The sequence below is a fragment of the Agelaius tricolor genome, unplaced genomic scaffold (genome assembly GCF_023055355.1).
Source record: "Agelaius tricolor isolate 1412-34295 unplaced genomic scaffold, bAgeTri1.0.p SCAF_7, whole genome shotgun sequence".
Lineage (NCBI taxonomy): Eukaryota > Metazoa > Chordata > Aves > Passeriformes > Icteridae > Agelaius > Agelaius tricolor.
In genome coordinates this window covers 5,467,359-5,608,642 of record NW_027269267.1, presented here as the reverse complement: position 1 = coordinate 5,608,642, position 141,284 = coordinate 5,467,359, and the positions used below count along the sequence as shown (strand labels likewise).

The following is a 141,284-nucleotide window of genomic DNA, read 5'->3' as shown; positions in this document are numbered from 1 at the left end:
CTGTGTCTCGTTTTCTGGAGCAGCACCACCCATCACCCAGATCTGCTGCAAGCTAACCTGGTAATTACTGGTAAGGTGCTTCAAGAAGCTCTGCTAGCATTCTAGAAAGAAACCACTGCTGAAATTATTTCAAAGCTGAGCACCTCAGGCAGGCTGGAAATGGTTCAGGACAGGAAAAATGGACTTTCACAATGTGTGGGGGCCCTTTAGGGCTCAGGATTTGAGCTGGCTCAACAGTGAAGAAAGGATTTAGTCAGTGAGTGAACACAGGTGTGTGCTGAAAGGCACTGCAACTGCTTCCTTCAAAACAGGTTTAAAAAGATTGCTATTTATTTACTGTCTCTGATGTCACTCCTTGTGCACCTCAGGGGTGTTCCCATGCAGCCACAATTCCCATCCATGCCTGGGGTCTGGTGCAAGTAGATGGCTGATGTATGAACTGCTCTGCAAAGGAAATATATGGTAGGAGATGTAATCCATAATAGGAAAAAATCTTCACCACTGTGGGGTGGTTTTTTTTGTTGTTGTTTTTGTTGTGGTTTTTTTTTTAATAAAATCAGATTCTTCTGGGGGGCAATATGCTGAGAACCCCAAATATGGGTTTTTGGAGAGATCACACTCTATCTTTCTCTCAGTCAAGTGGCCTGGGGGCATTTTTTATGAGGGAAAATGGAGCCTGAAGCCTGAACCTTTATGACCCCACATCCACCCATCCCTGCCAGCACCCACCTCTTTTGCTGCACCACACTTGGTGTGGTTGATTTTTCCCAGGCTGCAGGTGACACTTTAGTGACTTACCCAGCTCAGAGCTTGAAACAACTGGTCTCTCAGCATAACCAGAGAGAGCAGCTGGCTCTGAGTAACTCCTAAAGATGTTCAGGAGGGCCAAAACAGACAAAATGGATGGCACAGAGTTCATTTCCCAGCAATAATAATTATCTATTGCTTTTATCTTCTTCCATGCCTTCTTTGCGCTCAGATACACAACCACACTCTGCCATAAAACAGTTTCAGACCTCCAAAGTAGGGAGGAGAAAAAAGGCAGATTTTTAACCTTGCTTAAAGTTTTAAAATCACCTCTGTTGTGCCAACTGAATGAGTTTTGAGTGCCAGGAAGAAATAAATATAATATTTCAAAAATATCCTGAGCTGTAAGAATATTACACCCATAAAAACGCCAGCCTGAGCTTATAAAACTTTAACAGTGGTAATATTAAAAATGCAGAGGGGACCAACAGAGAGCAAAAGGGAGGGCAGTAAAGAAAAGATGAACCTGGCAGGAAGAAATACACAAAAATATGTGGCTCAGCTCAGGTACTTTGTGCATCAGCCCAGCATGAAAGACACACTTTGTCACCCCAGCAGGCACTTTTTGTCAGCAGCAGCAGCTACTGGCAACAGCAGGGGGCAAAGGGAAATGGGAGCAAGAGCCTGGGATTTATGAGACAAAGGGAACATCAGGTCTAGGAGACAAGGATATCTCCAGCCTGGTGTGCAGGAAGGACCATAATTTGTAACTGCAAGGATGAGAGCTGCTGATGGAGCCACCGAGGCAGGGAATGTGGAAAGGATGGGAGAAGAGCTGATGTGGTAGCTGGGAGCAGGGAAAGCAAAGGGATTGGGGAATGCAGTGGGAATAACCAGGCACCAATGTCCTCTGCAGGACAGCAGTGTCACAGACACATTTTATGGAAAATCCTTTCCTTAGGATTTTTCCTCCTGAGAAGCTGAGAGGCCTCAGGAACAAAATGTAACCAATGGTTATCTGCTGCTGTGGAATGCAACAGGTGCATCTGGGATTGGTCTCATGTGGTTGTTTCTAATTAATGGCCAATCGCAGTCAGCTGGCTCGGACAGAGAGTCCAAGCCACAAACCTTTGTTTTAATTCTTTCTTATTCTATTCTTAGCTGGCCTTCTGAGGAAATCCTTTCTTCTAATCTTTTAGTATAGTTTTAATGTAATATATATTATAAAATAATAAATCAGCCTTCTGAAACATGGAGTCAGATCCTCATCTCTTCCCTCATCCAAAAACCCCTGTGAACACTGTCACAGAGCAGCTCTGCAGGGAGGATGGAGAAACAGGAGAAATGGAGCAGAGCAAGGGATGGGTTTCCCAGCTGCAGGCTGTGCATGACGGGCTGGAGTCAGGACACAGGGGACACCAGCTCTGTCTGACTCCTTGCTGCCAAGCAGGAATGTGCTCATTAAGAGGAGGTGCCCTGAAAGAGATTTAGTCTGGGTCAAGAACCAGCCAATGGATGGAAAACAGACCATGCTGAAAGGGGAATTGAAATTTGGCAGCGAGCTCCTGGTGGAATTTGTCGAGGAGCTGTCTTGGATGCTATCTTAATCCTTATTTTCTTTCAATGACCCTAGCAGAGAAGGCAGGGATGACGTGGAGCTGGGAGTCACTGCTGGTGCTGATAAGGGCTGGAATATTGTGCAGGAGGGGCTGGGTGCCCTTAAGGGTGAGACTGAGACAAATGGGATGTAATTGAGCAGTAAAAAATGCACCGCCGTGTGCTTGGACACCACGAACAAGAATTCCTGCTCCGTGCTGGCAGCTTATCCCCAAAGGAGCAGAGATAGATCACTCAGGCATGGGATGGCTGTGAGCCACGGGGGCAGGAGAATGCAAAGGGAATCAGCATTTCCAGAAGGGCCTGGGGAGAGCAGTGCCAGGGGATGAGGGCTCACTGAGACCTTGGGACTGTGCCTGAGCTGCTGGGGACATCTCCTGTGCCAGCCCTGGCCCTGGCTCTGAGCTGGACCCTGGCAGCTCCCTGCAGCTCGAGGGGCTCTGGGGGGATGTGGCCCCTCTCCCATAACCACTTTTCTTTTCCCAGCATGTCCACTGAAAAGAGAGATGAGTGATTTAAGCTGGAGGATAGTGCTGGCTGCTGAGCAAATGCCTCTAAACCATTGCTGACTATGTTTAGCCAAGGAATGACAGCATTAATGACTGCTGGAGGAATGAAATTCTGCAAAGGCTTTCCTGAAGGAATCCTAGGGGCAAAGCTCTGCCTCATTTTAAGCTGCAGCTTTGCAAGGCTATGAAAGCAGTTGCATAACATGACTGTGGGTGACAGAGGAAGATGAGACATAACAACCCAGGAGATCCTGTCCAGTCCCATGATTTTAAACTTGTTCCCTGTTCAGTAGAACAGGGTCATCCAGCTAGACATGAAAATCTGTAGATGAATCATCTACAGATGCTTTGGGGCAAATAAACAAGGTATGGCTTATTTCAGATCTGTCTTTGGAAAGCCCCACTCATGCCCTGAGAATCTGGGAGTCCCCAGGGTGAGGCAAGTGAAGAGAGCCAAGACAGACAAAGCCCCCGTGTGATGGTGTTCACAGGGGTCCCAAGATGAGGGAAGAGACAAAAATGTTGACTCCATGTTTCAGAAGGCTGGTTTATTATTTTATTATATATATATTATATTAAAACTATACTAAAGAGAAGAAAGGATTTCATCAGAAGGCTGGCTAAGAATAGAAAAAGAAGGAATGAATAACAAAGGTTTATGTCTCGGACAGAGAGTCTGAGACAGCTGGACTGTGATTGGCCATTAATTAGAAACAACCCCATGAGACCAATCCCAGATGCACCTGTTGCATTCCACAGCAGCAGATAACCATTGGTTACATTTTGTTCCTGAGGCCTCTCAGCTTCTCAGGAGAAAAAATCCAAAGGAAAGGATTTTCCATAAAAGATGTCTGTGACTCCCCTGCATCCAAATGCCTCCTTTGAAGGGCAATGCCCATTTCTGCTGTGCTCCTAAAGAGGCAATATCAGCACAGACACAGCTCTCAAGCTGTGCCAGCTGTCCCACAGGCTTGAAGGGACCTCTAGAAAGGACCAGAAAGCCCCAAACCAGCCTGTTCTTCTAATCCAACTCATTACTTACAGGAGCTGGCAACAAATGAAGCCATAATAAGAATTTACCTAGATACCAGCTTCTTCTGCAGGACCATACATGTTTCTATCACACCCTTTTTAATCAAAATGACCAAAATTCATAACCAGAAGGACAGTGTCCAGCCATCATGGCACGTGTATAGGTTTGGAGGGCCAAGGCAGAGGCCAGCAGGGTGTGAGCTCTGAGGATCAGTGCTGGCTGCAGGGTCCAGGCAGATCCATAGCAAGGGGAGCATCCCAAGAGCTTTGGTGCATCTTTGCTATGCCCAGGGTTGGGCTTTTGGGGCTTACTGGGCTCAGGGTAAATCAGAGAATAACAAGAGCAGTTTCTGAGGCTGTGTTAAACTCTGCACCTGATTGCTGCACTTGCTCAGTAGATCAACAGGACTGGAAAAAAGAACTTTTCATGCCTGTGTTCATGGATTCTCTGATCCCAGTTCTTGAAGGAGTCACTCTGTAAAAATATAAATTCCAGTAAAGGAAATGAAAAACCTGTTAGAGAAATATTGTGTGTTTTATGCCATTGGTGTATCTGGCATGACAGAAGAGGAAATGTGTCCAGAAAAGTAAAACAGACACCTGAAAAGAGGGCTGGTGTGCCAAAAGCATCATAAAGAGTTTGTGTAGAGGCACAGGGTGCCCACAGCACAGGGAGTGACATCCCTGGAGGGTGTTGGTGACACCTCTAGCAGGTGTCTCCACCAGGAGGGGACACAGCGTCCTTCAGCCTCACCTGGGACTGTGTCTCAAGGGTGGCTCAGGCCAAGGAGGACCCTGCCCTTCACACTCTCTGCACTGTCAGGGCAGCTCCCTCTGGTCCCTCCTGCACTTCACCTTCCCAAGGGCCTTCTGACCTGTGCAGTAAGTCAGGAAAACCAACATGAGGAGACATTGGGAACTTGCAGAGGGGAAATTCTGGTACTTGTGATTGCACTCAAAATAGCAGTTTGACTTTTGTGCTCTGGCTCTCAGAGAGCTTCATCTGTCCTTTCCCAAACATGTGGGTTTTGATTTTGTTCTGACAGTGACAACAGGACCATCAGAAAGAAAAGAGTAATTGGAGAATAATTGCAGAAATTAACGTGCAAGAGATCATCACCTCCTGTCTGGGGCCTGTATTTCTCTCCCACCTCAAGTGCTCTGGAGTTAACAGCAGATTGGTGGCATGGGAGGACGTGCATCTCCTTAAATTCCTCACTTATCCTTGCCTTTTCCCACCAAGGCTGATGCCTTGAGGGGTGCTTGATGAGCAGACAGCCCAGTGCTGTAAGATGTACCCAGCCTGGAAATCATTCTGGCTCCTGCAGAGGTCAGCTCAGGCTGGGATGTAGGAAAAACGAGCAGGAGAACTTCACAGACCCTCTGTGTAGCCTGAAACCTGAAATGCGGGTGCCAGAGGATCAGCTGCTGGACACCAAAGTACCCACAGCACTCCACCCTGTGCCAGCTGGGAAGATGCAATGACCTCCAGTGAAAAGATGCAGACTAATTCCACTGTCTCTGACCCTTTTAGAGAAAATTGTTTCTTTCCCTCAAGAGAGGAAGGGTTGAGGATTTGAAAATCCAGCAGCCAGCTTGCTCTGGCATCTGGATTGCTTTTAGAGCACTGGTCCTGTGAGAATCCTCCACTTAAGTTCACCTCCTCTTGTCTTCTATCTACCTCCATACTAAAAACCCAAAACTCTCAGTTTTTTACCCTGTGATAGACTACTGAAATACTACTATCTATTTCACACACTCACAGGTTCCAGTTCATCCCAAACTCTTGGAAGCTTTCTCCATGGACAAAGGTTAAAAGCAGTGTTCTCCTGGGGATCTGGATTTCTCAGGGCAGGCAGAGAAATGTTCCCTGTGCCCTGGGTTCCAACATCTCCCCCTCCTGTTTGGACTAAAACCACCTTTTTCAATAGTTTTCTTTATTGCTTGTTGGATACACTGAAGTAGCTATGGTACAAATATTTAAAGGATTATGATACTAATTAGTATATATATATACTTTTTTTTTTAAGTTCCCTCTATGTTGGCATAAGGTTAAATTAATTGAATATATTATCTAATTAAGATTTACTTACTTTTTAAGTTTGGTTATATTATTTTTTAATTGTTTATTTTTATGACTGGATTCTGAACAACAACAACAACCCCAGTGCAGGGCAGCCCCCTCTGGCTCCTTGCAGACCAAGCTGGCAGCCTGAAATTGGACTCCCTTCAGTGGGTCCATCTTCTGCCAAAAGACAATCAGCTGGTGGAATCAGCTTTCCTTGATCCCAGCTCAGGAGATGAGAGAGGTTCTGAGTGAGCTCCACATTACCAAGCCCTGGCCTTGCCAAGCCTGGCTTTAGGCAGCAGCACCTGCCTTGGGAGCTGCCTCCTCTCTTCCCCTGGTGTTGCCCTTTTGTTCTAAGTTCTTCTGAGCCTCCTGATGTTTACATTCTTGTCACAGACTTCCTCACACAGTTTTATGTAAATAATTATTGTCTTACATTCTCTTATGGAGGAGGAGAAATTCAGTGGGCTGTTGGTTTGTCCAGTGTCATTGGAGAGGTGGCACTGTCACCCTCCAATCCACTCTCACTTTTGAAAGTCTATAAATATTGGAGTCAGAAATTAAACTTCCCTTATTTTTGCCTTAGAAGTTCCAGTGTCCACATCATTTTATTTTGTGTCCTACAGTGACCCCCTGGCAGAAGGCCCTGCCCACATGGGGTGGGCTGGCCTGGGAGATGGGCCAGGGTCTCCTCTGGCTGAGCTGGGCAGGTCTGAAGCTCTGGGCTGTGTGTCCAGAGGGATGGATCCATCCAGAGGGATGGATGTAGGTCTCAGGGCTGGATCTTGCTCACACCACAGGTTGGAGGAGACCTTTAAGGTGATCTAAGCTGTTAACCAACCCAGCACTGCCAAGGTCACCTCTAAACCATGTCCCTAAGTGCCACTGGTTTGGAACACTTCCAGGGCTGGTGATTCCACTCCTTCCCTGGGCAGCCTGTTCTAATCACAGAATTCACAGAATCACAGAATCACTGGGCTGGAAGAGACCTTCAAGATCGAGTCCAATCCAGACCCAACAGCTCAACTGAACCCTGGCACCCAGTGCCACATCCAGGCTTTGTTAAACACACCCAGGCATGGGGACTCCACCACCTCCCTGGGCAGCCATTCCAGAACTTTCTCACCCTTGCTGGAAAAACCTTTTCCCTGCTCTCCAGCCTGGATTTCCCTTGGTGCAGCTCGAGGCTGTGTGCTCTGGTTGTGTCAGTGCTGCTGGAGAAAGAGCCCAGGGCCAGCTGAGCACAGGCCCCTTTCAGGAGCTGTGCAGAGTGAGGAGGGCAGCCCTGAGTCTCCTTTGCTCCAGGCTGAGCACCCCCAGCTCCCTCAGGGCTTCCTCACAGGGTTTGTGTTCCCAGCCCCTCCCCAGCCTCCTTGGCCCCTCTGCATGTGCTCAGTGTCCCCAGGTCCTTCCCAAACTGAGGGGCCAGAGCTGGGCACAGCACTCCAGCTGTGCCCTCAGCAGTGCAGAGACAGAATGACCTCCCTGCTCCTGCTGGCCACTCCATTCCTGATCCAGGCCAGGAGCCATTGGCCTTCTTGGCCACCAGGACACACAGCTGGCTCATGGTCATCCATCTGTCCAGTACCCTCAGGTCCCTTTCTGCCTGGGCACTGTCCAGCCATGTCCAGCTTCTGTGTTTTTAATGTTTTTAATGTCTTTTTGGTGAATAATTTTTTCGTAATACCAGACTAAACCTCCTCTGGTGCAGCTTGAGGCTGTTTCCTTTCATCCTTTTGCTTGTTACCTGGAGAAGAGGCCAACTCCCTCCTTCCCAAAACCTCCTTTCAGGAGCTGTAGAGAGTGAGAAGGTCCCCCTTGAGCCTCTTTTTTCTCCAGACTGAACACCCCCAGCTCCCTCAGCTGCTCCTCATCATTCTTGTGCTCCAGACCCTTCCCCAGCTCCTTTGCCCTTCTCTGGACACACTCCAGAGAACCCTGGAGCACCTCAGACTCCTCCTGGGCCCCAAGCCCCACCTCTGGGGCAGGAACCCCATCCCTCTGACAGCACTGGGGTCACTTGGCTCATGAAGCTTTGGGCAGGAGTGACCTGGCACAGGGTCTCTCATCCTGTCCACATTCACTCCCTGCCCTCCCAGCTGTGATTTTATAAACACTGCTCTCTGCTCTTCCTGCTCTGCCTGGGCCTCAAAGTTAAACACAGGGCTTGTTCCTCTCCCATCCTTGAGGAGTGCCTTCCACCCACAGGTGGTTCTAGGTGGGCTTGGGCACCCACCTGAGAGCGTGGACTCCTGACCCCTCTTTCATCTGACATGGACCTGCACCATCTCCTGACACAAGAGCGGGGAAAATCCATGCAGCAGCCTCTCTGAAGTGAGCTGGCTAATCAGGCTAAAGAAACATGGTTTGTTCCTTGGTCAGAGGGAAGCTCAGGAGGTGATGTGAGCGTGGCTGACACCCCCTGCCCCTGGGAAGAGCTGTGCCCAGTGGATCCATCGGGGAGGCAGGACACGATGCCAGGGCTGCACACAGGCAGGGCAGCTCACACTGGGCATAAAGGCAGCCATTCACTGCACTGGGATAATGAACCACTTCAACAGCCTGCCCAGGGCCACGGCACAGTGGCTTGCAGCCTTTGAAACCAGCACTGACTGCCTCTGCCAGTGATTTATGAGATCTCCAAAGCGAGTCCCGGGCGTGACGCACAAATCACGCCCCGTGTTGTATCAGGGGTCAGGCTGGCCGACTGTAATGACTCCTCCTGGCCTTGGAATTTATGGCCAGTGTCAGAGGGGCAAATAACTCCTCCAGCAGAGCCTGCTGGAGGAGAGAGAGCTCCCAGGTGTGACCATCTTCAAGGAGAGAGTGGCAGAAACTCTGCCCAGGTGGCCCCGTCCCTGCTCAGCTCCGTGGCAGCACCACCAGTGCTGTGCCAGGTAACAGTGTGGGGACACAACCCCCATCCCACCCAGGCTTCCCTCCTAGGTGACCCAAAACCCTCAAGGAAACTGGTGACTTGTCAGAGGGAAAGGGCTGATAAATGTCCTGCTTGTCTTTCAGGCAGATTTTATGAAGCAAATGAGGTTTAAAAGAAAAAAGGCTTCTGCCAGTCTTGTTTTAACACTGCCACAGCAAAAGGATCTCTGGGTGTGAGAAGATGTTCTGTGCCTTGACATGGCAGGGTGAGGCTGGAGGGGTAAGTTCAGGCTCCCCTCTTCCCACTCTGCCTGTCCCTCCATAACCCATCCCTGATGCAGATTTCCATTTCCTAACCGAGTCACTCCTCCTCCTGCACAGGGATTTCCAATTTTCTCTCCACAGAATGACTGCAGCAAAGGCTCTGAAAGGGGGAGGGGGAATCTCATCTCTCTGTAAAATACTGACCTGAGGGGTAAATCCTCAATGGGATCTGGTCAGTTTTAGCCATGCAATTGTCATTGGCATTAATGGGAGACATGCAGCAATATAAGTGTACTGGAAATAGCCTGGTCCCCAGCTGCCCAGTCTAAATAATAATCATATCATAAAAAAACCAGACCAGAGGGGAAGGAGCAAAAAGGCTCTGTTGTCCCACCACGGGAGGCCAAGAGAAGATCCGTGGCAGAGGCAGAGATGTCACTCACTCCTCACCCATCACAGCACAGGGCAGCAGGGAATAAGCATCCGTGATGCTGGGGGAAGGCCAGCAGCTCTGTGGGCATATGTTACTGGAAATTTGAAATTAGAGCCACTGAGGGGATGCAAAATGACAAACCCAGCTGCCGACGGGGGTGCTGGCTGCCAGCAGAGTGAAGTGTCAATTATTTACCATTTGCTAAAGGACACTGCTCTCTGCAGTCACGCTGGAGTGTGTGTGAAGTGCATCTTAATCTCCCTCCCCAGCGTGTGGGCTGGAGGAGGCAGCCCCAGCCCTTCCCTGTGCTGGAGCAAGGCTGGGGACTGAGCCATCCCAGCGTGGCTCCTGGCCAGGCAGGAATGGCTGGAGCTGTGCTGGATCCCCTGGGAGCAGCCCAGGAATGGCTGGAGCTGTGCTGGATTCCTTGGGACCAACCCAGGAATGGCTGAGCCTGTGCTGGATTCCTTGGGACCAACCCAGGAATGGCTGAGCCTGTGCAGGTTCCTCTGGGACCAACCCAGGAATGGCTGAGCCTGTGCTGGATTCCTTGGGACCAACCCAGGAATGGCTGAGCCTGTGCAGGTTCCTCTGGGACCAACCCAGGAATGGCTGAGCCTGTGCTGGATTCCTTGGGACCAACCCAGGAATGGCTGGAGCTGTGCTGGATCCCCTGGGACCAACCCAGGAATGGCTGAGCCTGTGCTGGATCCCCTGGGACCAACCCAGGAATGGCTGAGCCTGTGTTGGATTCCTTGGGACCAACCCAGGAATGGCTGGAGCTGTGCTGGATCCCCTGTGAGAGGAATGGCAGATTTGTCTTTACAAACAAGCTGTGGGTCTGCTGGTAGATAAAACCAGCACTGGAAGATAAAAGAAACAATGGGAAGGATTCCACTGATTGATGGATGGAAAAAGATCTTTGCTTTTACAAATTAACTTTAGGTTTGCTGACAAAGGAAATTAGACATTGAGAGATGAAAGAAACAATGGGGAAGGAAAACCCCTAAATTCCATAAGAATTAAAAATTAAAAGGGAGGGTTATACATTAGAGGGAAATCTCTGGTGTCAGGCATTCTGGGCACTGTGTCCCTCTCAAGTACCTCAGCCAATGGGGAAAGAGAGAAGGGAAATGCAGCCGGGAAATTGGGATAAAAAGGAGGCTGCATCCTCTAAAAATTTGGGAGATCCCAGGTGAATGCCCCATGGCCTCTCCCTTTATTCCAATAAAGTAAAAGGACTCCTCTGTCTCCTTTTTGGACATAAACCTCTGGTCTTTGTGCATTAATTTTCCTGACACCTGGGACCAGCCCAGGCATGGCTGGAGCCTGTGCTGGATCCCTGGGGCCAGCCCTGATGTCCAGGGCACAAAGCTGGGCTGTGGAACCTGGGGTCAGACAGGGATGGACACACAGGTGGTGTCACCTCACAGCCCTGTTTGTAGAAGTGAGGTTTCTCTGTGAGAGGGGAGAGCAGGAGGCCCTGTGTGCCTGCCACAGCACTCCTGGGATGGGATCCAGGTGTTTGGGACAGCTCCACTTCACTGCTTTTGTTGCAGTGGGTTGGGTGGCTTGAAAAATCAGCAGGGGAGAATTGGATTTTTATAAGCTGAGTGTGTTTGTGTGTTTGTGCAAGTGAAGCAGATGGTGAGGGCGTTTGCATTAGCATTCATGCCCAAAGTCCCTAGATGATATCTTCTTTCTTAGCCAAGTTTGGGCTGGGAGCATCACTTTTAAAAAAATCACTGTTCTTCCTGCTGCTGGCAAATGTGGGCTCCCCTGGAAATCTTTATTCATCAAAACATTGCTCCAGTCTGACCAAAACCCTTCTATATTTGGGGCCCTGACAAGTCAAGGTACTTCACAAGTGCTGGTGGCTGCTTAATCACAGGACTCTCATGAGGTTCAGTCATCCTAAATAAGTCACCAAGGCCATGAGTCATGTCACAGGTGGGCTCCACAGTGATTCAAGGATGACATGCTCCCTCCTGATTTATTTCATGATATCATTACCCCAAAGAGAACTCATTTGAAAGAAGTATTTCCAAGCTCTTCCACTTGAGCTTGAAGTCACTCCTCAGTGTCCCCTAGGACAGCTGGCCAGAGGAGGCAGAGATGCTGCTCCACCCCCTGGGCTTGAAGGGGAAGGTTTAGGAAAAGCTTTTATTTTCTCCTCCCAGGGCTGGGCAAGGCTTTTCCCTGCCTGGCTGTGGGTCTGCATTTATCCTCTGGGGACTCCCAGCTGTCAGGCACAAAACCAGTGGTGCTTTTTGGATGAAAAGCCAAAAGGGAGGTATGAAACCCCTGTAACAGTGTCTGTTGACACACCTTGGCTGCAGCATTAACACCCCCTGCCCTGTGTCGCCTCAAGGACAGCCACATGGGATTGATGCTGCTGGCATTGGTGCATCATGGCTGCAGGCAGCTGTTTCAGGGCTCTTTGCATGCTCTGTGCACAGAGCCTGAGTGTCAGGAGGTGTTTTATGGCCAAAATTTACCTACTTGTGTGTATCTGTGTGTCTCGTGGCCACCGTGGCCACTGGCACCCTCCTCACCATGTGCACCTTGTTTTTTAAGAGTGAAGGAAGATGTGAGCTTTCTGCATGCCCCAGTGAAGCAAAAATTCATTTTTGCTGTTCATTTTCTGCTCATGGGGACACAGTTTCTCCCTCATTTATCAGGCTGAGAGCAGAGAGAAAATTTCTGCCTGCAGCCTCTTATCAGAACTATTAGTGATAAGTCCTGTATCAGCATTTCAGGTGGAAGGTGGGGAATGCCACACTCCAGCAAAACTGTTTGGGAACCCCAAAATCAAAGATTATTGATCTGGAGTCAGCCTTTTTTGTAATAAAATCAACGAGCATTGAAAGAACTCCATTTATAAGCCGTGTGTGTCTGTGTCTGGATGTGTGCACATGCATATGCAAAAGGACAAGGCTCATAAGACAAACAGCAGGAATAAATGAAACTCCTGGGTGTAATTGAGGTCTGCACCATGATCTGTGGGAATTTTGTCAGTGCCTCCAGCATGGCTTCATCCTGTGTGGCAGCAGCAGCTGTGACCTGGGAGCTCTGCCTTGCTCAAAGGGTAAATGTCAGGACAAGGACCAGGCACTCACTCCTGGCCTTGGGATGGACCAAAGATGTCAGAGGCTGCTGTGGAGGATAATTCATTTTACAGCACTTGCATGGCAGCTGCACATCTGGAGCCCAGGATGACTAAGTCAACTGGCTTTGCAGGAGGTAGGGTTGGAAAAATTGCTCCATTAAAAAAAAATTAAAGCAGTAAAACTTGCCTGCAGTTGGTTTTCACTGCTCGGCAGGTGGCCTCCAGAGAAACACAGGGAGATGCTCTTCTCAAAAGCAGGAGCAAGGAGCATCCATCCTCTTCAGGAGCAGGGCAGGGAGGGGCTGCACAATGCTCAGTGGAAATCAAAACCATGCAGGGGAGTGTGTCCAATGGGAGCATCCAGCACCAAGGGTACCCCAGGTGGAAGCTGCTGGAGGAAGCTGCTGATGAAAGCTGCTGTTACCCTCTCTGCCAGTCCAGCTTCCCAGACAGAGCAGGGAAGCCCCAGGAGGGTTGATCCAGATGAGGCCAGGGTCCTTCTGGGTTTTCATGAGCGTTTTCTTTGCTCAGGGAATCCCTTTGGGAGCTGGGGAGAAGCCATGGGGCGGTGCTTGGCAATGTCTTGGCAAGAAGGGAGGTGATCACCCCAGCATGGCTCCAGACACTGCCTGTGGAGCTCATGGCACTGCTGGCACAAGGCTGGAATGGGCTACACCAGACTTTAAAGAAGTTCCAGCCAATTTTGCTGCTCCCTTCCCCACTTTAACCAGCCAAGGGCAACAAGATGTCTGTGCTCAGGCCAGTCAGCCACAGGTGTTTTGGCTAATTTTTGGGGAGGGGTTGATTCAACTTGTTTCAGTAGCAATCTCTTCCTTGAATAATCTCCTTATTTAGTGGATGGCAATGTTCCTTTTACATAATAAGTGGAATGCAGAGTGCAACCCCTCTCCTGCACACTCACTTCCCCTGTGCCCAAACTCACACCTTGGCACCCCTTGGCATTGCTCAGGGTGGGCACCAGCACCCAAACAGCCCCAGAGGAGATATCAAAGGTTAAGAGTTTGGCTCTTTGGCTGAGAAACACACAGGCAACCTCACAGCATTTGACTTTCCCCTGCTTTGCATTGGCTTTCTCCTTGTGATAACAGGTAACAACAAATCACTGCCTGTGTTGTCATGAGGCAGCTCCTCTGTCAGCAGGCTCCAATCCTGGTCCCCTCCTCCCTTTCTCTTCACAGATTAATTCTCACCAAAATGGAGAATTATCTTCAGATGATGCTGACAGGAAGACAAATCAGGCAGTGGGCATGAACCATAAATTTGTTATTTCAGCTCATGTTCCCTGACTTCTGGGAAATTATATTTAGCATTAAAAAATGCTGGTGTGTGTGTGTGTGTGTGTGTGTGTTAGTGATGGCATGCCAAGACCACAGTGTCACATTTGCCACTCTGTATCAGAATGACACATTGGCACCCTGGTGAGGTGAGACCCCAAAAAACAGCATCAGATGGTTGGAGAATTTGTAGATGAAAGACAGGGACAAGAAAGGGGAAATCACAGGTGAATTCAACTGATCTGAGTTGCACATAGGGTCTAGGTAATTGCTTCAGGAAAAATAATTACAAGTATGGTAGTAAGGGAGGGAGATACATGGGTTGGCTGAAAATCATCAAGCTGAGCTCTGTGTTTCACAGAATTAACTTACTGCAGATGTTTTAGGGCATATCTAAAATGGTAATTTCCATTAGAGGAAGGTGAAGCAGTCGATGTGGTTGTGCCAGTCACTTCCCAGGCTTCAGCAGGAACACACAGGGCTCATTGCTGATCTTCCCCTGAGCTGAGCTGACTCTGATTCCCCACCTCTGCCCTGCTCTGGTGAGACCCCACCTGCAGGGCTGTGTCCAGGTCTGGTGTCCCCAACAAAAGGAGGATGTGGAATTGTTGGAACAAGCCCAGAGGAGGCACAACATAGATAAGAGGACTGGTCTCAGAGTCTCTGTGGTCAGGATGACCCCAAGGTGTGTTAGAGAGTCTCTTTTCCCAGCCCCACAACTGAAGAAGAAGTCGAGATTCCTCAGCTCTGGTTTTCAAGGTGTTTATTTTCTTCTTATCTAATACATTCTTTCTCCAACCTGCCGAGATCTGTCCAGCAGGTCGGGCTGAGGCACACTGACTGCCTTCAGGGCAGTGTTGTCTTTTTATACTAAAAACTACGTGTACTCTATTTACAGTAATTTTCCAATACCCATCACCTATGTTAGACAGTGAGTTTCTACTCTAAACCAATCCAAAAGTGCCACCATCCCAGCAGAAGATGGAGGCCAAGAAGAAGAAAGAAGAAGGACAAGGCACGCCCAAATCCCTCCATCTTTGTTTCTGAGCCCCCATTCCAAAAATGCAAAATTCTACTTTTCTATCTTGTAACAAACTTATCATTCTACTTAAACTTTCATGGTTTGGGAATCCTCTATAAGGTTGGTAATTGTTTTTTCCATGGGCTCAAATCAAAGGCACAGGTGTCTTTGACCCTGGGCCAAGGTCTCCGAGTCCTTTGCCAGGGTCTGGAGTCCTCCAGGGCAGCCAGAGGAATGTCCTGGGTTCCAAAAGACTGGAGCCTTTGAACACAGGCTGGGAAAGCTGGGGCTGTTCAGCCTGGGGAAGAGGAGGTTGTGTGGAGACCTCAGAGCACCTTCCAGAGTCTGAAGGGGCTGCAGGGAAGCTGGAGAAGAACTCTTTGTCAGGAACTGCAGTGACAGGACAGGGGGAAATGGGTACAAATTGAAAGAAAAAGAAGATTTTGTCTTGGATATTAGGAAGAAATTCTTTACTGAGATCATGGTGAGGCCCTGGCACAGGTCTCCTCATCCCTGGAGGTGTTCAAAGCCAGGTTGGAGGGGGCCTTGGCCAACCTGTGACACTGGGAGGTGTCCCTGCCCATGGCAGGGGGTTGGGATGAGATGATCTCCAAGGTTCATTCCAACCCCCTAACATCCTGTGCTTCTGTGGTTCTCTGGTCCTTACTGGACAACACTGAAAGACCTGAGAGTCTGATAACTTTTTCTACACCTTCGGACTGAACACAAGGGGAAAAAAGCGAATTACTTCAGAAAATCAGAAAACCACATAGGCCAGAAGTTAATTTTGAAGACTGAGGAGGTTTTGAAACATTTTCCAAAATGCAAGAGAGGCAGCAAGACCCTCCCCCTTCTCTTCCCCCCTCCAAGCCTCTCTGGGCTGCAATGTGGTAAATTTATGTATGGGCTCATGGGACTTGGCTGTCTGCCACAGCAGGGGCAGGAATTCAGTGACCCAGGAGTTCCCTTCCCCTCTGTGCTTTCTCTGTGCCTCACACAAAATGGTGATGGCCCTCAGAGCTTGTAAAAATGTTTCTGTTAATCCATTAATAAATTCTGCTTAGTGTCCACAATGCAGGGTCCTAAAAGCTTTGCAGTGCTGGGGTTTTCAGAAGGATGTTGTGTCCTGGGCTCAGAGCACAGGAGGCAGCCAAACCTGCAAGAGCCAAAGGTTGTTGGTTTTTGCAGAGGCTCAGCATTCCTGTATTGACTGCCAGGGAAATCTCCTTGATTCATGGAGATTTTTACAGACCGAAATGGCACTGATGAGTGGTTATGTTTTGCCTAAGAATTGGGTTTGCTCTCTCTGTAAGAAATTACCAGGTAGTAGAGAGTGCCTGAATGGTGTAGAGGGGAAAGGGAAATTAGGAAAATGACATTTCTTTTTAAAGAGAGTGCAAATGGGGAAGATGGAAATCAGACACCTTGCCATTGTTTAAAATGCCTTTGAAACAAAAAAGCACCAAGAAAACTGGAGATCAGTGTTACCAATCCAAGAAGAGCCTCTTAAGAAAAACATTCAGATCCACTGGTGTCATAACCTAAGCAAGGTAATAGTACTTTATATATCAATATAATTAATATTTATCACATTCATTGCACGCATAAAATGTATTTAAATATAAAACACACCTGTATGCAATTAATCATATTTAGCTAAGGAGGCTATGTCATTTATACCTATATTTATATTTATATTTATATTTATATTTATATTTATATTTGTATTTAATAGTATTTATATTATTGTGTTTTATACATTTATATATATTATATTATATATAAATATATAATATTATATTTATATAATATAATATAATATTATATTTATATATAATATAATATATTATATTATATATAATATATAAATATATAATATTATATTATATTTATATATGTGTATATTTATATATTTTCTATTTATATATTATATATTATATATTATATATTATATTTAAATTTTTTATATATATATACTTTATTTTCTCAGGAAAGCCATGTAGGAATTAAAATCCAGAAAAACCAACAATGCTTTTAAGTGCACGCTTTCATATGAAAGACAATAAACTCCAAACACAACTTTTTTTCATCTCTACTTAAGGGTAGAGCCTTTTATTTTTGTTTTTGTCTTTGTAGTGGCCTTTGCATGTGTGCCCTTCCCTGCCAGACTAATCTGTCTGCTGCCTTGCTGCCGTTCTGCAAAGATAATACATATTCTTGATCCCTCTTTTTGAAAAGCCCTTAGGAAAACATGACTCAAAGGAGGAATAAAAAGCTGCAGCAAAGGACTCAATTTCTAGGTAATTTCTTCTAAATCCTGCTTTCAGTTTATTACCCTGACAAAGAGTCTCTCAGCTGCAGAGCAGAGCCCGACCTCCCGCAGGGGATATACCGAGGATTATCTACCCTGAAATGAAAGTCTGTTGACCTAGGGAAAACATTTCACTAAATAACAGCAGTTGTGAATTGAAGGGACCTGTGGGGCATTAGACACGGTGTAAAAGCAATTTGAACAGAGTAAAGAAAATAAGTGGAAACGGTTTTGGGTAGGAAGGATAGGTGAGGCATGTAAATGAATGCCTTTGTGGGGTGGGGAAATGAAAACACTTTTGCACTGCTGCCCTCTGAAATGGCAACTGCAGAGGGACTCCAGCCCAGACTGAGTCCCACAGCTTCCAAAGGCTTCACCCACCCAGAGGTGACCTGGTCTGTCAGGACCCAGGACATTCCTCTGACTGCCCTGGAGGACTCCAGACCCTGGCATGGGGCTCAGAGACCTTGGCATGGAGTCAAAAACACCTGTGCCTTCCATTTTAACCCATGGAAACAATTACCAACTTTGTGTGAGGATTTACAAGCCACGAGAGTTTGAGTAGAATGATAGTGAATTTATCACAGGGTGAAAAAGTAAAATTTTGGGGTTTTAGAATGGGGGTTCAAGAGGCAAGAGGGAGGAATCTGGGCATGTCCTGTCTTTCTCCTTCTTCTTGTCCTCCATCTTCTGCTGTGATGGTGGCACTTCTGGATTGGTTTAGAGTAGAGACAGATTGTCTAACATAGGTGACAGGTATTGGAAAATTATTGTAAATAAAGTACACATAGTTCTTAGTATAAAAAGCCAACACCACCCCAAGGGCAGTCACTGTGCCACAACCCAATCTGCTGGACAGACCTCAGCAGGTCAGAGGAAGAATGTGATACATGAGGAAAAATAAACAACCTTGAAAAGCAAAACCAACAAATCTCAACTTCTTCTGTGGTAATGAGGCTGGGAGCAAAAAAAACTTTCTAATACCTCAAGAACCATTTCAATCACAAAAACCCAAAACGGCTCCACAGATTTGCTGCTGTCCAGCAGGACTCAGGGATCCAGGGATGCTCCCTGCACCTCCATGGCTGTGCCTCTGGATAGCCCTGCCTTGGCCAGCACCCTGTTCTCAAGGAAATTAGGTAGCCACCAATGCTTGAGCTATAGCAAATTTAAATTAAAAGAAGGAAAAAAAAAAAAAAATTAAATTTCTAATCTTGCACTATCTTCCCAGCCCACAGCCCAGTAGAAGCTCAGACCCATTGGCAGCTTTGAATAAAGTGACTTTAATGCTAACAAACCAAAGAGCTGGGATGGTGCCTGATGCTCTCTCTTTGGTTCACTAACATTAAGAGCAGGAGCAAATAATTGCTGGCATCCCACCTGGCCCTGGACCACAGGAATGAAAGCATTTTTGCTGCTCTGGGCAGAGTTATGTAGATCCTGTTGCCCTTTTGTGCTGTGTTCCAGTGGTATCCTGGCAGTTTTTATTAAACCACCCCTCCTCCCCTGCCCAGAGTGAATTGGTTGCTTTCTGCAGGGTGAAGGAGAGTTTCTGAAGGCATCACAGAGGGGACAGTGGCAGGGGATCTGCTAGGCTCAGTCTCCACGCTCATAAACTTGCTTTTTAAATCCTGAATAAGACAAAAATTGACGTGAAATATGTTGTTGGACTGGGGAATATCTCTGGCAGGGAAAATTTTCAGTTGTTGAATAACAATCTGAGGCAGTGATGGAATTGCTGCAGCCTAAGACATACAAAATGAGGGTGGAAAAAAAGACCTTGACTCTTTTAGGAGTTTCTACAAATCCAGGGCTCAGCTCTGCCAGTCAATGTGAGTTACAATGGTGAGTTACAAAAGCTTTTGGAAGTGACCAGTGATGTTCACACTCCTCAAATTTTGGGGAGCTTCCAACAACCAATTTTTTTTCAAACCAGATTTCATTTTCCCAGATACACCAGCCCTGTGAGAAATAAACCCCTCCATGTGCTAGGTGGATACCAGAGATTCAACAATTGAATTCACCTAATTCAACTAATTCAAGTAATTCAACTGATGCAACTAATTGCTGACCCTTGATCAGAGCTTTTGTAAAAAAAAAAAAAAAAAAAAAAAAACAAAAAACCAGAAAACTAATTCTAAAAAAAAAGCCATTTGAGAAAGGGGTGAGGATGTGGTGCTGTTACACCTCCCTGGCAAGGCAGCTGTAAGAGATGCTTTTATGCCCCAGTTGTCCAGATTAAGGACATTTTATTGACCCTGTGCAACAGTTTGTACATCCACTGAATGCCCTCAGTTACAAGGAACAGATAGAAATCTCCTATTTTGGGGTCAGGTGATGCAGTGGGACAGGAAGGGTTTTGGAATGGCAGGACTCTGCCAGGGCAGGGCAGGGCAGGTGCCCAGGGATGCTGCAGGTCCCTGGGTGCTCCTCCAGCCCTGCTCTCCCTGAGCTCGTTGCTGTCCTTGCTGCACATCCTCTCATTCGGGATGATTTGCATGACTCAGCCAGGGATGAGTTGGAAAAGGAATGTCATCATTTTGATCCAGTTAAAAATAATTTATCTGCTGCTTTCTCTCTATCCTGTCCCGTCATCCCTCCCCGCCCCCCCCCCCTTTTTTTTTCTCTTTGTTTTTTCTTTTTTTTTTTTCTTGAAGAGAACTATTAGCATATATTTTGGAAGGTAAATCGTTCCCTGAGTTAAATTAGCACCTGATCAAATGCGAGCAAAGTGCTAATTGAGCTTTGCAAGCAAACCCGACTGAAAACAAGCTTTTGAGACTCCAGCAAGCAGGCATGAAAATTGAGGCCATCCCGAAGGAAGGGGAGCACTTTCAGACAGCTGCGTGCACTGTAACTCAGTGACAGAACTCAGAGCATTTCATCCCAAACAGAGGGAGCATTTCTGAAGTGAGCAGCTCCTTTGGCCCTGCTGGCCACTTCCAGAGGACAAACCTTTTCTTGCAGGGAGCAGCAGGTCCATAAGTCTGGTCCCAGTGTCAGACACGTGTGTTTCTCATGGTCTGGGTACTCAGGGAGTGTTTCCTCAAGGGATGATGATGGTTGGTCCTTGCACACACTGATTTTAGCTTTTATATTTTTCAGATTCTGTGCTGCTTTAGTGTGTGGATCTGAGTTTCATCTTATGGGATGGTGAGCTCTGTGCACAGAGCAGGGAGACAAAACAATTCCTGCTCCAGCTGGGCACCAAGGACAAATGATCCAAATCTCAGCCCCAGAGCACAAACCCCGTGGGCTGGAGAGAGAAAAACAAGCAGGGTGGGACTGCAGGGGCTAAAGCTGGAATGGGACAATGAACTGCAAGATGCAAATGGAGCAGAACTGATCCCAGGGAGAGACCCCGTGCCCAGCCGTGCATTTTGGGGCCATTTTGGTTCATCTTGGGTGCAGCCCTGGCTGGGCTCTGGTGCTGCCCAAGGTGCATCCATGGAGGCCTTTGAATAAATCCCTGCTTTATTCTTTAGCTCTGCCCAGCCTCTGCTCTGGGTCAGCCTGCACAAGGCATGAACTCACCCTCCCATTCCTGGTGGACTGGGCAGGAGGGACCATTCCCAGCACTGCAGCAGGGACTGTGGGGAGGACACAGGACAAGGCAGCACAGCCCCTTCCCAGCAGCAGGAACCCTCTGGAATGCCCCAAAATAACAGAGAGCACTGCCAGGACCCTCCAGCTCTGGGTTTCTAGCAGAACTACGTATCTGCATTTATTTTAAAAGGTATCAGATGTTTCAGGTAACTGCTGTGGTTTCCTGGGAAGAAAGGTATTGAAGCTTTCAGTGCTTTGGTGGTGCAGACACGAGGAGAAAATGGACCCATAGGTTCAGAGGCCATTGAGGACAGCAGAGATGCTGCAGGAAACAGAAGAGCTGAATGTTTTTCTCCCAGAGGAGTGGGACAGCCAGTGGGGCTGGCTGAGCCATTTGTTTGGGAAAGAGGAGCAGGAGATTCCCCACTGCTGCAGCAAGTGGGTTTTGCTGATACGGCAACTGCTCCAAAGTTGCTCTTTTCCTTTCTCCCCCTTGGGCTCCTTCTAAAAAGCTGTGACTTTATCTTAAAGAGGAAAAAAAAAAAAAGCAAGTAATCTTGGGTAATCTTGGGAACTTTCAATCAAATAACAATTTTCAAAATGGTGATTAGATGGCAAATCCTCCTCATGGACACCTGTGGCCATACAGAGGAGCTGCTCTTTGTGCCACCCTTACAGCAGCCAGTCAATATGACAGCATTGATACTTGTGTTTTTTTTTTTTTTTTAAGTCATCCCTTCTCCTAATTTGATATAATTGCTTTGATAATTAACCAAGCCACGACATTACTACTTCTCCCCCCTCCAAGCATCTCCACCTCTGTGCAGGAAGCGTGCTAATTTGCCAGAGAGCTACACAGCATTTGCATGTTTTTTCCATCTAATTTGGTAGCCTTGGTGCTTAAAGCAGGTGGGATGCTAATAAGGCAACTTGAGCAATCAGCCCAGGTAGAGATTTGTGGATTGCACAAGGATTTGTCTGGAGTGTCTTTCCATGTCTGCTGCTCAGACTAAATATAGCTGGAAGGGGGGGAAGGAGGGAACCTCAGCATGTAATATGGGCTAGGAGGAAGGCTGTGGCATTTGCTTTTTCTGAAAGCCTTTGAACAGAGGGTACCTGTCCCTAAACTCAGCCTGAATATCTCTGTGTTCAAGGGATGACTGGATGTACATTCAGTGCCATGGTCTGGTTGATAAGGTGTTCAGTCAAAGGCTGGACTCTATCTCAGAGCTCTTTTCCAGCCTCATTGATTCTGTGATTCTGTGATTTTCCTCTATGGCCATGCTCAAGAGTGATGTTTCCAGAGAAATGGAGGGTCCCTGTCCCTGTCCCCTCCTGCCTTTGGTGCTGAGCAAAGCACACACATCAATAGGGATAGTGGCAGAATAAGGCTGGGAGTTCTGGCACCTGCAGTCCCTGTTTCTCCTGGGCCCCACAGACATTGCTATTTACCTCCTTAAAACCCTGGCCTGCACCACAGAGGTCTCACAGGAGTCTCCAGCAGCACGTGGAGCCCAGTCCTGCTCTGCTCTGGCAGTCAGTGTGGTGAGGTTCCCCAGGCTCAGCCTGCACAGGTCACCACAGCACGAGGTTGTTCCTCATCTTCCTCCAGCCTGGCAGCACCTGGTCCCTCCTTGTGCCCCCTTTCCTCATTGCTCCTCCACAGGTGAGTGATCCATGCTCCGGGGTGGATGTGGGGTCTCTCCCAGGGGAGGGATGTGCAGCTTCCCTGGCCTGGGTTCAGGACCTGCCAGCCATCCCATTAGCAGGAGTGTCCTTTGGGCAGGCAGGGATGGCAGGGCTGTCTGGGCAAATTAAAATCACTGCAGTCTTTGCTGTCACATCAGCTCCTGCTTTGCCTTCTTGCTTGGTTCCTGCTGGCACTGGAATGCTTGAAGTGAGAGAGGCATTGCACAAGTTTTCCAGAAGCAAGACTTTAGATTGCTGTGGGTGGAAACTGCATTTCTCAGGACAAAGAATTTGATTTTCTCCATCATCTCTATTACATTTGTTGTTGTTTATGCAGTTTTTCATACTGTTACTTGTGGTGGTGTTTTCAGGGGTCCCAGGATGAGAGAAGAGATGAGAATCTTGACTCCATGTTTCAGAAGGCTGATTTATTATTTTATTATATATATTATATTAAAAGAAAATTATATATTAAAACTCTACTAAAAGAATAGAAGAAAGTATTTCATCAGAAGGCTAGCAAGGAAAAGAATGGAATTATAATAAAATCTTGTGACTGACCAGAGTCTGAGACAGCTGGACTGTGATTGGCCATTAATTAAAAACAACCACATGAGACCAATCAAAGATGCACCTGTTGCATTCCACAGCAGCAGATAACCATTGTTTACATTTCATTTCTGAGGCCTCAGCTTCTCAGCAGAAAAGATCCTGTCAAAAGGATTTTTTGTAAAATATGTCCATGAGATTTACTGTTGCTATTGCTACTGCCATTGCTTTTTACTACTACAAATACTATTATTATTGTTGTTGTTATTATTATTATTATTATTATTATTATTTTATTCCAACTAAACTGGGCTATGAGTTGAGAAAGCACTCAAGGAGATCTCCTGTCTGCCTGTTGTCACCCCAGGAGTTACAGATGTTAGACTCTTTCCTCCCCAAACCCAGAGTCCATCTCAAAACACAGAAATTACTCCTGTTGTGTGATTTAGGTATTCCTGACAATTGATGATGGTGGGGACATCTGACTCAGCTGCCCAAATGGCCTCTGTGATTCCAGGAGGATCAAACCCTGGATGTGTATCCTAGCTTGCACTGCAGTGTTTGCCATCAGGATCTGCACTTGGATTGTAGCATATATCAGCATTAGCAGAGGAAATCTGAGGAATTGGCTGCTTTGAGACACCCTCTGGGAAAAAAAAAAAAATCTCTTTTCTAAATCAGAAAATGCTCCCACTTTGTATAAAGGTGTGGGGAAGGGAATCACTCTCACTCCCTGTTCTCTTTTGGGACAGAACAACAACCCCAAATGAGCTAGGAAGGGACCTTTTCCCATGGGGTTTCTGGCTCTGGAGAGCAGGAAAAAGTGGGTATTCCATGGAAAACTCCTTCCCTTCCTGCTGCCTCCTGAGGTGTGCTGGACCAGGGTGTCACAGCCCTGCAGACACTCCCAATGCTCCCAGGACTGTTCCAAGGTTAAATCCTCCTTGACTTAAATTTCCTTCCACTGCAAACATTTCCTTGAATTAATGGTTTCTCAACAATAGATAATCAAAACACTTGCCTGCATTTTATTGTTAAATAAAGCAGGTGAGGGTCAAAAGCAGATAGAAAACAGACTGATTAATGAAAGAGGGTGCTGGGAAGTTTTTTTTTTTCACTTTCAACAGATGGAAAAACAATTAATTTTTGGTCCGATTCTGTTGTTTTGATTTATTCTTCATGGGAATCCTTAAAAAGGCTTCCAGCAAGTTGTGGCCCCAGTCAAAAGTGCAGCTGGGAAGGAGGCCACGGCCCAGCACAGTGCAGGAGGGCCAGCAGGGCTCTCTGGGGAGGAGGAGAGAGGGTGGGATGTGTCAGACAGCTGAAGCAAAGCAGGAACCTTCATTTGTTTCAAATACCTTCTCTAAACAAGTGAGAGGATCACGGGCAGGGACACAATTCAAAGGAATCTCTCTCTCTTTCCAAATCCTAAAGATTTTGCCTCTATCTGCCCAAATGTCACCTGGAAAGTTTTGTCTCAGCAAAGAGCAGGCAGGAACTGTCAAGAGTGCTGGGCCCTGGAATTCCAGCCCCACTCCCCAGCACATCAGCACCCAGCCTGACTGAGGCTCCACAGCCATGGCCACAGCACAGCGTGGCCCATCCTTGGCTCGTGTCTTGGTTTGGAAAGGCAGGTGTCTGCTAAGGAAGGCAGGAGCCTCCCCTGAAACGGAAAATGTAAAACCCCCTTGTCACTGTCATATTTTCTGAAAAATCCCTTCACCAGGATTTCGTCTCCTGGGAAGCTGAGAAGCCTCAGAGAAAATAAAAACAATAATTATCTGATTGCTGCTCCTGTGTTTTGCTGCTTTGGAATGTGGTTTGGAGATTGTTTATCCAGCAGGTCATTGATTGATTGGTTTAATGTGAATTATTTTGACTTAATGACCAATCATGGTCCAGCTGTGCTGGGACTCTGGAGAGAGTCACTGGTTTTTCATTAGTATCTTGTTAAGCCTTCTGTCTGTATCCTTTCTCTATTCTTTAGCATAGTTTTAGTAAAGCATAATATAATATAATTAATACAATATAATAATATAATATAATTAATGTAATATAATTAATATAATAGCCTTCTAAGAACATGGAGTCAGATTCATCTTTCCTCCCCACAACAGGGGACCCCAAAAATACCACACCCGTCCCCCCTCCAAATTGCTATAAATTTTAAATTATGGGGCTCTCAGGCAACAAATATGGGAGCAGGAATAACAGTTCTTTACTAGGGAAGAAAATAAAAACAAAATAAACAATGCAGTAAACTAAAACAACACTGCCAGAGTCAGAACCCAGCCTGACACCCTGTGGGTCAGGGTGCTGGCAGCAGAACCATTGGAATTGTGGCTCAGCCCTCCTGCAGTGTCAGGGGTGGCTCTGCTGGAGCAGGGATCCTGGAGAAAGGTGCAGTCTCTGCCTCTGAAGATCCAGTGGGAGAAGAGGCAGCTGCTGTTCCTCTGGGAATGCAGTGGAGAAGCTGTGCTGGTGTTCCAGAATCCCCAGATTATATCCAGGCAGGAATGCTTGGCTCCTCCCTCTGGGCTCACATCTCCCAGTGGGATGCTGCAGTTCTTATCAGCCATGCTGGGACATTCAATGGCTGTTATCAGCAGATGTCTCCCCTGAAGGAGGAGTGATTGTGGAAGAGATAAGGAAAACTGCCCACTGAACAGAAGACAGGTGCCATACAGATGGGAAATAGAATACAATTTGCTTGGCAATCCAGGACAGCAAATTGGTACTGGGAGCAGCCAGCCTCCCCTTGAAGTCACTCACATGCTCAGGGTGGATTGAGGTGCCCAGCATTTCACTCAGAAACCCCTAATGCACTTTTTTTGCCTGCCCTGATCTGGGTGGGGAATAAGCTGCCTGAATATTTCTGAGCACAGGTGCTTTTAGACTGGAAATATTTATTTCCAGGTTGCCCAGCCAGGCACTGTCACCCAGCAGAGTGTGAGCAAGAGGAAGCAGAGCAAGGGCTGCCTGGCTTCTCCAAAAACTGCCTGGCTCGAACTTCTGCTCTTCTTCAGAGAAAAGGCAAGCCCTGATTTTAGTCTGCCTAAGCTCACTGACCTTCCCTGAGCTGACCTTGCCCATGACCCTGAGCCAGAGGAATCTCCAGGCTCTTCCACGTGATATTTGTGCCCAGGAACACCTGGACGAAGTGACCTGTGTCAAACACAAAGCAACAGCCACGTGGTTTGCTCAGCACTGACCCGTGGCTGTGTGCTGAACCCTTCCAAAGAAGGAGGCAGCATTCAGCAGGCAAAAACACCTGTGGATGCTCTGGCAGGGCTTTGCAGTGCCAAACCTGGGTGGCCAGGGGTGGAAACACCCTGGTTCCCCTGGGAATGTGCAGTTCAAGAGCAGCATCTGCTGCCAGCTCCCAGTGGCTCCCAGTGACAGGAGCTGGGCTCGAGCCCCGAGCCTGGGTCAGGGCTGATTTTCTTTCACAGGCTGGCTGGTGAGTTGTCACAGATTTGCAGTACCAGGAATTAGGGGCATTTTTTCCTGTGAACACAATGTTATCTCATTATGTGTGCTCTCAGGGCACTGCAGCAGCGTGAGCAGTGATGGAAACATCTCTGCCCTCGGGGCAAGGGCATTTTCTAACTGGGACAAGACAAGAGGTATGCTGGGCCCAAGCCAGGCACAAAGGAGAAGCTTTAGTCCTCTAAAGTGTCTCCAAAATCCCATTGGCAAAGCTGGGTTACACCATGGAGAAGGAAACATCCTGATTTTCAGATGAGCTGCAGCACCCAGAGCTGCACAAAGCACAGGCAAGGGGCACAGCACTCACATTTCACTCTGCCTCAGTCACAGAGCTCTGGACCTTCAGCCTGGCTTGACCCAAGGGACCTTCCTGAAAACCTTCTTAAACTCAGCCTAGACTCATGTGGTTCTCACCTCAGGGTCGCTGAACCTTTACAATCCTTTGTAAGGCACCTCAGGGTTGGTAACTAGACCTGAAACCTGGGGAATCCTGCAGAGCTCAGCTCAAAGCAGAAGCAAAACCTTCACCCTGTCCCCTGGGAAATTCCCACCAAGACCTAAGACTGCCCCATGGAAACTCAATAATTAAAATCCTGCCCACTCTACAGCCACAATGCAGATAAATTACTTGTGTTGCTTAAAAAATTAAGATATTTTATCCTTTTAAATTAAAATGCAGGGATATATCTTCTCCTATCAGTGAAAAGCATCCTACTGTCTATTTTAGCTGGCAGACTTGCTGCCAGAAAGGAAATGAGAATATTATCCCTAATGAGTCTTCTCATAATGGTAATTTTTCCAAAAGAGGTACCAATTCTAGGTTTGTGTCAACAGTCCCACATCTGCAAGACTTGGAATAAACCTTGCAAGCCTGTTACAGAATGCAGGCTCACTCCTCCACAGTTGATGTGGTATTTAAAACAGCAATTCCTGTTTTAATTTCTGATACAGATCCTTCCCCTGTGTGTGCAGACACAGCAAAGTCCAGGCTGTGCCTCTGGTCTCCTCTGAAGCTGCCAGTCTGACCCACATTTCCCTTCCCCACTGATCTCTTGGTTCTTTGCCACGTTCAGGCTGCCCCCAGGGATGGCTTCCTGCCTCATTTCTGGGTGGTCCCTCATTTTAAACCATTGGACCACAGTCTGCCAAGGCCATTTGAGGGAATTAAAGCAGCATCTCCAGAGGTCTGGCTGCCCTCTGTGGGAAGTGCAAACCCACAGTGCTCCCCCACACCTGCAAGAGAGCCAAAGCATCCACCTGCCTCCCTCTGGAGCTTGGCAGAACACAGCCCTGATCAAATATCCCTCTGGCTTTCAGGCTTTGAAGAGCCAAGGTTAATCTCCTTTCAAGCCTGACTCCAGGAATGGCTGGGATGTGTCAGAAGTCTTTGATCCTTGCACCATGTGGCAGGTGAGGGGATGTGCTGGTTTTGGCTGGGGTTGAGTTGATTTTCATCACAGTGGCTGGTGTGGGGGTGTGTGGGGCTCCATTGGGCTTATTTGCCAGCTGGAGCTAAACCACAAAAAGTGAAAAATCGAGAACAAAAGTCTGCAAACTACTTCCACTCTTTTCAATGCGTGTTTCGTAAGATTTTTGCAAGACCATCCCTGTGCCTGGGCACAAAAAGGCTGTGTTTAGCTGAATGCCTCATTGGTCCAGCTGGTCTGGGTTTGAGCCTTTTCTCCATTTCTAAAGTGTATGTGTGTTAAAAAATTAAGAAATTCTTGGGCGATACCGAGAAGTTTGTAGCTCCTGTATAAGCCCACATGGAGAAGGATGTCTGAAATATGGCAACACTGATAAAGGTGTGCAGCTGAACAGGGCAGGATTTTAACAGACACTGAAGTAGAAAATCCAGCCTTGGAATACACACTGAGCATATATTCCACTGGCTTTGTTTATCCCAGTGTGCACAGACCCTGGCACCGAAACCCACACGGCCCCCTCACTCTGCCTTGGTTCCCCAGGAGTTTTTCTCCAGGTCATCACTCAGAAAATGCTGAGCCAGCCTCAGACCAGAAGTGTGGCAGTTCCAGTTGTGGGTTTCTCTGGGTCTGGATTGAAGGCACTTGAGATGGTGTTTCATGTTCAGGCTCAGGTGTTTATTATTTCTTATCAGTAAAACAGTCTCACTGCTGTGAGTTCAGCAGCTTTTCATCAGAAGGCACAAAATGGCAACAATCTCTTGGTACAAGGTCTTTTAAGACTGAACTATCCAATGAAGAACTGACACCTGGATTATTTTCCCTTTTAACCCAATAACTGATCCCAAAGAGCTGCAATGGGGACTTTTCTGCCCAATTACAAAATGCCACCCAAACCCATGGGGAAGGAGGAGGAAGAAGCATGAAGAAGAAACCCAGGACAACACCCTGTGCCCTCCATCTTGATTCCATCCACAACATACTAAAAACCCCAAAACCTCAATTTCTCACCAAGTGATGCACCTACACTGCTCTCTATAATCTATTTCACACTTTTGTGGATTCTGGTCTATCTTGAAGTCTGGGAAACTTTCTCCATGAATGAGGGTCAGAGTCAGTGCTGCCCTGGGGGTCAGGGCACCCCAGGGCAGACAGAGAAATATTCCCAGTGCCTTGGGTTTCCACAAGAGGGAAGGCACCTTTCCCATTGGAATATCTGCTTTAAACTTCCAAGGAAAAACAGATTCAAGAAAAAAGTGGAAGCCAGAGTCAGGTTCTCCATAGGGATGGGAATCACAGGCCAAGGGCTCCAGATGCAGCCTTGCCAACACTGCACTGGCTTAGCTGGCTGTGCACATGTTTGGGAAACACTCTCAGGCACTGGGGGGATTCCTGGGGCTGTCCCATGCAGGGACAGGAACTGGCTGTGATGATTCTTGTGGTTCCCTTCCAGCTCAGAGTAGTTTGTGATCAGGGCAGCAGCAAATTTCTTGTACTTTGTTAGGAGCCTGTAAAACAAGTGAGCCCAAGCTGAAGGGTTTCAGGGATTCACAGACCTGTCAGACAAGCCAAGGCCAAGTCTCAAGCAAGCCTGAGCCAATGCCTTTCACTTGGAAATTCAGGGTGACCTTAGGCTCTGATGAAGCTTAACACCACAGAGGCCCTGTAAGTCCAAATCCACCAGGATGCCTTAAGACCCTTCCAGGACCAGAGACTCTGTCCAAGCCCATTTCCAAGTCAAGACTTGTTTCAATGCTGCAGTATGAATAAAAATGCAATAAGTTCAATGCCTGACCTGATAAGAGGAGAAGAGAGATTTATTTTTAAACAAAATGAAAGTCACTCCCTCCTACTGTCACAGTCACATAACCCTAAGCACTGAGGAGTTCATATCCACAATTTCTCACGCTGGCACAGAGGACCAGGAGCTGCCAGGGCTGCCCAGTCCTCACCAGGACTCCTGAGTGACACTGTCCAGGTTCAGAGGTGTTTTTCACTCATCAGGCTCTGATGAGTCTCCCCATCCTGCCACACCTCCCTGTGAGTCATCAGCATTTTGTCTCCTGAGTCCTTTGTCTCCTGCTCTGGGTGTTCTGAGGAGCTGTCCCTGGCTGTGCTTCTCCAAGACCTGCCAGTCCAGGTGCCACCAACTGTTGGGAAGGATGAAAGTTTGACAAGAAAGTCTCACAGATATGTGTGCTTAGCAGAAAGATTTTTAGATGTAGAATCTGAAGGAATAGAGATGGAAGCAAGTTTTGATATAAAAGAAAAGAATTGCTGGGCCAGTCTGACTGGATAACCAAGGAGGCAAAGGGTGTGTTAGTTAGAAGGGGCTTTTAGAGCAAAGGATAAACCCACCTCAAACATGAAGATGTTTTTACCAAGCAGAAAGACAGCACAGGCAAACAAGGCAGCCAAGCTGCAAGTAGAAAAAAGGTCTCAGAATTTTCTACCGCAAGAAAACTGAAAAAAGTTTTTCTAGTTTAATCTGTAATGTACTAACTTTTAGTGATTGGAGAACAGTAACATGACTATGGTAATTACAGTAGTTATGACAGGCTATAGATAAAAGTTCAGGTATAGATTGGTTGTACTGCATGAAGATGCTCAGCAAAGAACAGTCTATAATGCATTGGAACCTAAACCAAAGGGTCTCCAGGCCTGCCCGCAGCTGGAGCTGACAGCTGTGGGCACAGGCTCTGTCACCCACCACCCTGGGCTGCTGCAACCTCTTGGATGGAATAAACTGCATTTTGGAGAGTGCCTGGAGCCCCACATCTCTCATTCAGGCTCTTACTACCAACAGCTGCCATCCCTCCTGCCCCCTCCTGCCAGTCACTCCTTTGGGAGTTTTGCATAGCAATATTCCCATTTATTCTCCTTTCTTACCAAGCCTCACACTTCTGTCACAATTTCCTCTACCACCACATGGGCTCTGCATGAGTCTCTGCTTGTGCACTCCTCTCATCTGAGCTTCAGGATGCTTCCAAGAGGGAGAGCCTGGCACTCTCTCATCCCACAAGGAAGGTTTCAAGGCACTCAGATGAGGAGCAAAGTCATCCAGCAGGTCTTCTGAAGTCAGGTCTTCCTGAGCACCAGGTGGGTGCTTTGGGTAAGATTTATCCACTCAGATATAGATGAATTATCTCCTCCTGAGTTCCCTGGCCCAAGCACAGAGCCCATCCTGGCAGCAGGAAATCCTGGTGGAGATGGCCAGGAGTGGGTCAGATGGAGGGTCCATGGAGCAGCTACTCCTTTCCACTGCCTGCCCAGGGAGAAAAGGACAGTGAGCTCAGATGTGATGTCTACCCCAGGCCTCCAGAGTTAGGAGAGCTGGATCCCATCCTTGCAGCCCAGAGAAGAGTAATTAATAGGGGTGGGAAATGCATGGATGGTGGGGCTTGCCATTCACAACCTTGTAAGAGACAACTGCTCACTTTGAAAATTTAAAGAGGTTTATTAAACCTTGACAAAAACACAACAAAGGACTGCGTAAGGAAAAAGCTGCAGTGCTGGGAACTGCCCCTCATGCACACCACATGGCCAGTTCATCTTCAGGATGGATGCTCAGTCTTTTATACCCCTGGGGGCTGCATCAGCCAGCCCTGGCCCTCCCAGAGTCTGTCAGTCAGCTCTTCTGTGCCATTTATCAGTGCAAACTGCTTTCTTGTCCCTGGATTGGAGCTCAGGTGTTGCCATGCCCACCCCCTGAGCACCCCCAAGCTTTTCCATTCCCAGCTGCCCCATGCCAGGGACACCTGTGCAGCTTCTTTGTACCTGTCCTGGACAGCCCAGGCTGCCTGATGGCAACAATACAGGGGGGAAAGGGAACCCTGGGGAGAACAGAGGACATCTAAACCACAATAACATAACCATACATCACTAAAGCTTTTATTCATATTCACACAATAGTTAACTTTTAATTGTGAGAGCCAATCATCTCATTATCCATCTATAACAACCTGTTCCCAAATCCTTTCCTACCTGCTCATTCCATGCCAGTTTGAGCTTCCCCACACTTCCTACAAACTCCCTAAAAGCATGAGCAAGCTGAAAGGAGGATTATTCCTCTGCAGACTGCTCTCTGCATTTTCATCTCCAAGCATCCCTCTCCTGCTGGGATGCTGGCAAGGCCCTTGAGCTGACCTGCAGCCCCCTCCCTCTAGAGCAGCAGAATTTGGGTCTTTTGATCTTTCACCCTATTGATCTAAGTTGGCTCAAGGGTGGTCAGGAAGTGCTTTGCATTCTAGAGAGCACTGAGGCTTGGGAAGAAAATGTTCTGTGAGCCATGCTGGGCAGGACAGGCTTTCAAGTTGCTGTTCATGACAGGAGGGGGCTGGATGGGCTGAAGCAGGCAGTCCCTTCCCCAGTGACATTCCCAAATGCACCAGAAGGGCAGCTCAGCAGCCTCCACCTTACCTGTCCCACTGGTGTGCAGCCTTCTGGTTTTTGCCTGAGGCTTTGATTCTTAAAAAAGTGAAGGGAAACTCACACAACTGCTGGGGGAGTTCTGCTGCCAAGCCAGATCCAACTGCAAGCAAAATAAATGTGCAGGCAGGGTCCAAGGGGAGCCCCAGACACCAGCCAGTGTGTTGGTGGCAGCTGGAAAATTTGTGGGCTCTGAAGTGTTGCAGGAGACCTTGATAACTCCACGCATCTCTGATGCATGTGAGTGCACTGGTTAACTCAGGAACAGGTGTCCAAATGTCCCAGCTTGCTGGGAATAGGCTCTGTCACCCTCCCTCTCCTTGTAAAATCCTATTTTCAGCACTCTGGCAATAAATAACCCCCTTGTCATGCACCGTGGGCTCAAACAGGGCTATCCTTTGGAAGGGAGGGTTATTTTCAGCTGTGATTTTAGATGGAAAGGGGAAGCTCTGCTATTGTATTTGCATGAAGGAATGATGAATCTGACTCCATGTTCTTGAAGGCCAATTAATCATTTTATGATACTATATTATATCAAAGAATACTAAACTAAACTATACTAAAGAATACAGAAAGGATACAAACAGAAGGCTAAAAAGATAATAATGAAAACTCATGACCCTTTCCAGAGCCTCGACACAGCTTGGCCCTGATTGGCCAATGAGTCAAAACAATTCACACCAGAATCCAATGAAACAATCACCTGTGGGCAAACAATCTCCAACCACATTCCAAAGGAGCAAAACACAGGAGAAGCAAATGAGATAAGAATTGTCTTCCTTTTTCTCTGCGGCTTCTCAGCTTCCCAGTAGAAAAATCCTGGGCGAAGGGATTTTTCCAAAAATATGAATGTGACACTCTGCATAGAGGTTCTGGCACTTTGAAAGGCTCAGCTGAATTGTTGGTGCCTGCTGGTCCCCACAGTGCTCCTGGTGTGGTGGTGTCACTGTGTCCATACAACCCAGGGTGAAGTGACAAATTGATTAATGTCAGCAGCCTGGCCCTTGGCTGGAAACAGATGATCTCTAGGGTGCTTTCCAACCCAAACCCCTCTGTGAGTCTGTGATTCTGTCACTTCTTTGGCATTCCCACTGCACGTGCACAGCACAGAGATCAGCACCCTCCTTTGCACACACCAGATGTGTCTGCTCACTGCCTGCCATCCCAGCTCAGAAATGGCTCTTTTGGAAAGCACTGCTGCCAAATTTCACCTGTGTCCTGGTTTAGGGCAAATTTGGGAGAGAATCTCCAAAAGGAGGCCCCTCCAGAAAGCAAACCCACACGGCTCCTCCTCCCAACCGGTTCGGGAAGGATTCCTTGGAGAGAAGTGCAAAGAACCTGTTTATTTAACAGGCACAGCACCCCCCAGCACACAAAATGAACAATACAGGATGACACCACTCTTTCACTGCTCTGAAAAGGATGACAAATTCAGAAAGTCTCTCTTGGGGGTGGTTGCTCTGTTATCAGTCCCTCCGGTGCTGCTGCAGCCACAGGGTGCAAACCCTCGGTGTTCCCAGGTCCCAGTCCAGAGCAGGTTCAAGTAGGTCCAAAAAAGGGAAAGGAGAAACAGTCCAGGAAAAATTTACACTGCTTAGCTAAACTAACTAATGAGCAGAAGCAAAAAGCAAGAGCAAAGCAGGAGCAAAGCAGAAGCAAGAGCCAAGCAAAAAGCAAAAGCAGCACCATGTACTGCCCTGTCTCCATGTCCCACCAGCCATGGGGGAGCGGCTGATAGCAAAACCAAAACAAAACTTTCACTCCTCAGAGCCAGTCTGGAAGGCACAGAACATAATATCCAGCATAAACAGAACACAGGAATGGGGATACAAGCATCACAGAGTCACCCTAGGACAACCTGGCTGAGCAGCTGCCCTGGGGTGCAACATGAGGAATGAATCCCACAGGTGATTCAGGAGCCAGCTGCTGGGAGGTGGCAGCTGGCTGCAGAAGGGGGGTGACACAGAGGGACAGCTGGGTCAGTTTGGATGTGGGGCACTGCCGGGGACTGGTGGATGGATCAAAAGGCAGTGGCTTTAGGGGGAAGACACTGCCCAGAAGAGAGATGAATTCAAAGAGAACCGAGTAAAACAAACCTCTCAGTTTCCCTTGGTGCTTTGCTGTGGAGCACATAACTCATAATTATAACAAAACCCAAACAACCAACAAAAAAAGTGTCTGTTTCTCCCTCTCTTCACATTCTCCCTGCAGGAGCCCAGCTAATGCCCTGGAGATACCCCAGGGAGTGTCACTGTGCCCCCAAGCCAAAGCCAGGCCCTGGGCCCTCCCTCTGGGGTGAACAGGGGCGTTTCCACCTATGCACATCTTCATCTCCTCCCTTGAGGCTGCTTCTCCACCACCTCCTGCTGGGGATAGTCTGAGTCTTTGGCTCTCTAGCTACAGGGACTTTCCCCAGGAGATTTTTCTCCACAGCAGGACATGTCTGAGTTTTCTCCATCCTCTGTGAGCAGATGCTGCCAAAGAGTCCTGACAAGAGTAAGAGCACCCACACTTTTTCCCAGGGCACCCACCCACCAGACCCAAAATACCACAAAAGCCTCCTCCAGGCACAGATCCTGGCACTCAGCCCTTGAGTATTCCCAGCTGATATCCCGTGGTTGCTTATCACAGAATCCTAGGATGGTTTGGAAGGGAACTTAAAGAACATCTTGTTCCAACCCCCTCCCATGGGCAGGGACACCTTCCACTGGCCCAGGCTGCTCCCAGCCCTGTCCAGCCTGGCCTTGGACACTTCCAGGGATCCAGGGGCAGCCACAGCTGCTCTGGGCACCCTGTGCCAGGGCCTGCCCATCCTCACAGGGAGGAATTTCTTATTAATATCTGATCTAAACCTACTCTCTTTCAGTTTGAAGCCATTCCCCTTGTCCTTGCCCTTGCAAATGTTCCTTCCTCATGTACACCCTCTTCTGCCTCTCCTCTGTCTTCTTAAATCTTGTCACACCTCAACTTTGGTCCCCACTATCAAGGGGCTCAATAATTCCCTCTCCCTGTCCCAACCCTGCCTGTGCAGGGCTCGTGCAGCCACCTGAGCTCATGTCATCTGTCTGCCCAGAGCCACACAAGCAGCTTTTGCACCCAGAGCATCCAGCCTTAAAGAAATCCCATGGTCCAGAAGAGTCTTGGTTTCTGTACTCTGTATCACTACAATGTACTTTTTAACATAAAGAATTATACCAAATTGTCATGCTTATCTTATAACACAAAGTAATAAGTTTATTACTGTATCCTACCCACCTCTTTACCCCTCTGTAATGTCCAGACTTCCATCCTCCCTTTCTTTAAGGTTTATCAGAGAAGTGAACTTATCAGATGTGGTATTTGCTGGGTCCTTAGGATGAAGGAGGAATTGAGAATCTGATTCTATGTTCTTAGAAGGCTAGTTTATTTTTATATTATATTATATTATATTATATTATATTATATTATATTATATTATATTATATTATATTATATTATATTATATTATGCTATACTAAAACTATACTAAAGAATAGAGAAAGGATACAGACAGAAGGCTTAACAAGGTAATGATTAAAAACACATGACTCTCCAGAGTCATTGATCATTAAGTAAAAACAATTCACACGTTGGATAAACAGTCTCCAAACTACATTCTAAAGCAGCAAAACAGGGAGAAGCAAATGAGATAATATTCTTTTCCTTTTTCTCTGAGGCTTCTCAGCTTCCCAGGAGAAGAAATTCTGGCGAAGGGATTTTTCCAGAAAATATGACAATAACAATCAGACAAGAGGTTAAACCAGATTTTCTGCTGCTGTTGCATGGTCTCCCAGCTCTGCTCCCATTCATTGGCAGACACATGAGTGCTGACAGCACCTGTGAACCCATGGAAGGGTGTTGAAATACCAGGTTCTTTCTTGCTCCAAGGTCAGGGTGAATAAAACTCAGGAGATGCTAGTTTTGAAGTCTCACTCTGAAGTTTATTACCTTTATGTATTACAAACTCACAAGATGTGAGCTCTGTCTAACAAGTCAAGAAAGTGAGCTAAAATGGAGTCTGTTCAAGGCTATTTAAGTCCCAATTACCCAATAAACAGTTGACATCTATTTTATTTATGCTTCTAACCACCAAAAACCCGCAATGTGGACATCTTTCATCCAGTTGGAGAAAACTACCCAGATTTGTGAAGAAGGAAGAAGAAGGTGCAAAAAAACCATCTAACTCACACCCAAAATTCTCCATCTTGGTCCCATATATCCCCATATACCAAAAGCCCAATTCTAAGGTTTTTTTCACCCTGTGAGATCACACAATACTATCCAAACCACACACACACTGTTTCTGTGCTATCACTCAATTTTTGAAGCCTTTTCCAAAGTCTCAGGTAATATGAGGTGTTTACTTGAGGGGTTGGCACCCTTAAGTTTCAGAAAGCTCAAAGTTTTCAGCCATCAGAGTTCCAACAGAAGGGCTGCACAGGCATCAAGCAGGAAAACTTTGGCAGAAAGTCAGGGAAATGTGGCTGCTGCCACTGTCCTCCCCTGCAGACCAAGCCACAGCAGTGGAAAGGGGTGATGTCAAACCTCCCATAACAACCACAGCCAAGGCTCATCTCTCAAAGTCCTCACTGACTTGCAGATTGGCTTCAGAGCTCAAAATCTCTAATTTTTCCAGCTGTGCTAGTGGATTTAATGACAAATATTCCTTCTGTCTACAACCCTTTGACCTGGCTGTGTCCTGAGACACTGCAGCAAAATCTGCCAGAGACCTCGGAGTCTGGTTCTGTTCCAAGGTAAGGGCAGCCCTTTACCCCTGAGAACCTTGAGTTCACACCTGATTTATTCCAAGGTAAGGGCAGCCCTTTACCTCAGAGGCCTGAGGACTTGAGTTCACACCTGATTTATTGGGGGACTCCATTCTGTGGTGCAAGCACGTGGTGAGGAACCCCCCTCTGACCCAAGGGCTGTGGTGGTCACAGGCAGAGGGGTTTTTTTGGCACAGTGGCTGCTCACCTCAGTGGTTCCTGTCCCCACATTGCCCCTGCTGCAAACCCCTGCCACAAGGGCTGGCAGTGAAAAGTCTGAGCAAATGAAATCACAAGTGCTGTGGGTGTGAGGTTTTCCTTCCATTTATGCTGCCTTACTCCAAAACATGCAGGTAAAATTCTGTCAGACTTTTCTGTCTTATTTTAATTACTTTTTTGGTTGGTTGGTTGGTTGTTTTTCTTTTGGGAGGGAGATTTTTAATCTCTTGGTTCAATTAATGCATTTTCAGCTGCTTGGTTAAGGACCCAAACATGGAACTCACACGATGAGGCAACCTCCTGCAATTTGAATGGGAAAAAATGTGAATGAGAAGCTCAAATTCCAGTTCAGTCCCCCTCAGTGGCTGAACCCTGAGCATCAGCTGGTGGGAGGGAGAGCAGAACAGCCCAGCTGCACAGTGACCACAGCTGAATTCTGCTACACCTCTCTGGAGAGTATTTACAAACATTTCAGGTGCTGCAGTGGCTCCTGCACTTCATCTTATCAAAGGAGAAAAGTACATATATCGCCTCTAATCTGTGTTTTGGTTTGGATTTTTTAAAATTTTGTGTTACTGAAGCATAAAGGAGTTGATGTGTCTGTACTACTTTAGCTGGAGACTTTACCTCTGAGTTATCTGCCAGCCCCCCAGGAGAGGTGGAGTGTAGCTGGGCTGCTTTTGTCAAAGGGAGATGGAAATATTGTTATAGCCAACTTCTCCAGCTCACCCATTGATACTATTTCTTATTTGAGCCTTCTGTGCATCCCAGTCTACGCCTCTCTTACTCTGTGCTGCCTTTTTTATTAGGCTGAAATGATAGGGAGATAAAATGATAGAGCACTAGTAGTGCCTGGAAGAGAAAAGCCAGCCTGGCAGGCTTGCAAGTCAGCTCTGCTGTGTGCTGCTAGAGAAACTACAGCCCAGCAAAAAGTTGTGAACAATTGCTCTCCTCTACAGAATCCTTTCCCAGACTCTGCTGAACCACCCTGCCACTGCTGATTAAGTTCATCATATTCCATTTTCCCTGTGTTGATGTGTCAGGGTGTTTGTTTTGCATTAAATTCAGGTGAGACTTTGAGCTGACAGGTTGAAAATCAATGAGCAGCAGAAATCATCTCAGGGGAAGCCAAATTGCTACAGGGGCTGAAGGAGCCTGTGGGGCTTCCTGGTTGCAGCCCCATGGACAGGGTCATAGATCCTGGTGTCATGAACCTCACAGGGGAGGGAAATAATGACATATCCAGAGACTGAAACAAAGCTATGTATAGCTTTTCTTACCCCTTTGGCCTGGTGAAGCACATAAATAAGTCAGGCTTTTTGCATTACTGTTTTGTGGAGGGTTTGGAAGTAGTTCATAAATTACTGGAGAAGAAAGGTCAGGATCTTAAAGAATGCTTTGGAAAATCATCATCCTTGGGAGGGATTTGACACGCTTTGTTTACAGTGTGAGAGAGTTCAACATGCAAATCCTCCCAAAAGCCCAAGGAGCCTTCCAGCAAAACCAGCGGAGACAAGGCTAGACATTCCAAATAGTTCCCTTTGAGTAAAAACAAACAACAATAACAACAAAAACATGGCAGGAAATTAAACCCCAGACCTTCCTTAGTCAGCACTGAGAACTATGAAGCAGATTTCCAAAGGCCTTTACAGCTCAGCTCTGAGCTCTGAGTTATCTCAATATCAACATCATCAGAGCCAAATGTTGTTCCTGCAAGACTCAGCAGAATGTCCTCGGCTCATGCAAGGGACAAAGGGGGAATAAAAGGGACCTCTTTGACCCTCAGTGGCCTGCAAAACACTGTGAGGGGCCTGTTCCCCTGGGCTCCCTTTTGTTTCCACTCTGGTGACTCAGTGGCAGGGTGATCCTGCATGTCCCATCCTCCAGCACGGCTCAGCAGGGAGGAAAAGGGCATCAGAGGTGGGAGCTTAGCTTTGGCTCTGAGATTTCCCTAGCAGATGGAAAAAACGAGAAACAAAAAGTTGTGGAAATAAGCAGTGTGGAAGGCAGAGAGCAATGCATTAAACCCTGCAGCGAGGGGCTGACATCAACCCGAGTGGGTGGAAAACGGAGACAGCGCGGACAATGGTGCTGCTCTGCTCCCTCTGAGCGCCTTGTCAGAGAAAAGAGAGAAAAAAACCTTCAAACAATTATTGTGGGGGATCGGGGAGGGGGAAAAAAGGAAGGAAAAAAAGGAAAGCCTAACACTCCGTGGAGGAATGTACAGGAGATGCTCGGCAAATCCCGAGTGTGACCTTGCCACCATCGCGTGTTCCCCCCTGTTCAAGGCGGAGGATGCTCGGTGCCACCGGCGAGGAGCTGCTGCCACCTCCCGGGTCCTGCCGGGCAGACAGGGCAGGAAAGCCTCGGGAAGGGAGACCAGAGCCAATTCTTTGGAATAAGAATTCTCGGATGAGGATGTAAAAATCCTCGGGTGCAGCATCTCTGAGCACAAGGCACCAAGGAAATGAAACTGTTTGTGTGTAAGTGCTGTGTTGGATGTTACAGGTTTTGTGTACGCTGAAATACACAAGTGTGCAGATCTCACTGATGGCCTGAAGGCAGAGCAGGCTCTGAATTAAGCAATGCTCCTTTCCCCCTGATCAGAAGGTAATGACCTGATCGAGCAGCTATGAAATTTTAGCAGAGAAAGCACCACAAGCAAATCATGGAAATTCCCTTTCTCCTGACTGCCGGCTGAGCTGCTGCTTCCCCTGGGACACACCAGGCAATGCCACACTGTCCATGAGCCCCTTGTGTGCTGAACCCACCCCAAGCATAGCCTCCCCACCCCTGGAGCCTCTCAGAATGACCCTCAGCCACCCCAAAACCCCAGTGAGACACCACAGCCCACCCTGGGAGCAATGAGTGCTTCAGGGATGCTCGGGGGCCTTGTGGATCAGCTCTGCCCACACCCTGGGGCAGCTGGGTCTCACCCTCCCCAAGCAGACACTCAACTTTCTCCCTCAGAGGAGCTCAGGCCTCTCATGATGTGTGGTAGATCTCTGCATCAGCTGGAGGATGAACTCTGAGGCACAGACAAGTCTCCTGAGCTTTGGCCAGCTTGCATCACTCCATCATCCTTCCTCAGCCTCTCAGACTGAGGTTTCATTTTTATTCCACTTGTGCTGCTCTCTCAGAAATGCCACGAACATCTGTGCCCGTCCCAAGCTGACATTTCTCATTAAAAGGGCCAGTTAATGGCAAGAGAAGCACCAGCCATGTAAGCAGGCTCCAGCCTGCTCTGGATGGGCCCTGACTGCATTTCCCCTGGGAAAAGCCAGATCAGGAGCTGGAAATGAGGGACACAGCAGGCACCTGCTCCCCTGGTGGCTCTCCAAGCCAGTCCTGACAAGAGGTCACACCAGAGGGACAAAGTCTGAGTTAGGGAGGGCAGACTCCACATCATTACAGTCTCCTCTGGCTGCACATCCCAGATTTATGTGCCCAACACTGCAATAAACTGCAGAGATGTGCCCAGTGTTCTTTTGAGAGAATACTTGGGATTTTTTTACATGTTTGAAACCCTTTTTTTTTTTTTTTTTTTTTTTTTTTTTTTTGCCAACAGAGGCAGCTACTGCTATTTTAATTCCAGATTTAGAGACCTGTGTGGCAGAACCCAAATCCTGATGATGATGATGATGATGCCAAGGAGTTGACGGGTTACAGAGATGGCATGCAGCAGGATTTGCTTTGGGTGAAAAATGCTGGTAAACTTTCAGGCTACTCCCAGTTTTTATGGTGAACTTGTAAATCATTCAGAAACCAAGAAATGCCAGAGCTGTGCAACTCTGGTTGGATCCTTGTGCCCTGGGTCCCATCTCTCCCTGCGGAGGTGTTGAAACCTGGTGAGAAGGGAGCCCTTGGGAGTGCCAGGGCACAGGCAAGGCTGCCACCCCGTGGGGACACGGCTTGGCCAGGCAATCCCTGCCTGTCTCCAGGGTTGTCCCTCTGCCAGGAGCCAGGGGACAGCGTTCCAGAGCTGCAGGATCAGCATGGGGAGGATGCAGCATCCCTTAACTGCCCCACTCCCTTGCAGAGAGGGCTGGGCGAGCTCTGGCTGAGCAGGATGAGGAGAAGCCTCCTTATCCCCCTGCCAAGGAGGGTGACAAGCTAGCTCTGGCCCAAATGCTCAGGGACAGCTTCCTGGCTGGTGGCCTGCAGGTTGGATCCTGCCAGTTTTTGCTCCTGGGTTTTTCTTGGAGGAGGAACAGGACCCTGGCAGAGGCGCCCTGCCCAGGCAGGGCAGTGCCAAGGAGGGGAGGGGGCAGCACCAGAAGCAGCTGCTGCTGTCCCCCAGGTCACTGCCACCCCTCTGAGTCACTGGGGGCTGTGGGAAGAAGGGGAATTACTTGGAGGAGGCTGCATGTCCCTGCAGCACCATCTGCTGCCTCCTCCTGAGAGCCCTCTGATAATTCCTCTGGAGGAGAAGCTAAAGTCACTTCTGCTTTGCTGTGGGGAAGCAAGATTGCCAGTCTGGATGGAGAAGGAGGGCAGGTAATAAAAACTCACTGCAAAAAGGATGAATAGTCACCCTGAGTAGAAGCCCTGGTTAAAGGCCACGCTTCACAAACTGCCCAGACACTTGGAAAGTTCCCTGTTGCTGCCTTTTCCTCCATTATAAAACTATCAACTAATTCACAACCAAAAAAAACCCTCCAAGAAATATTGTTAGTCCTTAAAGAGTGTTATCAACACATTATTAACAGGTGAATTTGCAAAGAAAGTTGTGGTGAAGAGCTCCTTCCTGAAACCACCATAGGTTATGAATAACAAGAATTTCTCTAAATGACAATTAATATCAGCAAAGGGAAACAAGAATTTTTGCAGAGAAGAGGAGGAGTATCCTGGACAGATGTGACTGGGAAGACTTCTAGGTGAAAAAATTGAAATATTTTGAGCGACATACAGGCATTAGTGACACTGCTCAAGCTGTTCTGCAAATGGATGAGCCCTTTGGGGTCAGAGGGGCTCTGGGTTTGGGGACACAAAACCTGTCCCACACAAAACACCACCAGACACCCCAATGCCCTTGCACAGAGGCTTTCAGAGCTGCTTATGGGTTTAATTAGCTTATGGATTGCAAAAGGCTTTAAAATCATCCCTTCTCAGAGCAAGAAGGCAGTCATGGTTGGTGTCCCCAAAAGTGAGGGGCAGCATGGGTCCTGAGCTGCTGCCCCACCCTGTGTGGCTCCTCAAAGCTGCCCTGATTTCCTGTCATAATTTCCTATCAAAACCCTCCCTTTCTGCCAGCCAGGCATAAAAAGGGGCCCACAAATGGCTCAAACATCATTTCATGGCCCTGACACACACACACAGGCTGCTCAGGCACCTGCAGATAACATCTGCACGCAGATCACGCTCAAAATCTGTTCCCCTATTTTTACACCTCTGAGAGGTTTGAATGGGGGTCAAATGTCTGGGATTCGAATTTTTTTTTTTTTCCTCCTGGCTTTTCTGGGTTTCTGTCAGGAAGGGGAGAGATGTCAGCACATGGCAGGGAGGCACCGAGGCTCTGGCAAAAGATGCATCTGAAGGGAAAGCAGCAGAGGCTGGGGACCTGTTAGCACCAGGCAAAGAAAAGAGGCAGCTTCAGTTAAAATGCCCTTTCCATGCCTGCAGCCACAGCTCCCTCTAGGAATGGAATTGCCCTTTCCCAAATGCACTCATTCACGCCTTCCCCCTGGAGATGCAGACACAACGGGGGCTGCACAATTTGTGGTAGAAAGCTCTGAGATTGCCCAGTAATTAATCTCAGTAAAAAAATGGTTTAAAAGAGTGTCAGACACTGAAGGGATTTGTTGCTTTCTAGTTACCAGACAGTAATCTCTGTCCTTTGCTTTCTCCTGCATCTGCAGCACTTTCCCCCTCCTGCAGCCTTGTCCCAGCCTCTGCCACAGGTGCTGTGATGCTGGTCCCAGTAATGATCCCTCAGGGGATGCAGGCAGGGACTGGGGTGAGCCCTGGGGCACATTCACTTTGTCTGGATAAGAGATGATGCCTCTGCTCCTTAACTCCCAGGCCTCCCTGAATTTTGGCCTAGATGTGGCAGAAGCAAGTGGCTTTTAAATTTAAATAGTCTCAGAGCTTCTGTGTTTATGGCTCATATTAATATCTAAGCCCACACTGTGAGGAAAAAAAAAAGAAAAAACCAACAAACAAACAACTGCATTTATTTCCTCTGTTTTTCACAGCTAATCAGCATCAAAGAGGAGGAGGTTGGTGGGCTCAGCTTTTTGGCAGAACAAAAACTGTCTGAGATGATTATACCTATGTGGTAAATTATGGGGATGTAGGGGCCTTTCCTGAACACCCTGGATATCCATCTGTGTGGAAAGCTGTTTGAGCAGAGCATGAGTGCTGAAACCTTTACTCTTGGGTATTCACACACACTGGAGCTGTGGATTTCATGTGTGGCAACTGCAGGGAGAGCTTGTACCTACACCCCACCCACCCTGCCTTCAAACAACCTTAATCATTAAGTTCAGATTAAATCTGTCATGTGGTGCCATGGGCATGAGGTTTGAAGTGCTGTTTATACTGACCCAGTGGTCTGAAGGAATGGTGTGGTGGTCGGGCTGCTGAAATTTGTTCTTGCTCTGATCCTTTTGTCTTGGGTTTCTGTGGTTGAGATGACCCCGAGGTATTAGAAAGGGTTTTTTTTCCCAGCCCCATGACTGAAGAAGAAGTTGAGATTCATCAGTTCTGCTCTTCAAGGTTGTTTCTTTTCTCTTATCTATCACATTCTTTCTCTGACCTGCTGAGGTCTGTCCAGCAGGTCAGGTTGTGGCACAGTCCTTGCCTTTTGGGGTGGTGTTAACTTTTTATACTAAGAACTACATGTACCTTATTTAAAATAATTTTCCAATACGTATCGCCTATGTTAGACAGTCTGTCTCTACCCTAAACCAATCCAGAAGTGCCACCATCACAGCAGAAGATGGAGAACAAGAAGAAGGAGAAGGACAGGACATGCCCAGATTCCTCCATCTTGCCTCTTGAACCCCATTCTAAAACCCCAACATTCTACTTTTTTACCCTGTGACAAATTCACTATCATTCTACTCAAACTCTTGTGGCTTGTAAATCTTCACACAAAGTTGGTAATTGTTTCCATGGGCTGAAATCAAAGGCACAGGTGTTTTTGACTCTGTGCCAGGGTCTCTGAGCCCCCTGCCAGGGTCTGGAATCACCCAGGGAAGCCAGAGGAATGTCCTGGGTCCCGACACTTTTGGTTTTGTTTGCATGAGGGATAACGGGAGCACGAAAGAAAGGCTGAGCCACCCTCACAAAAAGTACTTCCAGCAGTGGAAAGCACATCCTCCAAGTGGTGCTGGGCACCACAGTGACCTTCAGGAGCCTGCCAAAGGAACAAAGGAAACCCCCAACGCCGGTTGCATGTTTCCTATATCACTTTATTGACCGCCACTGACCACGTTCTCAGGTTGAGCGCCAGATACCAGCAGGAGAGGTGGGGCTACCCTAGAGTTACAGGAGAGCAAGGGAGACAGTGTGTCACACACAGGCTGGGGAGAGCTGGCTGGGGATGGGAAGCCTCTGCACAGTGGTGAGCCCCCCTCTCTCCCCCCTGAGGGCCTACAAAGACAGTGGAAAGACGTGCTTGTCCTCCTGTCAGTTGTCCCAGAGGGAAATGACAGGGCAGAGGTGTGAACAGAGACACTTAAACACTTTGCTGAAAGAAAAAAAAAAATACACGTTGCAACCCCCAGAAGGTGAGATGTTATTGGTAATTATTATTATTATTATTGTTGTTATTATTTCTCCTGCGGTTGCAAGGAACTCATGGCAGGTTTGGGGTCTTGAGTGTGGGGCTTGGCTCTATTGCTGTTTGAGAGTAACCAGTTGTGGGGTACAGCAACTCTGCAGGGCTTTTCCCCTGTCCCAAGCCTTGCCTCGAGGCTTGGTGCACCAGCAGCCAGCATTACTCGTGCACTCCTTCCTGCCTGATGGTGGAAATGGGCTACAGCACCAGACAAAGACCCTTTCAGCAAGTACAGCAGCATGGCAGCACTGCCATCCACGCCATCCCCACCAGGTTTAAGCTTCCAAGTCCACCAGCCGCTCACCCAGCCCCCCGTTCCACCCGAGGGAAGAGGGGGAAAACAAAAAAAAAGAAAACAAAAAAGAGGAGGAAACAAAGTGGGGGAGGAACCAAGAGAAGAAACCCCTCTAGACATTCACTGATATCTACGCCAGGGCTCTGGGAGCGGGACCTGCAGGTGGTGGCAGCCTGCCCAGCGTGGCGGCCGCCGGGCTCAGGAGGAGGGCGCCGAGCTGGGCTTCTCCTCCCGGGACACGGGGATGGGCCTCTCGCTGTGGCTGGCGTCCATGTTGGAGGGGACCTTGGGGCCCGAGAAGGTCAGCATGCCATCGTTGGACAGCGAGCAGGTGATGGCAGCCTGGTCCACGTTGGCGGGCAGGCGGTACCGGCGGTGGAATTCCCGGGAGATGTAGCCGTGGTCGTCCTGAGAGGCAGTGGGGAAAGCGGGGGGGAAGGTGTGTCAGAAACTCCCTGTGCCTCCCTTTGTCCAGCCCCCTCAGGGCAGGAGATCCACAATCACCCCGGCTTATTGTGACACTGCACTGCCAAGACTGCCGGGCACACCTGTGCTGGGGTTAATTTTACAGGTTTGTCCCCCCTGACACCTGGGAAGATGCAAGAGCTGAGCACAGCAGCAGGGAGTGATTTTGGCCATAGGTTTGATCCCAGGTTTGATCTGATTTGGGCTTCTGATTTCAAAGGATGCTTGGAGACAGAATCTGGAGGCCTGGGAAGGTAAAGGCAAGGCAGGCATGTGCACCCATGTATTTATTTATCAGGCTGCAATGCTGTGTCAGCCAAAGTACACAATCCTGGCCCCCTTCTTTTTTTGGCCAGAAGAATGAGAAGTGCAATTATTTTTTTAAAGTTGGCCATGAGAATAATAACTATATTTAAAAATACATACTGTTTCCAGGCTAGAGCCTTGTCTGGCCAAAAATGTGTACGAGAAGAATTAAACCCCTGCTGGTATAATTCACTTTTCGACCCCCACAGATATTTCCATGACATCCGTGTTAAAAGTTTCCAAGCCTGAGGCACTTGGTTGGTTTTCTTTTGTTTTGTTTGCTCTTGCTTTTCTCTCCCAGACTGGCATATAAAAACTCTGTTTTCACTAAGGATTCTGGCTTATGAAAACTCAGCCATGCTTCAGCAGTGCCAGATGATGTTCTGTGTCTGGCCCAGTGTTATTAGTGAACAATGGACATGGTCATCTGATGGTTATGGAAGATGATGATTGAAAATAAACAAAAGAGGGGTGGATTAGCTTGTTATTGTCAGATATCAGGTGGGGCTCTATGGAAACAGCCCATGCCAATAATGACAATTCATCATTAACTCTTTCTTCTGATATATTAATTTTTTTTTTCCTTCAGCTGAGAACCGTTGGAAAGAAGGAAAACAGAGCTGGACTCCCCAGCTGCTCCACCATCACCATCACTTCCACTTACCTGCCTTTCACTGTGCTTGCCATGGATTTCCACAAAGTCATCAATAATCTTCACGCTCAAGTCTTCGGGAGAGAAGTGTTTTACATCCAGCATGATTGTGAACTTGTCCCGATCAGACCTCACCTGAAATGAGCATTGTCACACAGTGAGGCCCCAGCTCTGGCTGTGGGGCACTGCCAACATCACCACAGGTCAAAGGACAAAAAAGGGGCGGTCTGGCACTTTGTCCTTCTGTGACTATGGGCCTCAGTGGGGGTTTTCTTCCCATCGTGGGCAGCCAGGGACAATGAGAGAGGCTGTGGGAGGTGTCAGGGTCACAGGGAGGCTGTGGGAGGTGTCAGGGTCACAGGGAGGCCATGGTTGGTGTCAGGGTCACTGGGAGGCCATGGCTGGTGTCTGAACCTTGGCTACTGCTCTGGGGAGAGGTGTTATTATCCTTGCTGCTATTCTTGTGCCAGGGACCCTTTAGCACTCAGTGACCTGCCAGATGGACCAGGCACAGAACGGGGATGGAAACCGGTGTAAGACTCTCTGGGAGCACGTGTTTTGTCCTTTCAGTGATTTATGCTTTCGTTGTGGTCGTAGCTCTGGGAGGAAAGCAGTAAGAGAGGGCTACAGAAGGCACCTGGACCTGAATTTTGGATCACGGCCCCAACAGCTACACATTCCCCTACAGTTCCCTTCAGAAAATTGCTCTGGGGTCCTTCAGTGAGGGATTGCAAAAACCACCAAGCTCCCAAGGTGGAGGAGAAGGTGGAGAAAGCTCCCACTTGCACTCCCATGGTGAGCTGCCCTCACAGGCACTTACTCTGGGAGCAGCCTTGCTCTTCTTTGCTACACAGGTGGTGGGGCACAGAGCAACAAAAACAGCCTTCTTGTGTTGGAAACAACCCTCAAAAGGAGCCAAAATGGTTCCTGTTTCTCAAAGGGAAGCTTTGTCCCCAACAATGGGGGCAAAGCCATGGGGGTTTTCCTTTGTGCCCATCAAGGGCTGGGTGGGCTATGCCTGGCAGTGGCTTTGGGGTCTTCCTCGTCCCCTCACATGGGGCTAGAGCAGTGTGAGATGTGGGTGGAGAGGAGCAGCTGGAGGCACAAGGAGGGAGAGGAAGGAAAGGAGAGGAAATCAAAGGGCCCTTACCTCTGAAATGCCCGACTCCAGCACGCTGCGGAAGAGGGACTGCCTGTAGTAGGGGCTGATAGTGGACGAGAACAGAGGCAGGAGGTCATACTCAAGGAGACCCTCTCCAAAAAACTGGTCAAACAAACGGCTTGGAATGAGGGGTCCCAGAGCACGCTTGAACCAGGGGTGCTGGATGGTAATGTCCATGCTGCTGCTGCTGCTGCTGCTGCTGCTGCTGCTGCTGCTGCTGCTGCTGAGACCTGTGGCTGCAAGGGGAGAGCAGAAGGGGCAGCGCCGCTGCTGGGGAGACGGCGAAGCCTTGGCTGGAGTGCAGCCCCAGGGAAGCTCCCCCTATATATACCGGCCTGGCAGAATGAAGGCATTAGCAGGATTCCTCTGGAAAGACATGATCTCATGATGGAGGCAACGTGGTCAGCAGAAATGCGGAGACTGACCTGGAAATGACAGTCTGGTTGGAATCGGTGCCAGATGTCCTGGAGAGATGATGCCAGGGCAGCAGGCTGCGAGGCATGGGGTGCCCAGGGGTGCTGGCATGTCCCCTGTGGAATCAAGCAGGCTGAGCAGGACATCCCGGTGGGCAACTCAAAGATGCTTCTGAAAGAGATCTGCTCCATGGGTCTTCATAACCCGACCCTGGGTTTCATTAAATTGCTTCTTTTCTGCCCCTCCTTTGAAGAAGAAACTCAATATTTCTTCCAAAGAAATGCAACAGCTTTCTTCCAAGCAAGGAAAAAGGGTCAGATTCAGGTTGAAGAAGGGGAAACTTTTTTGTAACGCACTACAAAGTGCCTCTGCCACTCGAGAGGGGCCTGACACCCCTGGCACAGGGATCGTGGCATGACTGGCAGGGAAGCAGGGCTAACAGATGATGCAGAGCACCATTTTTTGTCTGACAAAACAAAAACTTTCAACAAGAAATACTTTTGCAAAAGAAAGAAAGAAAAATAAGCTTGGTCTCCCACCGTAACATCGGTCCCAAAGCTCTTGAGAGTGTCCTTGTTTTGATTTAGGAGTGATGTGGGAGATCCATTTATCTCATGGTGTCACAGCACAGATCCTGCCTAACGTGCATTTCTGGTTACAGCTGTTTTTCATTTCTGTTTCCCTCAAAGCCTCCTTTAAGGGCTCAGCTGGCACCCTGGGCTGCCGGGCAATGGGCACCGTGCCCGCTGCCAGAGCCGCAGGCTCTGCCAGAGAGCTGAGGTGGCCGGGCTCTGAAAGGGCAGCCAGGCTGCCCAGCTCCACAGCAGGGCTCACAGCCTGTGGCCACAGCTGAAACCCCATTTCCATCCCCTCCAGAGATGCAGGGGTTGCATTCCAGGAGCCTCTGAGCAGCAGAAGCACCGGTGTTGGGGGTTGTGTGCGTCTCAGCGCCTTTTTGCAGTCGGCAGAGAACAAAAGGGAAAGAGGAGAGGGCACTTCCAAAAGGCACTTCAGATACGAGGGGCTGAATCATCCTCTCATATTGTCAGGGACTAAAGAAACCAAGGGTGGCTGAGATCCTGCCCTCTTCTTTGGGAGCAACCAGGTCATTCCAGGCCAGAGGAGCTGAACTGAGAAAAGCACTGAGGCTTTTCTATCACTGAGTGATGTCCAGCTGGGAATCACCTGGCATCCAGGCATCGTGTAGGCTTGGAAAATCCTTGGCCTTGGAGGAATTGTAGGAACCAGGAGATCCTTTACAGAGGCTTTCCTTCATGAAAAGCAAAAATTTGAGCAGAAAAACACCCAAACCACAGTAAGGACTGCTAAGAAGACAGACAAGAGCTCAGGTTCCACCTCATGTAGCTCCAGCAAGAAAAGGCCCTGTGGGGGCCTTGGCTCTCAGGCATGAAGGATTTTCTAAAATCAGGTGTCAAAAAGAGATCAATCCCTCCTCAAGCCATGGAGGGAAAAACCACAAGAGAGAGACCTAACCCCTCATTTATTCCCATTGTACCAAATTTGTCATTTTGTTTGAGGAATTGAGGGGAAGCAAACGAGTCATTAAGCACTGCCAAGATTTTTTTCTTCAAGAACTCTGTGAGATTTGTCCTGGCAGTGGAAAAAAAAAAAATCTCTCCTCAGCCAGCCAGTTCCAAAGACCTGCTAACCTGCATTTATCCAACACTGGCAGCAGTGACCTGATGCAGAATGCATCACCTGATGTGCAAGGTAAGGGGAAAAATGAGAGCAGAGACACAGGAACAAGTTCAAATCCCAAAGCACTCAGTGGAACACACAAAGCAAGTTATTTATTTGGCTGGTAGAGGAACTGTGGGAACTGTGCTCACACAGAAAATGAGATTTTGGGGTCTGACAGACCATTTGGGCCCCAGGTGAGGGGGTGAGTGGTGAATGCCATCCCTAAAGTGTGCTGGGAGCATCCTCTCTGTGTTTCCCAAATCAGAGGGTATGGAGGGAGCACAGGGAGCAATGCACACAATGGCAGGATCCCCTCTGGACATCCTTCAGTCCTCACAAAACTGCCAAACCCTTGAGCCCTGACCTCCAGAGTGTTCCCCAGATTATTCCCTGGATTATTGAGGCCAGGAGGAAGGAGGGAGCCCAGGCTGCTCTAAACCAAATCCAGCCAGGCCTTGAACACTTCCAGGGATGGGGCAGCCACAGCTTCTCCGGGCAACCTGTGCCAGTGGGCAACATACAGGGAACCAGAGCCCTCTGTAAGTCCAGAGAGATGAAAGGAATTGGCTGTTAGAGAAAAATGAGAAATACGTCTTCAAGTGAATTTTATCTGAATTTATGTATATTACCACACACTCAAATAATTGAAAAGCATCAGCCAGCTTTGTGGTTTTATGTCTTTATTTTCTTCTGGACCTACATTTTCATGGCTTTCCCTAGAATTAATCACATCCATCTGTCTTAGGCAGACATTTTTGTCTTTTGTGGGCAAAAATATTTCACTGAAATGTAAATTTCATTTACAGGTTTTTTTTTTCTGATGCAGGCTTCACACTGCCTGTATGTCTCTGGGGAAAAAACCAATCTCCTGAGATGCATCACATGTGACTTCCAATAGTCTAAAGCTTCTGTGTCCTGTTCAGATGAGCTGTCCATGCTGCCTGTGCAGTCAGTGGAGGGACAGATGCCTCCAGGTCACATCATCATGTGGGTGGGCAGGAAAGGTGAAATGAGACCCCTTCAGCAGTGTCTGTGTCTCAGGAGGGAGCTGAGGAGGCAATTCTAATTCTAATCTCCTTCTGGACAGGCAAAGCTGCTGAGATGGATCCCATCCAGTGGGAATTTGGTATGAGAAGAGAAAGTGATCATTTTGCATCAGTTCAGCAGACCAGACCTCACAAGACACGCAACATTTGAGCATCATTATCGCCTGCTGAGCAACAGCAGTGAGATTTGTTGGCAGAAATTGAATGGAAGAAAATTAATGCATCTGGTCATGAGCACATCCCAGAGCAATGCATCAAAGGCAGTTTTTTTTCCCAAAGATTTATTGCAAGTTTAGAACACGAGTCAAACAGAGAAATTCCTCCAGAATGTTCTGCTGTCCAGCTTACCTTTGAAATAATCCCTTCCTAAACCATGATGTGTAATTGCCAGCATGTAAGTGACACATTTAGCAAAGGATAAACTGAAGAAACCCCAGACCATGTTCCTGAGCAAAGCTGCCATCAGCAATCCCAGCCCTTGCCTGTGTTTATCTGCTCTCAGTTTGTCTCCATGACTGACTCCCACCTCCCATTTCCAGATGAGCCCAGGGCTGTTTCCACCCCCCTTGCCAAGCTCTGTGCAAGCCCAGGATGAAGAAAAAAGCAAATTTGGAAGTGGAGCAGTCACTGGTCAGGTGTGGTGACTGGTCAGCAGTGACTGGGGAGGGTTTGTAGGAGATTCTGAAGTGCTGACAGAATGGGGGTTCCTGCTCCCAGCTGGTTTGCTGCAGCCAAGAAAGTCAGACTCTGCTCTGATCTGCCTTTCTGCTCAAGTCAGGTGTACCCTGTTGTCGCTGTCATATTTTCTGAAAAATCCCTTCACCAGGATTTTTTCTCCTGGGAAGCTGAGAAGCCTCAGAGAATTATGTGATTGCTTCTCCTGTGTTTGGCTGCTTTGGAATGTGGCTGGAGATGGTTTACCCAACAGGTCATTGTTTGATTGGTTCCATGTGAATTGTTTTTACTTAATGACCAATCACCATCAGCTGTGTCAGACTCTGAGGATTCAGTCACAGTTTTTAATTAGTATCTTGTTAAGCCTTCTGTCTGTATCCTTTCTCTATTCTTTAGTATAGTTTTAGTATAGTATTCTTCAATATAATATAAGTACATAATAAATTCATTAAATCAAATTCATTCATTAAATTAATATAAGTACATAATAAATAAGTACATAAAGCCTTCTAAGAACAGGGAGTCAGATTCTCAATTCTTCCTTCATCCTGGGGACCCAGCAAATACCACACCCTGTCACCCTGCAGAGGATGCAACTCTTGAGATAGTTCTCATGGAAAACAGGAATGCATCCCAGTGCTTTTTCTTTCAAATACACATATCTACCCCCAAAATACAACTATACTCATTTGAAAGGTCCTCTGTGTTTAGATGTCAGCTGTTTAGTGATGATATAAGGGATTGAGCAATCTCTGGCAATATTTAATGATACAATTGTTGCAGCATGCCAGTCAGACTGTTTCCACTTCACATAAATCTATGAGTTACAAAAACAAGATCGTGAGAGGGACACAAAGCTAGAGTAAATAATAATGTGATTTTTTTTTTGCATGTTTTCTTCCTGCCACTCTTGCTGCGGTGGAAAATACCACTTAATGTGTGTAAGAAAGCTGGTGAGTGGAAAAAAGAAACAAAAGACCGTGTTTTTCCTAATCTTGCATAGGCCAAGCTCTGGAAAGGATGCAAGAAGTCAGTATGAAGTCATAGAAGTCAGAATGCAAGCAGTCAAGCACAAAGGGCAGGCTCACTCCTGGTTATCAGTTTTGGCTGCTAAGCACTTACTAAAAGCTTTTCCTAGAAATGACCACAGAGCATTTGTTTCTTTCTTTTTAAGGGAAGAGCCCCTTTTTTTATAAGGCTCATTTCCTGTTCCTCATGGCCAGGAGCTTCAAAACTTTCCATCACGGTGGACCTGGGATGCTGATGGAGGAAGGAGCAGGTGATTATAACAGCAGTGAGAGTCATTGCTCTCCCCAGAGACACAATGGAAAGCAGGACAGCAGTGATCCTGATGAGTTCTGGGTGCTGGTGACATCTTGCTGAAGTTTATAAGGGATGGGAGGAAGGGAGGCCACGTTATCAGTGCAGTTTGCACAATGCTTATCTGGGGTTGGGGCTGCAGGGCAGTGCAATGGCAGGCCTGGCATTAGAAATGGCAGGCCTGGCATTAGAAATGGCAGGTGCTATTCTTTTAAAAACTAGATTAATTACTGATTCTTATTAAAAGCAAAGAACACTTGAGAACAACTCCTGGGAGATAGCTCACAGCAAAATAAAAGAAGCCAGTTAGTAGGGAGGTCACTACATGCTGAGCACCTTTGTAAAAACAAAAAACCAACCAACCAACCAAACAAACAAACAAACAAAAAAAAAAAAACCAAAAAACCACCACCACACTGGGCTTGCTTTCCTTGTAAAGAGAGATCAGCATATCCCTGAGAACCCTGCAAATTCCTGTGCCTCTCAAACAGCCCTGAGCTGCCCAGCTGGGAGCAGGTGAGCAGCCCCTGCCCTCCAGACTCTTGGCCAAGCTTGTCCTGGTGCAAACCACCACAGCTCTCCCTTCCCTCACCTCTGCAGCTCCTGCCTAGGGAATGGCCAGCCCTGTACCCCAAGGTTTGTCCCAGGTGGTCCCCACTGATGCTGACATGGCTTTTGTCCCACGGGGACTGTGGCTGCAAAGCTGCTGAACACCAGAGCCAGGGAGGGAACAATCACAGTGGGGACAAGTCGTGGAGGGGACATTTTTGGTTTTCTACTGACAAAGAAATCTTCACCTCACCACTTTAAAGGCATAATCATCTGTTTTATTGCTGCCCTTTGTGATTCTTTTTCTACTCCAACATCTCCTTTTTGACCCTTTTTAGAGGGATGGGGCAATTTTCATTTTACGGTTTACAGCAATCCACAGTCAGCTTTACAATTCAGCTGTGCACTGGAAAAGTTAAACATCCACTCTACTTATCCTAAGACTGATATTTATTTTATCTAAAGAATTTATATAATATCAACAGTCTGCCTTGGTGCAGCCAAAGAGGCTTAAAAAATTACTAGCAATCCCTTTTTTCCACATCAGAGCCCACATCCTAAACACTGAACAAATCCCATCAGTGTTTAGGGCACATAATATCATTGTTGTCAAATCAATGGTGAATTTACGTGCTGCTAATCCTTGGCACTTAGTCAAACAAGCTCAGCAAGTTTTAGCAGCACAATGCATTTTATGTTTTCATCAATGGATTTGCATAGGGAATGAGGGATGCTCTTTGCTTCCCAGCCTGCAGCAGCTCCCAGAGGGTGGGAGATGTGGACAGAGCATCTCACACACACCCAGAGAGCAGGAGAACGGGGACAGGAGCAGGTTTGGAAGTTTACAGCTGCTTAGCAGTGATGCTTCTCCCCATCTGTAGATCTCAGGTGAGTATCATCCTGTAAAATGACTTGGCAGAGGTACAATTTCAGCCCTTTCCACTCCCCTGGTTCTTTCTTTAAATAAAATTATCTGGCTTGCAACTCCCCAGAGTTTGCTGCTGAGAGTTCCCCTGCCTTGCAACCAGATCTCATCTCCCTGAGCCTTCCATGGCCCCTTGTTCCGCATAAAATATTCCCTTGGTTCTGGAAATTAGACCCATTTTTATTTTCAGACCAGAGAGTTTGAGGGCACAGGGTGGTTTTGTGATGTGATGCTTACTTGTCTAAAGCAAATAATTATGGCGAATGAGGCAACACCTTGAGGAATTAAAATCTGGCTATTTTTTCAGAAGAAATGAGAAATTAGGTCCATTCTTGGCTTGGTGTGAACCTCAAAAAATTAAATAAATAAATAATTAAATAAATAAAATATCTCTTTAGATAGAGATCTCTCCAAAAATAAATCACGACTTGCCATAACTTTGAATCCATAGACTAATTTTCTTTTTTCTTCCAGTGTTCTTGACTGTTTACATGTGGGTTATTTCTTCACAGTCCACATGAGCATTCCTGCACTGAGCAGATCATCCTACAGAGCCCACTGCAGGGTGATCATATAGAATTTTCTTCTCCAAAGAAAATTTTCTTCTCCAAAGGTTTGATATTTTCTTCTCCAAAGATTGATATCCAGCCTTTGCACTGGGAAAGTATGGAATACAGGGAGGAGTGGGTAACCAGGAAGAAGAGTGAGTAGCCACAAAGAAAAGTGGCTTTTTCTGCTGGTGTGGGGAAAGTGGTGGTGATGAAGTGGGGAAGGAGAGGCAGGAGGAGGAGGAGGTTTGGAGGAAAGAAGACTGGAAGAGAAGATACCATGGTCTGATCAGGACAAGGCATTCTGCAAACCCTCCAGCCACTTGGTGACGGTGCAGTAACAACCCAGTCCTGGTTTGAGTCTGCCTCTCTCTGTCTGAGCAGGGCTTGGAGGGGAAGCACTAAACAGTGAATGCAGACATCATGGCATGAATCATTGAGCCACCCAGGAAAGCTCCAGAAGCTGCCTGATTGCAGGTGATGCTGCAGGAGTTGTTTAGTGCTCAGGTGCAATGGGGGACTGGGAGTTGAGCTGTGGGTCAGTGCAGATTGGCTTGCAGAGATGGTGGACAGGGCAGGAAGGCAGTATCAGATCTAACATATATATATGTGATGAAGGGGGTTTGGACAGGCAAGGCTTGTTATTGACTCAGGCTGGAGAGTGGGAGGTGTTGAGACACCTGCTGGTACCACAGACACTGAAACCAACTCGATTCTGCACCAGATTCTGTGTGCACACAGGCTAGCTGTATGACTGGGTTATTTAAAGTTAAACTAGAAAACCAACAGTGATTGAACAGCACACATCCAGAGGCTGCTCCAGGGAGCAGGACTCTTCACAAGAGTGAATCTCTCTGAACCTCCACCAGGTTCAGAAGTACCTAAGCAGCACCACAGGATCTGCAGATCTGCCCGTGCTGAGGAGAAACACAAAATAATCACAGCTTTTATCTGGCTCAAAGGGACCCACTCTGCCCATCCAGCAGCCTAACTGAGAGCAAAAAAGCCATCTCTTGATGGGACAATGATCCCTGTCCCTCACGCCTGGATGCCAGACAAGTCTGTTAGGGTGGCAGCTGTCTGGTGACTTGGAGAATTTATTTTTACGCTAGCTCGGTGATGGGAACCTCAGAAAGAAAAAAAACAAACATCCCTTGGCAGAGAAAAGACCCTAATGAACCATTTGTCTAAGCTGCTCCCAAATCCTCTTGCTGGATTTGTGTGCACTGATGTGAGGATGAGCATTAGCAGGAGGCGCTGGGGGTTACTGGAGGAAGGATTAGCGCGGCAGAGCGGCGGGCGCAGCGCTGAGCCCGGCTCTGTGCGTCACCGCAGGGCTCCTCTGCTGTGCTCACCCCAGCTCCAGGGCTGCTCTGCGTCCCCAGAGCCACAACAGAGACACAAAATCCCCCTGACGTCTCTTTCAGAGCTTGTGAGGCAAACAGAGCACACGGGCCTGTGGCTCTCGGGTTTCGTGTTGCGGAAATAGCTCCCGAGGTATTAAAAAGGGTTTTTTTTCCCAGCCCCACGACCAAAGAAGAAGTTGAGATTCCTCAGTTCTGCTCTTCAAGGTTGTTTCTTTTCTCTTATCTATCACATTCTTTCTCTGACCTGCTGAGATCTGTCCAGCAGGTCAGGTTGTGGCACAGCGACAGCCCTTGGGGTGGTGTTAACTTCTTACACCAAAAACTACATGTACTTTATTTACAATAATTCTCCAATACCTATCACCTATGTTCGACAGTCTGTCTCTAAACCAATCCAAAAGTGCCACCATCACAGCAGAAGATGGAGGACAAAAAGAAGGAGAAGGACAGGACACCCCCAGATTCCTCCATCTTGCCTCCTGAACCCCCATTCTAAAACCCCAACATTCTACTTTTTCACCCTGTGACAAATTCACTATCATTCTACTCAAACTCTTGTGGCTTGTAAATCTTCACACAAAGTTGGGAATTGTTTCCATGGGCTAAAATCAAGGGCACAGGTGTTTTTGACTCTGTGCCAGGGTCTCTGAGCCCCCTGCCAGGGTCTGGAATCACCCAGGGCAGCCAGAGGAATGTCCTGGCTCCCGACATGTTGCCACATTTCTCTTCACAGAGAAAAGCAAGGCACATCTTCCTGAGAATATTTCTGAGATTCACATTCTCTGAACCTCAGAGAAAGGAAAAACAATTCTTATCATTTGCTGTGCCTGTGTTTGTGCAAAAGCAGAATGCAATATGGAGATTGTTTACCCAGAGTGATGGTGTTTTGTTTCCTTGGTCTATCAGGGCCAGGTGTGTCTGTGTGAGTCAGGACTGTCGGGTGACGGTCACGAGATTCTGTGCAGTGTGAGGTGCTGAGTGCTTGGCAGATTCAGTTTAGATGTAATGTAATATATTGTAATATAGTATAGAATAATATCACATAATAAAGTAATTAACTAGTGGAGTCAGATGCATCATTTCTCTCCCCTTTGTTGGGGGTGAAAATATCCACTATATGGGCCAGACAGAAGCACACTCTGGGGGAGGAGCTGCAGACTAAGGGACAATCAAACTGGAGAGCATCACATTCCCTGTTGGAAGCCAAGACATCTCTCTGGCTGTCTTGGATGGCTCCAGCCCCTGCCCAGGGGGGCTCAGAGACCTTGGCACAGAGCCCAGGACACCTGTGCCTTTGATTTTGACCCCTGGAGCAAATTACCACCTTTATATGAGGAATTACAAGTCAAGAAAGTTTAAGTAGAATAATAGTGAATTTAATTATGGGGTGAAAAATAGATTTTTGAGGTTTTTAGAATGGGGGTTCAAGAGGCAAGATGGAGGAATCTGGGTGTTTCCAGCCTTTCTCCTTCTTCTTCTTGGCCTCCATCTTCTGTTGTGATGTTGGCACTTTTAGATTGGTTTAGAGTAGAAGATCACTGTCTAACATAGGTGATAGGTATTGGAAAGTTATGGTAAATAATGTACATGTATTTTTTAGTATAAAAAGATAACACTGCCCTGGGGGCAGGCAGAGTGCCTTAGACTGTCTTGCTGAGCGGACCTCGGCAGGGCAGGAGAAAGAATTTTATAGATAAGGAACAATAAACAACCTTGAGACCAAGAACTGAAGAGTTCTGACTCCTTCTTCAACTGCTGGGCTTGGAAAAAAGACTTTCTAACGTATCTTGGGGTCACTCTGAGCAGCATAAGTCCCGAGAATTCCCCAGACTTTAACCCACAGCATAGTGCTGTGCTCAGGCACAGCAGATGGGATCACTGCTGCTGCTGACACTACACCAATGGCCATGGCTCTGCTGTGTATAATTAAGGTTAAATGATAGAGATTGTCACAGCATCTGCAGTCTGAAACAACCCCTCTTTTCACTTTCTTTCTTTTTTTTTTTCCTTCCCAGATGTTGCATGCATTTTGCCAAGAGGTCATAGCTGGGGGACCAAATATAGTGAGGGAAAACAAGCAAACAGAAAAATCCCTGCTGCAGCTGCTGTGTAAAATAAATAAAAGAATTTGCATGTTAGTTCTGGGAAAAGTGGTGCAGTGGAGGGGAGTTGCAGCTGTGGGTGCAATAACAGAGGGAAATTCAGAACAATCGTTTTTAAATGCAAGGTCCCAAATCTAAACTCTCAGCGTGCAAACATAAAAGTATTTGAATAACATTTCTCACTCCCTAGGCTGACACAGTGGCCTGTAGATCACAGAGGGGCTTTTCAGTGACTCAAAAGAGGGTGCTCTCAGTTAGAAAGGTTTAAATAATGCACCTTATGATCAGCTGTGGATGGAGGAGAATGGTTCTGGAGCCTTCTCACAGCTTTCAGGCAGATGAGCAAATGAAACTGCAGTCGGTTGCCCAAGGCTTGGTGCTCTTTCTCCACCTAGAGCACAACAGGAGGAATGTTCTGCAGCCACACAGGGAGATCTGAGAGGTAACTCTCCTTCAGTGATATCCACTGTTTTGCCACTGATTGAGTGTGCTCAGCCTTCCTTTCTACCTCCAAAGCCTTGTCCTGCTCTCACTCTGACCCTCTAGTTTTATATTCACCAGGAAATCTGTGCATTTCTGTGCTGTAGGGTGATTAAAACCTGTCAGTGCTGTTCAGCCTTCCTCTGGGTCTGTGTTGCTTTACAGACCTGTTCCAGGGTTCCAAAAGAGTCGGTGCTTCTAAAGAGCTGCCTGCTCTTCCCAATCCAGTTTAAAGCATGCCACCATTTTCTGGAGGGCATGAAGATTTCTCTGCTTTTATGTCCCTGTTGTGCCCATCCTCTTCCTGTCCCAGCCTGTGTTGGAAGCTCCTGCCCCAGGAGCACAGGAAGGATAAGAGAAGGAGGCAGACATTAAATCATCCCTGTGGATGATTTAAATCATTACATTAAATCTTGATATTAAATCATCCCTATGTCCCCAACAAAACGTGGTCCTGGGGGCTCCATCAGCTCTGCTCCTCTCGAGGGTGGGCACTGCTGCCCAGCTGGAAGGAGACATTCCTTACCTGCAAGGAGACATTCCCACTTTGGTGCTGATTACCCTGGAGAGGGGAAAAGGGAATCCAGGCATGACCACACTGGCTGTGGTACTGGCCCTACTCAAAATGTGTGTAAAGAAAGCATCCACAGAGGGCAAAGGGACTTTTCCTATGGGAAAAGTATTCCTGAGAGTCTCACAGCTCACTCTGGCACACAGCACCCTTCCTCCTGCCCTTCCAACCACTAAACTTTGCCAGTCCCTGGGCACTGTTTCTCCTCTCATGCACCACCTTCTTCTGGAATTTGGGGGGTTCTGGTTTTTCTGAAGACGAGAGTTTCAAGAGGCTGCAACTGTGAACGAGCCAGTCCTTCAGCCACTGTGCACTGCTGCAGCTGTGACACTTTATTTGCAAGCCCTGATCCAGGGGGCTGGGTTATCTTGACCTTCAAAGATCCATTTTGCTTGAAGAAATAAAAAATCAGTCAAGAGAATGCCTGCTGGGATCAATAAAACATAAAAAAAGATTGGCATGTATCTTTAAGAAATTGAGGACAACCTTCCCAAAAACTGCATCTGTCCCTCTGGGATTCCCAGAACCTGAGGATTCCAGGCCATGTCAGTAGAAGTGCAGCCCTTGTAAGGACCTGTGAATAATGTCTTCACACTGAGAGGAATGACAGATTTTGTCCTTACAAACAAGCTGTGGGTCTGCTGGTAGATAAAACCAGCACTGGGAGATAAAAGAAACAATGGGAAGGATTCCACTGATTGATGAATAGAAAAAGGTATTTGCTTTTACCAATAAACTTTAGGTTGGCTGATAAACTGATAAAAATTGGATATTGAAAGATTAAAGAAACAATGCGGGGAAACCCCTAAATTCCATAAGAATTAAAAATTACAAAGGAGGGTTATACATTAGAGGGAAATCTCTGGCATTCTGGGCAGTCTGTACCTCTCAGGTACCTCAGCCAATGGGGAAAGAGAGAAGGGAAATGCAGCTGGGAAATTGGGATAAAAAGGAGTCTGCGTCCTCCAAAAATTTGAGAGACCCCAGGGGAATGCACCATGGCCTCTCCCTTTATTCCAATAAAGTAAAAGGACTCCTCTGTCTCCTTTTTGGACATAAACCTCTGATGTTTGTGGATTAATTTTCCTGACAACACCAAGCAGAAGGGACGTTGCCCTTCTCCAGTGAATGTTATTCCAAGGGTTTGGACGTGGCTGCTCCATGGCTTACAGTGGCTGGCAAGGGCTTTTTATCCCCAGAAACTGTAGTGCTGGCAGTTTTTCCAGTGTGTTCACAGCATATCAGACGCAATGTACAGCCCTCAGTTGAGATCACAATATGCTCTACATCCATTTAACATCTATTCCCAGAGGTTGCCACACTGCAGAGTTGGCTTTTCCTTTACAAAGCACTCAGGCAAAATGTGCTCCAGGCTCTGCAAATCTGCCCAGCTCTGGAAGGGCTTCTGCAGGGTCATTGTTACTGCTCCCAGGCACTGCAAAAGGCTTTTCCAAACTTCTGAAAAGCACCAACACCCAAACTGGCAAGATGACCTGAATTAATCAGGAATCTCATCCATCCCAGCGACTTGCTCTGATAGCTGTCTGTTATTCCCTACATATGGGACAAAGGCAGATGCCTTATTCTCACCCTTAAATCCAATCTGATTTTCAAAGTGTTCATCTCCCAGCTCCTTTTGGTCCATAGACAATTACATTTTCCTAAGCAGCCCCTAGGAAATGGGCCATATTCTTCTAACACCTGGTGCAAACAGTCAGGAGGCAGGGAAATCACGTTACCAACCAAACAAAAGGAGGTGCAAAGGAAAGAGCTGAGGTTTCAGAGGTGCTGCTGCCTTGTTTCACACCTCTTTAGCTCATCTCCCAGAGCAGCACCCTTTGGAGGTAAGCACTGTCCTTAACTTGCCCCTGCAGGATGATTTCTCAACCTGAGCTCATTCCCTAAACCCTTCCAAGTGCAATGGGAAGTTCAGCTCCAGAGCAAAGCCTTGTTATGTGACCCTCAGCCTAAAAGTCATTGCACAGGGCCAGGGAGCCTCCTGTCCTCCCACATGTGGCATGCTCTGACCTTTGCACCAAGAGCTCAGCTGGCCCAAAAGTGGCACACACAGCCTCCTCCCAGCTGGATCTGTGCTGCAGATGGCACCAGGGATGGGGAATCACCAGGAAAAACGAACAGAGCAGCAAGTTTATCCTTCCTGACCTTCAGTTGGATGTAGGAGAGCTCAGGACCAGACACACACTATCTACCTGTGAAAAACGCCAATCACTTGGTTTTAAATTTTTAAAAAGTTTAATGATAATAAAATGGTTATAAAAATAGCAATATAATTAGAGTAATGATAATTTGGACAATTTGGATTAGGACAACATGAGACAATAAAAAACAGAGTTACAGACAGTCCAGGTACCTCTTTCTGGGCAACATAAGCCCGAAAAAGGACACACGTTAACAGAGGATTAACCCTTAAAAACAATGGCCTGTTGCATATTCATACACCTCATACATGATGCATAAATTCCATTCAAACACAGGATTCTGTCTGGTCGGTGTCAGCTTCTTCCTCTTTATCCTAACGGTGTCTTCATGCTGAGTGAGGTGGGAAGAAGTTCCTTTCTCCTGATAATGGAACAATAAATTTTCTTTCTCTGAAAGATTTCGGTGTCCTGTGGCTGCTGTCTGGTGTGAGTACCTCATTCCTTTCTTTAAAAAATACCCCACATACATAGTTCCTATTTTAACTACAAAAGTTACATTTTAACTACAAAACTACATTTACCATACCATTAAAATGTTAATACAGCACTACTAATCAATACAACAAAATACATATAGCAAATATCTGCATAGAGCCATATAATATGCACTTTTCACATTCCACATCAAAACAGAGTGAGGAATGACAGCCTGTAGGATTTGACCTTGTTAATCCAGCTATTTAGTAGAATGTGTAATTAAACAGCAGCTGTAGGTGAGCCTGCACTGATGTACCTGCCCAATACCCAAGCTCTGCTAACAGGACATTTTTTTGCAGCCATGATTTTAGGACCACTTCTGGTGTAGAAACACAGCAGAATTCTCATGACATTCCAGTGAAGACAACTGCTTAGGAAAGCAGTTTATAAGGGGGGAATAAAACAAGCAGGCTGTTTTGTAGGCATTGGCACAGCGATTAAAGAGCTATGGATCTTGCCTTAGGGTGCTCACTGCAGCTCCCATTTGTCGAGAGAGACAAAGGGCACAGAGAGCCTGTGTGGAAGAAGGGTTGGGATGGGCATGTGCTGCTGCTCTGCCACTGCAGATGTGGAAGTGGTTGGGTTTAATGACTGCCACAGAGGTAGCCCAGGAGTCCCTCTTCACCTCGTGGAGGTGATTCCCACATTCACAGAATTACAGAAAGTTTTGGGTTGGAAAAGACCTTCAAGATCATCTTGTTCCAACTCTCTGCTGTAGGCAGGGATACCTTCCACTAGACCAGTTTGCTCAAAGCCCCATCCAGCCTGAACACTTGTCCTGGAACATTTCAAGGATGGGGCAGCCACAGCTTCTCTGGGCAACCTGTGCCACGGCCTCAGCACCATCACAAATAATTTCTTCCCAATATCTAATCTAAATCTCTCTTCTTTTAGTTTAAAACCAATCCTCCTTGTCCTATCACTGTCTGCTCTTATACAAAATCAGACTCCCTCCTTTTTTTGAACTCACTTTAAATACTGAAAGGCCTCAACAAGGTCTCCCCAGAACCTTCTCCAGGCTGAGCAACCCCAGCTATCTCAGGCTGAATCTACAGCAAAGGTGCTCCTGTCCCTGCATCATCTTTGTAGCCTCCTCTGGACCTGCTCCAATGGCACTTTCTTTTGCTGAGGACCCTAAATTTAGATCAAGCACTGCAGGGGGGTCTTGTGAAGGCAGAGTAGAGTGGGAGAATCACCTCCCTTGGCCTGCTGGACACCCCCTTCTTTTTCAGCCAGGACATGGGGGGTTTCAGAGATGCCAGTGCACATGGCCAGGTCATGTCCAGCAGCATCCCCAAGTCCTTCTCCACAGGGCTGCTCTCAGCAAATTCTTCCAGTCTGTGCTCATGTCTGGGATTGCCCTGCCCCAGGTGCAGCACCTTGCACTTGGCCTTGTTGAACCTCATGAGGTTCTTGTGGTTTCACTTCCCAAGCTTGCTCAGGTCCCTCTGCATGGTCCCATCCTTCCATAGTGTCACCTGCCCCTCTCAGCTCCCCATCCCCTGCAAACATGCTGAGGGTGAGCTGGATCCCCTGTCTGTGCCATTGGGGAAGCCATGCAAGAGCCCTGGGGCCATGGCAGAGCCCTGAGGGACACCCCCTCATCCCATCCTGCAGCTGGACATGGAGCCACTGCCCACAGCTCCCTGGCTGTGTCCAGCCAAGATCCACTTCAAGCTGGTGAACAGCCTGCTTACACACCACAGACACCATTTCCTTCAAAAGAACTTTTACACTGGGCTTTCCAAACTGTACTTAATGCACACACTTCTTGGGCCAACAACTGATTCATTTTTTTAATAAAGTTTAATATTTGGTGTCAGGTGAGGGTGCAGCCAGCCACTTTCAGTCTCTGGTTAACAACCTCTTCCCTAGAGGTGTGTCAGGCCCATGGGGAGCTCCCAAGCAGAGGCAAGGAATCAGGTGGCTCCTGGGAGCCCCTTGCTGCAGGCTCCCTCCAGTCTAACTCCACCTTCAGCACTTTCATCTCTTGTTTTGGTAAGAACAGTAATGAAATAAAATTCAGGCCCTTTTTGGGATAGATGAGACCTGGAAAATTCACTGGGACCTGTTGAGATCAGCTCCCTGAGATTGCAGCAGCACGGTTCTGAAGTCTCCTGAGCGATCCTGGCCTCCCTTTGGAATCTCTCTGGGATCAGCCTGGAGGGTGTCTGCAGTCTGGGAGCTGGGGGGAGCTGAGGTGAGGGACCCCAGGGCCCTTGGCAGCTGCAAGCCCAGAGCCAGCAGCTGCCTGGGCTCCTGCACATGGTCCATGGGGAGGCTTTTGGCCATTCAGCACTAACAGAAGGCCAGAGAACTGAAATCAGCACACCTGAGCCCAGGGGCTGCAGGAAAGCTGCTCCAGGTGCAGTGGGAAAAAACCTTGCAGCAGCAGCATCAATGAATGCACAGGGAGACTTTAATTTGGGCTAAATGGCTGAGTAGCCTCGTGCCAGCTGTGCCTTCAGCTGCCTTCTAGCACAGTTCAGGTTCCTTCTTCGTGACACTGTCACCTTCCAGCTCTCTCATACCAACAAAGCTAACAGGAACCAGTGCTCTTGCTTGTGGCTGTTTCAAACAGATTTTAATCTTGTGGTGAAACTGCTGTCTAGTGTTACTGCAGCATTCAATATTGCTCTGCTCTGAAATCTAACCCCACAGGTGGGCTCCTGGGAAGCTCCCGTTGTCTTCTGCTAATCCAGAGCAGAGCAGATCCTTCCCAGGACTCAGGTGGTGCAGCACCCAAAGGACATTTCAACAGGCACCAAAGGACATTTCAACAGGCACCAAAGGACATTTCGACAGCCGTGCAGTGCTGCGTGGGTTTCCTGTAACGCATTCACACCCCAAGTGTTACTTCCTGAGCTGGTGTTTCTTCAACTAGAGCTGCTTCTCAGTGCTAAAACCAGTGCTGTAAACACTATTGATCTTGGGCCCTGCTCTGCAAGAACACAGTTCTGCTGGGCATTGTGAGCATTTACTTCTTGCTAAGCTGCTGGGAAATGCTTTAAGAGCATATAGCTTAGCAACAACACTGACCTTTTTTTTATTTTAATTTTTTTTTCTTTCTTCTTCCTGAACCTCATTGCTTCCTTAGTCAGGTGGCAGCAAAGTCTGTTGTTGCAGTGACTGCTCTGAAATTAGGAGCTACAACAACAATGGGAAGAATTCACATGAGGCACCACAGCTCAGGAGCTGCGTCAGAGGCAGCAGCTCTGATGCCTGTGCTTTCATAGGGCTGACTAAAAGATCTGCATCAGCCATCCTGCAAGGCATAATTGGAAATAATATTTTCACAGGATTAGAGCTCCTTGCTTTGAAAATTAGCAGCTTGACTTCTGGTAAAATTTTCCAAGGTGCAGAGAGCAGAGCCTGGCTTCAGCTCAGCTCATCAGCAGCTTACCTGGCTCTGAGGAGTGATGCTGGCAGGGGAGAAATGAGAGTTTGGGCTCAGGCTTCACTTCAGGCTGCCCCTCTGAGCCTGTTTGCTGGCAGGTTTCCACTGCCATCACTTTTGCAGGTGTAACTCCTCACCTGTAACCAAGGCCACAAACACAGCCCCACGTGCAGCTTTGCCTGTTGTACATCTGTGTGCTCACATCAGGACAGTCTGAGCAGGAGAGGCCCCCACCTCCTGCTCACATTGGGAGTGATTTGTGTGAAGGCAGAATGAGCAGAGCACAGTAGGGACACCTGTTGGGGAAGATGAAGATCATAATATGATTGCCTGGCAAAAGATTTTGAGAATATGGAAACTGTAAGTGAGATTGAAATGAAAGCAAGCTTTGAGATCCCTTAGTTACTGAACTACTGGAAAACAATGATGTGGCTGGCTGAAGGTAATCCCCTTTTGATGAAACAAAACCCTCTGCTTGCAGATAGGCCCAAGGGTCAGAGCAGACCCTGCCAGCTTGGCAGAAGGGGTCTAAAGAGTATTTTTTAGGGTTTAAAATGTAACACAGTCTGGTAATGTAATGATTCTTATAGGCTGTATGTAAATGCTATAGAATTTGTATATTGTACTAGATTGGTTAGTGAGAATTAGAATATTCAACACAGAAGAAGATTTATTGTATTGTAAGGGGAACCTCACTCTCTTACCCTTTTACTCTCTTACCCTTTTAGGCTCTTACCTTTTTTACTCCCTTACTCCCTTACTCTCTCACCCTCTCATCCTCTCTGCCCCTCTCTTCTCTGGGGCCTGCTCTGAGCTGTGGCTGGCAGCTCTCAGCAGGGCCCTGCCCCCAGGCCCTTTGCAATAAACCACAAGTTCCATGACCTGGCTGCAGAGATCTCTCATCTTTGTCCATCCTGACCATCCTACCCCCGATGCTCCTACAGACACCCATGCAGTGCAGCTGTGCAGGGCAGGGGGAAGCCCTGAGAACAAAAAGCCCCTGAACAAAACCCCATGGCAAAACCCCATTCTCCTTGCCCAGCTCTGGCTGCCTGGGGAAGCAGGAGGGGTTCCAAGCAGTCTCCATGGAGCTCACTTCCTTCCAGAGGGGCTGCTGGGAGCCAGGAGAGCAAAGCTCACACACCACAGCCCTTCTTAGGCACTCCACACACAGCAAGGTGATCCTGTTTTCACCCTGTGAGCTCTTGAGGGGATTCCCATCCCCTCTCAGGGCCTGGCAGTGACCATCCTGCTCCTCTCTCTGCACCAGGAGATGTCACCTCACAACTGGCAGAACCAGAGGACACGGCCTCAAGCTGCACCAAGGGAAAAACAGGTTGGAGAGCAGGGAAAAGGTTTTTCCAGCAAGGGTGAGAAAGTTCTGGAATGGCTGCCCGGGGAGGTGGTGGAGTCCCCATGCCTGGGTGTGTTTAACAAAGCCTGGATGTGGCACTGGGTGCCAGGGTTCAGGTGAGCTGTTGGGGCTGGGTTGGACTCAATGATCTTGAAGGTCTCTTCCAACCCAGTGATTCTGGGAATTCTGTGAACTCAGGCTGGTCTGGTAGCTCTTTCCTAAGGGCTGCCATGCCAGCAGCTTTTCCCAAGTTATCCCTCCTTCCTGCCCCTAAGTGAATCCCACACCTGGGTCCCCTCACAAGCATCTTCTGTTCCCCCAGGACCCCCACAGCTCCAAGGGGACATGGCAAACCCCCCTGGCACCACCCAGCACCTCTGAACTGAGGTAAATATGGGCAGCACAACCCTTGGCAGCTTGGTTCACATGCCAGCAAGAGAGATGGAGGCATAAAATTCCTTGTGGGATCTACATTATCATACAGCAGCAGGAGATCCCTGCTGCTCAGAGGGCTCCTGGTGGGGACAGGGCAGCAGCAGCTGCACTGGGGAGAGTCCACACTGCAGAAACCCTCCCATTGAAGCAAATCTCCAGTTCCTGGAGCTCAGGGTCACTCACAGCCCTGCTCTGGGCCCCACTGTCCCCTTGGTGCCCGTCCCGAGCGCCCCATGCACTCAGCAGGGTCCTGTTGGTTTTAGGAAAATTAATGCACAAACACCAGAGGTTTATGTCCAAAAAGGAGACAGAGGAGTCCTTTTACTTTATTGGAATAAAGGGAGGGGCCATGGCGCATTCACCTGGGGTCTCTCAAATTTTTGGAGGACGCAGAGTCCTTTCTATCTCAATTTCCTGGCTGCGTTTCCCTTCTCTCTTTCCCCATTGGCTGAGGTACTTGAGAGGTACAGACTGCCCAGAATGCCTGACACCAGAGATTTCCCTCTAATGTATAACCCTCCCTTTTAATTTTTAATTCTTATGTAATTTAGGGGCTTTTCTTCCCCATAGTTTCCTTCATCTTTCAATGCCTAATTTTGTATATCAGCAAACCCAAAGTTTATTTGTAAAAGCAAAATCTCTTTTTCCATCCATCAATCAGTGGAATCCTTCCCATTGTTTCTTTTATCTCCCAGTGCTGGTTTTATCTACCAGCAGGCCCACATGTTGTTTGTAAATACAAATCTGCCATTCCTCTCAGAGGGAATCCTGCCTTGGATGATGCCCGGCTCAGCTCCTGCCAAGGACGGGCAGCGCTGCGGGCTCCGAGCCCTTCCAGCCAGCGGAGGGAGCCCCAGCAAAGGCAATGGAAAACTCCTGCATTCCCCCTGGAGCTGCGCCTTCCTCCCGAGCATCCCCCGAGCATCTCCGGAGCGATTATTCCGTGTGCAGGTCAGGGGAAGCAGCTCCTCTGCCGCCAGGAGGGTCCAGCACACATCTCAGGCGGCTTCTTGGCTAAAGCACAGGCAGGAAAGCTTTAGAGCCCCCATGGAGTGCCTGAGCCACCTGCAGTGCCTCCCCCCGCCTGGCCAGGACAGCTCCCAAGGGATTTGGGGAAGGATATTTTTTTTTATTTTTCGTCTGAGCCGGGCAAGCAGCAGCGAGCCTGCTCTGGGTCTATGGTGCCTTGCCTTTCTGCAGCTTTCTGTTACCACCGGGTTCTTTCCCTAAACAAAGAAATTTCTGTAAATATATGTGAGGAATGAGGTACTGGCATCAGATAGCAGCCACAGGACATCGAAATCTTTCAGAGAAAAAGGAATTTATTAGACTTGCTCTCTTATCAGAAGAAATGAACTTCTTCCTGCCTCGCTCAGCCATGAAGACACTGTCGGGATTAAGAGGAAGAAGCTGACACTGACCAGACAGAATCCTGTGTTTGAATGGAATTTATGCATCATGTAGGAGGTGTATGAATGTGCAACAGGCTGTTGCTTTTAAGGGTTAATCCTCTGTTAACGCGTGTCCTTTTTCAGGCTTATTTTGCCCAGAAAAAGGTACCCAGACTGTCTGTAACTCTTTGTTCTTATTGCCTCATATTGTCCTAAATCCTAATTGTCCAAATTTTTATTACTCTAATTATATTACTATTTTAATAACCATTTTATTACCATTAAACTTTTAAAATTTTAAAAACAAGTGACTGACATTGTTCACAATATACTTCAGGATAAGTCTGGCACGATCCCCTTCTTTGTGAATGTGGAGCTAAGAGCAGAGTTCAACTGCAGACAGCCAAGGGAATGTGCAGGAGGTTCTTGCCCCTCCTACAACAACTTTCTCTGATACCTCTGCTCTGGCTCTCTGGCAGAAACACCTGCTATTTTTAGATTTAATATTTGCTGATAAAAAAGCTCCACTGTGAGGGTACAGTCCCATGACAGGCTTGAGCTGAATAGCTTGGCTGCAACAGAAAGGGAGAAGCCCTTTCCCTCCCTCCCTCCCTCCCTCCCTCCCTCCCTCCCTCCCTTCCTTCCTTCCTTCCTTCCTTCCTTCCTTCCTTCCTTCCTTCCTTCCTTCCTTCCTTCCTTCCTTCCTTCCTTCCTTCCTTCCTTCCTTCCTTCTCTTTCTTTCTTTCTTTCTCTTTTTCTTTCTCTCTCTCTCTTTCTTTCTCTCCTTCTACCCCATCCTTCCTGATTTCCCTCTCTCCTCCTGCAGTGTGCTTCCCTCTGTGCAGTGCAGCTCCTTTTCCCCATCCTGATAAAATGCAAGATAAAATGATCCAGCTTATTACCTTGGCCATTTGAGCCAGTTCAAGGCACTCACAATGTGGCCACATCTGTGGGAGATGGAACAAAACAACATCTGGGAGGGGAGGAGGGAACTCTGCCCCTCAAACCTGGGCTGAGCCCATGTGAGCCAAGGTCCTGCTGTACCAGGAAACCACAACCAAATGAAGACAGCCTGAAAGCAAACAAAATTATGGGATGGGCACAGCAGATCTGCAAGCTGCTTTCCTGTGTGCAGTGGGCTGACTGCTGGCCAAATGCCAGAGCACTCAGGAAAATTATGACCCTGACCCTGACCCACTCTGACCCTTTTCCTTCCTCACCAAAAAACCAAGCTATTTCAAACTACCACACTGTGCAAAGAGCTTGTATGGGCTCAGGGGCACTGGACAAGTCATTGGAGGAGAACTGTAATAAGAGATTTCCACCAAATTCTCTCCTTTCACTGCCTTGGTGTCCTCTTGGTCCTCAAATTACCAGAGGGCAGCAAGCAAGCAGTACCTGGAGAATTCTTTAGAGTACTCAGAAAAGTCAAAAGACATCAGCTGCTCCCACAAATGCTTCATCCAAGCTGCCCAGGACAGCCCAGAGAGGGATTTCCCTCAAAGGAGCAGCTGGCTTTGCTTACAAGATGGACTTTGCTTGTTTTACAGTGAATTCTTTTGGCCCTTGGAGTGTGGAGGTGGATCAGGGACAGCCCTGGGCAACACTTCAGAAGGCTGGGAGAGGAGGTGTGAGGCAGGAGAGCCAGGATTACACTCACACTGAAAGCAGAAGAAAAGAGATTTTTCTTCTTTTCTTGGTGAATAGGGATGCCATCCCCCGTGGCCACAGCACAGTGATGCTGCCCAATTGCCCACATTTGGGGAAAGCACAGGGATCAGCACAGAGAGAGGCCAAGGGATGGGGTTCACCTTGAAAACACACCCACATGGCTTTAGAGCTCTCCTGCCCAGCTGGAATTGCTACAGTCTCTACTGACACCTTCTCTTCTGGGCCAGGCAAGCACATATCCTGAACAAAATTTGGAATTCCTGCCTAGCAAGGGGGCATGGGAGGGCAGAACAGGGAGAAAACAAGTGATTTGCACCCAGATAAGGAAAGTGTTAACAATGGGGTAAAAAAAAAAAAAAAATTAAAAATGAAGAAGTGGTTCTGGAGGAGCCAGAAGTGAAGCTGCAGCTGTGGGCACCAGATGTTACTTGTGCACTGAGTCATGAAGGAGAGGGGGCTACAAACACACCAGTGCTCACCACTGAGTGCAGAATATTCCCCTTTCTGTCCCCTCACCCTCACAGCCAGCTCAGAGGTCCTGCTGCTTCGTGTGTGAGCAAGGAGAGAGCATGTGCAGCCTGCTGAACCCTCCACCTGAGCCAAGGAGGCTATCCCCAAATTCTTACCCTCATTCTGCTCATCTCCTGCTCACCTTGATGCTAGGAAAATCACCTGCTCTCTCTGTCCCCTCTGTAAAGGGGGGAGGATGGCATTTTTGTCTGGCTTGTAAGGAGAGAGGGCTTTTTACAAACAGCATCTGCCCCAATGATGGCCTTGACCCCAGACTGCACAGCAGCTTGCTGGATGAGAGTTCTAATCACAGCAAATACTGCGTTGAACTTAAAAGCCCTGCAACTTTATTAATTTTCCTGGTTCACAATTGTAAAGCTCTCCCTAACAGATAATAAATCAGACAGTAAATCAGCAGTGCTCCTAATCAGGGGCTGGATCTCTAAAGCCTCTCCGAGGAAAAGCTTCCCTGAGACACACAAATCCCTCTGCAGTGTCTGCACTGCTGCCTCTCCAAGGCTCTGACTCAGCATCTCTCTCCTCTTCCCAGCCACTCATCCAAGCCCAGGGACTGCTCCTGGTGCCAGGCTGCTCCAGTGCAGCCCAGCCACAGCAGCAGAGCAGTGTCCTCACAGCACAGACAGGGCCAGGGCTGCCCAGCCACAGCAGCAGAGCAGTGTCCTCACAGCACAGACAGGGCCAGTGCAGCCCAGCCACAGCAGCAGAGCAGTGTCCTCACAGCACAGGCAGGGCCAGTGCAGCCCAGCCACAGCAGCAGAGCAGTGTCCTCACAGCACAGACAGGGCCAGGGCTGCCCAGCCACAGCAGCAGAGCAGTGTCCTCACAGCACAGACAGGGCCAGGGATAACCCAGCCACGGCACCAGAGCAGTGTCCTCACAGCAGAGACAGGGCCAGGGCTGCCCAGCCACAGCACCAGAGCAGTGTCCTCACAGCACAGACAGGGCCAGGGATAACCCAGCCACGGCACCAGAGCAGTGTCCTCACAGCACAGACAGGCCCAGCCACAGCACCAGAGCAGTGTCCTCACAGCACAGACAGGGCAGGGCAGCCCAGCCACAGCAGCAGAGCAGTGTCCTCACAGCACAGACAGGGCCAATGCAGCCCAGCCACAGCAGCAGAGCAGTGTCCTCACAGCACAGACAGGGCCAGTGCAGCCCAGCCACAGCAGCAGAGCAGTGTCCTCACAGCACAGGCAGGGCAGGGCTGCCCCAGCCACAGCAGCAGAGCAGTGTCCTCACAGCACAGACAGGGCCAGTGCAGCCCAGCCACAGCAGCAGAGCAGTGTCCTCACAGCACAGACAGGCCCAGCCACAGCAGCAGAGCAGTGTCCTCACAGCACAGACAGGGCCAGGGCTCCCTGGAGGCCTCAGACAGGCTCTGTCCCCCTGTGCTTGCTGCTATGGAATGGGAGAAGCCGTCTTCTTTTCCCTTTTCCCCTCTCCTCTCCTCTCCTTGAAATTTCCTTTCCTTTCCTTGAAATTTCCTTTCCTTGAAATTTCCTTTCCTTTCCTTGACATTTCCTTTCCTTGACATTTCCTTCCTTTCCTTGACATTTCCTTCCTTTCCTTGAAATTTCCTTTCCTTTCCTTGAAATGTCCTTGAAATTTCCATTCCTTGAAATTTCCTTTCCTTTCCTTGAAATTTCCTTGAAATTTCCTTTCCTTGACATTTCCTTTCCTTTCCTTGAAATTTCCCTGAAATTTTCTTTCCTTGAAATTTCCTTTCCTTAAAATTTCCTTGAAATTCCCATTCCTTGAAATTTCCTTGAAATTTCTTTTCCTTGACATTTCCTTGAAATTTCCTTTCCTTGAAATTTCCTTTCCTTTCCTTGAAATTTCCATTCCCTGAAATTTCCTCTCCTCTCCTCTCCTCTCCTCTCCTCTCCTCTCCTCTCCTCTCCTCTCCTCTCCTCTCCTCTCCTCTCCCCACCAGTGCTGCCCCAAGAGATGAAACAAAGCCACAGCCGGTCCTCGCCCAGACCCATGTGGAAGGTACAGCTCCAAAAACCCTCACCCTTCTCTGCTGGGCTGTGCAGCCTCTCCTGGGGGCTGCTAAAATTGAGGATATTGTCAAAGATCTGCTTATATAACCATGGTGATTAGTGAAGTATAGGCATGCAAGGAGATTAGATGAGGCTCCCAGCTACAGCTCTGTTCTAATGTACACAGGCTGCCTTCTCAGATGATTTTTTTTTTGACTTTACATCTTAAATTGGTTCTCTTTCCTCACAGCTGTGCCTTGTTCCAAGAGGTGTCAAGCAGAGTGCTGGCAAATTTGTTCAAAGGGCTTGGTGGGTGTGGGTCAGTAATTATCCCTGCATATGCGCTGTTAGCAAAATCCCTTTAACCTGAGAAACCAAGTCCTGTGCACTGGCCTGGAACTCCAGGTACCTCTTTAGCACATAGTTCTGGGCTCTGGCAACAAGAAAGTGCTATTTTCCAGTGAATGCTTTAAGTACTTCATGTACTGACCCCCCTGGATGAGCTTCTGTGTTTGTTTCCATCTTTTTTTTTTTCTGTATCCAAGCACTGCTTTCTTTTACTTCACAATTTTTTTTTCTGCCTTTCCTCCTCTCCTAAAACCAGCTGCTTCCTTCCTTGTTTTTTCTCTCGGCCCTTTTATCTCCAAACCAGATCTGGGTGTCACCATTTTGTCCTGGGTTGATGACAGTAGGCCTTAAGGAGGCAGAGCAAAACAGAGGAGGGGTTGTGGCAGCATTTAACCCAACAGAGCTGAGCAATTTGGGGCAGGGAGTAACCCACAGTAAATCACTAACCTGAGATTTACAGATAGGTATAAAAAAAATGGAAATATGGAAAAAGACTGCCTGCTGTTACCATGCCAGGCAGAGATCCCTTCCCCTGACTCACACCAGCACACAACCCAGTGTGTTTCAAATATTGAAAACATGTCTTGATTCCCCAGGAAAAATGTATTTTGACATATTTCAGCTGAAGGCTTTAACAACAACATTGGAGCAAAGATCAGTGCAAGTTTGTTGGAAGGAGTAGGGAGCAGGTGAGCTTTACATGCCCAAAGAGCACAGAAAGAACACGGCAGGACATGAGAGCAGTGTCAGGCCCTGTCCTGAGACAGGGCACAGATCAAACCAGATCAGGAATTGCAGGAGGTGTCAGATTGGATGGGGCTTGGAGTGGGACCTGGGATAGTGGAAGGTGTCCATGCCCATGGCAGGGGCTTGGAACAAGATGATCTTTAAGGTCCCTTCCATCCCAAACCATTCCGTGATTCTGTAAATGGTCCAACTGGAGCTGTGAGCTCTATGGAGTGTATTTGTTACTGCAAAACATCTGACATGAATTTTACTCATCTCACACTGAGTACTCAGTCTCGTTTTCTCAATCAGCAGAACCAGTAAGTTTATTACTGGATGTGGTTTTCAGTGATGTAGAGTATTGGACTCTTCCACGTGCATTGCTGCTCCATCACAAAAATTTCAGTTCACTGGGTTCAGCCTTGCAGCTTCTGGCGCATAATTCCATAAAACCTCCCTGAGAAAAATGTGTATTTTATGACTGGCTTTTTGCAAATATTAAAACGAATATTAAATGTGTTGTGTTAGAAAGTTATGCTGTATTAATTTTCTTAAGTAGTGTGATAAATATAGTTTAGGTTATAACATAAAGTTAAAATAGAAACTATGTATGTGAGGTATTTTTTTTAAGAAAGGAATGAGGTACTCACACCAGATAGCAGCCACAGGACACCTAAATCTTTCAGAGAATTTATTGCTCTCTTATCAGAAGAAACAAATTTCTTCCCCCCTCGCTCAGCCCTGAAGATGCTGTAAGGATTCAGAGGAAGAAGTTGACGATGACCAGAGAGAATCCTGTGTTTGAATGGAATTTATGCATCATGTAGGAGGTGTATGAATATGCAACAGGCCGTTGTTTTTAAGGGTTAATCCTCTGTTAACGTGGGTCCTTTTTCGGGCTTGTGCTGCTCAGAAAGGGGTACCCGGACTACCTGTAACTATTTGTTTTTATTGTCTTATATTGTCCTAATCCAAATTGTCCAAATTATTATTACTCTAACTATACTGCTATTTCAACAACCATGTTATTATCATTAAACTTTTAAAATTAAAAAAAACCAAGTGATTAGCGTTTTTCACGCTCCCAAAACAACGATCAGAAAGAATTTCGTTCTACTCTGCTTTTAATCCAAAAACAAGGGTTTTTGGTTGTTTTGTTTGTTTGTTTGTTTATTTAAACCCCTTCAGAACGTGGGCAAACACAAACACGCTTTTGGAGCGAATCCCTTTATTCCAGCACTTTTGGAAGCCACGACCGCCGCTCAGCTCCGTCCCCTCAGCCGCTGCCGGGGGCGGGACTCGAACTTGCGGCCCGCAGATTCCCCCAACGGCCCCGCCCCGCCGCCCCTGCGCGCCTGCCGCGGCGCCCCCGCGTGTGGCGCTGACCCCGCCTCCTCTCCCCCCCTTCCCTCAGCGCAGCGTTTCCGGCGCGGTCGCTGTGACGCGGCGTCGGCGCCGGGGCGGTCCGGCGGGCGGGAGGGCGGTGGGAGATGGCGGAGTACCTGGCCTCCATCTTCGGCACCGAGAAGGACAAGTGAGTGGCCCCATTCCCCCGCTCCCCGCGCCGCTCCCGCGGCTGCGGCACCCCCGGGAGGGAGGGGGGAAGCTCGAGGGGAGGCCGGAGGCCCGTAGCGGGTTGCGCGGGGACGCGGCCTGTTCCGATCGCGGCGGTCAGCCCTGCTTCCCTTCTCCCTGCCCCTCCTTCCCTGCGGGGGGGACCCCCGGCCCGTTTCGCCCATTTCTTCCACTCTCGCCTCGGGGGCGCCGCCCGGCACCACGTCCCCCGCCTTTCCCATCCCGCTGGAACGCGGCGGGAAGAGGGAAGCGAGAGGCGGCCGCGCTCCCCGTTCCCCTCCCCCACCCACACCCCCCCCCCCCCCCCGCCATCGCCTCCCTCAGGCCCTTCCCCCCCCCCCCCCAACCCTTCCCAGGCGCGCGCGCGCCCGGCGGCGCGTGGGTCTCGCGCGTTCCCGCGCGCGCGCCCGGCGGCCCCGCCCACGCGCTCCCCCCTTCCCCCCCCCAATCCTATCCCCCTCCCGGGCCGGGGCCGTTCTCGGGCACTCACTCCCCACCCCCCCACTTCTTCCTCCTCCTTCTCTTCCTCCTCTTCGTCCCCTCCCTTCCCCACCCCTCCCCTGGCCGCCATGAGGGTGTGCCGCGCCTCGTGGCGCGCTGCCGCCCTCGCCCGTCCTCCCTCCGCCCTCCCCCCGCCCTCCCCCCTTCCCCCCGCGGCTGCGCCTTCCTGCCGGGGCCGCTGGGTGCCGGAGCTTCCCGCCGCCTCTTGCCAGAAAGCGCCACCTCCTCCTCCTCCTGTTCCCCTTTTGTTCGTGTCCCTGAGCCTCGCAGCAGCCTGAGAGCTCCCGCTCTGCTGCAAGGACAGCGACTGGTTATTTCTCCCCCCTCCCCAGGGTGCGGAGGATTTCCCCGACTGCTGCATCCTGATCCTACAGGCTTCTGCCTGCAGCCTTCCACGCGTCCGGGAACGCCTCTAGTTTCTCTGGTTGTTGGAAGCACACACACAAAACCCTCCTAACGAAAATTTGGTCACCATCGGCCTGACCAAACCGGCGTGTTTTTCCACTCGTAAAAATGAAAAGGGGGCATCGATGTGCTGCTGGACTAAATTACTCTTGTCAGCCCCTGGCCGTGGGGCTTCTGCTCTGCTCTGTAGCGCTGCCATTCCAGGAAAGCAGTGTCGGCAGCCTCTCTTTTGAGCTCTGTTACTGTAGCATCCTTTCACACAAAGGAGATACATAGGAATTTAATGCATTACAGTTTCAGAGTTTTAATCAGGCATGAAATTCCTGTGCAGCTCTTTTTTTCTGTTAAATAAAAAGCAAACGGAACCTTCCAGAAGGTGCTGAAGTTGGAGGCACTATTGGAAATTTTGTAGTTAGGTATTTCTTTTTGTTTCAGGTTAGAGTTCAGAAAAGACAGTAAGTATTTTATCATGCTAAGTGTTTGTTTTCAAAAACATAATGAAGAGTGAGCATGTTGCAATTTTACAGTAGAATGCTTTGCTAGAGATCAGATGTGCTTTAGTACTTGAATAATTCTCCCCTCCATGAATTGATGTTGGTTACACAGGATTGTGGAAAATAATTGGTGTTAATTATGGGAATAATAATTTTTCTTCCAGGAGAATTCTAATATTTCATTTACCCATATATAGCCCATCATAGTTTTCTTGCCCTTCAGAATTTTGCATTTCCCTGTCAAGGTAACTAAACTCCTTGTGGTTTTCTTTCATCATTCTGTGTGAATTACACCTTTTTGTGGGAGTTTCAGTAGCATTTCTAAACCCAGATCATTATCAAGGTGTCCTGAGGTGGATCATTCAAAAAAAGCTTGTGGTTTAAAAGAAAAAGCAGCTTACTCTTAAAATCATTCATTACATTCATGGAAATAGCTTAACTACATGGATTTATTTTGCTTATGTGTATTCTTTCTGTAACATGATTTTCTCTTCCCTGAATTATTTGGATACTGTGTTGGTAGGAGTCTGAGTTACCCTTAGAGTATGACTTAAACAGGTGGTTTATAAACGTGAGAGAGGTGCAACTGTGTCAGTTTTAAATCAGATTTTATTGCCTGGACCCGAGGCTGCATCAACTCAGCCACAGAGCTCCCAGTGTCAATTTCAGACCGTTTTTCTCGTTCCTTTCCATCCCATCACCCACTGAAACTGATGTAAAGACAAGAATGGAGAAGCAGAAGATAAAACAGAGATCACTTGTGTGTGGTGAATCATGGAACCACTTGGGGGGAAATTGGTCAGATACTGGCTGTAAATTAGGGGCAAAAGGAATGAATATGGACAGGTTTGTTGGAATGCTTTCCTGTACAGATTTGATGTGGGTTATTCTCTGTGTTACTTATCCACATCAAGCTAAAGACATTTAGGGCATAGGCTTTTTTCAAATTACTGGTTTCTGTGCCAGTGTGTAACTACCTTATTCACTTTTTTCTTGCAGAGTCAACTGCTCATTTTATTTCAAAATTGGAGCTTGTCGCCATGGAGACAGATGTTCTCGGTTGCACAACAAACCAACATTTAGCCAGGTTTGTTTCCCCTTTTTTCTCTTTCTTGTGGAAATACACTCTGGCTTCTTTAAAACATAGATTCTCAGATACAAGTGAATAATTACCAAGCTCCAGATTAATTAGTTCAGTTTTAGCCCCAGTTTATCTGGGTCTTTGCTTTTTTTTTTTGGGGTGTTCCATTTACTTCTCCCAGCATTTCTAATTATCTCCTGTCACCCTTAATGGCTGCAGGAAGCGATGCTGTTGTAAGCTTGCCTGTAGTAGAGACCAACCAGTGCTAACTTTCAGGTGAGTGTGCCTTCTCAGTGGTGTTCAGGCACTTAAACCATCCCAGAGTTCTTAAATCACAGACAAAGGCAGCTCATTCCACCTGTCCCAAAGGTGGGAACTTCAATCTTTTATGCATATAGTAGAAGAAAACTAATTAATGGATAAAAGTGACTCATCTGTCATTACACTTGCTCTCTGACCCAGGCTCTTAAGTTTCAAGAGTGACTTGCATACTTCATTTGAATGTGGAAGAAATGGTTTATTGAAAACAACTTGCCTGGTTGCTGAGGGTGAATTGTCAATTGGCATGACAGATTGTTTAATCTTTGGCTCAGTGAATATTATTAAGAGACATGATGTGTGACTGCATGTCTGCCAGAAATAAAAATAAATTTGAAAAGGTGCAGGGAGTGACAGGGTTTTCATTATTGTTGTTATTATTACGAGGTGTACAATATTCACAAATTATATTCCTAGAGAAATGTATTTTTTCCCTCTTTCTATCAATGCTGATTGTCAAGGTACACAGATTAATTTCTTTGGGAATTTTGTACATGAGCAGTAGTGCCTTTGAAAGTTACTGCATTTTTCAACTGCAGTTGTTTTAAAATTGCAGAGAAACAGTTCACATAACAGCAGAACTTCTGCAAGTTCCTTTAAAACACATAACTTCTGCAAGTTCCTTTAAAACACATAACTTCTGCAAGTTTATTTAATCTGCTTAGGAGCAGAGTTGATGAGAAGTTACAAAATGTGAGCTGATGCTGGTTTGGGCAGAAATTAGGGAGGGGAGTACTATCCATGTGGCAGGTTCAGAGCTAGGATCATCAAGGTAAACTGTGAGTGGGCAGGGGGCCTTCTAGGGGAGAATGTCAAGGTTACTGGTAGATAGGGACTTCTGGTACTTAAACAACAAAAACACCTCTTTGCTTCTGGGATTTTAAAACTTTGTAATGCAGATATTGTATTTTAAATGAGTATTGTCCATTTTCAAAACTATCCCATGTTGCTGACCTACATGGAGCACAAGTTGAAGTGCAGTTGGTTAGAGACCTAAATTTAGGTCATTGACTAGGAAAAAATATTCCTAAAGCAGAGAGTTTCTATAGCAGTTGTCTTTTAAGTTAAAAAAACCCCAAAAACCTAACAAAACAAACTCCTCAACTCTTACTTTTTACCAATAGAAGTTTGTGTGCAATTACAGCTTTCTGTCAGAGCAGCCTTTAGCTTTGCTTTAGGCTCTGGGTAGCAGTGCCAGATGCAGTGGGTCAGCAGGGCACATCCCATTCAGCCAGGGATGTCTGGGACTGCACAGCCTCGTGCTGGCAGCTGTGCTGTGCCATCTCCCAGGGCCCTGGCACTGTGTTGGGTCTGCAGAAATCTTTATTTGTGTGCAGGTTGACAATCAGCTGTGATAGAAAATAGAACAGACTCCTGCTGATGGGGAAGTTACCAGCACAATGTTTTAACCTTGTGCAGCTCTTGCTGGTGCAGCTGCTTTACAGAAGAGCTGTGTTAGGAAAGGTCACACAATCCAGGGTGATCAAATTACCCCCAATCAGCAGAAACACCCTAACGAGATGCCTGATTCTGGCACTCTCCAGCTGTAGGCTAAAGCACAGGTAGTTTAAACCTGGGCCACGGAAGCACAAAGCTTTGGTTGGTATGGCTGGATCTGTAATAAAACACGTGTGTGATTTTAAATGTGATGGTACAGTTGTATTTTTTTTTTTTTACATGTTAAATGGGTAGTGTATGTAGGTGTGACATTGCTGGTCCTCTGACTTCTTTAAGCTCTGAATTCTTACTGTGACTAATAATTATAATGTCTAAGCTAAAGTTACTTGGGGATTGCCATTCATACTGACTAACATTGAGCTTGTATTTTAAGTAATCAAATCTCAATTTTTGAGCTGCTTACAGTGATATGGACGTTTGGAATTTTTTTGTAATATTAGTTTACTAACTTAAACATGGTTTGTTTTTTCAGACAACTTGATTTTAAGAAGAACGGTACAAATGTAAGGTTTCAAGTCTGCCTGGGCTAATTCTTCAAGTAAAAAGCAGAAGGGCTAAAAGGATATTGTCCTTATTTGAAGGATCGGAAACATGTGAACCTATGATGCTATTATATTATTTAAACAGAAATTCCACCAAGAAACCCCTGATGCACAAAACGAGATGTAGCAGTTGCCTAAAGGCCCTATGGTCTGGTGTAGTATTTTGGACACTGTGGCATTATGTATTACATGCTGTGCACGTAACACTTATTTTTTCCCCCCCTAGACTTGCAGTAGTGAATCTGGTCTCAAAAGTTTAGGCATCTCCAGAGTACCTCGTGTGACATTTTAGGTTACTGGGCCTCACACCTCCCATTTTGAGGCTAGCTGTTGAGACAAACGCAGCTCTTTCTTGGTGGTTAATTAAAACTGTTTTCATAATATGATGGTCTGGATGCAATTTTGGAAGATACTCTACAAATACAAAAGGAAGTCTTAAGGATAAAATATGACTTTTAGCTGTTTGCAAACAAGTTGTCTCTTTGCAATTGTCTATTATATGCACAGCAGCCAGTAGAATTCCCCTTTTTATTTTTTTTCCCCGCAGACCATCTTGATTCAAAACATCTATCGTAACCCCCAAAACAGTGCACAGACGGCTGACGGCTCACACTGTAAGTCCCACAGTTGGAGAAATTTTTTTAAAGAATGGTGTTAAAGAGCCCACTCCTAATTATGATAAAATAATGTTGGCTTCTGAGCTGCTGACATAAAGCTGTTGCAAACAGGACAAGTGACGGAACTCTTCTTGCGCACAGATCAAGAATTTGTGGAATGTCTGCAATTCTGAGCGCAGAAAGGGCTGCACAAATTGGACTTGATGCAGATTCCCTTTTGTGCTGCAAAGTGAAAACTTGGTAACTTGGTATCACTGCATTCTTTTGAAAGGGTTAAACTGCAGACATTTCTCAAATTCTTGATTTAACACCAAAAAAGAAAAAAAAAATAGGTATATATGTACGGTAAGTCCCAAAACTGGGTTTTCTTTCATCTTAACTTTTTTAGGAAAATGGAGATTTCATGTTATGCTCTAATTATTGTGTTACTTCCTTTCCTGGGATTTTGCTACTAAGAAGCCATTCAGTAATACCAAATTAAAATTATTTTGCTTGTAACATGACTGCTGCATTTGGATACCACCTATTTTCAGAGCTGTCTGAAATAATGCAAAACCCCTCAATAGTAATATTGGTGAATGGAGTGAAATTAAGAATACAATAATGGAGTATCATGAGATCTCTATTACTTTACAGTGTTAGGTTGATATAGAAAGGTCACCAGCTAAGTGCAAGTTCTCCTGCTTGGGAGAGAATAACCACCTCTCTTTCAGCACAGACTCGACTAAAGCGACCCTAAAGGAAACCAGTTTCTTGTTAAAATTATTTTCCATAATATAAAGTTGTTGCGTTTTGTATTTCAGACCATTGCCCTCTTGAACATTTACCGTAACCCTCAAAACTCTTCCCAGTCTGCTGACGGTTTGCGCTGTAAGTTCATACAAGTTCCTTCACTGGTTCCCTGGGCTTGATTGTCAGAGCTCAGTGTCGACTTAAACTGGTCTGCCATTTTAGTTTAACAGATCAAACTGACCACGTTTCGTTACATGTGTTCAAAACAAACACAAAAAAATACCAAAAAGCAGAAAAAAAATAAACCACCAATTTTTTTTGTCCCACAACCTTCCTCCCTGCTCCCAAAACTATGGGGCAATCTGAATACCAGCTGTTAAATCAAAAAAGGTTAAAATTGTACTTCCCCTGTGAAGCAGTGTTGGTTGCACTGCTTTCTTCCTGTCACCTCTCTCCCTGCCAGTTGCCTGCATCCTAGGAATGGTTTTCTGTATGTTTTGTGCTATCCATTAGGTTCCACTGTCGGAAAGAGCAGGGCAGTGACACACTGACTTCATTCAGAACAAATGTCCTGCTCTGTAAATGTTAAGAGAACTTGAACTGAAACTTTTCAGACTGCATGCATAAATTTGTCCTAGGTTAATGCAGCTTCCATTTAGGGAGTGCACTTTGGAAGAACACACCATGACTGACTAACCCCTTCTGGCAGCTGTCCTTTTTGGATGGGTGCATGCTTAAAATTCTTTCCATACTTTGAAAATTCAAATTCTGATGCCGTTTGGCATATTTACCTAAGACAAAGATTTTTTTAAAGTACTTTTGAGGAGGGGAAGGCATTTGGGTATGGTCATGAAGTAATTTAATGACTCCTCCTGAAATACAAATGGGCATAAGCAAACACACCTCCTGTGAGACTGGCAGCAATTAATGCCCAGGATTGCTGATCGGCGATTAACTGATTTATCATTGTAATTTATATCATCGATATTAAAATAAGATTAAAAAAAAAAAGTTTTAGAACCAAAAAAGGGTCGGTGTTCTTTTCTAACTAATCTTTCTTGTTGAAGTGAGTATTTACTGTGTGGTAATAAAGCTTTGTTTGGCTATTCTTTTTTTTTTTTTTTTTCACTGTTTGGTTTATAGACCAGTTCAGATTAGTTACCAGCATTTGATTAGAAGTGCTTTGTAAATTGGCCACTAACTTAAAAGTCAACGCTGTCTCTCTTGCTTCTAAAAGCAATAATGGCTCTATTATTTAATTTGTGTTTTTGTCACACAGTCAAGCTGGACGTGTAAATGAGCTGTGTCATTTTGTCTAGATGCTTGACCAGTTTCATTGGTATGTAGGCTCTCTCCTTGCAGATGCTTAGTAGTTAATGCTGTTACAGTAGACCAGAACCTTTCTGGTTGGGTGTTTCCATGCTCTCCCTGAACTGTCAATGCGCTGGTAACTAATTTGCACAGAGTTACAGCAGTTTGGTCTGTGGAGCTGTTTAGATTTACAGCTGCAAGAGTCCTGCACAGATCCTCCAGTGTTGTAAATGCTGGTATCCAATTCTAGTTTGTTGTGACAAGCCAGTAGCTGTGTGCCAGAGCCTGACTGTACCTCCTGGGGTAGAGCTGGAGCTCTGCAAGCAGTAGGTTTGCTGAAACTCCTGGCTCCTTGGTTTTTGATATTTGTCCCTACTTAAGTATTGCATGTATTTTAAATGGATAACTTGGGTAGCTATTTAATGCCTTGTCATTGTTGCTTAACTGTCTTCCTTTCTATTGCCGTCGTAGAGGATTAACCTTAGTTTGGAACAGCAATAGTTTTCCTGAGTATTTTAATTAGTAATTGGGCTTCTCATGGTTCAGATACCATTAGCCCTGGAATATGGATGTTTGTAAAGCCTGTCATATGTATACTTCCCACTTTAGAAGGTCATTGAAGTAGTCATTAACTAACTGTTGCCTGTGATACCCTAATTTGACAAAAAAACATTTTTAGCTTTTGTCCATCTGGTAAAAAGTAGTTATTCCCACTGAGGCTCCCAGAGCTCCTGTGATACCTTAAGAAACAAAACCAAAAAATCCTTAGGTGTTAGTAAGCTGTTATCAGTGATGTTGGCAGAACCTTGAGAATATAGTTAAGTATTAAACTGCCTAGAATTACTGGTTTAATGTTTGATATTCCTTAATTTGCTATAACCACGGGGAGAAGAAATTTCTTAAAAGCAAACATGTCTCAAATGCAGAAACACTGTCAGCCTAAACTATAAACCAAATGCCCCTTAGCCTCTTGTGGAGGTGAGCTGGCTGAAGAACAGGAACTGCAGTTCCAGAGAGTGTGGCTGGTTAATATTAGAGCCTTTGAAGAAAAGCATAAAGTTTGTACAAGTGGTAATACTAGCCAAAATTTTTTTCATACCAGCCTGAAAATGAATAAACTCAGCTTTATTGGCTCAGTTTCTTGTCTTTCACATTCTGTTAACTAAACCAGTCTGGTTTGTAGTTTTAAACACTAGCATATTTTTCTAGTATAAAATGCAGGGTTTGTTGTAAAACTGCTCCGCTTGACCTTAATAAACCACTTAACTGCTGAAGAGCTAATCTAATGGCTTTAATGTGTACAGCTTGTTTAAACTGCTGTAGACTGGAAGAAATAAATGAAACTGACTTTTATACATTTAATGCTTTGAAAAAGAAGCCACACTTATGTTGGGTTTTGTAGCAGCAGGCAAGCAGCACTCGTTTTTAAAGTCCAGCTTGTAGCATGAAAATAATCTTAACTTGAATATAAGGCTGGCTTGTCTTGCACTGAAAGATGTTCTGCAGGACTACAGAAAAATGAAGTGACACTCAAACTAAAACTAGAAAATGGCTCTCTGTTGCAAAGCATTGAGGGCACTGAGAAAAGTGTGTCATTTCAATGACTATTTTCAGCAAATTAAAAAATAATTGTGGGCTATTTTACATTGTGATCTCTCAAATTCAAGTGGATATGCTGGAGAAGTAGGCATAAATTTCTGCCTTTAGGAAGAGGAATACTAAATTTTAGTAATATTTTAAGGTATGGAATTGTAACAAAGCACTTGCCTTCTGTTTAGGTAAAATTGTTGGTAGTTAGAGAGTGGGACTATACATTAAATTTTAAGTGATATTTCACAGTAATTCTTTTCCCCTTTAAATTTGTGGCATACAACTTTGGCTCTGATTAAAACTTGCTTTGGTTTGATCATACCAATGTAATATTTTGACAGATGCTTTGGGGACTCAAAGCTCTTCACACATCCTTATTTTGCAATATTCCTGTTAGTTAGCTCCATGCTATATGGTGTCTCTCATGCTCCAGATGGCCTCTCTAGATTGTTTTGTAGTTTGATCAAAATCTCCCCTTCCTTATTGGCAGGCTCTAATCAGTGTGACTCTTTGACTTTTGCAGGTGCTGTGAGCGATGTTGAGATGCAGGAACATTATGATGAGTTCTTTGAGGTATGTAAAGCTGCATTACAATATCCCTGGATTTGTCACCACAGATAAGTTAAATGGATGTAGTGGACAGCACAATTGGACAGATTCAGGGAAAAACCACTTATTTCCTTGGGTGTATAAAACATACAACTTTGTATTAAATATCTCCTGGTATAACCATTGGTTAGTTTGACCTTAATTTGACTGCTTGAAATAGTCTTTGTTTAACATCAGCAGCCTAAGTGATGTAGCATTTTGATTGTATAATCTCCTTTTGTATAAATTTTAAATATTCTTAATTATTTGTATAAGAACAAAGTACCTGAAGCTAGCATCAGTTTCTGTGTTGTGCTTTTAGTGCATCCTGTGTATTCTGTAAATGCTGTGTGTGTTTTCCATAGGTTTTTCTTTAGTATCTTGGTAGTGCTGTGCTTATAGATGGCCAAGGAAGTATTCATTTTAAATCCCCCCCCAAAAAAAAATCAACTGATCTTGCTTTTTTCCAAGGAAGGTCTTTTTTATATTTACTTAGAGGTAGATGCAATATTTCTGTACTTACAAGTAATGTGCTGCAAACTTGTGCTGGGTTGCTTTGTGCTTAGGAGGTCTTCACAGAAATGGAGGAGAAATACGGCGAAGTTGAGGAGATGAACGTGTGTGATAACCTTGGAGATCACCTAGTTGGAAATGTATACGTCAAGGTAGGATGAAGAGATGTTCCTGCAGGCAGGAGGGGTGGTGTTTATTCATTTAGAATTCTAAAAGCCACTGTGTGATTGTAGATTTCATTTTGCTCTTCAGGAAAGCTCTTCAGTACATAAGGTACTCTCCAATTTCACAATTTAGAGAAAAAATGTTAAAGGAATCCAAAAGAAATTTTAATTAATTTTGAGAAGCTTTCTTGATAGTCAAAATCCATTTAATTTTCAGAAATACAAACTTTTTTTTTTCTTTTTCTTAGTTATAAACAGTCACCACTACCAGACTGTTTAGTTTGGCAGGGTTAGTTTGGGTTAGCTTGGCATCATGCTGCCCTTTAAGCACATCAGTGAGAGGTTTTGCCACAGGTGCATTAATTTTCTAATTTCCCAGTTAAATCCAATATCTGTGACCAAGTTAGATTTGGCAGTAGCTGTGTGGTTCAAGGTGCAAACTGGAGCACTTAAGTTTAACTTCAAAAAGTCATTGGTATCTCTTGAATAACGAGTACAAAATTGTCACCTGCAGAAATTTTACTGTGTGTTCACAGTGTGGGGGAGGTGTGAGAGAGTTCTTTGGCTGTACTTTTCCTCATCTGGAAAGTATTTTCACACCTGAAATTCTTCACTGTGTAGGTCATAATCAGAAAAAAAAAAAAAGTTGTTTTAAAAAATTAGCTGTGAAAAAACATTTCAAATTTAAATTTTACAGTCATCGTAAAGCAGGATCTTGATTTTTGTAAATTTTCATTTAAATGAATATGAGTTCCAGTTTTTATATAGATTTCTCTTAAATGTTTGAAAAAATGCATTACATTGGGACTATGGTGCTCCAGAAACTATTTATAAGCATTCTCTTGGTTTAAAGCTGTTCTAAGAAAACACAGTATCTTGTATTGACTAACTTTCCCACTTGAGAGACCAAACAGAGCATAATGAAGAGGAAAATCAATAATTTGATTAGCCCTTGAGTCCCAGCTAATGAAAAGCTTTGATGGACTGTCCAAGAAATCTGAAGTAGCTTCTAATTTCCTTACTAGAACCTTGAGCCTCAGCTATCACACAGCTGATGTGATTGGAATCTTTCATCTCCTCCTGGTGCTTCTCTGAAAAGCTGACTTTGCTTTCAGTTCCGCCGTGAGGAAGATGCCGAGAAGGCCGTGATCGACCTGAACAATCGCTGGTTCAACGGGCAGCCCATCCATGCCGAGCTCTCCCCTGTGACTGACTTCAGAGAGGCCTGCTGCCGTCAATATGAGATGGGGTAAATAAAGCAGGGCCTTCCTCCTGCCTTGGACAGCTGGGAGGGTGCTGGGTGTGCATTTCATGGAGCTGAGTGCAGGAAGAAAACCACTGCAGGTACCAGTAATGTGGAGGGCTGCGGTGTTTGTGGGGGTCCCCAGGATGAGGTGAGAGATGAGAATCTGACTCCAAATTCTCAGAAACCTGATTTATTATTTTATGATATATATTAAAAGAATGCTATACTAAAAGAGAAATGATGCATCAGAAGGCTTAACAAGAATGAATAATAAAAACTCGTGACTGACTCAGAGAGTCCGACATAGCTGACCATGATTGGCCATTAATGAAACACAATTCACATGTTTGTATAAACAATCTCCAGACCACATTCCAGAGCAGCAAAACATGGAGAAGGTGAGGCTTCTCATCTTCCCAGGAGAAGAAATCCTGGCGAAGGGATTTTTCAGAAAATATCACGGTGACAGAGGACCTGCAGTGAACCCCTTGACTTCTGCCATCTTTTGGGGATTTTCTCCTAGAAGTATGACAGTGTCTAGGTCACTAGTAATTTACTGTATTTAATATCAGAAGTGTTGAGGTCTTAGCAGATAGTGCAGAGGTGGGAATTGTAACTGTGCCTCTTGACTTCTGTTTCAGAGAGTGTACACGAGGAGGTTTCTGCAACTTTATGCATTTGAAGCCCATTTCTCGAGAGTTAAGGCGCGAGTTGTACGGGCGGCGTCGTAAAAAGTAAGTTTGTTTTTAAACACTACTAAGTAATTTAAGGATCAATTGCTGAAAAATCTGAAGGCAAATCTTTAAGCTTGTGCCAAGTCCTCTTGTTTTTTCTGACACATTTCTAGCACATGCCAAAGGGCGTCAAGTCAAGCTGGCAAGTGGCCAGTTTCCAACAAAAGAGTAGGGCTCTAAAAACATGGTGCTTCTTGCTCTGCAATGCTATGGATTCTGAAGGTTGGTGCTGAAGGCAGGGTTCAAGGAGAAGAAGACTCACTGAGTTACTGAGGACATAGGCCCTACCTGTTCAGGTACAGATGGACATCACTTGGTAGAAGTTGCTTTATGCTTCTTCTATTTTCTTCTACATGTCTTTGCTCTGGCCTTTGTTAGATGCAGGCTACTTGGCCAGTGGGCATTTTTGGTAGCAGATTGGCAGCTTTCAGCATTATGTGCAGTCAAGCATATCTATAGATTATACTAAGGACCCATCCTTATTTGCTTTTAACTGTTAATGGTGAAATATTGTAGCCTGTATTCATTTCTTACTGTTAATACCAGCCAGTCACTGTATGGAGCTCACTCTTAGCTTCACAGTGTGTCCCTTGATAGGAATTCCCAGTAGGAGAAAGGAGAAATAATTTCAGTTAATGGTGAAAAAAAAATTGATAAAGACATTTCATTATATATTAAATTATTCATTTAGTGAGGTACCTTGCAGAAAGGCTTTTACCACTGCTGTTACTGTGATGGTTCACTTGGAACTGGATTCAATCTGGTTGCATTTAAGACCTTGCTATTTAGAATAGGCATATAAAATCTTTGATCATGCTTTTATATAGAGGATGATTTTTGTAGATTTCAGTCAATCACACGAGGAGCCTGGGATTGTGAATGTGTTTTTCCTGTAAACATCTCTAATTGGCAGTGTTTCAGAATCTGTGAGGATGAATTTAACTTTGAAAAACATAGATTGTGTTGCTTTGCCACATGTATTTGTGGCTAAGTCATTTTTTCATGTATTTGAATGCTTTATGAAAAAGACCCAAGTGTGTTTTTATATTAACCTTTTGATCACTGTTACAAATCTGGAACTCCCAGGTTCAGTAATGCTGATTGGTAGTGGCTGTGATAGCAGTGTGTTCTGGGTGGTTGTAGCTCCCTTCCTGAATTTATCAACCTAAGAGGCTGGGAAGATAATTTGCCAGTGCTTGTGTCCTGGAGGGGTAGAAATCACATAGAGGGAGCAGCAACAGAGAACTGGATTTTAATTGCTACTTAATGCAATTGATTTAATACAAGAGGACTTAGAAGCAGCTGTAGGCTTTTGGTTTCTGTTGCTAAGAGCTATTCCTGTCTGCCAAAGCAGGTGTCCCCTTCTCCTGCTTTAAATAACAGCAGTGTAAGCGTGCCTCTCCTTAGGGTTTGCACATCCATTGTAAGAGGTGACTGCAGGGAGCAGCCAGTTCTTGTACCTGTTTGTGCTGGCTCCCCAGCATGAAATTTGGGCACTTTGTAAATACATTGTGCTTTGCAGCCCTAGTGCCAATTAACCAATCCTTCTAATGACACGCTGCCTTTCTTCTCCCTCATCACTCCCATTCTTAATTCCATGTTCCACTGTGTGGTACTGCAAGTAAACCACTGCCTGGGCTGAAACAATAAAATGTCCAAACTCTCTTTGAAGGCATCGATCCAGGTCGAGGTCCCGTGAGCGCCGGTCTCGATCCAGAGATCGCGGCCGTGGCGGCGGCGGAGGAGGAGGCGGCGGCCGCGAGCGTGACAGGAGGCGGTCAAGGGATCGCGAACGATCCGGTCGATTCTGAGCCATGCCATTTTTACTGTATGTCTGCTAGAAAGTGTTGTAGTTTGACCAAACAAGTTCATAATGACATTTTTTTTAAAGATGGGCTTCTGAATAAAAAATTTGTAGTGATACAGTATTCTTTGTGTAACTTGTTTCTTGTGGGGGGAGTCTTTTTAACTGTCATTCCTTTATCTTGACAAATACCTGGATAAGTCTGCCTGAGGGAAAGGTGGTAAATGTATTGGAGGAGCGCCAGTTCTGGTTTGGGTTTTTTTTTTAATTTTATTCGGGTATCATTTGAACTGTTGATGAAAATGTGTGTGTATATAATATAAAATATTATATACATAGTAAAAATAATATACTGCTTAAGAAACAGTTACTCACATAAGTTTCCCTTTTCTGCTATGCTGTCTGCTTATTTAGGTTAGTTTAGGCACATTTAAGAGGAAGGCTGTGCGAAATGCATTTATTTACTGAGTAGAAGCGCTTAGTTACAAAAATGTATGTTTGTTTGTTACCAGAAGTCTGTGCTCTGTCTATCCATGTGACTGTGGCATTTACAATAAATCCAATTTCTTGGTGTAAAATCTAAAGCCTATTTTCTAAGCACTCTGGAGTAGTTGAATTGCTACTCCTGGCTGCCTATTTTCTAAGCACTCTGGCGTAGTTGAGTGGCTGCTCCTGGCTGTGCCAGAGTTCATAGTTCAGGTTTTTATAATTCTTGACTAAACTCCTTTCTTTAGCTGGAAAGAAAGTTGCCTAGTGCAGTGTGGAAAAAGATAATATTTTTATTGCAATTATTCATAATAGGCAGGTGAGGGTTTTGTGGAAAAAACCCACCAAAATTATGCTCCATGCAACATAATAGGGAAGTGCTGTTGAAGGAAATGCAAGGTCCTGAATGCAAGGATCAAAGTCCTTAACAGACTTTTTTTTCTAATCTATGCTCTCTCACCTGTCATTTAATAAAAAGCATTTTGTTAGCATTCAAGATCATAGAAAACTAATTGGATGCTAGTGGAAAATAAATCTTAATTTCCACCTTTCTGATGGTCTGCAGTGTGATGGAAGCTAATGGACAGATGGCAGTTCCTTCACAAATACTTTTTTTTTTTTTTTTCTCGAATTGCTCAATCACTGAACATTGTAGGTTGTGTCCCAAAGCATTAAGCTCCAGTGGAAATGTTGGCATTCTGAGAGACAGCTTGTACAATGGTTGACTTGCAGTTTCACCTCATTCATGTCTGCTTTTATTCAAAGTGTAATGTAGCAAGAAGTTTTGGTCATTGACCATATTTCTGCAAAATAGAACTGTGTGTACACAAAACTACGCAATAAAACACAGCTTTCCAGTGGGGGAGAGAATTTGCTAGAGCTTCCTTAGTTTTGAGCCAGATAACTTGCTAAATGATAAATCTCCTTGGTGATTCTTTTTTAAAAAATGGAAATAGGATATGGATGCGTCACATAGTCAGATGATTAACAAACCAGCTTCCTTCTGCCTCTTAAGTATAAAACCATTTTTCTCAGTGGAACTTTGAAAACAAATAGTATCAAAAAATGAGCTTTTCTAAATTAATCTGCTTTGCTTCTTAAACTAACTTCTTGTATCAGTTCAGTTTGAATTTTTTTTGTTCCCACTGGATGGTTTGGCTAACCAGACTTTGGAACTTGGTGTGCCAGGACCCTTTTAGAAGAAATATCACTCAAGCAGTGAAGCCCATCTCCACATGATGTTCTGTTGTAAGTACGTAAATCAAATGATGCTTTACTGGAAGAAATTGAGCAGTGCCTGGCATTAAATGAGTGAGATGAAATGTATTTCTGCTGGGCATTAGGAATTTCACATTGATAATTTAGTTCTTAGAGCTTACAGGATATTAATCCAGTTTCATATTTCTCTTAAGTGAGATTCAGGATTATTGATGAACTAACTTAAATCTCAAGCTACAAAAGGTGAGGATAGTTTTTGGTTTTTCAACAGTATCTAATACAATGTGGATAGTATTTAAAAGGTTTAAGATTTGCTCTATAAAGCTAGTTTAAAAGTTAGTTGTTCTATAAAGTTAGTTTAAAACAAGTACAGATGTGTCCCTGTAATGGCTTTAATCAGTTTATCTAAATCCTGTTTCACTGCAGGTATATTTTTACATTAATAGATAGTGGAAGGTGGATTTTTCTGTCTCCCCTAATACAATTTTACTGAAGAAAGCATTCTAGAATTCTACCAAATGTATAATTTTGTGATCTGATTGCAAAGCTGCCCAGAAATTCCCCAAGTAACTGGAATATGTTGGAATGGGCACTGAACAGCAGTGGATTTTACTGGTTACTCTAATGCGTGCCTAGTAACAGCATTCAGCATATGAACTAAAGCTCATGACATATCTTATTAGGTTCTCCTTTTGAGACTGTGCTACCAGTAAAATTCATCAAATTTGAAATGTAAAATGCACCAATTTGGTTAAACATGTACACCTGACAGACCCAAGTGTTCATTCACCAATACAAACCAAGTGGAAATCCTACCTCCCCCTCCTCTTGTTGCCCACAATGTCTTTAAGATTTGGTTTTTTCCCCCCTCCTCCCCAAGGTTCTTACTTCTCAAATATTTTGTTGTTGACTCTTCTATTAAACAGTGGATCTTAATTTATGGAATTCCTTTACCTCAAATAAGTGACAGCATACAGGATTTTCTGAAGTCTGAGTCAATTAGGTTGAAACTGTTAATCCCAAGTGGCTTTGTATTTGGCTCTTATTCTGTGAAAATGCTGCTTGTCCATGAATATGATGTATGTTGAGACTGTAAAACCAAATGGAGAAAACTTGTTCAAAATAAAGCCTTTTTTTATAAGAATCTGACAAAAATTATCCCTTTCCTTTAGATTGGATGCCGCTCTCTAATTATCTAGTGAGGACATAGACTAACGTTTCAAATTCTTGTATCTTAAGCTATTTTTTTGAGCAATTCTTTGCCTTCTGTTTTTCAGAGGCTGGTAACCCCAGCCTCTCCATATTTACATGATCAAGTTGGATTTTAGGAGTGCAGCTTGGGGTTAGGAGTTGGGGAGGGTTGGTCTGGGTTCTTTCAGTTGACAAAGCTTTTGGTTAGGCTGTTAAGGTTAGGAAGAACCTGCAAATTTCTGTTGTGGTGGTCTGCAGAGGACAAGGAAGGTCATTTTTACAGAAGGAATGTGTTCAATGAAAAATTAGGTAATCAAAGGGGGGGTCATGGCATTTTAAAGATGATTCCTCCTGGAATTTGGGGTGTTAATGATTGTTAACATCAGCACTTTAAACTGCATCTGTTGTCTTTAATACATTAGAAGTGAAACTGCTTTCATGGCAGCTGTGGGTAAATAATTTCATTCTCCAGATACTGCTGTACTGAAGATTCCCTGAAAACAGTCCTGGTCAGGAAAAGTTCCAGCTGAGAAGCAGAGCTGGGTTGGTGTTTTCTTTTTAGCTGATAAGGAAGTGTAATGGCTGAGTGGCGAGGTTGTCAGGAGAGAATATTTGTAGCTGCATTTATCACTTACTGCAAGGCTGGAGCTGAGCTGTGTTACTGTACAGTCTTACCCTGGAGCAAATGGATTTCAATTTAAAAAAACCCACAAAATTACATCCAGATGTCTGTAGGAAAAAATTATTGTGTCTTCACATTGAATTGATACCTGGTGCTTTCTAAAGCCATCCACAAGTATTTCAGAATTCATCCAATTAACTGGGTTTTTATGAAGCATAGAATAATTTGAGTTGGAAGGGACCTTAATGACCATCGTGTTCCACCCCCCCTGCCATGGGCAGGGACACTTTCCACCAGACCAGGTTGCTCAGAGCCCCTTCCAGCCTGGTCCTGAACACAGGGGAAGGGAGTGCACAACTTTTCTGGGCAACCCGTGTGGCACTGTCAGTGGTGAGAGTGTCTCCAAATTGCTCTTATATTTTGTGATTTTCATTGTGTTAAATGCACTTGTATGAAAAATTCAGCAAATCTCCTTAGCTACGTAGACAGTCCCTCCTTGTCAGCAATGTGCTCATCAGCCAAAATCTTCTGATCCTGTTAACCTTTCACGTTTCATTTTTTTACAAAACCATCACCTTAGCAAGAAGAGCCACGAGCAAGAGGCCAGCACAGTCCCACTCTGCAGTCCTTTGGTTCTTCAGCAGCAGACCTGCTTTAGCAGGTCCCTGTTTCCCTGCTGATGGTTCCTGCCAGGAGTGGAGTCAATTCAATGGATCTCAAGTTTCAGCTGTAGATGGGATGTGTGGGATCGGGTGGAACGGTGGCAGCCAAGAGCCCAGGGCGGCTGCCAGCGGCCTGGCTCGGGTAGCAGCGGCTCGTTTGAGGTATCAAAGGCTGGAGGGGGCAGGGTACGCTTATCGCTGATTATCTCTGACTGTTCAGGTGCAAGCGCCGACTTCTTGGTGCTCTGCTAAGCATCGAGCCCGGTACATTTGCATAATTTGTGTTGTTGGGTGTTTGCTTTCCAAGATTGTTTTTACAGGACAGCTGATGAAGGGGTGGGGATGTGAGTGAGGGGTGGGCAGCAGCTTGTGTGTGTGGCTGCCCCTTTGATCCAAGTGCCTTAACAGCATTCTTGGAGCTGTTTTCTCTAGGAAGAGATAATTACTGTGATCCAGGTGTTCCTATGGGACAAACCCGTGTGTAATGACAAAGGTCTGCAGAATATTGTTTTCCCAAGCACTGTAGGGCTCTTCTAGCTCTGCACTTCCATGACTGCACGTGTAGTTAAGCCTGGAGGAAAAAAAAAATAGTTCTGCTCTGGTTGAGCAGCCAGGCAAAGTGGGGAGAAAGGCAGCAGGGAGCAATGGAGTCTCCCTGCCTCCTTGTTTTTCAGGGAAAAGCCTTTAGTTTGCCAGGCTGAGCCCTGCTGTGCTTTTGCCAGCACCTGGCTTCATTTCAAGTCTTGCTACCTATTCAGCTGAATATTGGATGTGTTTCAGATCCTTCTCACTGTCTTCCTGGAGCTGTCTGGGATTCTGGCCAGGCACAGGGAGGCAGGAAGGGAGCTGCTCCCACTGCAGGCTCTGCACCAGCCTGCTCCCGGGCCTGGGGGCTGGGGCAAGAGCCAAGGGGAACCATTGCTCCTCCCTTCTCTGCCACCCATTTCCTTGAGAGCTAATGCTGCTCCTGTCCTAGAGAGAAATGAGAGAGAACCTCACAGATCAAAACAGTCCTGCATCTTCCATCATCCTTTTTCCTTCCTCTCCAGTGAACATGCAAAATGTTTGCTCTTGTGTTGTAGGAAAAAAGTCCTGGAGAGAGGAATTGATAAAGGGACTCTAGCAGGACGTGAAGAACTGATTTCTGGACAAAGCACCAGTGGAGAGTGAGCAGCCAGCCCTCACTACCTTGGGGATTGCATGCAACATTAATTATTGCAGTGCTGGACTGGAGATGGGCAAGGGAAATTCCAAAGTCCCACCAGAATCTCCCCGAGTAACAGTCTCGTTAATGTCTGGGCCATTTTTTCATTCTGCAAGGGTTTAACTTGTTATATTTTACCCTTTCATGACCACAACAAAGATACATTTAATTGCCTTCCTTGCTCAGTCTCCAAGCAGGCCAGCCTTTGGTCTTTTGGACAGCCCTGGGATTCTCAAGCACATGTGTGGTGGCAGCTGTTACACCTCACCAAAAAACATCTTCAGCAAAGGGAATAGACCTGCGGTGCAGAGCAAGCAGCAAATATATTATTTCCCCTTGTAGTACTTGCAGCTGATTTGAGCAAGGTTTCTGACAGTCTGTTTTCCCTTCTCTGACAATTTCACTTCTTTCACTCTTCACTCCTGGCCTGTATTTCTCTCTACAACTTCTCGTGTTCCCCAGGCCACGTCACACATGGGCCACGTCACTCCAGGTGGGACAAGCTCCCTCCCCAGAGCACATGGGTGCTGGGAGTGCCCTGTGTCCTGCAGCCTGGAACCCTGTTTGCTTAACCCTGTATGATGTTTGCTTTTTACACAACAGCAGGGCCTTGTTGACTCACATTGAGCCTACCTGGCACTGGAGTCATCCCTTCCACTCCACACAATTCCTGGCCAGGTAATGGCCACTCAAGATTATTCCTCTTGCCTGGCTGCAAAATTTAGCACTTGCCCTTATCAGCCACCTTCCTATTTTACTTTCTTTTCTGATTTCTCCTGTCTGCCAAAGATCATTTTGAAATATGATTCTGTCCAAATTGTGGCTTATTCCATGCAGTTAAAATAAGGAGTGATTCTTTTTGGGCTGTGTTCTCCTCCCTTTGCATAAAACCATTTCCATGAACTTGGGCAATAGGCTTATGCTCTCTCTTCCCAAAGGGGTTCTGGGTACCACCAAAGCTCCATTGGTTCTTTTGGTGACTTCAGTCGCTGTTCACAAAAAGCCTTCTTCCACTTGATCTCCTCCTTGAGTGATCTTACCACAACAGCATTCACCTTTTTCTCCCCCTCTCTTTGATCACTGACTGTGCTTCTCCAAGGGGTTCCTCTTCTTGACCTTTCAGTCTTCAGCATGTCTACTCATCACTGATACAAGAAACATCATTCTCTGTTGGCCATTCCTAAACAAGCTGTTTATTTCCATGCTAATATTCCAGCTGCTGTCACTTCACTGCTAGGCTGATCAGATCATAATTTTGCTCTTATACCAACCCTTACAGCATCTCCTCTTGTCCCTTGCAAGAGTAAAAACCCCAATCACTGCCAGATCTCAGGAAATGGATTAAGTGGCTCTCCTTATGAAATTAGTGCTGATTTATGGGAATTATTCTCAAAGCTGGGATGAGGAGTAATCTGTGTCCCAGTGATTGGGCAAAGCCCTAATGCAGCAAATTAGTGCTGTGTATTCATTCCCAGACACCATGATTGATTTTAATGGCTTTAATGCCATTGGCACAGTGTGGGTTGGTGTTGCTGTGGAGATCTTTTAAAGCAGCTTATTATATACACCAAAACTCCCTTTCCAGAAGAGCATGTAGTGACAGGACAATGGGGAATGGCTTTAAGCCGGAAGAGGGCAGGATTAGATTGGATATTAGGAAGAAATTGTTCCCTGTGAGGGTGGTGAGGCCCTGGCACAGATTGCCCACAGAAGCTGTGGCTGCTCCATCCCTGGAAGTGTTCAAGGTCAGGCTGTTGGGGCTCTGAGCAACCTGGGACAGTGGAAGGTGTCCCTGCATGTCCCCTCCCAGGAAGGGAGGTTGGAACTAAGACTTTCTTTAAGGTCCCTTCCAACCCAAACAATTCTTCACCTGGCTGCTGCCTTGGTGAAGGAAATTGAATCTTGAGTGCAGAGCTGTGCTGCAATTAAAAATCCCTCCAATTTGCCTCACACTTTATGTTTAGATAGATTCCAACACACTTGGAGCTGTCACTTGGTCTTACAAGTTTCTCTGAGGTGTCTGTCTTACATCTCTCAGGATCTGGCACGTCAATCTGTGCTGGCAATTCCACACCTCGACACCCATCTGCTGAAGCTGCAGTGGTTGCTGCAAGGCTGGCACTTCTCCAGGCACAGCAGCTGACTCAGGGCCTCTTCTCCAGTGTCAGAACCCAGGACATCCCTCTGGCTGTCCTGGACTGCCAAGACCCTGCCAGGGGCTCAGAGACCCGGGCACAGAGCCCAAAATACCTGTGGGTTTGATTATGACCCGTGGAACAAGTTACCAACCTTAGATGAAGATCTACAAGGCATGGCAGTTAAGTAGAATAATAGTAAATTTATCATGGGGTGAAAAAGTAGATTTTGGGGTTTTCTAGAATGGGGGTTCAGGGAGCAAGATGGAGGGATCTGGGCATGTCCAGCCTTTCTCCTTCTTCTTCTTCTTGGCCTCCATCTTCTGGGTGATGCTGGCACTTTTAGATTGGTTTAAAGTAGAAGCTCACTGTCTAACATAGGTGATAGGTATTGGAAAGTAATTGTAAATATTGTACATGTAGTTTTTAGTATAAAAAGATAACACTGCCCTGGGGGCAGGCAGAGTGCCTCTGACTGTCCTGCTGGACGGACCTCAGCTGGACAGGAGAAAATATTTTATAGATAAGGAACAATAAACAACCTTGAGACTGAGAACTGAAGAGCTCTGACTCCTTCTTTGAGCACTGGGCTTGGAAAAGAGACTTTGGAACTCATCTCAGGGTCACTGTGAGCAGCGAGAGGCCCCGAGACTCCAGTCCCTCCTGAGAGGCATGAAAGGTGTGGATATCCCTCCTTGGCTACTCCAGTAGTTTTGCATAAGAAGCGTTCACAGAAGTGATACAAAGCTTCTGTGTAATTAACAATCTGTTTAAACCACTAAAAAGCTGTACACAGCTCTGTGAAAAACACATGTTAAAGGCAAAAGAAACCCCAAAACTCTCTTTTTTTTTCCATTCCAGCCAGCAAAGAGGTAACACCTCCTGCTGTTGCAAGCAAAACTGAGCTTCAGAGAAAAGATTGTCTGAGCTTCAGAGAAAAGATTTGGATTCTTGAAGGATCTCAGAGAAAAACCTATGTTGAGTGAAGTGCCTTTTAAATGCCACAACAGTATTTACTGATGGCTCCAGGAAAACACACAAATAACATGACATGACCAAACAACTAAAATATAGGAATCGGACATTCAAACAGTTGAAGGTTCTCCTCAAATTGTCAAATCAGCAGCAGTAGTTAGAGCATTTCAGCTGTTTCAGGAGCCTTTCAATCTGATTACAGATTCTGCTGATGCAGCTAATGTAGTTAAAAGAATAGATGGATCAGTCTTAAAAGATGTTAAGATATCCTCAACCAGAAAATCTCAAATTAACAAACCAAAACCACTACAGCTACAACTGGAGTTTGTCAGTGCTTGCACTCCTTCTGTTCCAAATATTGATGGATTTTTGCATCACTTCACCTCGTGTGTGCCCTGGCATTCTCTGAGACCCAAATCAAAGGCCAGGCCTCCTTAACATCACCATTTTCACACTCTGTGCCATCCCATAATCTATCTGCACCAGATAAATTGTGTCTGCAAGCCACAATCTTATTCCACATGTTTTTCCAACTGATGTTTTACCAGTGGGGCTAATGGTTACTTGTGCCAATGTCACTTTATAGCATATTTCAGATGTAGTTAACTAAGCAAACTATGATTTAGAGTAAATAGTTGTTCTGTTTAAGAACACTATTTTCTAGTAAACTCTTCTGTAGTAAAATTAGAATATGGAGGATAGGGAAAAAACAGTGTCATTTCGATCAGAAATTGTATTTTGATGATCCTTGTGGGTCCCTTAAACTCAGAATTTTCTGTGACTCTGTCATTCTGTAATTTGTCATTGATGTGGATGTTTCTCTGCAGGTTGTGAATTTTTAACAATGTAATGAGACAGCTGCTTCAGTGTCTCTATTTATGGCAAATATAAAATATCTGGCTCTTCTATTGATTTGTTTTTAGTTGCTCAGTATTTTCCCTGCATTTTTTTTCATAAAATTCACCCCACATTCTTATCATGCTCCATTTCCTTACCAGAGAGACAAACCCTCGACTTTTTAATGCTGAAACTGGTCCCTCAGCTTTAGATCAGTCACATCCAGTTGGAAAGTCTTTTCTGTCACTTTTACCACTTGATTAAAACATCCTATTTCTTATTTTTCCTATTTCTACAGCATGCAATATTCTCCAAATAGCTCCATATAATATATACCATGTGCAGATGGAGACATGCAGCTGTCTCAACTCCTTCCATGGCCTGAACCACAAGGAACACTTCAGGGTGAATCTCATGTCCTAAAATAAACTACCTTGAACTGCTTTTCTCTGTATTGGTACTTTTTATAGATACAGAAGAAATTGCTGCTTGGACTTTGCAGAGCCACAGGCTGCATTCTTGAGGACCTTCTCTTTGGTAAGGCCTTTCAGTATCTTCTGCTTTCATGCAAGGATTTCTGTGGGTTTTTTTGGTTTTTTGTTTAATTTTCTGCATAATCTAGAGCAACTTTTTAAGAATTACTCTGAGATAATTGGCATGGAGTATATTAAATTTACCTGCACCCTGTGTTCTACACCATCAAGCCCTGTTCACAACAGTGAGGATGGAGCTGTTGTGACACTGAATAACTCATGGTCACATTCTCACAATGGCCTTAGGCTGAAGGAAGGTAGGGTTTCAATACATACTTGGAAGAAATTCTTTGCTGTGAGGGTGGTGAGGATCTGGCACAGGTTTCCTGAAGGTGTGGCTGCCCCTGGATCCCTGGGAGTGTGTAAGACCAGGCTGGATGTGGCTCTGGTCAATCTGGAAGGTGTCCCTGCCCATGACAGGGGGTTGGAACAGGATGGTCATTCACTCCCTTCCAACCCAAACCATTCTATGATTCAGCAGGCTCCCTGCCCTGAGATGGGCATTTCTAGGGCTGCCTGCTCCTCTCTCCCATCCTGCTGACCTGGGCAATGCCTGCACAGCCCCAAGGCCTTTTTAGGGGAGCAGCTGATTGCTGCCCCAGCATTAAGCCCCTCACAGAACCCCCAGCTGCTGTGAGAATTCTCCCCAAACCAGGCAAGCAGCCACTACCACAGGCTGTGTGATGGTGTTCACAGGGGCCTTAGGATGTGGGAAGAGATGAGAATGTTGACTCCATGGTTCAGAAGGCTGATTTATTATTTTACGATATATATTACATTAAAACTATACTAAAAGAAGAGAAGAAAGGATTTCATCAGATGGCTGGCTAAGAGGAGAAAAAGAAATTATAACAAAGGCTTGTGACTGAGCAAGACAGTCCGGACAGCTGGACTGTGATTGGCCATTGATTAGAAACAACCCCATGAGACCAATCCCAGATGCACCTGTTGCATTCCACAGCAGCAGATAACCATTGGTTACATTTTGTTCCTGAGGCCTCTCAGCTTCTCAGGAGAAAACGTCCTAAGGAAAGGATTTTTCATAAAACATGTCTGTGACACAGGCTGTGCTCGGGAGCCTCTGGCAGCCACATCTCTGTCCCCACTATGGCCCTGCCCTTGGGGACACGAGGACAACATCTTCCAAGGTGCCCTGGCAGAGCCCTTTCTCCAGGGTCACAGGATCAATTAGGTTGGAAAACACCTCTGAGGTCATCAAGCCCAACCTTTGAGTGATGCCCACCATGTCAACTAGACCATGGCACTGACACATCCAGTCTCTTCAGGGACAGTGGCTCCACCATGCCCTAGGCAGCCATTCCAATGTCTCGTCCCCTGTTGTGAAGAACCTCTTCCTAATGTCCAACCTGAACCTCCCCTGGTGCAGCTCCAGGCCATTTTCTCTTGTCCAGTTGCTGTTTGCCTGGGAGAAGAGGCTGACTCCCACCTGGCTACAACCTGCCAGGGAGCTGTAGAGAGTGACAAGACCATCCCTGAGCCTCCTTTTCTACAGGCTAAACACCCCCAGCTCCCTCAGCCACTCCTCCTGCTCCAGACTCTTCACCACATCCCTCACCCTTCTCTGGACACGCTCCATCACCCCACTGTCCTCCCTGAACTGAGGTGACCAGAACTGGACACAGTCTTTGGAGGCCCTGTGGGTAAACCCTGGGTGTTCCCCCAGACATTGCCAGATATGGCCGGACATCCCCGGACATAGCCAGATACTGTCAGGACATCCCCGGACTTCGCTGGATATCCCCGGACACTGTCAGACATCCCTGGACATTGCCGGACATCACTGGACATCGCTGGACATTGGCGGACACTATCGGACATCCCCACATCCCTGGACATTGCCGGAATTCGCCGGACATTGCCGGACATCCCCACATCCCTGGACATCCCCGGACATTGCCGGACATCCCCACATCCCTGGACATCGCCGGACATTGCCGGACATCCCCACATCCCTGGATCCCTGGACACTGTCGGACATCCCCGGACATCGCCGGGCGCTCCGGCCCCGCGCACCGCGCTCCCATTGGCTGGCTCGGAGTCGCCAACGCCCCCGCGCTGACCAATCAGCGCTGGCCGCGCCTCTCCCGCCCCTCTGAGGAGCGGCGGGGAGGGGCCGGGGCGCGACGGGGGCGGGGCCAGGGCGCGCGGGGGGCGGGGCCCAGGCTCGCGGGCTCCTCTTAAACTCCGCGCATCTTCCGCACCTTCATCTTCCTCTTCCTCCTCATCACCATCATCCTCCTCATCCTCCTCACAGGCTCCATCCCCGCCGTCCCCACAGCGGCGGTGTCCTGCGCAGGGTCCGGATCGCGCGGGTGAGGTGGCGGCCGGAGCGGAGGTCAGGGCAGGGCAGGGCGGGTCCGGCGCATCCCGGTGGCCGCAGGTTGCATCATCCGCGGGAGCGGGATCGGGGGGGCGAGAGCCGGGGGTGGCCGTGCCTCTCATCCCGGAGGGGATGGATGGGGCATGGAGGGCTGCAGCGGAGTGCGCGCAGAGGCTGTGGATGCTCCCTGGGTGAGGATATTCCAGAACCATCTGGATGCCATCCCGTGCCATGTGCTCCGGGACGGCTCTGCTGGAACAGGGAGCTCGGACCAGGTGCAGCACTGTGGTCCCTTCCATCCTGAACCATCTGTGGTTCTGTGCTGCGTTTCTCTTTCGGTTTTGCAGTGGAGGAAGAGGCAGCTGCGGGCGAGGGGAGCCCCAGAGCCGCCCCGGGCGGTGCTGGCTCCGCTGCGGGGGCCCGGGACGGTGCCAGGGAGCGCCTCCTCCGAGCCCGGAGCAGGGATGGGCTCTCCGCTCTTCCTGCAGGCTCTCAGGATGACTTGGTGCCTTTTGGGTCTCTCTCGGGGTTTGGCACCTGGTCTTGGCTCACTGCCCATTGTTCTCGTGGGTGCCATGAGGTTCTCCCGCAAGGTGTCTTTGGCGAGTCTGGCTGGACCGTGAATCTTATTTTTTACATTTAATTTCATATATTCCCCCTCCCCAGCTGGGAGGGATCTGAACTTGGCTAGGACCCGAGGGAGCTGTTCAGCAGCGGTCATTTGTTCATCCATATTTATCTATAATACACCGAGAAAACTTTCCCTTCCCAATATATTAATAACGCTCCCGGTGTCTCGGAGCAGCTGTAACTTGTAAGACGAGTGATTCTCCTGCTTCTGGTTGAGTATCCAGTCTGCCGTGTATCTCTGTGCTCCCAGAGCCTCTGGCCACGGAGGTTTTGGAGTGCTGGGCCCCGTTCCAGCGGGGTTGCTCACTCTGCTCACCCTTGCCAGGGCTTTGTTTGCTGGTCTCAGGTGGTTCCGCAACGCTTGCGCTGTGGAGAGGCGGAAAAACACCGAGCGTAGAGGCAGGGGAACGTGGGGATCCTGTGTGGGAGAGGAAAGGTGTTCCCGGGGAGCTGGGACCTGCTCAGAGCCTGCTGCTTCTCTCCTGTGGTTGGATCACCACCGATGAGGTGGGGTCTGGGTGCCACTGTGGTCTAGGGGCACTTGCACTGAGCATCCTTCTCCAGAGCAGCTGGCGGCCCTTGGTGCCCTGCCGTGCCCTGCGTGTGTTACCCAGCTTCCCTGAAGAGGAGGAGAAGGTTAGAAGCAGAGCCTGCTGCTAACAAGGTGGTGGCAGCCAGGGGCAGGAGTGACCCATGTCCTGCAATGTGCAGGCTCAGGGACTGAGCTGGCACTGGCAGCAGGGCAGCCTGCCAGGGTGGCTGGCATGGGCTGGCCCCTGGCTGCTGGCCTGGGCATCCTGCTAAAAGCACAGGAGCCAGGCACACGGCAGTGCAGTGCTCTGGGGATCCTGCTAAAAGCACAGGAGCCAGGCACACAGCAGTGATGTGCTCTGGGGATCCTGCTAAAAGCACAGGAGCCAGGCACACAGCAGTGATGTGCTCTGGGCATCCTGCTAAAAGCACAGGAGCCAGGCACACAGCAGTGATGTGCTCTGGGGATCCTGCTAAAAACACAGGAGCCAGGCACACAGCAGTGCAGTGCTCTGGGGATCCTGCTAAAAGCACAGGAGCCAGGCACACAGCAGTGCAGTGCTCTGGGGATCCTGCTAAAAGCACAGGAGCCAGGCACACAGCAGTGCTGTGCTCTGGGGATCCTGCTAAAAACACAGGAGCCAGGCACACAGCAGTGCTGTGCTTGTGGATGCCCTGGGGATCCTGCTAAAAACACAGGAGCCAGGCACACAGCAGTGCTGTGCTCTGGGCATCCTGCTAAAAGCACAGGAGCCAGGCACACGGCAGTGCTGTGCTCTGGGGATCCTGCTAAAAACACAGGAACCAGGCACACAGCAGTGCTGTGCTTGTGGATGCCCTGGGGATCCTGCTCAAAACACAGGAACCAGGCACACAGCAGTGTGAGCCTTGCCCATGAAGCTTTCTGGATCTCATCCCTCTGTCCCACTCCCCTTTGTGACTTAGCTTTGAGTGGTTTTGTAAGTTCTCTTTCTGATTAATTCTGCTAATCCTGCTAAAAGCACAGGAACCAGGCACACACAGCAGTGCCCCGCTCCTGGCTGCCCTGGGGAGCCTGCTAAAAGCTCCACAGAGTGATGGCAGCTGGTTTTTCCCACCTAATATACATCAGCCAGAAGCTGCCTTCCTGCCCAGGTCTCTGCCAGCCTCTATCAGAGATCCCTGGGCCAGCAAAAGCTGTGGAGCCTTGCAGGAGGCAGCACAGTGCTGGGCAAGGGGTGCTGTGCTTCTGCCTGTCTTACAGAGCTGGTCAAAAACTGAGAGCAGCTGCCTCTTTTTGTCCTGCTGGGCACCTTGCTTAATTTCTGAGCATGGAATCCCCCTGTCCCCGAGCTTGGTGGGCTGGGCAGATGAAGAGCACTGCTGCAGTGCTGGTCCATCTCTCTGTGCTCAGGAGGGGGAACTTAGAAGGGAGGAAATGCTGAAAGCTTCTGACTGCAGCAGGTAAAAACACAGGCAAAGCATGCTCCAGTCTTTTCTCAGATGCTGCTGTGCTCCTGAGACATCAGGAGAGTTCTCACATGAGTCCAGGCAGGGTGAGCTCAGGAGATGGAGCTGTCAGACACCTGTGTGAGGGCTGCAGGCACAGCTTCGCTTCTCTGGGGGCACAGCAAACTGAACACTCCCCTCTCCTCCCTGGCTGGTTTCTAGAATAACAATTGCCACAGCAGTGGAATTGCTTTGCTGCCAGAGTTTGATCTTTGCAGTGTTACAGAGGTGAGGGCATTAAAGAGCTGCCCCTTTCCTTCCAGAAAGTTCTGAGTGTGCCAGTCTGGCTTTCGAAGAGTGATCATCAAGAGGATGTGCATGTTCTCACCTGCTCTGTAGGAGAAAATGGAAATAAGACTTGGGATTCTTGAAGGATCTCTTCCTAGAGCCAGATGTTAATTCAGGTTGCTTCAGGTCACTTGATATCTCCTGGCACAGGGCAGGGATGGCTGCTCCTGAGGAAGTGACAAGGACACACACAGACTCACACTCACAGAGAAACCAGAGCAGCAAAACAACCCAAATGTTTGCCTTTCTCCTTAATCTGTATTGAAAAGTATTTTTACAAAGTAAAAATTCTCCAGAGAAGAAATCCATTTTGATTTAAGTGAAATGTACATCTTTAAGTCTGTAGTTAGAAAACATGGCTATTTAGCCTGACTGCAAAAGCCTAAACTCAGAGAAACTGCTTCAGTGAAAGACAGAAATAAAAAAAGAAGAAACAAAAAGTGATAAAAAGAAACAGAAAGACTGCTGTGAGGGCAAGTCAACCTGACCTAAGAATTCTTTCTGATAAAGAGGAACTAGCAGCAAATGTCACACGAAATTTATAAAGATGAATATGTATGACCCTGTTGTGAAGTTGTATGCATATGGATTTGAGAAGAAGATAAAAAAACCCCAAAGTTCCCAGAAGTACTCATGTCTTTTAAAGAGAGTAATCTCCACATGCTCCAGCGCTGTAATGAACACACCAGCTTTACAACTGTCACAAAGTTGTAGAGTTTTCAGTTATCCCCACAAAACATGTTCCAGCTGTGCTGTTTCCAAAGTCTGGGTGGGTGCTGCTGCATCTGGGTCCCTACAAAGACACCCTGTGGTGCTCAGGCTGAGCAGAACAGCTGTTCTGCAGTGCTTTATTTGTGCCTGCTTAGCATCAAGTTTCCCTTTCTCAGGTGCAGCAGAGAGAGGGATGAGACACAGGAATTCTGTATCCCATCCCAGCCTGAGCAGCATTTCCCTGGGATTCAGCTCTTACACCTGCCTCACATCCCTGCTTCATCCCTGCTCCAGGCCAGGCTCAGCTCCTTTGCTGTTGCTCAGGGGATGTTTGAACAGTGCAGTGCATTAGTGCTGAGAGCCATGGAAACTGCAGCTCCTGACTCACCTGGGCACTGAGTTCAGCTCAGGATTCATTTCACTCACTGGCCCTCAGTCCTGTTCTCGAGGAGCTGAGAAATGATTTAGGTCTTGGCTTCCCTGTGGAGATGGACCCAGGGCTGTGAGCCTTGCCCATGAGGCCTTCTGGATCTCATCCCTCTGTCCCACTCCTCTTTATGACTTAGATTTAAGTGGTTTTGTAAATTCTCTTTCTGATATTTTTTTTTCTTTTTTTTTGCCTTGTGTGATCTTGGAACACAAGCCCTGTGAGGAACGTTTGAAGGAGCTGGGGTTGTTTAGCCTGGAGAAGAGGAGGCTTAGAGGTGACCTTATTGCTCTCTACACCTTCCTGAAGGGAGGCTGCAGACAGGTGGGGTTGGTCTCTGACAGAACCAGAGGACACAGCCTCCAGCTACGTCAGGGAAGGTACAGGTTGGATATTAGGAAAAAAATTTTCACCAAAAGAATAATAAAGTACTGGGATGCTCTTCCCAGGGAGGTGGTAGAATCACCATCTCTGGATGTGTTTAACAAAAGCCCATCCATGGCACTGGGTGCTATGGTCTGGTTGAGGTGTTAGGGCATGGGTTGGACTCAATGATCTCAGAGGTCTCTTCCAGCCTCATTATTCTGTGATTCTGTGATTTCTGCAGATACAACAATGGCAGGAGCTAGTCAGGCTTTTCTAGTTGGACTCTACCCACACCCCCAGCTGGCTATGGGAGCGTTCCCCTTTAGAAGAAAATTAAATTCAGAGTGACAGATTCTTTTTCCTAAAGATGGGCAGCTCTTCCTGCAGCTCATCTCCCTTGGCCTCTGCTGAGCAGTGTTCAGCTACAGAAGCAGAGTTGCCATCCTTCTCTCCTGCTTCTCCAGAAAATAAAATGTTATTTAGGGCCTGTAGGAAGGATCAGGGTGGGGCTTTGGATGTCCCAGACCACGTCTGACCCCATTTTGCTGAGGTGGTGTCACCTAGGGCTGTAAGAAATTAATTATGTTGCTTAAGGTTCGTGTTTGGTGACAGGATTTTTAGCTTTTTGTCTCTCTCCTTTATTTTTGTTCAGAGTTGAAGCCCCGTTATTGAAGCTTTGATCAAACATCAAGTATTGCCATTATGAAGATATGAGAGAATCTCACAGCTTATTTGAGGGCAATAAATACAGCTTTTTCTCAGTTTCTGCTGTTCAAGAAGTAATGGGACTTGCTGTTAGTAAATTATTAAATTTTTTTTTTCCTTACAATAAAGGAAATGAGATGCTATTGCTTTGCCCAGTCCAAAAGGCAGCTTTTTGAGAGCCACATTAATTTCTTTCCTGCCATCAATACAAAGAACAAATACTGTAAGCCTCTTAATTTTTGTTTTTTACTGCAATGAATTTCTCCCTCTTTCATCTCAGTTTTTGGACACTCTTGAAAGTCACTGAGAGCTGGTGTTTTAAAGCTTTTAAAGGTTTTGCGCTCTTATTTTATGATAACTTGGAAGCAGAACAAAATTTTCATTATCCTGTTTCTAAACATTTGCTGCTTTTCTCCTGTATTTTGAAATTGTTTGACCCTTTGGCAGCAAGGCCCCTTTTTAGCTGGACTTTGTCAATATTGTCAGTGTTACCTGTGGCACAGGCAGTCACTCTCTGTGTCCAGTGTTTCATGCCAACCTTGAAAAAATCCTCCAGTATTTTTCCTTTCCCAAAAAAACCCCAGTGATACTCTGGACTGTGAACCAGAGTATCCTAGAAAGAGAAATGAGGGCTGGGTTTCACTCTGGAGCTGGGAGTAAGCTGATTGCTGGTGGCAAAGACAGGTTGGTGTTGTATTTTGTGTATTTATGGCATCTTTGCTTTTTTAGACTGGTGTCTCTCATTCTAACCCTGGTTAGTAGTCTGTGGCAGGTTATAATCCATCTATAACAGGTTATAATCCATCTATAAGAGGTTATAATCCATCTATAACAGATTATAATCCATCTATAACAGGTTATAATCAATCTATAAGAGGTTATAATCCATCTATAACAGATTATAATCCATCTATGGCAGGTTATAATCCATCTATAACAGGTTATAATCCATTTTGGCTCTTGGGCATGTATTAACCCGATTAAATAGAATTGTATCATTTTGGTGGCATGGAAATCTTTTTGTTGTAGGAAAATTATTTCAAGGCTTAGTCTGGAAAGTTGATCTTTTCAGAGGTTTTTTGTTTTGTGGGGTTTTTTTGTTTGTTTGGGGTTTTTTTTGGTTTTTTTTATTTTTGATTGGTTTGTGGGGTTTTCGGGTTTTTTTTGTTGTTGTTGTTGTTGGTTTTTTTTGTTTTTGTTTTTGGTGGGGTTTTTTTTTTGTTTGTTTTTGTTTTTTGGTTTTTTTTTTTGTTTTGTTTTTTTGGTTTTTGTCCCCTAGAGGAGAGCAGTTTAAATGCTTTAAGCATTGCAGTGGTTAGTGGCCTGTGTTAACTTACAGGATCAAATACTGATTTTCACTGATGCTGTGGTCCAGGTTTTTTTTCCAGTTTTCTCAACTCTGTGAGATCCTAAATATGTGTTTTGTGTGCATCTGCCAGGAGGATGAAGCCAGGGACCCTTTCCAGCACAATTAAGTAATGGAAAGAGCTGAACCTTGCTGCAAAACAGCGATGAGAAAACAAATATTAGGGGGGAGAAAACACTTCATGCTTCCCAAGATTTCAGCCAGATTTTTGTCTGTATTTGACAGGAAGCAGCCAGGCTCTGTGAACAACTGGTAGAGAAATGCACTTACTATTTTGTATTTACTGATTTCTGGAGCTAAAAGCATGAAGTGTTTACTGTGTGTATTTTATGCAGCACCACTGAAGCTGTGCATGCAATACTCATTAATTTAATAAACTCATGAGATTTTGCTCTCCTCGAGGGTGGAGAGGCCTCTGTTCCTGGATAAATCCTTTTCCAAAGTTGTGTACAGGGTCTTTTGGGGACAGCACCATGAAGAACTGCACTGAACAAACTGTGTTTCCTGTGAACTGAAGTATTTCCTGTTACTTTTTGTGGCTTTCAAGCTCCTGGAGTTGCAGAAGGTCTGATAAAAGATGTTTTGGGCAGAGGGAAGATTTAGTAATGCAGGAGGGACAGGGTTAGGGCACCCTCCATAAATCCTGCACAATTTCTCTGCTGCATGATTTATTTTTAATCCTGTTTATAGAAGTCATCTTCACTTTTTTTTTTTTTTGCAGCTTCTTTTTTTTTTTTTTCCCTATGAAAAAGATTTGTGTGTTTTGTCCCTGTGAGAGAGTTTCCTGATTGTTTGATCTTTTTTTTTTTTTCCTTCTAACTTGTATGATCTGCAGCTTTGAAGAGGATTCCAGTCCTGTGACCCACAGCAGTTCTTCTCCTGAAGAAAATCCAGTTTTCTGTGCCACCACCCCCACCAAAAACCATGGAGAAGTTTGTGTCAGAAAAGCCAGTTCCTGTCTCTAAGGTACTCTCAGCTCTTTGGGGAATACTTGTTTCTTAATCAGGCTAAGCAATATTTCTTACCAAGACAATTAATTTATTTACCTGTATATATGTATGTGTAAAAAATATTGCCTAAATTATCTGGTTTGTTCCTTACTTGTTATATCTAAAGGCTGGCTTTCCAAAATGTTGTTTCAGAATCATAAAATGTGTTGAAATAAAGAGTTACTGAAGCAGAGGCCCAAGAGAGCTCTGGAAAGTTCTATATATCCCTGCCCCACGCCATTCAAGGGATTAATAAATAAAAATAAATAAAGTAAACAGAAGGGATTAATGCTGGGAGTATTGGAGTGAAAGTTCAGACTGAACAAGGGGAGAAATTTCCATTTTTATAATTTTTTTCCATTTTTCTCTTTGGCTGGAGAACTTTCCAGGGAAGGGGCAAGGCCAGGAGGTTTCAAGGCCAGGTTGGACAGGGCTCTGAGCTGGAGGAAGGAGCTGCTGAAACCTTTCTGGAAGAGTTCTCTGTGACCACTCAGCCATGCAGAGTCCTCTGGCACAGTTTTCTAATTAGTCACCAAGCAGCCTCGCTGTGTTCCAGTCTGCTTGGAATGGGGAGGTTTTTATTTTTTATTTCTGAGAGCTTTTGGCGTGGGTGGGGAGTCTCCCATGAGAATAGCCCTGGGTTTTTTGTGTCTGTGGAGGCTGGTTACAGTGAGCCATGTGTGTTTGAATTATCTTTGTGTAGAGCACTGTGGTGAGCCTTTGCTCCCAAACTTGCAGTGCAGGTTCTGGTGTTGGTGATAAGGATTTGGCAAATGATGCTGGAACACTTTCCCATCCTCACAGCACTCTGGATCAACATCAACTCCTTTTTTTTTTTTCTTCTTTTTTTTCTTCCCTTTTCTTTTCCTTCTCCCTCCTTCAAGAATGAAATCCCTACTCTTCCTTCCCAGAAGAAGCCAGATACCAACTCATGCCCTCATGCACCTGCCAAGAATTTTGTCTCTGGTGGGGTGGGCACTGAGAACTGCAAGGCTAATGAGAAGGAGAGGCAGTGGATCCGCCCTGACACACCCAGCAAATGCACCTGGAAGCTTGGGAAGCCCCCCTCTGCCTCCCCCCATCATCATGCCACCCTGTAAGTGTTACCTTGTTTGCTGATTTTCAGCACAAACCCAGCTCTGATTAATCCATGTTCTGGATCAAGGACTTGGGGTTGTGAGTTTGTATCCAGTGGATATTCCTTTGAACTAAAATAGATAAAATAACCAGCCTGATAAAGGGTGTGATGGTGCCAGTTGTGGGTTTCTCTGGGTCTGGATTGAAGGCACTTGAGATGGTGTTTCATGTTCAGACTCAGGTGTTTATTATTTCTTATCAGTAAAACAGTCTCACTGCTGTGAGTTCTGCAGCTTTTCATTAGAAGGCACAAAATGGCCACAATCTCTTGGCACAAGGACTTTTAAGACTGAACTATCCAATGAAGAACTGACACCTGGATTATTTTCCCTTTTACCCCAATAACTGATCCCACAGAGCTGCAATGTGGACTTTTCTGCCCAATTACAAAATGCCACCCTAACCTGTGGAGAAGAAGGAAGGAGAAGCATGAAGAAGAAACCCAGGACAACACCCTGTGCCCTCCATCTTGCTGCCATCCACAACACACTAAAAACCTCAAAACCTCAATTTCTCACCAAGTGATGCACCTACACTGCTCTCTATAATTTATTGCACACTTTTGTGATAGACTTCAAGTCTATCTTGAAGTCTGGGAAACTTTCTCCATGAATGAGGGTCAGAGTCAGTGCATCCCTGGGGGTCAGGGCACCCCTGAGCAGACAGAGAAATATTCCCAGTGCCCTGGGTTTCCACAAAAGGAGAAATAAAAAGCAATAAATGCTGTGTGGTTGTTGTGTGACCCCTCTGTGAATGCACTGACTTTGTTTGTGTTTGTACCAGGCCAGAGCCTCCGAAGATCCTGCCCAGCATCCTGAATAAAGTTGGCAATACACCTTTGGTGCGGATCAACAAGATTGGGAAGCACTTTGGGCTCAAGTGTGAACTCTGTGAGTTGCTGCAGGCAGAGAACAAACTAGAAACACTGGTTCAGAAACTTGGGTAGCTTGGGTTAGTAGTGTCATATCACCTGGGCTCAGGAGTGCAGGTGATTGGCAGGAAATGGTGAGGAAAAATTCCTGGTTTTCCCTGGTAGATTTTCTGGGGTTTAGGATTTTGTAATCCAAAACATCTTTCATTTTGTACCTCATGAGAACAATTCCTGCAGCTTTTCCATTTCTGTAGAAAACACAAAAATGTTTTTCATAGAAAAGAATTTTTTAAATTTAAAGGAGTTGTGTGAAGTTTTTGACTGATTCTCCTGTTCAGAGTATTCATCAGTGTGTGCAAAATGCAGCTCTGCAGTTACCACTAAAGATCACTGGAAATGATTAAAGGGGTGAAATGGTCAGTGGATGGTTTTTTTGTTTGGTTGGGTTTTAACCCAGCCAATACTGCATATTAATACTGTAGATATTAGGAGGCTCTGATCAGAGTGCTGAAAGTTGCTGAAGGGATTAATGCTGGGAGTTCTGGAGTGATGGGAGAGAAACTTCACTTTGATCAGAACATTTTTGGCTGCAGAACTTACCAGGAAAGGGGAAGGAGCAAAGAAGGCGAGGGGAAAGGGGCAAGAACAGGGTTTGAGGCCAGGTTGGATGGGGCTTGGAGCAACCTGTTCTGGTGGAAGGTGTGGGTGCCCAGGGCAGGGTGAGGAGCTGGATGAGCTCTGGAATGCCTTGCAGCCCTGCTGGTTGTGTGTTTGCAGTGGCCAAGTGTGAGTACTTCAACGCGGGGGGCAGCGTGAAGGACCGCATCAGCCTCAGGATGGTGGAGGATGCTGAGAGAGCTGGGATCCTGAAACCTGGGGACACCATCATTGAGCCAACCTCTGGCAACACAGGTAGGGCATGGAGAGGCTGAGGAAAGTGTGGGGGAAGTGCTCTGGTGGCTTTCCTGGAAAAGGCAGGTTTGAGATCACAGCCTGTGCAGGGAGGGAAGGGAATCTCTTCTGCCTGCCTGGTGCAGGGAGCAGTGCCTCTTCCACCTCACACCAGGAACAATTCTGAACTGTCCTCTGCTGACCAGAGCAGGTGGGAAGGAGTTCTGCTAAACTGCAGAGCCTCTTTGATTTAAAGAAAGTAAGTGCTAGGCCAGACTCACAAAAGTCTCAGGAATTCAAGTCTGACTGAAATTATTGTGGAGAAAAGCACCCATAGGACTGGTGTTGATGCCTTGTGAAAGCTGACCTAGAGGCTGGACAGAGCTAAAGAGTAAAGCAGGGATTTATTCAAAGGCCTCCATGGATCCACCTTGGGCAGCACCAGAGCCCAGCCAGGGCTGCACCCAAGATGAACCAAAATGGCCCCAAAATGCACGGCCGGGCACGGGGTCTGTCCCTGGGATCAGTTCTGCTCCATTTGCATCTTGCAGTTCATTGTCCCATTCCAGCTTTAGCCCCTGCAGTCCCACCCTGCTTGTTTTTCTCTCTCCAGCCCACGGGGTTTGTGCTCTGGGGCTGAGATTTGGGTCATTTGTCCTTGGTGCCCAGCTGGAGCAGGAATTGTTTTGTCTCCCTGCTCTGTGCACAGAGCTCACCATCCCAAAATATGAAGTTCAGAACCACATGCTAAAGCAGCACAGAACCTGAAAAATACAAAAGCTCAAACCTGAGTGAATCTGGATCTTCCCCTTCTTTCAGCTGGGGAAGTCCCATGGTTCCTCTGTCAGGTTTGAGGAGCAGCCCTTTCCATGCTGGTGCAGGGGAGATGGGAGAGGAGCTGCATCCTTACAGCACTGCCTGACACAGCCCCTGCACACCTGGACTGTCAGCAGGTTCCACCTGGGCCCACATTTCCTCCTTGGAGGCCTGGAGGAAGGAACAATCTCCTTAGGTCAGAGCATGGATGATCTGAGCAGTCTGGAGTTAACTCTGGGCTCCTGTGTCAAAGCTGTTGTCATTGTGTTAAGCTGCTTTACTCATGGGGACTCAAACACACCTGGAATATTCCCCCTGGAGTCAGATATAAAATTAATAATATAGTGAAATAGGAATAGTTAAGTGTCTAATACACTGCCTCCTCTGAGGAGTTCGTGGGGTGAGCCACAGCTGCCCTCCTGCCTGCTGTGCTCAGGAGAGGAGCCTGGTCCTGCTCCTGAACTCTTCTCTGCACTTCCACCCACGGCTGCTCCCTGGCAGAGCAGGCAGGTTTGTTCTGATGTGAGTGGAGGGGATGAGCTGATCTGTGAGCAGCTCCCCAGCTGCAGCAGGAAACTGGGAAGTCACATCTGTTGGCTCAGGAGCTGCTCTGGGACTCATTCTGGGGCCATTCAGGGCAGCTGAAGCCTCGGTGAGTGTGGCTGTAGCTCCTGCCTGAACCATGGCCTGGAGTGGAAAATATCCTTGTGTGTTGCGTTCCTCCAGTATCCAAGGTCCTACCATGACATCTCTCTCTCTGGGTCAGTACCTGATAAATGATTCTACTTGCCACAGAGTCCAGAAAGGCAGAACTGAAGGAGATACCGGGCAATTACTTCAGAAAGCTGATTTTTTTTTTTTTGGTCACATAAGAGCAAAGAGCAGGGCACACAGTAACCTGAGAGAATTGGTTTTTGCTCTCTACTGCTCAGAACTACTGGCTATGTTAAATGTGAGAGCTAATGTGTTATATTTTTATCTTCTCTGCATCCCAGTTCTCCCTCAGCCAAAGTCCTGTTTTGATGTTTTTCTGCATTTCCAGGTCAGTAGCAGAAAGTACAAAGTATTAGAGTTCAGGTCTCAAAATCTTCTCTTCATCACAGACCATAAGGAAGATACTGATGACTTTTCTTCAGCCTTTGGCTTTAATGAAGCTGCTGCTGTCTTATTTATTTGTGTATTGCTCATCCATATTTATCTGTAATATACTGAGAAAACTTTTCCTTCCCAGTATATTAAACACCACTTGAGTTGTTTGAGGTGTGGGTTATGCTTCTCTTATAGGAACAGTTAAAGATGATTAAGGTGGGGGATTTTTTCTCCCACACAAAACCAGAGGCAGCTTTGAACAAGCAGGTCTCTGTGTAGGGTGAGCTGTATGTGCTGGTGCCCAGAGGAGCAGGGGAGCTGCAGCCTGACCCCTCACACCTCTCAGCCAACCTGATCAGCTCAGGCTGTCCAGCAGGGAGGGGATCTGATAGCAGGTGTGAGCAGGGAGGGGATCTGATAGCAGGTGTGAGATCTGATAGCAGGTGTGGTGCTGAGCTCAGCCCTTCAGGTGAGCAGGCAGGAGTCAGGCTGGAGGTGGAGATGTTCAGAGTGGAAATGAGATGTCTGTCTCCAGCAGCCAGGGTGCTTCACTGTGGTGGCAAGCTGACACAGTGTGTTAGAACCTCCATCACCATCTAAATAATGTGTTTTTAGACAGGGCTTAGTTTCAGCACATTGCAAATAGGGATTTATGCAGCAGTGAGTCAATAGAGGCTCTGCAGACCTTCTGGCAGAATCAAAGTGATTCCTCCCATCTCCTCCAGCTTAAAGCACATTCCTTTCCCAAATTACTTGTGGAAAAATGAAGTGGGTGAGAGAGGAGGAAGGTGATGTGCATGAGGCCAAGCCAGCAGTTTGCACAAGCCAAGCTCCCCCACCCTTGGCTAAACTTTCTCCGGGCTGTGAACCTCAAACAAGGATCGGCACCTGTAAACCCCACAGGCAGAAACATTCCCTCTGCCACCCCTCTGGAGGCTCTCTGGTGGAAATGGTGGAAGGCAGGGCGTGCCAGAGCTGGCCCTGTGTGTTCTGTGCCCTGCTGCTGCTCACTGAGTGCTCTGTGTGCCTTTGTTGCTTGCAGGGATCGGGCTGGCCCTGGCGGCGGCAGTGAAGGGGTACCGCTGCATCATCGTCATGCCGGAGAAAATGAGCATGGAGAAGGTCAGAGCTGCCTCTGCTTGCAAGAATTTAAACATAAACATGTCTGCACCTGCAGAGCTCCTGCTGCAGATCAGTGCTGGGGCTGCAGTAACAAAGGGGCAGGCTCTTGGCCAGGGAAAACTCTGCTGAGGCGCTGTTGCCAGTGCCCGGAGAAATCTAGGCTGGCTGGCCATGGATGGGAAATGTCTTTAGGGCCCATCCCCACAGCACTGCCACTTTGAAAACTCTCATAATTGTTTTAAATTCAGACAACCTGAGGTTTGCCTGGCACACTGAAGGGGTTACCTGTGCCCCAGGTGAGCTGTGCCTTGCTGAGCAGAGGGTGAAGGGAGACAGTGCTGAAGCTTTGAATATCCTGCAAATATTCTGGCCTTGAGGGGCTGAAGGGAGCCTGTTGAGGGTGTTTTGGGGTTTTGTGACCACCTTTATTTGCTGCAGGTGGATGTCCTGAGAGCTCTGGGTGCTGAAATTGTGAGGACCCCGACTACAGCCAGATTTGATTCTCCTGAATCTCACGTGGGAGTGGCCTGGAGGTTGAAGAATGAAATCCCCAATGCACACATCCTGGACCAGGTGAGAGCCAGGGTGTCAGAGGTGCAGGTGCAGCATGGAGGAGGCTCTGGGGTGTTCTGGGTTGTCTGTTCAATGCTCTCCATGTGTCTCTGGAGGAGAAGATGCCCCAGATCTGGAGCGGGAGCTGAGCAGTCACCACGCTGTAGGAAAGGAAGTTTTTACAGTCACTAGAGAGCAGCAATGAGCTGGTGTTTGCAGAACGACAACACTCAGGGTGTCTGTTTCCAGTGAGCTGGCAATCCTGTGAGGAAGAATGGACCCAGGGGTCATATTGCTAGGAGTGCTGTCCCACAGACAGGACTGATTTTACATGGAGGGTGCTGGCACCTTAGCACTGCGCTTAAATTAGGTCACTTAGGAGGCCTAGTTCCAGATAATACACAATGAAACATTCTGCAGAGAGCATTTTTAGGTGTTGTGGGGTTTGGGGATTGTTTGAAATGTTTCTGAACTCGCTCAAAATGTGATTTTTGTACTTTTGATCTGCCTTTTTGTACTTGTGATGTGCCTTTGAATTTAGTACCGCAATGCCAGCAACCCCCTGACCCACTACGACACCACAGCTGAGGAGATCCTGCAGCAGTGTGATGGTAGGTGTGCTCTACTGCTGAACCCTTCCCAGAGCCCCTGGCTCTTGTGTGCCTGGAGAATGAGCCCTCAGATGAGAAAAGCACATGGATTGTGATGAAGAAAACCCCATACATGTGCTGTGTGCCATTAGAGAGTTACCTTGTTTCAGTGGTTGTGGTATTTTCTGGGACCCCCAAGGAGGGAAGGAATGATGAATCCGACTCCCATGTTCTTAGAGGGCTAATTTATTACTTATATTATATTATATTATATTATATTATATTATTATATTATATTATATTATATATTAATATATCTATATAATAGATATTCTTTAATATATTATATATTATATTATATTATATTATATTATATAAATTATATATATTATATATTATATTATATATTATGTGTATATATAATATGTATTATATATACATATATAATATATATTATATTATATATATACATATATATTATATTATATATATTATAATATATTACATATACATATATAATACATATATATGTATTATATATATTATATAAATTATATATTATATAATATATTATTTATATATATAATATGTATTATATATACATATATAATATATATTATATATATATAATACATATATATGTATTATATATGTATATATATATAATATATACAATATATTATATAATATATATACATATATTATATAAAGAGTACTAAACTATACTAAAGAATATAGAAAGGATACAGACAGAAGGCCAAAAAGTTAATAATGAAAACTCGTGACTCTCTCCAGAGCCCTGACACAGCTTGGCCCCACTTGGCCATTGAGTCAAAAGAATTCTCAGCAGAAACCAATGAAACAATGTCCAGACACATTCCAATGGAGCAAAACGCAGGACAGGCAAATCAGATAACTATTGTTTTCATTTTTCTCTGAGGCTTCTCAGCTTCCCAGGGGAAGAATCCTGGGCAAAGGGATTTTTCAGAAGATATGACAGTGACAAGTGGTCATAGTAATGATTTTTTTTTTCCATTAAAGAAGAATTCTTTGTTTTTTAGACTTCTCTGCCTGTGAGCAGGTGGAGAAAGCAGTGGTGTGTAAGTTACCTTAAACCCCCCCCCCTCCATAGGTAGACTGGTATGGAATAGGGTCAGTCTTTGATCACAAATACAGAAATAAGTGTTTTAACATTGCCAGAGCAAATACTCCAATACACTGGAAGCATCTTCACCTAGGAGTGCAGATGTGGGCTCCATAGTGTGCTCCTCAGGAGCACAGGCTGCTCTGTGTCACAGCTGTCACCAGCAGCACCCTCTGGCTCTCAGGGCTCTCTCCAGAGCTGGCTCTGGGCAGCTGAGCCCCAGCAAGGGCTGAGCTGAGACAGCAGAGCTTCAGCTGGGCTCGTTCTTGGCTCAGGAGCTGCTTTGGGAGCTGTTGGAGACATTCCCTGTGATGCTGCAGCATGTGGGCATTTCCACAGTGCACAGAAGGGGATCATAGGAAGGCTCCAGACCTGCCTTATTAAACAATGCAGTTTCTGGTTGGACCTTCTGATAAGAAAATCAGCAATTAAATTTATTCACACAAAGGTGAAGACCACGTGGAAGGTTCTCCTCTGGCTGTTCAGAGGATTTGCCTTGTCTTTCTGTAACAAACTTTGAGTTAAACTGAGTACACTTTTACAAGCTGCCATCCCACAAACTGAGAGTGCAGATGAGTTCCAGATTTAGGCTTCTTGTTTTCTATTTACTTCCCCTTACAGCCCAGGCACTATTCAGTTATCCCTGCTTGCTGGGGTGTTATTCTTTTGGCTGCTAAGCAATTTATTTTGTTTGTGAATTGGTGACCTTTTAAAAATCCTTTTTTTTTTTTTAATTAACAAAGCTGTCATGTGGATGCACCAGAGAAGCTGTAGGTGGTGACACAGGGATGAACTATCATATCCACACTCACTCTGAGTGCTAGTGACCAAAATGGCCTTTTCCACATGAAAATGAGGGAGTAGTTGTGTTAACACTTCTCTTGTGTTAACACTTCTCTTGTCCTGCTCTTGGCACTCACTCAGTTAATTAACAAACATAATGGGCTGCTCAGTTTAACTCAGAGAATGAGTTATGTGTATCAGCAGATACAGGAACAGGAAAACTGCAGCTGTCAGCTCTGTGGGCCACATCCAGCTGTGTCCAAAGTGCCACAGATTGGTGCCTTGCCAAGCCTCTGGGTGGACATTTCAAAACCTTTGTTGGAGAAAATGATGATTGAGCAATGCAGTTTCAAGGCAAAGAGTCCTACCCTGCCCTTTTCAGCCACTTTGTGCATTTTTATTGAGGAAAGTCCATCCTTAGGAGTGAGCTTTCAATCCATCCTTCTGCTGGAGATTTCACCCTTCTCTCCCACACCCTTAAACAGGAAAGGTGGACATGGTGGTGGCCACAGCTGGCACAGGAGGGACCATCACTGGCATCTCCAGGAAGCTGAAGGAGAAGTGTCCAGGCTGCAAAGTAAGTGAGAACCCCACTGCTTTTGGCTTTAGCATCTGCTCAAGCTGCTCCCCTTGGCACATCCCACTCCTTGTGAGGCTCTCTGTGGGAAGCTCTTGGGTGTTCTCAGTTAAAAGGTGGCTCTGGCTGCAGAGAGGGTTTCAGAGTGTCTAAAATCATCATGCTCTGATCCCACTGGTGACCAGAGCTCAGGTTTGGCTCAGCAGATGAACACTGACACTCAGATCACTCCATGGAGTGCCTGGGCTGCCTGTGTGCCACCAGCAGCTGTGACAAGGCCAGTGCTCTCCAAAGCTGTGTGTCTTGGTGGCCTGAGTGGAAACTGCTTCTCCAGATTATAGGTGTGGATCCTGAAGGCTCCATCCTTGCTGAACCAGAAGAACTGAACAAGACTGACAAGACAATGTATGAAGTGGAAGGAATTGGATATGATTTTGTCCCCACAGTGTTGGATAGATCTGTAAGTCACATTGCTGGCTTTACTGCCCTTTGCCCTCTGCTGGGATGCAGGACTGAGGTTAAAGGCAGAGGAAAACCTGGGGAAGTGTTTCTTCAAGCTGAAATGGAAGGGCTAGCAGGCAGAACTATTCCTGTTCTTTCCATCAGCATAAAAAACCCTTGAAAGGCTTCTGGCCACATTAGTTTTACAATTCTAGGTCAAAATGCTGTGAGTAGATAACGTTTTCCTACAACACACACTTATTTTCATGCTTAAAAAAAACCCAAAACACATTAAAAAAAATCCAGTCATGAAACACACACAATAAAAATAAAACTGTTTAGTTTGTGAAGGTCCCCAGAACAAGGTGAGAGATGAGGAATTGAGAATCTGACTCCATGTTCTCAGAAGGCTGATTTATTATTTTATGGTATTATATTATATTAAAATGCTATAGTAAAACTATACTAAAGAAAGAGAAGGATACGGACAGAAGGCTTAACAAGAATGAATAATAAAAACTTGTGACTGACTCTTCAGAGTTTGGCACAGCTGATGGTGATTGCTCATGAAGTAAAAGCAATTCACAGGAAACCAATCAAACATGCACCTGTTGGTAAATAATGTTCAAACCACATTCCAAAGCAGCAAACACGGGAGCAGCAAGCAGATAATTATTATTTGCATTTTTCTCTGAGGCTTCTCAGCTTCCCAGGAGAAGAAATCCTGGTGAAGGGATTTTTCAGAAAATATCACAATGACATAAAACAGACACGCAGCAAAGAACACCAACTTAACAATCACAAAAAAACCCACAAAGCAACAAAACTAAACCTTCCAGCAGAGCATCCCAGCCCCTCCTGGACAAAGGGGTTAAGACTGTCCTGAGCAGAGCCTGGGATGCCTTCCAGGAGGGGAGGAAGCTGATGCTGTCTGAGGCTGCTCTCACAGAAGGGTTCCAGTAAGAGCCTTTTGTACTGATGTGTTCATTTTACCTTGGCAAAAATCCCCACTTGGCATTTGGAGGAGGATGGAAACCCCAGGCTCAGTAGGGCAGCTGTTCCCTCAAAGAGCCAGGGCTGAATCCACCCTGGTGGTGCAGTTCCCCTGTCCCTCCCCAGTTAAACAGAGCCTTGTTTCTGTCTCCTGCCCCTGCCCAGACAGTGGACCAGTGGTACAAGAGCAATGATGAGGAGTCCTTTGCCCTGGCACGGATGATGATCCGCGAGGAGGGGCTGCTGTGTGGTAAGAGCAGGCAGGAGCCCTCTGCCTTCCTCTGATGCACATCAGAGACCTCCTCCCACTTCACATCTTGTCCTCCTCTCTCTGGGCTCCTCTGTTCTGTCTGCTCCTCGCCTCTGATGGGTTCCATGAGGTGGTTTGATGGTTTTGCCCCTGCTGTGTGTTCTGCAGGGGGCAGCTCGGGCAGTGCCATGTCTGTGGCTGTGAAGGCAGCCAAGGAGCTGAAGGAGGGTCAGCGCTGCGTTGTCATCTGCCCTGACTCCATCAGGAACTACATGTAAGGACCTGCTGCTCTTCTTCTCTGGGGGAGGGATGAGGGAGTCCCTCAGACCTTGGAACACCCAGTTATCCCAGCAAGGAATGTCTTGGGGGCACAAGTTCTGAGCTGTCTAAAAGGGGTCTGGCACATGGAGCAGGGAGGGTCTTTCCCCCTTTAAATCTGAGCTCTGATTTCAGTAGATCATCATCACTGGTTAGCATTTCTCACAGCAAAGGCCTTGCTTTCACTGTGTTATTTGTGGGGATCACTGGTTATCCCACTCCTGGAAGGGTTCCTGTGCCCACAGCAGGGTCCAGCAGTCCTGCAGCAGCAGCAGCCACACTCAGGGTGAGTTTGCAGGTGGAAATGTCAGGGCTTTGAGCTGTGCTGAGAAGTTTTTCTCCAATCACATTGAAACATAACCCAAAACATGATATTTTTAGCTGAGTTTCCTCACCCATGTTACATCCAGCTCAATATTAGACAAACAGAAACTGCAGACAAAACAGATCTCCATTCCAGGCTGTGTCTCTGTGGTATTGCAAGGGGCTGATGCAGTTGGAGCTTTGTTTCCTGTGGGATTCCTTTTTGTCTCCATGGGTATTTCTTCTCCATGTCCCTGCCACCCAAGCTTGGATGGCCAATGATGTCCAATTTCCAATTCTGCTTTATTGGTTGGTGGCAGTGAGCTGTGAACAGCTGTCTCTGTTTGCTGTCAGATGTTCAAGCCCTGCTAATGAGTTTTTCACTTCCTGGTGCTCTGCAGGTCCAAGTTCTTGAGTGACAAATGGATGATTCAGAAAGGGTTCATGAAAGAAGAAGACCTTGGCAACAAACCCTGGTAAGCCAGTCACATCCATCTGGATTTCCATCAGTCTGTTCAATCCAGTTTATGGCAGCTGCTAATTTAAAGCTCATTTCAATTTACACTTCTTTGATTTAGCTGATCTTCCATGCTATTGTCTTGTGCAGCTATTAATCAAATTTGCTTTAATTAGTTGACATCTTTCCTTGAGTTGTATGACAGCAGCAGAGAATGTGGTACTTAATGATTGGGGTTTTTTTTAGCGAAAAGTGTTATATCTGGAATTTAAAAAAAAGGAAATATACAAAGAATCCTTCCAAAATCAGAGTTCTTGAGTGCAAAGCATTGCAAGTCTACATAGCTAGAAGGGAATCTTCCCTTGTTGTTGTCTATAATAACTGTAAAAAAAGATAGATCTTTGAGTAGGAGTGCAAAATTTTCTGTGTGAGAGATAAATAAAGAAATTGGGGAGATCAGTGCTCTCTACTGACTGTCTGTAATCACAGAAAGCAGATGAAATGAGGAAAAGGGTTTGATTTTCAAGCCATCTCACACTTTAGACTTTCTGATGCTGGGAATAACACCTGAGAGCCCTGAAGCTTTATTGACTCTGGCTGAATCCTGACTCTCCCTTGCAGCCTTTGTCATTCCTGTGCTGCTGGAGGCCACTGTGCACCAAAGGGCTGGTTCTGTGTTCTCCATAAAACTTGCATGGGATTGTTTTTCACTCCATCCCCAGGTGGTGGAACATCAGCATTCAGGAGCTGAGCCTCTCTGCCCCCCTGACTGTGCTTCCAACTGTTACCTGTGCCAAGACTGTGGAAATCCTCCGGGAGAAGGGATTCGACCAGGTACCAGTTGTTGATGAATCTGGGTATGTGCACATCTATCACTCTTCATCCATTTCTATCACTCCCCTCACCAGGTCCTCAGGGATGTCTTTTAAATGCTTGCTGGAAATCAAATGTCTTCTCACCCATCCTTTTTCATTTATTAACACAGTTCAGAAATGTTGCCTTGAACACACCAGTGCTGGGCTTTGTGTCTTCATGCCAGGATTGTCCTGCCCTTCACATTATTCTAATGATTATTATTAATGATATATTATTTTATGATATTGTATTATATTAAAGAATGCTGTACTAAAACTATACTAGAGAAAGAGAAGGATACAGACAGAAGGCTTAATAAGAATGAATAATAAATACTCATGACTCACTCCTCAGAGTCTGACACAGCTGATGGTGATTGGTCATTAAGTAAAAACAATTCACAGGAATTGCTTTTACTTACTCATTGTGTCTCTGCAGGATAATTTAATTTCTTTTAATAATACCAGTTTAACTTAACAAAAGCAAAAATTTTTTTAAAACATCCAACCCCAAACGTGCCCACATCTATCAGAGCTTTCTTCAGCACACTGTGTTACAGTGCAGGGCTGCAGTGACCCCCATAAACCAGGGTTTTCCAGCAAGCTGGAATGTTCCTTATCACCCTCAGCCCTCCTGCAGACAGGCTGAGTATTGAGGAGTTGCTCAATTGTGCTGACCTGAAGGATGAATTCTCGTAGATCCTCACAGGGAGAAGGGGAATGACCCCAACTGGGGTGAGCTTGTCTCTGGCTGTCACACCTTTCAAAAGGACAGATGGGAGTGTGAAAAAATGAAGTAGTTTGTGCTTTCCAAAGGCTCTCTGAGATTGCAGAGCTCTCAGAGCTGCAAGGAGCAGAGATGAAAAGGTCCTGGTGCTCAGAAGGACCTGCAGCACCTTCTGCCTTGTGTGTGTCTCCAACACCTCTGAGAGCTGTCTGTTTCCTGCAGACACACAGAATCCAAGTGTGCCATCAATAATTCTACATTATTACCATGAAATAGCTGAACTGACTCCTCCAGGCTGGCTGGGAGTGGATGCTTTTTTTTACAGGAGCACCCGAAGCTTTTGTGTTGTTTATCCCTGTCCTGTCTTTCCTTTCCCAGGGTCATCCTGGGCATGGTTACCCTGGGTAACATGCTTTCCTCACTGCTGGCTGGAAAAGTTAAGCCTTCTGATGAAGTCAGAAAAGTCATCTACAAGCAATTTCAGCAGGTAGGCAGGTGTATTCTGCAGCTCCTGGTTGCAATACTAGAGTAGGTGTGCTAACACTGCACAGGCTGGGTGAGGTTCACCTGGGGCCAAGCCAGCAGCTGTTACTGAGCACAGAATTTCCTTTTAAAACCATGGAATGCTTGACTTAGTTTCTACCAGGATTTAAGTTCCAGCACTGTCCCAAAGTGGGTTGAGGGCTGTGTTTTGGAAGTGTGTTTAATGCTTCTGTTCAACCTGTGAACCACCCGAAGGGTGCTGGTTCTTTATGGACAAATGTGAATTTATTTTTTCCTCCCCAGACAGATAATCCAGCATCATGGGGACATGTGGTGGGTAACACAACTGCCTGGTTCATGTTCTCTCTCCCTTGGACACCTCAAGAGTTTCTGGGGCTGGTGGTGTGGGGTGGTTTCTGGGGCTGCTCTGGTGCTGGCTGCATCAGCCAATTCTCTGCACTTCTGAGGTTGTGGCTCTTGCCATGGGCAGCTCAAAGGCTTCTTTAGTAAAGAACAGATTAACCACCTATTTTCCCTTATTTCTGATATTTTCTTGGTGGAGGCTGGAAGGGGAGTGACACAAGCTGTGGTACTGCTGACATGTTAACTAAAAATGGTTGTTTTCCACTTGAATTGATGGGTTAATGGAGGAACGTGGTGGAATGCACATAACCTCAGAAGTATTGTGGATTTTGCTTCTCTTGCCACTTTATTCAAGTTGATTTGGCTTGTTTATGAGTGAAATTGGGATTTCTTTGTCACCAAAAATCACTTCTGGTATCCTACATGGCTGCATCAAGTAAGAGGCTAAGCCTGCAAACCAGGGCAAAAGTACATTTTGGGAAGGATGGGTGTTTTGGCTTTTTTAGGTTGTTTAGAGAGGTTGAGGATTTCCCATCCCTCTTCAAGGCCAGGCTGGATGGGGCTCTGAGCACCCTAAAATAGTGGGAGGTGTCCCTGCCCATGGCAGAGGAGCTGGATGATCCTAAAGGTCCCTTCCACCCCAAACCATTCTGTGATTTTATAACATGGGCAGCCTGCTTTGGTAGGATCACCTTGTTATTTTATGATAATTCTTAGAATGGAAGCAGAATGGTTAGAGCTTTTTTTGAAAGTCCCTGGTACAATTTCAAATCAGGGGATTTGAAACACCAGTCACAGGATAATTTTCCAACCCAAACAAGTGCTAGTGGAGAGAGGAGCCATCCTTGTGCAGTCAGATGTTAGTTCCAGGGGTTTGGCTTCCCAGTCATGTGTAGTGTAGTACTTACTGCCTAGAGACACAGTAAGCTTAGAAACAAAGCCTAAATGTGGGAAAACCCGTGGGCAAAATGTTTAAGAAGGTTGAACAAGCAGGTGAAAACTCTGTGGGGGTTCTGTTATATTTCCACTGAGCATCTCCAGGCATTTTTATGTCTTCATGGCTGTCCCAGTGCTGCCAAGGGGCTGCTTGTCCTGGTTCTCTGTTCTCTGACTGGTTGCCCAGTCCCTGAAGACAGATTTGGGACTGATGGGTGAATCTCTGGCAGATTTCCCACCTCCTTCCTTTCCTGGCCCCCAAGTTTAGGGATTGGTTCCTATAGCAGGTCTCTTAAACACAGGCTGCTGGGAATCCTCTGACTCCCACTCTGTGCTCCAGTGCAGCCCAGCTGTTCATGCTGGGGCATTTATTTCTCACAGAGAGGCTTTTTGAACCTGCAGTGCAAGACTCTTCTTTGCTGTGAGTTCCTTTAGTAAAAGGATGTCAGATGGTGGGTGCTGGGGAGAGTCACCTGCTTAATGGAGCTGCTGCTTCATCTCTTAAGTCATGTTTGAACAAAAACTGTTCAAACATTTCAAATATTCAGGCATTTTTTTTAATGATTGCAGCAGGTGATTGCTGAAGTGTTTTGGAAATATCTTTATTTTTTCCAGAGTTGACACAGGTGGTTTCTTGTTCAGTCTTAGCAAAGTTGAGCTTCACAAAGAAAATGATTTATTAAATCTCAGTTCCTTGATTTGCACCCAAATCCTGTGTTAGCTGAGCAATCTTTCACCCTTGGTTTTGGTTTTGGGTTGTTTGGGCTTTTCTGCCTTTACAGATCATATTCACTTCCACAATGATTTTCAGCCTGACTCATTCACTTTTTCAATCTTTTTAGAATAAAATCAACAAATATAAAAACTTTTATGGTCACTTCTTTTGTTGAGACACATGGAACACTTAACCTTCTTTGATTGCTAGCATTTTTCAGATCTTCATTAAATTCATTATGTTTACAGAACCAGAAGGAATAACTTCATGTAGTGCTTAGTGCTTTTTGGAAATTAGAAACAAAGAAAACTGATCCTTTAAGTTGGCCTTGATTTGTTGGTGTTTTCTAGTGCTTCAGGTGGGAGCAGAACACAAATGCTGATGTGTTGATTTTAGTTCTGTACAAAGTGTATGGGGATTATTGACTGCTAAACATAGAAAGCACTGTTTTATTCAAGTTCTGTAATTCTCTCCTCAGATTAACCTGAAAGACAACTTGGGGAAACTCTCTCACATCCTGGAAATAGACCACTTTGCTCTGGTGGTTCATGAACAAATTCAATGTGAGTACAAAGTGCTGCACCTTGTGAGGGCAAATCTTTGAGTGGCAACAAGAAGCAAGTGAGAGTGTGAATTATAAAGTGAGCTCTGAAGAAGCAAAATCCTCATTTTGTGTCTAAATTTGTGCTACTGAGCCTAATTTCCACCCCTGGAGGTGTTCAAGGCCAGGCTGGATGGGGCTTGGAGCAACCTGGGAGAGTGGAAGGTGCCCCTGCCTGTGGCAGGGGTGGAACAAGATGATTTTAAAGTCCCTTCCAACCCAAACCATTCTAGGATTAGTAAGACTAAATAAATCTTCAAATCTCAAGTATATCACTCTTATATGGGAATAATATTTTGTCCTGTTTAATCTTCCTAATAGCAGACAACTTTGCAAACTTACAAACACTGAGAAATGAGACTGAAAATGCTTAGACACTCAGATTGAAAACAATATTAAGTTGTGCCAAATAAATTTGTCTTTAGCTTCTGAATTATAACTGGAAAAAGAAAAGCCATCAAATTTGGGGTTGTTCCTGATAATCTCCATAAGGATGTGCTCTTGGCTCTGAGTTGACCATTTCTAAACCTGGAGTCTTACTGGAAGCTTGCAGTGAAACAGAGATTGAGTTAAAAAAAAGCCCAGGACAGTCCAGCTGACTGGAAAAACTGAGAATAGAAGTAGATTAAACATCTCAGTACAGGCAGACTTCAGGAATTGGAATTTAGACAATTGATAAAGGGCAAGAGGTTGTGTGGCCATTTGGTTCCCAAGTCCCAAGATAATGACAAAGTCAGTTGAACTTGTGCTCTCAATGCAGCAAAGATTAAATGGGGTACATTTTTTGGATATAAATGGGGTATTGTGGTTTTTATACTGATTCTGTGGTTGACAGTGATGCAGGAAGATGGTTGTGTCACATTTCCTCCTCAAAATGTGGCTCCACTGGGCCATTCAAGTGGCCCCTGGTTCCAGTGGGGTAATGCCACTTCCAGCTGTTTCAAGTAATTAATGTTTGAGGAAAATACACTTTATACTTAACAAGAGGGCCTGGTTGGAATTTTTGTGTTAAGAACAATAAATCCACTGGATCCTTATCCTTCCTTCCATAAAGTTCCAGTGTCCCTTTTGATGAGGGGCCTTTCTGAGCTGAAAATCCTTGCCACTGCTCTGTGCCTCTTGGCCAAAGGTGCTTTTTGTGTTCCCCCTCTGTGTGCCAGGACCGCCCAACATCTCCAGGCTGGTGGAGCTGGGATGGCTCAGCCCCCCATTTCACAAACACTAAAACCAAGCAGGAGGGGGTGTGTTTGTGCCTCCTGGAGCCAGAATTCCCTTTTTTCCCCTGCAGATCACACGGATGGCTCCTCCAGCAAGCGGCAGATGGTGTTTGGCATCGTGACAGCCATCGACCTCCTGAACTTCGTCACCGCGCGTGAGAGGGAGAGGAAATCCAATTGAAGGCAGCAGCAGCCTGGGGCCTCCTCAGCAGCATCCTGCAGCCTCAAACAAACAATCAGGTTCATGTCTTAACTAGAATGGATTTTTTCTTTTTTTTTTTTTCTTTTTTTTTTCTTTTTTTTTTTTTAAATTCTGAAAATAAGCAGTTTGCCGTCCTGCTGTCAGCTACCCTACCAATGTGTCCTGCTGTATTGCCCAGCTTCTGGGATATTGTTTCTTAATCAGGCTAAGCAATATTTCTTATCAAGACAATTTATTTTTTTACCTATATATATATATATGTATGTGTAAAAAATATTGCCTAAATTAAGTGGTTTGTTCCTTACTCATTATGTCTAAAGGCTGGCTTTCCAAAGTGTTGTTTCAGAATCATAAAATGTGTTGAAATAAAGAGTTACTGAAGCAGAGGCCCAAGAGAGCTCTGGAAAGTTCTGGATATTTTCCCCCCTATTTAAGGATGTTAAGTTAGATATTACCTGTGTGGAGACAAAATTGGGACTGGGGCATGGGGAGAAGAAAGGAGAGTTTCCCTTTTGGTTGCATCACTGTAAAACAAGAAAAAAACCTCAGGGCTGAAGCTGAGACTTGCTCTGCTCTGAGGAAAAGCTGGTTTGAGTAGAAGCATGGCAGTGAAATGACAAACATCAGCCAGTGACTCTGTTTCACACAGTGCACCAACTTTCCCTGCCATGACAGACCTGTTTTTTTCCCCAATGTATCCTGATAAGTAAGCACAAGTAAGAAAAGATTTAAAAGCTAAGATGAAGCATCTTGCCTGAAGATTTTTTTTAAATCATGCTGTTTCATCTGTTACCTTCCTCTTCCTCCCCATTTATCTCAGAGTGCCTTTTCTGTGCCTGTTTCAGGAGAGCCAAAGATAATCTGTCAGGAGCTGTGAACTCTTCCAAGTCCTGTTCAGGTGCTCCTACCCTGTAGTGCCTTATTCCAGGAGAAAAGCCCTGCATTGGCTACCCCTTCAGATTAGGGCTATTGCTGAAGGCAAGTGACCCATCCTTACCTTAAACTGTGGTTTGCCATTAAATTCACACACTTCTTTAAGATTTAAGACAGCTTTTCCCAAGGCTCTGTGAAAAAAAATTACTATAAATCTAAAAATGTACAAATTCAATAGTAATTGAAAGCTTCTAAAGAGTGATGAATTTCTTTCTGCCATTGTAGATGTCACTGCTGCTAGATTTTGGCATTACTTGGAATATTTACTTTACTGGCTTTTATCTGATTTTTTTCCCCAATTTTCCATCTGACCTTTGCTGACAGCAGCAGGGAGGGAGGTGCTTGAGTAGCTGAGGTTTGTCCTTTTCCCTTGTCAAACCTGACCTGACTGAATTCAGCAAGAAATATGAAAATGGTAGAAGGAGGTTCCCAAAGCTGCTTTTCAGAGCAGCACAAGAGGGGAGTTGAAGGTGGGGCAGCAAATTAGTCATTTATAAAAAAGTATAAAGATCTGAATCTGTTTTTCTGGTTCACTGTTCATACATTAATCCCTGTAGTGCCATGGAAACTGGCAGTATTGTGGAGTGAGGCACAAGGGGTGTTAGAAATGGTGGGGAACAGGGGATGGGAGTCTAAACCATCCCAAGTAAACCAAAGGATCCAGAGAAATTCACCTTCTCACCCTGGGGTTTGCTAAGAACAGGAGCTGTCTCCTCTGCACTGGCACAGGGAGGAGAAAGCTTTTCTTATTCCCCATGGTGAGAGCAGAGGAACTGGGTAAATAAATGGAATTACTGCACAACTGAAAAACTTTCCAGAGCTCTTTCCCATGGCAGGGGTGAAGGCAGCAAAGAGAAAGGAACAGGGAATCCAGCAGGGCTGAAGTTCCTCTGCTAAAGCTTCTGAATGTGATGCTTTTTTGCATGTCTGAAAACCTCATTGCTGGCCTGGTCCTGGTTAGTTGTGGTAGGGATGATTAAAACTGGGCTTATCTTTGTTTCAAGTGCTCTGAAGACCAAGAAAGACACTGCAGTTTGTTCAGTCTTTTACCTGAAATTGAAGGCCAGAGCCTGAACAGACCTGTATCTTTTTTTCCTGAAGTGAGTGCCTGCATCTTCTGTTTACCTTTGCTGCTTTTGCAAGCACTGACTAAACCTGAAAACTATTTTGCACATGGATATTTTTATGCAACAATTTATGCTGTATTTGTCACTCTAAGAGATTATCAGTCCTAAAGTTGGCTCTGCAAAAATACTCCTTATTTTCTGACCTGAAGACAGCTGTTCAGTAAAATCTGTACAATATTTTGCAAGCAGTTACCAGGCAATGACTTAAGGTTCATTTTCACATTGTCATGTCCAATGTTATTTCCCATGTCTTGTACAAGCTGGGGCTGATTCCAGAACTCTGGCTAGCAGTGGTTCCTCTGAGCAGCCAGACCAATCTCATCTGCCCACCAAGCTCATTTCTGAAAACTTCTGTTTGCTATAAATCTCACACAAAGCTGACTGTCAGGAATTTCCTGACATTGCCCCTGTCATCCAACAGCTTTTCTTACTGTGCACTGTCAACTAAAGGAAAGGGAAGACTCCTTATACTTCAAGGAGCTGGGAAAAATCACCACTATGAGCTGTATTTATTGCACAGATGTTCACAAATGTACCATACAAAAAGTTTAATAAAAGCTGTTTGATTGCAGAATGACTCTGGGTTGTTTTTTTTTTAATGCCAGTTCAAGCTTGTAGGTGTGTTAAACTGTAAGATTGTGTTTTTTATGCCAGTTCAAGCTTGTGTGTTGAGACCAAGGTTGTTTTTTTAATGCCAGTTCAAGCTTGTAAGTGTGTTGAGCCTGTAAGATTGTGTTTTTAATGCCAGCTCAAGCTTGTGTGTTAAGACTGTAAGATTGTGTTTTTAATGCCAGTTCAAGCTTGTAAGTGTATTAAGACTGTAAGATTGGTTTTTTTAATGCCAATTCAAGCTTCTAAAGTGTGTTAAGACTGTAAGATTGCTTTTTTTTAATGCCAGTTCAAGCTTGTAGGTGTGTTAGACTGTAAGAAATTTGTGCAGAAGACCCCTGGCTGTCAGTGTGAGGCTCTGCAGTTCTGTCCATGTCTCCAAGCTGCCAGGATGAGCTCCTTGCTCTCATACTGGGTGTTCAGGTGCCTCCCCACACACACAGTGCTCTGTCCTCAGCTTCCTCTCCTTACACCAGTCCAGCAGCATGGGCTGACTTCATCCTGCACATCCTTCTCATGTGGTACCTGAAATGCTGCTATTGCTGGCAGATCCCTGCTTTTCCTTTTGGCAGCCCCCTCAGAGGGTGTCACGAACGGGGTTCGTGATGGTTCGTGGATTTGATCTCAGGGTGCAAAAAACCAACACGGCACAGGAGATTGGCAGTAATAATCAAAACAAATGCACCTTTATTGAATGACCACAGTGATAGAGGGATTAAGGAAGAGAAAAAGATAGAGAGAGAGAAAAGAGAGAGAGAGAGAGAAAGAGGGGGAAATAGCTACCAAACGTAGAGCAGCAAAGTCCTTTGATGTCTGTGACAGTGTTCACAGGGGTCTTAGGATGAGGGCAGAGATGAGGATCTGACTCCATGTTTCAGAAGGCTTGATTTATTATTTTATGATATATATTACATTAAAACTATACTAAAAGAATAGAAGAAAGGATTTCATCAGAAGGCTGGCTAAGAATAGAAAAAGAAAGAATGATAACAAAAGCTTGTGGCTCGGACACTCTATCCAAGCCAGCTGACTGTGATTGGCCATTAATTAGAAACAACCACATGAGACCAATCCCAGATGCACCTGTTGCATTCCACAGCAGCAGATAACCATTGTTTACATTTTGTTCCTGAGGCCTCTCAGCTTCTCAGGAGGAAAAATCCTAAGGAAAGGATTTTCCATAAAAGATGTCTGTGACAGATGTCCAGCTGATGGAACTCACCAGGTCACGTATGGGGAGATCTCAAAATCTCCAGCTAACTCAGAGGTTTTTATTATGATAACTCTACTGGAAATTGTGAGGGGGTGGGGGGGGGAAACAGATACAATAAGGAATAGATGTAACAGGTAGTCCATGTTCTCAGCAGTAAGTGAGAGCCATTGTCTTCTTGGTCCAGTGGTCACAACCTGCAGGCAAACATCTCAGTTTTGTCAGCTTGCCTCCCCCACACAGCTTCCCTGGGTTGGGGGTTTCAGTTCCAGTCCTTGGAAGGAGAGGAGCCTTTTCACATGGGGGTTCCATGTCTCAGTCCTTGATGGAGAGGCTTCTCACATCTCAGTCTGTCTGTCACGGTGGTTGCAAATGAGTGAGAGGGTTCTTGTGTGGGGGAACCACCCAGAACTCAGGAGAGTCCAGCCAGGCCTAGAGGAGGGGAAAAGCCCCAGAGCTATTGTTGCAAAAGGTCAGAACGTCCTTCTTTCTTCTTGTTGAGCTCAGTGTAACATATAGTAAATACACCGGTGAAAACAATAACTTAGCAATGCCCTCAGGTCTCAGTAACTTTCTCTCATGTAACTTTCTCCTACAGAGCCAGAGATTTTAGACAGGGGGGTCTTTTCTTCAGTGGTCCCCCGAGACGATCGTGAGGCAGATGAGGGAAATTTCAGACCGACTCTCACAGAGGAGGGCAGGGGCTCCTGCTGTCCCAGCCTGATGGCAGCAGCAGGCCAGCATCCCCCCCGTGTGTGGAGAGCCCATTTCAGCCAAAGGCCGAGGGCTGCCCAGGCACCGAGAGCTGCAGGAAGCGTGAGGGATTAAGTTCCACCTTGCAGCAGGTTCAGAAATCCCTGGGGAGCCACAGCAGGCTCTGCTTGCAGCCCCTGAGGGCTCAGGGCCCCTCAGCAGCCCCCAGGCTGGAGCTGGGAGCAGGGCACTGCCCAAACCCCGCTTTTGCAACAAGAGCTGCTGACAGCTGAGTCACAGCCTGGTGACAGCCCCGGGACCCAGCTGTCCCCAGCCCCTCCTCCTGGGTCACCAGCAGGAAAATTACTGGGTACAATCAGCTGTGCTGGCTCTGCAGATAAAGGGAGGACTTCAGTCCAGGAAGGCGCCTTATGGAAGCAATAAATTCCCTTTGGGGGAGGAGAAAAAAATAAAAAATAAAAAAAAAGCACAAAAGCACAAGCACCAAGCCAGGCTGGTGTTGCTGGTGGAAGTGCTGCTGGCTTTTGTCACGTGCTGGAGGACCGGGGTGAGGGCAGAGCCCACAGGACCTGACTCCAGGGCACTGCAAGCAGCCAGCTCACCTGCCACCACCCTGGCCTGTGGAAAAATCCACGTCTGCTTGGAGGAACAGCCAGGTGCTGCTCACACTGCAGCTTTCACTGCTCTCTCAAGAGCTAAAAACGTGCCATGGCTTCTCTCACACCTGCCTGGGGAGGGGCAGCCAGCTGGGCTTGTGTGCCCGGACAAACAGGGCCAGGGCTCTGAGGGCACCAGCTGGGCCTGCATTCCCTGTCAGGCCCTGCAGGTCCCTAGGGAAGCTGCAGGGCTTCAGGGGATTCACAGTGAGACCTTTTGGGATGTAGTAGGACACAGAGCAGGTCTGGCAGTGCAGGGTGGGACACAGGGTGTGCTGGGAGCTGCTGATGCCTTGTGCTCCTTCCAGGACTTGCCAGCAGCTCTGCTCCCTGTGATGGTGTTCACAGGGGTCTGAGGATGAGGGAAGAGACCAGGATCTGACTCCGTGTTTCAGAAGGCTGATTTATTACTGATACATATTATATTAAAACTATACTAAAAGAAAAGAAGAAAGGATTTCATCAGAAGGCTGGCTAAGAATAGAAAAAGAAAGAATGAATAACAAAAGTTTGTGGCTCGGACTCTGTCCAAGCCAGCTGACTGCGATTGGCCATTAATTAGAAAAAACCACATGAGACCAATCCCAGATGCACCTATTGCATTCCACAGCAGCAGATAACCATTGGTTACATTTTGTTCCTGAGGCCTCTCAGCTTCTCAAGAAGAAAAAGTCCTAAGGAAAGTTTTCATAAAAGATGTCAGTGACAGCTTTCCCTTGGGTGTCTCTGCAGCCTCCAGCAGCAGAAGCAGCATCACAGGAGGCTCCTCAGATGTACTGAGCACTCCAGGGGTTGTAGTGATGCCTTTTTGGGAATACCTAAAAACAGAGGCCAGACAGAATTAGGAAATAAAAAGCAGTTCTGTTTATTGAAGGGCCTTCAGGTACATTAAGGGCAGACAAAGCCCCCCAGGGGCTACACCCAAAATGGATGTGGGGTCCATCCAAGAAGTTTTCACACTTCTGTAAGTTTGGTTCATTTGCATATTGGGGGGTAATTTTCCAATTACAGCCTCAGTTAATAAAGTAATTTACCACAAGTTTACACCCCCCCAACTCACTTTTGTTTACACTTTTTGGGGCCTGAGACAGTGAGGTGTCCTTGATCCCCAGGCCTGGAGAGGAATTGTTGTGTCTGACCAAAATGTGAAGACAGTAACTAACACTCTGTATGGAGTTTAGAGTTGTACACTGAAGAATTGCAGGATTACAAACATATGAAAAATATAAAAGCTAAAATCCTAAGGCATCAGTACAAGCAAGTGGTGACCTCTCCTGAAACAGGAGGGTGTGATTGGCTGCTCCAAGGCAGTAACAAAAATGTAACTTTTCTAACCTATTCCTGCCTTGGCCTGGGACACCTGGAATCTTGTTTCAGCTGCCATCATTTTGTACTGTTGAACAGGTAAAAAAAAAAAAAAAAAATTTAACAGCAAGTGACAGGCTTCCCTTTTCCCAGTTTTCCCACATTATTCAGATAGCAGGTACCATCACCAGTTCTCCAACTCACAGTATTTAATTCTGCTCAACCAGAAGCAGTTCTAACCTCATGCCCTCACAGCAAGATGTTTTCTCTCTGGTGGCCAAAAATAAGCCAAGAACCAAGGAAAGCCTGTTCTGCCCTGAATTATTTGTTAGACCTTCCCAAAACATTGCTAATCCTTCTGTCATCTTCTCAAGCCCTGATGTGGAGCTTCAACTGCTTTGATAAAGCCATTTTGAATATTGAATTGCATGGGAGGGAAAATGTGGATTTCTTCCCACTTGGTACAGCAGCATCAGGAGCACTTTAAAACCAGGTTGTTATCTAGGAAAAAAAAAATCACTGGTGGGGGGTGACTGTGGTCACTACAGGTCTTTCCTCCCAAGTGCCCAAAAGTAAAACCTGAGTGCAGCATCCCCACAGGGGGATGGTTTGGGTTGGAAGGGACCTCAAAGCTCATTCCATTCCACCCCCTGCCATGGCAGGGACACCTTCCACTGTCCCAGGTGGCTCCAAGCCCTGTCCAGCCTGGCCTGGGACACTTCCATGGATCCAGGGGCAGCCACAGCTGCTCTGGGCTCTGCCAGGGCCTCCCCACCCTCACAATAAAGATGAGGTGAGAACTTTAACACTCCCTCTGCAAGGAGCCTTTTGGATGGTTTTTCAGCAGAATCCCTCTCCCTGGGCATGGAGTTTTGTGTCACAGCCTCTCATGAAAGCCCAGGGCCATCCCAGTGTTCTCAGCTGCCTCTTCCCATTTTTTTGGCTGGCTGATTGCTCTCTGCAATTGTTGCTTCCATCCTGGGGATGCTGATGTTTGGCCAGTGCAATCCTGCAGGTTAAATGCTGCAAAGAAGCTCTTCAGGTGGAGGATGGGGCAGTGCAAGCCTGCTGGGGAATGAGCCCCTGTGCCCTGTGCTGCCTTGTGATTTTTGAACTTAGTGACACCAGCACTGCAGAGCAGCAAGGTAAAATTGGATTTTCTGATGTGTATAGGCTGTGAAATACCACAAGTGTTCGTTCCTGTGTGGGTGGGAGCATGGCAAATACTCCAGTGCAGACCCCAGCCCAGCTCCTCCTCTGCTCTTAACCCAGGCACAGGCAAAGCAGAAAAACCCACAGCAAAATACCTGCTGACCTCAAAAAAAACCCCCAATTTTTGTGTGTGTGACCACAGGGCTGGTGATGCTGAAAAGCCCAAGTGCAAAGCAGCTCTGGGGGTGGTGGTGGTGGGAAAATATTGTGCTTTAAACCCAGCCAACAACTAAGCCTGAACATTCTGGCCAGATGCAGTGAACAGTTTTAACCTTGCCCCCCCCCCCCAAAAAGGAGACTTTTTTCTTTTAAAGTCCCCAAACTTACCCTTTAGACCCTATTTTCTTTTTCTTTCTTTCTTTCTTTCTTTCTTTCTTTCTTTCTTTCTTTCTTTCTTTCTTTCTTTCTTTCTTTCTTTCTTTCTTTCTTTCTTTCTTTCTTTCTCTTTCTTTCTTTCTTTCTTTCTTTCTTTCTTTCTTTCTTTCTTTCTTTCTTTCTTTCTTTCTTTCTTTCTTTCTTTCTTTCTTTCTTTCTTTCTTTTTCTCTAAAGGAAGCATTTTATTTCAAAAATGTCTTCTATCCCCCAATACCCATCTAAATCTTGTTTCCTTTCAAGTTGAAAAAGATCCCATTTCTTGCAGTTTGGTCACTGAATGGAATAATCTTATTTTTGAGCACACACTGCTGCAGGAGACAACCAGGAAGGGGTGGCTGGGTTATTCTGTAACTACAATGCCCAGAAAACATAATTCTTGCTGGGGTTGGGATTATTTGCAGACTCTTCACAGGAGAGCTGCATGTTCTCTGTCACATCAGATAGCCCACAAGAGTTTTCTGTGATGGATTATCTCTGGCAATGTTTTCCGGAGAGTCCATTTATTGCAAGAAGACCAAAGGTAAAGTCATCCCTGTGCTAATACCTACACCAGTCTTGTCTTCAAAAGTTTAATTCCAAAATAATCATTCTGACAAGCCTTATTCTTGCCTGATCATGTCAGCAGTGGGGAAGTTTCCTTCACCTCTGTGTTCTGGAGGAGCACAGCCCCAGCATGGACCAGGCAGCTCTGTGTGCTGCCCTGGCTCTGGGGAGGAGTGGGGAAAAGAGGGACTGAAATCCTCAGGGGTTCTTCCTCTTCAAGCAAAACCTGCATCCATGCAATTTCCTGATCCCCCGGGGCTGGTGTTCTATGGGAATCACTATGGAGCAGAAGCAGTTCAGTGCTCTCAGCTGATTTAATAGAAAAGCAGTTGCATGAGAAGCAGGAGACAGAGGTTTAGGGCTGGAGGTGGTGCAGACACTGACCCTGGGACCCCAGGGGACACAGAGAGGCCCCACCAGACAGCACCTAGCACAATATATCATTTCTGTCACCACTTCTGCCTGATTCAGCAAGGCTCACACTGACACAGATGAGCTGGGCTTAAATTCCAGCGCAAGACATGAAACCAAAACAGCAACGAAATTTCTACAACCAAACTGCTGGGGGAAGGGTTCAGAGCACTCCTGGAGATAAGTACATATTAAAATAAACAATAAATGGCTTATCTCCTTTTTTATGCCCCAGTCACCTCCCCTTGCAGAGCAATCAGGTGCTGGGCACAGCGAGGTGTGGGGCAGGACCCAATCGCGTCCCTCCCGCGGCTCGCAGGTGTCCCCAGCACCAGCACATATTAACTGGGGCTCAGGCTCAGCCCTGACACTTGCCTGATGGGCTGCAGGGGTGAGTAGTGCCTCATCTGTCCCCTCCCTGGGAAATGGGGACCCTTAGTGCTGTGGGGAGATCTGGAATTTGGCCTGCCCTGCTGCCCGTGCTGATTCTCACCCGGGGGCTGGCTGCGTCCTCAGTAAGTCCTGAATGAATCAGGCAAGCAGGGAGGGTTTGGCTTCACACTATGAGGTCAGTGGGGTGGTGGAAAGGGTCTTCTGGAGAGATTGTACAACTCCATCCATGGAGCTTCTCAAGGTCTGAGGAGGGCAAAGCCTTGAGCAGCCTGGGCTTAATTTAGAGTGCCCCAGCTTTGAGCCAGAGGCTGGACTGGGACCTCCAGGGGTCCCTGCCAGCCTGGCTCACTCCATCATTCTTCTAAACTGATGCTGCATTTGTCTTGTCAATGGCAGCAATGCTATTTCTTCAGAATAAGGCAAGAAAAAGGCATTTTGGTTCTAATGGAGTGAGCTTGCATTGCTTTCTGCCCTGCTGAGTTCCTCTAAGCTTTCCCTCACTTTACTTAATGAGCATCTTGATTTTCTCCCCCTTGAAGTTATCAGAGCAGCCTGATAACCTGATAACTGCAATCTCCTATCTGCAGAGTGCTCTGTAAACGTTAGCCTGTGCTCCTTGTCATATATTTTCATTAAGTGGCAGCAGCTGGGTGTTATCATTCCTGGTCTCTTGGCCTGCTTCCCAGCTCCAGTGGAGATTTCCATTTATCCTTTGCCCAGCCTTGTGCCCTCTCAAGACTCTCCATTCAGCAGCGAGTAACGGGGCTGTGGCAGGACGCAGCAGTGGCTCAGGTGCATTTGGTGGCTGACCAGATCACACCTGAGCCTTCAGCCAGGGACTGGGACGGGTTTTGGGACACAGGTAAGAGTTTTGGTCATCAGAGAGGATGTATCTTCACTTTGTGATCTAAACCTGCACTGGAGGCAGTGGGGGGAGATGTTTGCACTGGATGTTGCTCCTCTCAGCCATCCCTGGCTGCAGTCCATGGCTGTCCTTTCTCCTCACACCCCACCCAGCCTGTGCTGATGGATGTCACTGAGGCTGCCAGCAAGGGACCAACTCAACCAGTGCTGTGTCAAGGCCTCCAAAATTCCTGGATTCTCCCCATCCTTTGGTGCCATTTCAGGCCATCTGCTGTCTCGTTTTGGGGGTTCTACACTTCAGGCAGTTTTCAAAGTTACCTTCAGAGCCACTATGGGGTTTATGACTGCTATTAATGTAAATATGAATCCAGGCTCTGAGCACAGAAATGCAGTGATTTGAGAGTGTTTTGTAATGGAAGGAGGGCATTCATGCCATTCCTGCAGCACCAGGAATTGCCCAGCCCTGGAGGAGACACAGAAGGCATTCTCCAGCAGAGAGGGGTGTAGATGGTGACAAGTCAAAGGCCAGCCCTGGCTTCTTTGTTCCCTGGGTGTCTAGAAAATGTGTCTGCATTCACTTTGGGTGAGAGAACAAATGAAAACCCCATTCTTGACTTATTTTTGTATCAGATGTCAGGGAAACCGAACACAGTGAGGAGAATGCAACCTCATTTTAGAAGGTGGGAGCCAGCAATGCTCTTCCTTCCATGAAGCCCTCCTGATCCAGGGCTGGAGGGGAGAGGGGGCTGGTGTGGTGAGGCCCTGCAGCTCCAATAATTTCACCCTCCTGCCTTGTCCCTTTCCACCCCACAATGATTATGGTAGAGATGGGCATCACCAGGAAAAGGGAGGGGAAAAAAATACACTCATAAATCTGTTTTGCCGGCTGTTGATTTTTTTATCTTTTTTTTGGAGGGGGTTAGGGTTGGGATTGGAAGTGCTTGAGAAGGAATTTTATGTTTGGATTTAGATGCTTATTATTTTTTACTTATATTATAATCTTATAATCTGTGAGCTCTATAGTATTTCACTAACAACTTACAAAATGGTTCTGTATCTATCTCTACAAGGTCTTCTAAGGAAAAACTATCTAATTAAAAAATGACACTTAAATTATTTTTACTTTTAATCTAATAACTAATTACTTAAGTCTTGCAAAGCAGACTTTTTTGTCTAATTACAAAATACTAAAACTTATGAAGAAGAAGGTGAAGAAGAAGGATTAGCTACTGCTCTAAAACTTCTAGCTCTAAAAAACCATCTTCTATAGTTTTATATATATTATAAAACTTTATATTCTAAAACTATATTCTATAAACTATATTCTATAAACTCTATATTCTAAAACTTTAAACTCCAAGTTTTCTACTATGTGATATCACACACTTTTATTCAAACTACACACTCATAATCTTAATGCTATTATTCATTTTTGGAAGTTTTCTCTACAGCTTCAGGTTAAATGTAGTGTTCTCTTGAGAGCCTGTGTCTTTCAACACAAAAAATCTAAAATTCTCAATATCTGGAATCCTAGCAGCCAGCATTTTGGGTGGTACCTGGTGAGCTCAGTTGTGAAAGCCTGCTGACCACCTCTGATACACTGTGGATTATCTCTTCTTTACCCACAGGTGACTTTTGCTCCTTCCCAGCTAATTAGATAAGTAAACACAGATTTGCTTTGGGAGATATACTCAAGGCCAGCATAAATCCTGGCTTGCAAGGAAATGAACCATTTTTTCCCCTTTAATCCCTCTCCATGAGCAGCAGTGGTGGGGACGAGCACTGGGAGGCAAAGTTTGCTGGGAGAGCTTTTGTTGGCTGCAGGATTTGGCATTTTGGGGTGACTGCCCTGACCCTCATGGTCTCCTGCTGCTTTCTGAGGCTGGGGGTGCTGTCTCTGGAGAAGAAAAGGTGCCTGAGGGTCTGGTGTGGGGCTGGACCAGAGTTCTCGGTCTGCTTTAGCTGTGGGGCCAGGTTGCAACAGGAATTGTTGACCTCCGATTTCAGAGATGCTGTGGGGCCTCTGGATCAGGAGAAGGTTCAGCCACTCACCACAGGCTGTTCCACCCCTCTGGTGTTGCTGGACTAACAGTGTGGGGTGTGTTTCTGTGTTCTAGGAACAGCCCAGCCCTCAGGGACCAAACCCAGCCCCATCCAGCGTGGAAACCACCAGGGAATCACAGCACAGACCTCAGGCTGTCCTGCCAGGCTGCTGCAGAGAAACTCCCACCAGGAGGGTGAAAGGAGCAGGCAAGCAGGAGGAGGATGGCAGAAATGGTAATTAAGGCTGCCCACGGGCTCATATGTCAAACCACAAAGAATTCAGATAATCAGGACTCAGCCACAGCAGCGTGCTGGCCACTGTGTGAAATAGGTGTGTCTATGAGCCAGGTCTCATAAGCTCTTAAAGATATATTTCACACCTAAGATAGCTCAGCTACCTTAGAAGGCATAAAATTAGCAGAATAGCTTTTGTGGCAGTGTTAGAAACAAAAAGGTTTTAATGAAAGGCAAAATAACAAACTCTTTACAGAGAAAAACCAATCCTGTTGTGCAAGATGCCCTCCTGCCACTGGTAAAACACCTCACAAAAGCCATTGATTTATCTGTTCTCTTCTTTTTCTACAAAATTGCCCAAGCAGGACTTTTTGGCTCCTGCCCAATTAGCTATCCTTCAATTTGAGGTGAAGCCCTATGAAATACCTTTTCACCTAATTGAGGAGAGAAACTTCTGGGCTTATTTCCTTTTAAAGGAGATAGTTTTGTCACTCCACCAACAAAGAGCACAATTCTATAACTGTGAGCCACAGCCACTGGC

General features: G+C 46.3%; 3 protein-coding genes and 1 long non-coding RNA gene across 11 annotated transcripts; 2 read left to right on the top strand and 2 right to left on the bottom strand.

The window, feature by feature from the left end:
* Positions 1-45,687: 45,687 nt before the first annotated feature.
* On the bottom strand, positions 45,688-48,251 carry CRYAA (crystallin alpha A). The gene is made up of 3 exons (XM_071431135.1): positions 48,063-48,251; positions 46,925-47,047; positions 45,688-45,897 (listed from the first exon to the last, which is right to left on the bottom strand). The coding sequence occupies exons 1-3, from the start codon at positions 48,249-48,251 to the stop codon at positions 45,688-45,690; spliced, it is 522 nt and encodes a 173-aa protein (XP_071287236.1).
* A 16,004-nt stretch (positions 48,252-64,255) lies between these two features.
* Positions 64,256-66,155, bottom strand: LOC139591906 (uncharacterized). The gene is made up of 3 exons (XR_011679791.1): positions 65,872-66,155; positions 65,508-65,733; positions 64,256-65,296 (listed from the first exon to the last, which is right to left on the bottom strand). It is a non-coding gene; the product is annotated as an uncharacterized lncRNA (long non-coding RNA).
* Positions 66,156-75,686: 9,531 nt separating this feature from the next.
* U2AF1 (U2 small nuclear RNA auxiliary factor 1) lies at positions 75,687-92,824 on the top strand. Of its 5 annotated transcripts, none has more exons than XM_071430226.1 (8): positions 75,687-75,837; positions 78,278-78,365; positions 82,098-82,164; positions 85,451-85,500; positions 86,082-86,180; positions 87,308-87,441; positions 88,080-88,172; positions 89,845-92,824. In XM_071430226.1, the coding sequence occupies exons 1-8, from the start codon at positions 75,794-75,796 to the stop codon at positions 89,981-89,983; spliced, it is 714 nt and encodes a 237-aa protein (XP_071286327.1). In that variant the 5' UTR covers positions 75,687-75,793; the 3' UTR covers positions 89,984-92,824. The 5 variants fall into 5 exon arrangements, with proteins under 5 accessions (XP_071286327.1, XP_071286326.1, XP_071286331.1 ...); XM_071430225.1 differs by lacking the exon at positions 82,098-82,164 and adding an exon at positions 81,225-81,291; XM_071430227.1 differs by lacking the exons at positions 75,687-75,837; positions 78,278-78,365; positions 82,098-82,164 and adding exons at positions 78,579-78,635; positions 81,225-81,291.
* Positions 92,825-102,013: 9,189 nt separating this feature from the next.
* On the top strand, positions 102,014-130,747 carry LOC139591543 (cystathionine beta-synthase-like protein). Of its 4 annotated transcripts, none has more exons than XM_071430223.1 (17): positions 102,014-102,172; positions 109,528-109,658; positions 110,566-110,777; positions 111,602-111,708; positions 112,467-112,601; positions 115,528-115,607; positions 116,046-116,180; positions 116,701-116,770; positions 119,162-119,253; positions 119,588-119,713; positions 120,853-120,937; positions 121,106-121,211; positions 121,960-122,034; positions 122,738-122,872; positions 123,975-124,083; positions 126,572-126,656; positions 127,983-130,747. In XM_071430223.1, exons 2-17 carry the CDS (start codon positions 109,617-109,619, stop codon positions 128,090-128,092), a joined length of 1,704 nt encoding a protein of 567 aa, XP_071286324.1. In that variant the 5' UTR covers positions 102,014-102,172; positions 109,528-109,616; the 3' UTR covers positions 128,093-130,747. The 4 variants fall into 4 exon arrangements, 3 of the variants coding, with proteins under 3 accessions (XP_071286324.1, XP_071286325.1, XP_071286323.1); XM_071430224.1 differs by having other exon boundaries at positions 102,014-102,195; XM_071430222.1 differs by lacking the exon at positions 102,014-102,172 and having other exon boundaries at positions 109,117-110,777.
* The last annotated feature ends 10,537 nt before the right edge of the window (positions 130,748-141,284 follow it).

What these genes read in the sequence shown, in the direction of transcription:
- CRYAA (XM_071431135.1), bottom strand. Translation starts at nt 48,251, where the DNA reads ATGGACATTACCATCCAGCACCCCTGGTTCAAGCGTGCTCTGGGACCC. An exon ending in TGGAGTCGGGCATTTCAGAG is followed by an intron (nt 47,048 to 48,062) that starts GTAAGGGCCCTT and finishes TGCTCATTTCAG; the next exon opens with GTGAGGTCTGATCGGGACAA. An exon ending in GCAAGCACAGTGAAAGGCAG is followed by an intron (nt 45,898 to 46,924) that starts GTAAGTGGAAGT and finishes ACTGCCTCTCAG; the next exon opens with GACGACCACGGCTACATCTC.
- U2AF1 (XM_071430226.1), top strand. Translation starts at nt 75,794, where the DNA reads ATGGCGGAGTACCTGGCCTCCATCTTCGGCACCGAGAAGGACAA. An exon ending in ACAAACCAACATTTAGCCAG is followed by an intron (nt 78,366 to 82,097) that starts GTTTGTTTCCCC and finishes TTTGTATTTCAG; the next exon opens with ACCATTGCCCTCTTGAACAT. An exon ending in TTGGAAATGTATACGTCAAG is followed by an intron (nt 86,181 to 87,307) that starts GTAGGATGAAGA and finishes CTTTGCTTTCAG; the next exon opens with TTCCGCCGTGAGGAAGATGC.
- LOC139591543 (XM_071430222.1), top strand. Translation starts at nt 110,455, where the DNA reads ATGATGCTGGAACACTTTCCCATCCTCACAGCACTCTGGATCAACATC. An exon ending in CGAGGAGGGGCTGCTGTGTG is followed by an intron (nt 120,938 to 121,105) that starts GTAAGAGCAGGC and finishes TGTGTTCTGCAG; the next exon opens with GGGGCAGCTCGGGCAGTGCC. An exon ending in CCAGTTGTTGATGAATCTGG is followed by an intron (nt 122,873 to 123,974) that starts GTATGTGCACAT and finishes TTCCTTTCCCAG; the next exon opens with GGTCATCCTGGGCATGGTTA.